The sequence below is a fragment of the Microtus oregoni genome, unplaced genomic scaffold (assembly GCF_018167655.1).
Source record: "Microtus oregoni isolate MIOR12 unplaced genomic scaffold, Mior012 000000F_ref0000247, whole genome shotgun sequence".
Taxonomy (NCBI): domain Eukaryota; kingdom Metazoa; phylum Chordata; class Mammalia; order Rodentia; family Cricetidae; genus Microtus; species Microtus oregoni.
This window is the reverse complement of record NW_024543059.1, coordinates 15,282,501-15,390,000: the sequence shown is the minus strand read 5'-3', so window position 1 is coordinate 15,390,000 and position 107,500 is coordinate 15,282,501. Positions and strand designations below refer to the sequence as shown.

General features: G+C 48.2%; 6 protein-coding genes and 1 pseudogene across 10 annotated transcripts in view; 5 read left to right on the top strand and 2 right to left on the bottom strand.

Moving 5' to 3' along the window:
• The first annotated feature begins 12,356 nt into the window (after positions 1–12,356).
• Sema4b (semaphorin 4B) lies at positions 12,357–54,799 on the top strand. The gene is made up of 15 exons (XM_041647509.1): positions 12,357–12,963; positions 25,609–25,852; positions 41,214–41,377; positions 41,513–41,575; positions 44,388–44,486; positions 45,146–45,257; positions 45,567–45,680; positions 45,781–45,932; positions 47,685–47,866; positions 47,984–48,134; positions 48,920–49,130; positions 49,241–49,356; positions 49,578–49,744; positions 52,498–52,583; positions 53,145–54,799. The coding sequence occupies exons 2-15, from the start codon at positions 25,744–25,746 to the stop codon at positions 53,882–53,884; spliced, it is 2,466 nt and encodes an 821-aa protein (XP_041503443.1). The 5' UTR covers positions 12,357–12,963; positions 25,609–25,743; the 3' UTR covers positions 53,885–54,799.
• A 545-nt stretch (positions 54,800–55,344) lies between these two features.
• On the bottom strand, positions 55,345–60,250 carry Cib1 (calcium and integrin binding 1). Its single transcript, XM_041647608.1, has 7 exons — positions 60,092–60,250; positions 59,927–59,961; positions 58,350–58,458; positions 56,614–56,764; positions 56,381–56,499; positions 56,211–56,299; positions 55,345–55,576 (listed from the first exon to the last, which is right to left on the bottom strand). The coding sequence occupies exons 1-7, from the start codon at positions 60,140–60,142 to the stop codon at positions 55,555–55,557; spliced, it is 576 nt and encodes a 191-aa protein (XP_041503542.1). The 5' UTR covers positions 60,143–60,250; the 3' UTR covers positions 55,345–55,554.
• Positions 60,251–60,503: 253 nt separating this feature from the next.
• On the top strand, positions 60,504–64,950 carry Gdpgp1 (GDP-D-glucose phosphorylase 1). 5 transcript variants are annotated; one of them, XM_041650807.1, is made up of 3 exons: positions 60,504–60,776; positions 60,969–61,520; positions 62,969–64,950. In XM_041650807.1, exon 3 carries the CDS (start codon positions 62,977–62,979, stop codon positions 64,135–64,137), a length of 1,161 nt encoding a protein of 386 aa, XP_041506741.1. In that variant the 5' UTR covers positions 60,504–60,776; positions 60,969–61,520; positions 62,969–62,976; the 3' UTR covers positions 64,138–64,950. The 5 variants fall into 5 exon arrangements, with proteins under 5 accessions (XP_041506741.1, XP_041506733.1, XP_041506756.1 ...); XM_041650799.1 differs by having other exon boundaries at positions 60,885–61,464; XM_041650822.1 differs by having other exon boundaries at positions 60,885–61,520.
• Positions 64,951–66,626: 1,676 nt separating this feature from the next.
• Positions 66,627–66,742, bottom strand: LOC121455047 (annotated as a pseudogene).
• Positions 66,743–70,770: 4,028 nt separating this feature from the next.
• Positions 70,771–86,726, top strand: LOC121450053 (tubulin polyglutamylase TTLL13). Its single transcript, XM_041654735.1, has 14 exons — positions 70,771–71,244; positions 71,938–71,978; positions 73,942–74,060; positions 76,115–76,245; positions 76,657–76,813; positions 77,210–77,353; positions 77,876–77,961; positions 78,280–78,511; positions 79,107–79,291; positions 82,158–82,343; positions 83,996–84,176; positions 84,457–84,636; positions 85,201–85,519; positions 86,159–86,726. The coding sequence occupies exons 1-14, from the start codon at positions 70,961–70,963 to the stop codon at positions 86,284–86,286; spliced, it is 2,373 nt and encodes a 790-aa protein (XP_041510669.1). The 5' UTR covers positions 70,771–70,960; the 3' UTR covers positions 86,287–86,726.
• Positions 86,727–86,995: 269 nt separating this feature from the next.
• Positions 86,996–92,525, top strand: Ngrn (neugrin, neurite outgrowth associated). The gene is made up of 3 exons (XM_041654749.1): positions 86,996–87,219; positions 87,602–87,712; positions 91,056–92,525. The coding sequence occupies exons 1-3, from the start codon at positions 87,056–87,058 to the stop codon at positions 91,594–91,596; spliced, it is 816 nt and encodes a 271-aa protein (XP_041510683.1). The 5' UTR covers positions 86,996–87,055; the 3' UTR covers positions 91,597–92,525.
• Positions 92,526–107,407: 14,882 nt separating this feature from the next.
• Positions 107,408–107,500, top strand: part of Vps33b (VPS33B late endosome and lysosome associated) — a 19,270-nt gene continuing 19,177 nt past the window's right edge. The window contains exon 1 of the mRNA XM_041649198.1: positions 107,408–107,500. This exon is cut by the window's right edge and continues 328 nt beyond it. The gene's annotated coding sequence lies outside the window, so the exon portion shown is untranslated.

The following is a 107,500-nucleotide window of genomic DNA, read 5'->3' as shown; positions in this document are numbered from 1 at the left end:
GAGGCTCAAATAGAGCCCAGTGGTTGCAAGGAGGCTCCAGGGGAAGCAGAGGGAGGACAGGAGAGCCTGCCACACAAGGCAACAGGGTGACTGCCCCTCCGACTGAAGGCGTAACCTACGATACTCCTTCACCCAGTAATGTTGGGTTGATTTGCTGTTCTGTTTCAGCTTGAGACAGGCACCGATCTTGGTGCGCGGCCCAGGCAGACCTGGAAACCATTAACCTTTGCGCGGTCTCCTGAGTCGCATCTTACAAATATTTACCGGGCACCTCCCATATTCGAAGCACTGTGCGTGACGCTGAGGGTCAGTGTTGAGCAAACACAGGTAGATATGGCCTGGTGCCATACTGTAGTGCTGGCTTCCTGGGAGAGTGGATTGGGGTAGAAGGGAGAAGAGCAGAAAGGAAAAGTACCGGCTCAGGACCCCCGAGACCGAGTTCTCAGCACAAGGGAGATTTATTTGACTCAGAGGGACAGAGGGCTGGGAATAAGAGATAAAGACAGGAGATAACGGACAAGGGGAAAGGGGGAGGGGATAAGAAAAAGAGAAAGGGGAGCCGCTGGATAGAGAGGAAACCCCATATTAGGATGAGGTGTTTAATTTTAATTGAGCATGTTTATTAGATGAGCCAAAAGGGGGTTTTTGATTTCTAAGCTTCAATACTTTGATAGCTGGGCCTTGGTAGTCAGCCTCAGGAGGAAGTGGCCAAATAAGGGAATAGATCGTGGTGGCTCGCTTCCGGAATGTAATCTAACAGTTTTTAGCAAGGTGGAGGGCTGGAGAGACGGGCAAGGCCAGCCAGAGCCCTACCCATGGTGGCTGAGCTGGCTAGAGTTCCTTCACCCCCACCTTTTTGTTTTTTTATTGGGTCCTTGAATGTTGGGTAGGTGGGCGTGTTCTCTATGTCTGCTTCCTGGTGACCTTGGGGGTACGGGGGTCATTGTTAGGGGACCCAAGGAAGTTGGGTTGTTGGTCAAGGCTGGAAAGGGCAGGATGTGTCAGTCGACGTCCAGGTTCTGTGGGACCATCTGAGGCCAGGGAAGTGTGGGCTGCGGGGCTGGACCAGGATACAGATTCCAAGGATGTTGGAGTTGCTGGAGCCGTCTGCAGTTGATTTGAGTCTGTTGGAACAGATAAACCAGGACAGAGGGGAAGTTAAAGAGCTTAGAAAAAGGATGTCTATTTGAAACTTTTAGGTTCCTGGTCCTGGCGGTTGGTTAGGAAGAAGGAAGAAGGACAGGTCCCAGGGAAAGGGGACGAGATCCCACCCTTAGGAATAGGCAATGGGCAGGAAAACGTAGGCCGTTGGCTGCCAGGGGTGCTTGTCTGGAATCTGTTTGAGAGTTCTTGAGAGGAGCCAGGACAATTTAGATTGGCTATGTAAGGTTAATTAGGGGAACGACTGTTATCTGAAGGCAGGGTCTGGTTGTGTTGGAGGGCATACAATTTGGAGAGGCTTTTGTTACATCAGAATGGTCTTTCCTGGGGTGTTCAGGTGGGTTCTGAAATTGAAATATTTTAAGAACACAGACGACTGGGGAGACTCTTGACAAACTGTGAGAGAGGACGCACTATAACAAGGTTTTGGGGTTGGTGTAGTGTAGTGATAGGAGCAGCGGGGCTGCGTCCCCAGCACCCCGGCTGCCTGGCTAGCTTATGCCCCGAAATATCAACACACAAACTGTATTCATTTAAACACTGCTTGTCCCATTTCTATCTAGCCTCTTCTAGGCTAATTCTCACATATTATTTTAGCCCATTTCTAATCATCTGTGTGTAGCACCCCAAGGTGTGCTTACCTGGAAGATTCTAGCCTACGTCCATCCTGGGTCGGAGCTTCATTGATGGCATCTACCCAGGAGAGGGGAGCATGGCATCTCTCTCCAGAGAGCAGAGCTGTCGAGTCTGAGCTCACTTCTTCTTCCTCCCAGCATTCTGTTCTGTTTACTCCTCCCACCTATGTTTTAACCTATGAGGGCCAAGCAGTTTCTTTATTGCTTAACCAATGAAATCAACAGATTGATGTATGACACTCCCACATCAGTGTAGACCGGTTGAGAATACTTGGCTTCGGCTCCCAAAGGGGGACTTGAATGACCAAGGGGACAAGTGGTTAGTAGTGGGGGTGGGGCTCTGGCCTCTGGGCTATCAGCACCGAGAGGGACAGTGGACTAACACGGTGTGGAAGAGAGGTGCAGAGGAAATAGCAGGAGGCCCTGAATGAGCTGTTCTGGACAGTTAAGGCATCTAGGGGAGTCGGTGTGGAGGGTGTTTAGCAGTCATGTGGGTGGGAGAGATGAGGTGTGTGGAGATCGTGAGGGAATGGGACCCTGAGGGCAAGCATGAACACACAAAGTGGGGGCTAGGAGAGCGGCACAAACATCACAGCAAATGGTAGCACGCAGGGAGCCAACATGGCTCCCCTTCACCCTTGTAGGTTACTTGACTGAACTTTAAATCGAATGACCCGCAGGTTCAAAGAGGTGCAGGGAGTAACTGAGGAGGCCCTTGCCATCATGCCCAAGGGCCCTGGGTTCAGTCCCCAGTGCTATACTCACGCAAATAGGTGAGCGGTGGGGGTGGGGTGGGGTGTAGTTTAGTGATAGATAGTTACAACCCAGTAGCACTGGGCTCTGGGTTGTAACCTCAGTGCTTCTTGGAGGCAGTGGGGTGATGCTGTAGCTTTAGCTGGCCTAGAATTCATTCTGTAGCTCAGTCACAGCCACAGCAATTCTCCTGCCTCAGTCATCCAAGTTCCAGGATGGCAGGTGTAAGTCACTGTGCATGACTTTAAAAGCATATTCAACTCATAGCGTGTGCACAGAATTCCACAGAATGAACTGGTCAGAGGGTTGGGTTATTGAAGCTTTTATGGCGTCCTGGGCTACACACAGGAAGGAGCAGGACTTAGAGCTTTGGAAGTCAGTGGGGACCTGGTTAGAGCAGAGATGAGAGTACAAGGAGAATGAAGATTCTGGATGGGGGGAAAACTTCATCTCAGGTGATGTGTTTAAGAGATAAACCCAGACAGGGCACGGTGGCTCAGGCCTTTAATCCCAGCACTCCTAACCCAGTGGAGGGATCTCTGGGAGTTCAAGGCCAGCCTGGGGTTCGGAATGAGTTCCAGGATAGCCAGGGCTACACGCAGAAATCCTGTCTCGACAAAAAGAAAAAGAAGATAAGGAAAAGAGAAAAATAAGCCCTCAGCAGAACAGGGTATGGATTGCCTGAGTGTCTGGGTGTGGTGTCCAGTGAATCTTCCTGGTTGATAAGATGTCTGGGAGAGCTAGGTGTCGTAGTGTGTACATCCACAGTTGCCGCCCATGGAGGTTGAGCCAGGAGGACCACACTGAGTTTGAGGTCAGCCTTGGCTGCTTCTCAAGACCTTGGCTCATAAAATCCAAAATCAATTTTTAAAAGGAAATAATCACTTCTTGTCCTTTTGGCTATAATCTAACAGAAAAAGGAAATAAATAAAAACCCAGGGGTTGGGGGTAGCAGGGAGCGACCCCCTTAAGCAGGAGTTACGGCTTTGCTATATGCAGACAGAACTGCACAGCAATTAGATCTGAGACCAGTTCAAATGCAGCCTTCAACCTCACCCCAAGCCTACAGGATCTACATCTAAATTTACTTTTTAGTGTGTGTGTGTGTGTGTGTGTGTGTTAACTGAACATTATATTCTCAGCATTCAAGAAGCAGAAGCAGCCAGCAGTGCTGCTTTAATCCCAGTACTTCAGAGGCAGAGGCAAAAAGAACTCTGTGAGTTCAAGCCCATCCTGGTCTGCAGAATGAGTTCCAGGACAGCCAGGGCTACACAGAGAAACCCTGTCTTGAAAACAAACAAAAAAAAAAAGAAGGAGGAGGAGGAGGAAAAGAAGAAGGAGAAGAAGGAGAAGGAGGAAAGAAAGAGAAGAAGGAGGAGGAGAAACAAAGGAAGGAAGAAGCAAATGAGAGAGGAAGAGAGAAGAATGAACCCTGACATTAGACTGAAGGGAAGACAAGTTGATCATATATGTGGAAAAGTTGTGAGAAAAAGCAAGTGTTCCACAACTCAGTGGAGATTGGATGCTCATATTTTACTCTCTGGGTCGTGGAGAGAAGAAGGGGTGGAGGCAGTTTAGGGGAGAACAGTCTTGGGGGAGAGAATGAACAGGCCAAACAGTTGGCAGCCTGTGACAGCATCCAGTCTCCCCCAGTGATTAGAGTGCCGGTCAGTTTTTGGTTGCAGTGATAGTTGGCAGTGATAGTGCCTGAGAGAAACCATTTCGGGAGAGAAAAGGTTTCTTTCGGCTGATGTTTTATTGTATTTTGCTTTGTTGTTGTTTTGAGACAGGGTCTCACTATGTAGCTCTGACTATCCTGGAACTCACTATGTAGACCCGGCTGTCCTCAAACTCAGATCCACCTGCCTCTGCCTCCCAGGGGCTGGGATTAAAGAACTGTGATATTATGCCTGACTGTTTTATTGGTTTTCCTAAGGTATAGTAGAAACAGATGGAGGTACTCCTGTGTCCTATATAAGGGCACATTTGTACTCCATGCTGCAGAAAGGAATCGGTATTAATAGCCTAACAGTCACACACAGTTAATGATTTGTCTATTCTGAGTCAACTCCACCCAGCCCAGATGCTCCTAGAGCTGATACTGCAAATAGTAACCGACGTGCCTTACCTTGGCCTCACTTCCGAATATTGTCCAGTTAAGCAGGTACATGCTTGTTTTTTTTTTTTTTTTTTTTTTTGAGACAGGGCTTCTCTGTGTAGCTTTGGTTGTCCTGGGACTGGCTCTGTAGACCAGGCTGGCCTCGAATTCACAGAGATCCACCTGCCTCTGCCTCCTGAATTCTGGAATTAAAGGCATGTGCCACCACTACCTGGCTGCGTGTACATGTTTTAAATAAAATAAAAACACATGTACATGTAAAAATAAAGTAGTTTGATATGTCAGGAAGAAGAAGGGGAGGAGGAACCCGAACCTAGGTCCTCAGAAAATGAAGAGTGAGCACAGGAGCTAATGAGGGACACACAGGTAAGAGTAAACTCTGAAACAATTGACTCCCTTTGTCCCCTTTCCACCCACTAAACCCTGCTGGCTGGAGATGGGACTGAGACAGAAGCGGGGAGGGGAAGCAGGGTGAGGAGGGTTAGTGATGCATTGTTATTGTTTGGCTTTTCAGGTATTAATTTGCTGTCTTTTTTGCCTACCAACTCTTGAACAAATCACAACTTAAGCTTTGGGCCCTGCCTCTGCTCTTTGGTGTTTGGGGAGGCCCTCTGAACAGGCTTAGCATTCTGTTTCTTATTTGTTTGTGTTTTGAGATGGGGTCTCACTATGCAGCTGGCTGGGCTGGAACTCACTATATAACCCAGGCTGGCACCAAACTAATAAAAATCTGCCTGTCTCTGCCTCTGCCTCTGGAGTGTTGGGATTAAAGGCTTGTACCACCACATCCAACCTTCGTGGTTGGTTGGCTCCATTTGCTTTGCCTTGCTTTGTTTTTTTTTTTTTTTTTTTTTTTGGTTTTTCGAGACAGGGTTTCTCTGTGGCTTTGGAGCCTGTCCTGGAACTAGCTCTGTAGACCAGGCTGGTCTCGAACTCACAGAGATCCGCCTGCCTCTGCCTCCCGAGTGCTGGGATTAAAGGCGTGCGCCACCATCGCCCGGCTCTTGCTTTGTTTTAATAACTGATTAGGTCAACTTATTAAAAATAGCTGACTTAGGTTTCTGCAATAGTGACTTCAACCTCCAGGCCTGGCTCAGTGTTGATGGAAGTAATGTATTTACCAATCTCAGAAGGACCGTGTAAGCCATTCAGTCGCCTGTGGCCTTGAATCCTGTGTTTTGGAACCTTTACCAGGTGTTTTTCCTTTGTGGTTCTTAGTGTCGTGGTAGCTTGTGACCTGGTCAGACAATCCCTTCCTTTGCACCGCTGATCAAGTCAGCACACGCACTTGACAGAGACTTCACCTAGCCACTGATGAGGGTGAACACCCACCTCCGGTTCTGAGGCTGCCTTCCCAGCATCTTTAGAAGCCACCGTGACTGGAAGACAACTGTAGAACGAGAGGTTCTGAGCGGCTGAAGCAAAGAGGTGCAAGTGAAGACAGCTACAAACGATGGAGCAGAGCTAGCTAGTCTGCACCCACAACAAACGACGGAACAGAGCGGAGCTCAGCACACACATCTCCCCACCCGCCCCTGCAGTCGCACCTGAGCGGCTCATTGCCCTTAGGCCTGCGGTAAGGCAGAAGCAGGGCGGAAAGCCCATGACAGTCAGAAAACAGAGAAAGAGGGCTAAGACCAGAAATAGCCCCCAAGAACACACGCCCAGTGACGATTTCCTCCAACTCGCCCCGCTCCCCGAGAGTTTCCGCCATCTGCTAACAATGCTAACAAATTATGAATCCGTCTCTGGATCGATCCCTTGGTGCAGGTGGATTCATTAGAATCTAATCATCTCTCAAAAATTAATGCATCCGTTGAGGACCACATCTCCAACACAAGAGCCTGGGGGCGGGGAGTTAATGACATTTGGCGGAAGGGACCTGGAAGGGACCCAGAACAAGGCGATTCTTCCTGAGAGGCCAATCTCAAGACAGATAAGGGAAGTTCAGAAAATGCATCTCCCTGTGCTTTGAGAGAGAAACAGAAGACAGATGGCAAGATTCTCCTTCAGTCCAAGACTCTTAGTAAGCTGCTGTGACATGCTTTGTGGCATCCCTCTAGTTATTGCGTTTGCTGTGTTAGTGTTCATAAAAAGTTCTGGTTTGCAACAAGAGCACACCTGGTAGTAGGACACGTGCTAGGCATGCACAAGGATAGTCAGACTTTCTTTGGACCACCAACGCCCAAATAATGACACAGAGACTTCTTATTAAGTATAAACACTTGGCCTTAGTGTAGGCTTGTTCCTAAGCAGCTCGATAACTTAAATTGACCCGTTTATATTAATCTCCATTCTGCCACTTGTTATACCTCTTCAGTTCTGTATGTCTGACTTGCTCTGCATCTCACCGCCTCTTCTCTTCTCAGAGTTCCTATCTCTGCCTGGAAGTCCCGCCTATCCTCTCCTGCCTACCTACGGGCCATTCAGCTCTTTTTTTTTTTTTTTTTTTTTTGGTTTTTCGAGACAGGGTTTCTCTGTGGTTTTGGAGCCTGTCCTGGGACTAGCTCTTGTAGACCAGGCTGGTCTCGAACTCACAGAGATCCGCCTGCCTCTGCCTCCCGAGTGCTGGGATTAAAGGCGTGCACCACCACCGCCCGGCTCATTCAGCTCTTTATTAAGCCAATCAGAAGGTGCCACGGCAGAGACACATCTTGACAATGTACAAAAAGATTATCTCACAACACACAAGGCCCTGGGTCCAGTTCCCACCACCACTCCCTGCTTACAGGCAAAGCACTAAATAGGGTGCCGTGTGCAGAAATTTCAGATAACTACATTTGGGATTTTGTTTGTGTTTGTTGAGACCGTGTCTCATTATATAACCTTAGCTGGCCTGGAACTTGATCTATTGGCCTCTGCTGGCTGAGTGCTGGGCCACGTGCCACCATGCCTGGCTATATTTGTTCTACAACCTGCTACAGTTTATTCATATAGCCTAAGACAGCCTGCCTTTCCCAGATAGCTTTAATGCAAGCAGGAAGACCAGAAGGGAACTCCCCACCCCCACGTTGACTTTTATTTGGAATGTGAGGTAAAGGGAGATCATGTGACACTTGGATAGGGGGAGAAGATCGAAAAGAGCTGTGCAAGGCCTGGAAAGATAGCTCAGTGATTAAGAGCACTGGCCGCTCTTTCAGGAGACTCAGGTTCAATTCCCAGCACTTGTATGGCAGCTCACATCCATCTCTGATCCTATTTTTACGGTAGTCAGTGTTCTTTTCTGACTCCTACAGGTATCAGGCATCACACATGGTACACAGACATCCAGGATGAACACCTGTACGCATACAATACTAAAAAAGGAAGAAAACAGGTGCACAGAAAGTGTTGAAGAAGTGGCCAAAGACATGAAGAAGACGCTGTCAAAGGCCTGGTAGAGGCTGGGGACCTGCATTTGAAGCAGGAAGAGCAGTGACTACAATTTACTTTCTTGTTTCAAAAGGACTTGGAGGACTTTTAAGTATATATGTCACACACTGAAGATAGAGAATACAAACTAAACTGGGCGGTGGTGGCGCACGCCTTTAGTCCCAGCACTCGGGAGGCAGAGGCAGGCGGATCTCTGTGAGTTCGAGGCCAGCCTGGTCTACAGAGCAAGTTCCAGGACTGGCTCCATAGCTATAGTCCTCTCTTGGGGCAGTCTGCCTGGGATTATGGGCAATTGCCACCACACCTGGCTTTTTGGGGGGTTTTGATGTCTTTTTGAGACATGATTCTCATTCTGGGGCCCAAGAACTGTGTCACTCAGGGGGCCTCAAATTCATGGCAATCCTCCTGCCTCTGCTTCTTGAATGTTGGAGTATAAGCACAAGCCACCATGCTTGGTGGCTTTCCCTATTTTTTTTACTGAACTTTGATGAGATGCAAGGCCTCTCGAATGCTGAGCAAGCATTATACTACTGTTGATCCCTGGCTTTTGTTGGATTAGTTTGGTTTTTTTTCCCCCACATGTAGGGCTTATTTCCTGTGAAATGGTATCTTACTCAATAACAGATGCTACGGAGAAGTGGGTCTGGCCCTGGGCAGGCCTTAACCTGGCCCTGGTGCCAGGGTCACTGTTAGTCCCTGTGCTGACAGAATTTCCTGGTTCCTCTTGGCAAAATGAGTCAGCCTTATGCTGAGCTAGGACTGACCTTCACGGTCATTCCCCGTTAGGACTGAGTCTCTCTCATGTGTGTTCTCTAAAGAGGAGATGGGATGTGCAGCAGGCTTTGCTGGACTGCCAACCCCCAAACACAGAGACTTAATTTTAATTATGAATGCCCGGCTTTAGCTTAGGCTTGTTTATAGCTAGTTTAAAAAAAAAACTTAAATTAACCCATTTCTATTCATCTCTGTGCTGCTGCAAGGCTTGTTTACCTTGTCTATGTACTGTCCTTCACTTTCCTGCTTTCTTCGTGTCTGTCTGGCCCCCAGCTGACTAGCCCCTGGCTCTAGCTGGCCCCTCTTTCTCTCTGTCCACCAGGCCCTCCTATCCTAGCATAGCTATTGGTCATTCAGCTTCTTATTAGGCCAATCAGGTGACTTAGCAGGCAAGGTGAAACAGCAACACATCTTTGCATAGTTTAAAAAAAATGCAACATGAACAAACGCAACACATCTTTGCAGTTAAAAACATTCTATCCCACAGCAGGGCTGTACTCCGCCAGCTAATGCAGGAAGGCAGGCAGGTCTGACAGCTACAGACTCGAAGACAAGCTGCCACCCCTGACAGTGATAACAGAAGCAAGGACCCTGTCTCATGGTGTGTTTACTAACTGGGGTGTCAGATGCTGCTGGGGTTGCATTGTGGGTGAGCCGGAGAATGGCAGAGGGGGCACGGCAGCACCCACCAACTGTCAAGAGGATCACCCAGAGTTAAGAGCTGCCACCGTGCCACCTCGACCAGGCCTCCAATGTGTAAAGTGTTACAAGGAGGCACTGGTGGCCACTGGTTTCTCTCGGGTCACAGTTAGTCTGCCCGTGTGGTCTCATTCTCCAGCTTCAGTGTAAGACAGACATTCTCTTAAGCCTTCCAAGCCCCTTTGAAACAGGGAAGTAAACAAAAAAAAAAACAACAAAAGAAACAAACAAAAAGGTAAAATACTGGTAGTAGAATCTACAGTCTAAAAGAATTGAACCAATGTCATTTTCTTGATTCTACAATATCTTATATAATGTCATCATTGGAAAAATTTGTTGATGAGTTTCTAGGGTAAGTTTGTTCTGTTTTTACAACCTCCTGGGAGTCTGTAATTATTTCAAAATAAAATAGTTAACAGAAGGGCTGGGGATATAGCTCAGTGGTGGAGGCTTGCCTAATGTGCCCAAGAGCCTCAGTACATAGATATACAGTCAAAAGAACAATGATATGTTTAATTGTACAATATATATTTTATAGGAACACGTAAGAATAAAAACAGGGGCCGGGCAGTGGTGGCGCACACCCTTAATCCCAGCACTTGGGAAACAGAAGCAGGCAAATCTCTGTGAGTTCGAGGCCAGTCTGGTATACACTGTGAGTTCCAGGACAGCCAGGGCTGTTACACAGAGAAACCCTGTCTCAAAAGAAAAAAAAAAGAGTAAAAGCGTAGCCTGGGGTGGCGGTGCACATCTGGTCCACACAGAGAGTTTGAGGCCAGTCAAAGCTTTATAGTGAGATCCTTTCTCAGAAAGAAACAAAAAAGAGAATAAGAGAAGCATATATTCATGCTTTCTGGCTGGTTTTCTGTGCATTTGACACAAGCTAGAGTCGTCAGAGAGGAGGAACCCTCAACTGAGAAGCCTCCATATGATCAGGCTGTCATGGCAAGCCTGTAGGGCGTTTTCTTTATTAGTGATTGATTGGAGAGGGCCCAGCCCATTGTGGGTGGGGCCACCCCTGGACTGGTGGTCCTATGTTCCACAAGAAAACAGACTGAGCAAGTCAGGTGAAGAAAGCCAGTAAGCAGCCATTCCCCATGGCCTCTGCCTCAGCTCCTGCCTCTAAAAGTTCTTGCCCTGGTTGAGTTCCTGTCTTGGTTTCTTCCTTCAATGGTGGACTAAGATGTGGAAGCATAAACCAAATAAATCCTTTCCTCTCCAACTTGATTTTGGTTGCGGAGTTTTCATCATTGTGATAGTAACTAAACAAGACCGCTTATTAAACCCCTTGGGAAGGGAGTCTGTGGGGGAGGGGAGGAGGAAAGAGAAGGAAAGATGAACACAGCTGTATAATCAAGGAGTGTTTTCAGTCAAACACTGATGGCAGTTATGTGCGGTGAACTGAAACATTAGCTCCAACCACCTCCTGCACCTCAGGTCCTGTCGTAGAAAGGGAGGGTATTGACAGGACATTGGGGACAGATGGATCCACAATGCTAAAGACCTGGCCCCTTCTAATGGCGCCTCTTCCAAGGATGTGAAATCGTTTCCTTTTACCCAACAAAAGGAAGGTGGGGAGAGAAGCATGAAAGACAACAGCAGAGAGCAAAGAAGTTGTGGAGGAAGGTTGAGGGTGCATTCTCTTGCGGGTCTGCGCTTAATGAAGGAACCAAGAGGACCACACAGAAACCAGCTGAGTCCACAGGCTTGGAAGGGCCCTGGTCCCGGTGTTTTTCCAAGCAGCTGGTGCTCACTGGGTGCTCAGGAAACTGAAAGTACAGACTCTTTTGCATAGCTCCAGGGTCATGATGACCTTTCAGGGACCTCTAATTTAGCTGTGCTGGCCGAGGGCTTTCTCTAGGTAGACTTCCGGGGGCATAGCCGGGAATCGGTGATAGCAGAAAGGGTGAGGAGACTTCCAAAGCTATTTCCCTAAGTGCACTCACTCCCTGAGCTAGAAAGACAGTAGATTTTATTTTCCTGCTAAATTGCCTGCTCATGAGGAGGAAGCAAAAGAAAATCATTGAGGAAGTGTCTAAAGGTTTAATGAGAAGGATGCCCATCTCAACCTGTTCCATAGTAGAGACTTGGTTAAAAATTTATGTCGTGGCCTTGTGGGGTCGTAAACACCTTTAACATCTGGAGGCAGGGGGAGCCCAAGGAGCCAGCAGGACCTACACAGCAGACCCTGTCTCAAAACAAACAAACAAAAAAGTGTGTGTGTGCGTGTGCTACTCAGTTGGTAGAGTTTTTGCCTATCAGGTGCGAAGCCTTGTTTTCCCAGGACTCTACTGCACTTCTGCCATTCACTTATCCCAGGGATTTCGGGGGGAGGGATCAGAAATTCAAGGTCCTTTCCCATTTTCTCCTCCAAGATTTAGACTAGGACCCCATTCCCCGGGTGGTGTTACTTTACACTTTTCAATCTCCCTGCCATAAACAGGTAATGCGTTTTGTTGATGAGTCAAAATAACCACTGTGTTCTTTTTTCTGCTGCAGCTCTTTCTGAGAAGGCAGAGGGACCATGCACTTGGGACTCATTTAGCCCCGGAAGCGCTGGCCCTTGGCCTACTAGCGTCTCCAGCCTCCTAACCAGCCAGCTCTGGCCAGCTCAGCCACTTACGTGCCCAGAACTGGTTGTTTCAGGAACCGCCCAGAAAGCTGCTGTCCCTTTGGGAAGACAGGGGAATCTGGACGGCCAGGGCTGGAGAGGGACGGGCCAAGGTCACTTGATAACCGCTGTTTATATTTATACTCCTATCTCTCCCAACTCAGTGGGTCGCAGGTTTAAGGGTGGAGCCGTGAGAGGCGGCTTTGCACTCCTCTCTTTCCTTAGCCTCCACTGTAAACAATACTACCATTATTGAGGGTTGACCAAGTGCCGGGTGTGTGCTTCTCACCACTACGCTGAGGTTCCTGTTGGTTTCATGCCCACTTTGCAGGCGAATCCAGGCTCAGAGAGGTTAAGACACTTGCCCTAGCTAACACAGCCAGTTAAGTGTTAGCGGATCTGGGTTCCAATTCTATAGACACGAGCAGATTCCAGCTAGGGAGACCATCAGCGAGGCTGAGCAAGCCAAGGTCAGAGAGGGTGCAACCCAGTGGACCTGGGTCTATCTATGTGGGCAGCACAGCCATGGTGGGGGGCCCTGGCCCGACGTGGGTAGCACCGTGTCCAGATCAGATCAGATCAGGCTAGAGGATCGCCGAGCAGCGGCAGCGGAGCCAACGAGGGCGCCTCCGGACAATTCCCGAAAACGCGAGCGGCGGGGTGGGGCGGGGCTTGGAGGCCGCCCAGCATTTCCGGGGACACCGCGCAGGACGCAGAGTGTTCACGGTACACTCCTGGTCCCCGGGGACGGCGGCCAGACGTCCGGGCAGTGGGAGTGTGTCTGTGGAACTTCGGGACCGCGCGGAAGTAGCCTTGTCGTGGGAGGTAACTCCTTCCAGGTAGGGGACCGGGAGAGGTGGGAACCGAGGTCTGGGGGGGCGGGGGGCGGGGTGACAGGACAAGCCCAGGCCTTCGTCGTCGCCCCCCACCTTCCTCCCGCCCCTCTCTCCCAAGAGGGCGCCACCTGCACGCTCTGATGGGCACCAGTCGGGGCCAGTGGGGGAGCCTGTTGCCATGGCAGCGCAGGAGGTTGGGCCCACGTTCCCATGGTCACCGGGGGCCTCTGCGCGAATCCTTTAACAGTGTCTTTCAACACCGCCCCCTACTCCTGGGCTGGGAGGAAAATCACTAGGAAAAAGGCCTGGGGCTCCTCCTCCGAACGTTTGTGGCTGTGACCTCTGAGTTAGGGCCTTTGTCGTGGCTTCTTTCTTCTCTCTGAACAACAAGATGGATTAAGGGCCAGGAGAGGGAGGAAGTTGGGGTCCTGGGAATGAGGCCGTCGCCTCTCCTTAGCTGTTCTAGTCTCCGCAAAGACTCAGGAGTCCTGGGTCACGTCGGGAAGCTCATCAAACCTCTGTTCACAGCCCCTCACCTGTCCTGTGAACGTGTTATTTAAGAAACCCAGGAAGGGCTGGTGAGACGGCTCGGCAAGATAGGCGTTTGCTGCCAAATCTAAGGACCTGAGTTCTGATTCCAGGACACAAAGGGTAGAAAGGGAGCACATTGCCCTCTGACCTCCACCTCTGCAGCTTGGCACATGCTGTGGCCATCACGTATGCAAACACACATTTAGTAAGTAAATAAATGGTGGCAAATTTAAAGAAAAAAAAAGAATCAGAGATCATCGTAAGGGTCACCTGCAGTTAGAACTGGATGCCGTGGAACTGGAGGAGATCTAGTTCCCTTCCCTTCATTTTCACCGGGGAAGCTGGACCCAGAGATACTCAGTTGTCCCCCAGGCGACTCAGTGGGTTGGTGGAAAGGTCAGTATCTGAACTCTGAGAGTGGTTTTTTTTTTCCCCTGAAGTTCATAGAAATAGAAGTTGTATCTTTCTGCACTTTTGAGGTCTTGAGCTCTTAATGACAGGTGACCTAAAGATGGACTGGGTGTGTGTGGCAGAATGACTTCTAGGGTAAAGGGGCCTGTCTTCAAGCCTGATGATCTGAGGCTGACCCCACGCCTCCCGTGGTAGGAGGGGAGAATGATCTCCTGAAAGTGCCCTTTGACCTCTGCGTACAGAATACACACGCTCCCTCCCTCCCTCCCATAGGCATAAATAGATGTCATTTAAGAAATGATAGTGATGGGGCCAGTGTAGCTTGGTGGTAGACCACAATGTGGAGCAGCCTGTGCAGGACCCAAAGGAAAGGATGGTGACAACAGAGGAGGGCAGGGTATGGCGGTGCACACCTCTACCAGCACTGGACAGGCAGAGGCAGGAAGACTAAGAGTTCGAGATTATCCTCAGACACATGAAGTTGGAGGCCAGCCCGGGATACATGAAGTCCTGTCTCAGACAAAAACCAAACAAACAAGTGAAAAAGCCCGAGAGTCCCAGAGTCCAAGACCTGTACACCAGGAAGACGTTCAGCTCTGCCTGGGGCCAAACCTTCCCATTTCCTGACATCTTCAAGTCATCTGCAATGTTCCCATCATGGTTTTATTGTCTGTCTTATTATATACACTGTAACTCATTATATTCATTTGGGTATCATGTAAACCAGACTGGCCTTGACTTCTCTGTGTCACCAAAGGTGGCCTTAAGCTTCTGGCTCTCCTGCCTTCATTTATTGAGTGCTGGACTACAGGCGTGTATACCATGACTGTTTCATGCAGTCCCTGGAATCCAGCCTGGGCTTTGTGCAAGTGAAGCAAGCATTTTACCAACTGAGCTACACCCTCAGGCCCTGGGACCCTCAGTTCAACGTAGTATCTGACAGGAGCCAAACATTCAATCACCCTCCAACATGGCATCTCTGGTGAAGCCAACAAAGCTGCGGAGAAGAAGGGGAAAAAGAAAACCCTGGGCTGCCCTAAGGCAGGGAAACGGGGCCATGCCACCCCTTTGGGGAGGGGCTTTTTCTTAGTCACATTCTTTGAAAAGAAGAAGAGAAAAGCAGGTACAAAAGGATCTGGGAAGAACTAGGATGAATCACAGTCACTGAGAGCAGAAAACTCATTTGTTCATTTACTCAGCATTTACTGGGTACCTGCTGGTTCCAAGCTCTGCCCCGGGGCTGGACATTTAAAAGCCTGAGTTGGGCAGGTCTGATGTGTGCACTCCGGAGCTGTGGAAGGGATGGGAACAGAGGGATGAGGTGTGTGAATGAGTGCTTTACTGTGGCCTAATGAGTGCCTTAATGGAGATCCGAGCCCAGGGCAGAAGGAGCCCCAGGAGCAACTCCGGAAATTAGTCGAAAACAGCAGGATCTAGTCTGTGCTGCCTGGGACTCCTGGAGTTCCACCAGGCTGGCCCTGGCTACTACCTTTGTCAAAGTCAAAAGGATGCGTGATTGAAAGTGTCTAAAGACATGCAGTCCAGGATGGGGAGACTCTGCAGAGAAGCATTGGACGAATCGTGATGAATCAGGAAGTCCTTGCCCGCGGCAGTTGTGTTCATTTCATCAGTCTGAGCCGTGCTTTTGGCAGCCAGCGAATAAGAAACAGCGTTGGATGAATGAAAAACCGAGGGGAAGGGAAGGCGCGATGGGAGAGGGAGGGAGGGAGGGACAAAAGACAGCCGCCTGTATCATCAGAAGTGGAGATGGCTGGCAAGTTGAGACAAAACCAGGCTGAAATTTTCTTCCTAGGTATAATGCCCACGTGAGTTCTGCAGCCCACAGATCCCTTGGCCCCAAGTCCGCACCTGGCTCACGTGTGGCCCTAGCATGCCCCTGAATCAACCTCTGCAGCTCGCTGTGTAGTGGGAATATTGAACGATAACTCTGCTTTCCCTCTGCTGTAAGGATGAAAGATTAATAAATGTGAAAAGATCAGCATGATGTCTCACAGCCAGTGCTAAGGAAAATATTATCCGTATAACTGTCGAATTTGATTTAGGTGGGGGGAGTTTGCCAAATACTTCATGTGGAGGTTACATAGCTATTCCAAACGAAAGATGATTTTGTTTTTGTTTTTTTACCAGATAAAGGCTAATTTTGTAAGTTCCCTGTTTCTGTATATAAAAACACTTTAAAGAAGTAGTTATAGCTGGGTGTGGTGATACACACCTGTAATTCCAGCACTTTAAGAGGCTGAGACTGGAGGGGTATGTTTGTGGTCTGTCTCGGTCCAGCTCAAAGTCAGTCTGGGCTTTATAGTAAGACACTGTCTCAAAACCAAGTCGGGCAGTGGTGGCACACTCCTGTAATCCCAGCAGAGGCAGGTGGATCTCTGTGAGTTCGAGGCTGGCTTGGTCTACAAAGCCAAGTTTCAGGACAGCCAGAGCTGTTTCACAGAGAAACCCTGTCTTGAAACAAAACAAAACTAAACACAAACAAAAAACAAAAACCCAAATCAACAATAACAGAAAGAAAAAGAAAAAAAAGACAATGTTCTTCACCTTGCCCTAGAGTAGGGAGTATGACGAAGTCAAAGCCCCTTTCTGGAGCACGCCAGGCCTGTGTTTGAACAACTAAGCTACATCCCCAGGCTTGTGCGCAAGTCCCAGAGATCTGAGGTGTCTCGCTCACAGTCCATATCTGGCAATAAGCATCCCTGGGATTTTCCGGTACTGCAAGAGGACCCATGTAGGTAGGAGTCTACCTCATCCCATCTCTCTGTGAGTGTGTCACCTGCACCATTTCTCCCACCCCACCCCACCCCCAGACTGGGTTTCTCTGTGTAGCACAGGCTACCCTGGAACTCACTTTGTAGACCAGGCTGGCCTCACACTCAAGAGATTCACTTGCCTCTGTCTTCCAAGTGCTGGCATTAAAGGTGTATGCCACCACCGCCTAGCCTGATACCACTTCTTTAGGATAACAAATTTGAAGACTGCCATGGTAGAACATTCCTTGTAATGACCACCCTGTCAAGACACTGTTGGAGTTGTAGATTGGTGGCAAAACTCATCTTCTATCTCCACTGTTGTCCCTGCTTTCTCTCTCGGTTCAGTATGACAGCCAAGAGCAAGACTGTGTGGGAGAAGTGTCAGCCAGGGTGATTTAAAATGACAGAAACAGGAGCTAAGCTGCTCCTCCTCTGGGAAAACAGTCTCTGAGGTGGAAACTTGGTTTCCTGAGGATCGAGGTATAGCCTTCAAAAGGCTGTAGCTAGGGGTCTTGGGGCTCAGAGTAGATTTACAAGGGAAGGAACTTGATGGCAAATTGGGAGATAGGTTTTTAAGATCCTTTAAACCTAGCAGGGCGATGGTGGCGCACGCCTTTAATCCCAGCACTCGAGGGGCAGAGGCAGGCGGATCTCTGTGAGTTTGAGGCCAGCCTGGTCTATAAAGTGTGCTCCAGGGCAGCCTGTGCTACACAGAGAAACCCTGTCTCCAAAAACTAAAACAAAAAGTTTAAATTTTTATTCTTTTGAGACATGGTCTTTCTACATAGCCCTGGCTGGCCTTGAACTCAATCTGTGACTTAGGTTAGCCTTAGAACTTACAGCGATCCTCCTGTCTCAGCCTCTCAAGGAGTACAAGTATGAGCCTGCACCCGGCCTCTTGACTTGAGATCTTGAGAAGAGAGCAAGGTTTCATAAGCTGGACTGGAAGCTGAGCCTCTACTACTTGACCCTTAGCCTTCTGACCCCATCCTCGCCTGGCAGGATGCCTGCCTTCTACCTGTGAGTGGCAGGCGGTAGTTTGAGAGCCGCAAAGAGTCACTGAACAATCACTACTTGGGGGATCAGCTAGGCTAGTCCCCCTGACTGGGCAGGCCTCTAGGCAGGGACAGCGCAGGAGCACAGGAGCACAGGAGTGACAGTGTCAATTTCATGTTTCACCCTGTCTGGGCAGGGACAGGCTGAGCCTTGCTGGTTGCACCACAGCCCTGTAAGGGTGGGGGGATCCCCTCCCAGGGAGTGGCCAGCTCAGGCCCTAACAGGCCCAGTGGAGGCGGTGCTGTGTGGTGGGCTGCTTGCCACAGTAGGCACACCCAGGGCTTGGGGCTGGGCAGCCTGGTTCCTTCTGCCCAGGAGAGTTGCAGCCTCAGCATCGTGTTTACAGGAGGCAGCTGAACCCGAGGGAGCACAAGGAAGGGGCTTCTAAAACTCCATGCTTTGTTGAGGCCATGGGGCAACCTTTAGATAGAGAAGCAATAACAGTCTGGGACATAGGGCATTCACTCTGTGCCAGGCTGCAGGTGGCTTTATAGGTGCTATCTCATCATGTTCCCTAATCATGCCATAAAGTCCTGTAGTATTTCCACCACAGGAGAAGCAGGCGACAGCTAGAGAGACTGTGGTCCTCTTAAGCCCCCCCCCCACACACACACAATGGGTCGTGATGAATTCTTCTCTACTTTATGCTCAACCGCTGAACTCCACCACTTAAAAGGGTGTTGGGGAGTGGGGAGCTCAGCAGGGGGCTGTAGAGGGAAGCTGGTCTGGGGAAGAGGTGAGGCTGTTTGATTTACAGCCGTTGCCAGACCCTGTTGGAAGCTGTCTGAGAGAGCTGAAGGCAGTGTTAGTGCTGACCCTGGGTGGATGTCCTCTGCTCTAGAGGGTGCTGCCTGTCCCAGGGAAGTACCCAGCTCCCAAGACCTGGCAGCCATTGGATGATTTAAAAGCACACATGGACTGGGTTAGCTGCTGTGACTTTCCTATCCAAATGTATCTCTGCTGCAGCTGAGTTGCTGCCGGGCCCCTGGGGAGGAGACACGGCCTCGCCTCGTGCCTAACCAGGGCAGGGTGGGGAACCGCAGCTGCAGGTTGGCATAAGAGGAGAGCTTGGGGCTACGAGGGGATGGTGGCAAGGAGCCAGGTCCTGGGGAGCTAGCTGGGCCACAGCCAGTTCAGTCTGAGAGACCTTGCTAGGCAGCCTGCCAGTCAGCACCCAGGGGTGGGGGAAGGGGGAGGGAGGAGTCTGAATGCTGCCCAAGGAGGGGTGGGTGGGACCTTTGGGTTCAAGCTCCACTGAGCCCTCCCCCGCATGGACGCAAACAAAGCTACAAGTCCTGAGTAGAACTGAGGGAGCACAGAGCCCTGCTCCCCTGGGTGGGAGTCAGAGGGGGCAGGCCTGGCAAGAGCCCTTTGGCGTGTTTCATGCATACCCAAGGACATCTTCCTGCCTGCACCTGGGCAGAGGCTGTACCAGAGGGTGAATGTTTGTGATAGGCTGACTTCAGGGAGCAGAGAAGCCAGGCCATGGGCAGATTTGTTGATTGTTTCTCTGTTTTCATTCTTCCTTCCCTTTTCTTCTTGCTTCTCCTCGGTCTCTCTCTCCTGTTCTGTCAGTTTGTCCTTCTTCCATTTGATTCTCCAGTCACAGTTCATTCCCCTACTCTCCCCGCTCCTCTTCTCCCTGTGTTAACCGGTGTAAAATATAAGCATAGAGCAGGGCATGGGGGCAGACTTCCACTCCCAGCACTGGGAAGGTAGAGGTAGGAGGTGGAGAATACAAGGCCAGTGTGGGCTACAGAGCAAGTCTTAGGCCACCTTGGGCTATGTAAGTGAGACGCTATCTAAAAACAAAGAACTTAAAACAAAGATCATAGAGCTCAGTACATTTTAACATGTGTACAAACTTGAAAATCCAACCCCAGATCAAGATACTGAATCTGTCTGTCATCTCTGGAGTTTCTTCACCTGCCTAGGAGGCATGTGCCCACTGGACTCTGACATCCCTCAGCGCAAGGCAAGTCTGTCTGGGCAGCAGCTGCTGCTGCTTCTCCCACCTCCTTTCGGTTTTCTTTCTTTTTTTTTTTTTTTTCTAAATATTTATTTACTTATTATGTATACAATGTTCTGTCTGTATGCCTGAAGGCCAGTTGAGGGCGCCAGACGTCTTTACAGATGATTGTGAGCCACCATGTGGTTGCTGGGAATTGAACTCAGGACCACTGAGCCATCTCTCCAGCCCCCTCTCCTTTCGGTTTTCAAGACAGGGTTTCCCTGTGTAGCCCTGGCTGTCCAGAAGCTCACTCTGTAGACCAGGCTGGCTTCAAACTCAGAGATCCTCCTGTCACTGCCCCCCAGTGCCGGGATCAATGGCATGCACCACCACCTACTGGCTTTTCTGGCTTTCTTTATAGTGTATTCTTATGAGCATTTGACCTCTCATCTTTGCATTGGTGAGTGTGTGTGTGGCATGGGGGCGGGGGCAGACAGGCAGACAGACAGACAGGATGGCAGGAAGAATGAAGGTGGACAGAGGGCCAGACTTAACAACTTGGGGATGACTTCATCTTTCAGGCTGGAGCACGGAGGAAGCATTGCTTTTTTTTTTTTCTTGCTCTGTTTTTTGGTACTCTCTTTCCAAGCTGCCCCCCTGAGCTCTTTGTAAACACTGACTGCCTGGCTAAAAAACACTTGCCTACATCCAAGAGTGGCAGAGAGGAGCAGGAGACACATCGTTGGCTTGGGAACCACTCTTTAGCCTACAGGAAGTTAAGTCAAAGGCAGTTTTTCTCTGTCAATCACCCTTCTGCTCTTTCCAGTCTGGGAGAGCACATTAGGAACCATAGGAGCACACTAACGGAAGGCAGCAGAGCCCGCCAGGAGAAAGGTGCCACGTACATGGATTGGAGGGTGCTTCCCCGGGACAAGAGTTGGGGACCCTCATGTAGACAGCGCTGTGTGTTTCTTACTGGAGTGCCTTGCTAGGCGTGGGGGGAGGGGACAGAAGGCTTCTGTCACTGTTCTCTAGGGGCTTGCTGCCCAGTTGGCATAAGACAAACTTCCAAAGCATGTGAGCAGGATATAATTAACAGCCACGCGAGGCCGCATCAGCCCCTGCCTCCTCAGGGATGAGTACAGCCATCAGACAAGCCCTTTGTTGCCAAGACACAAGAGCAGATCAATCCCCTACAGCTTTAGGAGCTACTGATGCCCGGATTTGGGCTCTCAATAAATGCTAATTGAGGAGGCAGCCATCGATCAGGCTCTGGTCTGGAGTGGGGTGGGAAGCAGAAGGAAGTGCTGTAGCTAGCGAACATCGATTTCTGACGAGGGTTTGGTATGCGTGTGCAGGGATCTGTGTGTGCAAATATGAGAGTCACATGCATGAGTGTATTTGTATGTGTGCATCGAGGCCAGAGGACAACTTTGTAAGTTACGTCTCAGGAGCCATCCCCTGTTTTTTGAGACAGGGTCTCTTACTTGGCCTGGAACTTGCCAGGGAAGTTAGGCTGGCCAGCAGTGAGCCTCAGGGTCTGCCTGCTTCTGCCTCAGCACTGTTGGGATTACCAATGTATTTTTGCCCCCCCCCCCCCCCACTGTTTTCACATAGTTCTGAGATCAAACTCAGGTCTTCATTCTTGCATAACAAGCATTTTATTTATTTTATGTGCATTGGTGTTTTGCCTGAATGTATGTCAGTGTGAGGGTGTCAGAAGCCCTGGTACTTGAGTTACAGACAAATGTGAGTTGTCTCACGTTGGTGCTGGGAACTGAACTCTGGGTCCTCTGGAGAGCAGCTGGTGTTCCTAACCACAGAGCCATCTCTCCAGCCCTGCATGACAAGCATTTTATCTACTTAACTGTCTCCTCAGCCCTAGTCAAGGTTTTTTTTAAAAAAAATTTCTGTAATATCATTATGGATATGGTGAAAAATGTGGGTGGAGCTATGTAGTGAGGAAGACATAGAGTCAATTGCTAAGTCTACAAAGAGCACTCAGGAGGCAGAGGCAGGCAGATCTTTGTGAATTTGAAGTCAGCCTGGTCTACGGAGCAAACTCCAGGGCAGGCTCCAAAATACAGAGAAACCCTGACTAGAAAAGCAAATAAGAATATTGATCACTCGGGGGCTGGAGAGATGGCTCAGCGGTTAAGAGCATTGCCTGCTCTTCCAAAGGTCCTGAGTTCAATTCCCAGCAACCACATGGTGGCTCACAACCATCTGTAATGAGGTCTGGTGCCCTCTTCTGGCCTGCAAGCATACACAGAGAAAGAATATTGTATACATAATAAATAATAAATATTAAAAAAAAAAAGAATATTGATCACTCAACCCTAGTGGAAGTTTCTTCTGGCATGTCGCTGGACACTGTTTTGACATGTCTTATTTTTTTCCCCTAAATGAAGAACTAAAAGATTGGTATAAGACGTTCACACATATTTACATAGTTTGACCAAATTATGGCAGCTATGCTCATACCTCGACACACACACACATGCACATACACACACATGCGTTTTTGCACATGTGTATTTGAAAGATAGTTTCTGACGTCATAGTGCATCATCTCTGAAAACAACAAATTGTATCTCCCAAATCTGGAACTTTCTATCATACCCAAGAAATACCATGCTCTTTTTTTTTTTTTGGTTTTTCGAGACAGGGTTTCTCTGTGGTTTTGGAGCCTGTCCTGGGACTAGCTCTTGTAGACCAGGCTGGTCTCGAACTCACAGAGATCCACCTGCCTCTGCCTCCCAAGTGCTGGGATTAAAGGTGTGCGCCACCACTGCCCGGCTTTACCATGCTCTTATGTAAGAAAACGAACATTAAAGTAGCTATTAAATAATATGTTTTCAACCTAGCACAGGACTTTAAAATTATTGATAATATAAAATGCATATTAAAAGTGTCTTAGCTGCTCCAACACTTTTTCTTCCTCTAAAATGCAAGCAGGGTTCACATATCTTTTGTCTTTTAACTGTAAGCCTTCCCTATTTTAACTATTTATTTTTATTTTTTCACCTTCACAAGAATGATTTTTTTTTCTTTTGATGAGCCCAGGCTAGTTATCATTGTCAAATGCTTTTCATGCTGTATGTATCTGCTTTCCTTCTCATTGTTAGATGTGGGTTAAACCCCATTGGATTGAGACTGTGATTCTCTCATGGCACTGGATGGGAGGGGGCAATTACGTCACATTCCTATGGCAGATGATGTTTGACCCCATGGCTAAGATGGTGACTACCATCTCTTTGGCAGAGACACATTTTCCTTTGGACTGTCAGTCATCCATGGGACAGGCTCTCAGACGTTGATTCCTCACCGTCTTTCCACCCAGCCATGATCTCTGCTCAATCTGCTGATCTTCCATTTCTACACTGCCCAGCCGGCACTTTTCCAGAAAGAAGTTTCCTTTTCTTCCCTTCTCTTTCCCTTTCTCTCTGAGTCACACTCCGGACTAATGGGCTGTATATCAATTTGATGCATTAGAAGCCATTACTCGTTAGGCCATTTGATGACCAAAGTGGTCATCAAACTGTCTCCTGCATCCTTTAGGCAGAGCCTCATTAGTTGTCAATTTCTTTCCTTTCAGACCATCAAAATGTCCTTTCTGCCTTGTGCTTTCTCTTTCACCCTCCAAGGAGCTCGCTTTCCTCTTCCGGGGGAGTGGCGTGCAGAAACCAAGATCTGGAGGCAACGTCTGCACACCCATTATTTTTATCAGTGACTTGATTAAAGGTCTATGGAATACTTAGCCAAATTACAATGACTCAAAACTTGGAGGACAATATGAATATGAAATGGGATGATAGTAGAATCGATATTCAAAATGACCCGTGGGATGAAATTGGGGCCAGAACCAACAGATTTAAGAGTGATAATTTTGAAGTCGTGTGTTCAGTTGAAAGAGTTTATTGCCTAATTTCAGGTTTGGAGCACTCTTTCCTAGGTAGGAACTGGTCCCGAGGGTTGTTCCAGGTTGTTAGTTAATACGAGCGAGTAGTAAGTAGTCTTTGGCTCCTGCTCATTCACTCGGTCATTCCTTCAACCAGTATTTATTGACAGCCCACCTACCATGCACGTACGTCGGCACTGTTCCAGGTGCTCGGGAGGTTTTGAGCTGAAGAAAGCTGTGCCTAACTTCTTTCATTTATTTATTTAAGGTATTCCTTCTTTGTTTTGTTTTGTCTTTTTTTTTTTTTTTTTTTTGAGACAGAGCCTCATGTAGCACTCACTGGTTGGCGTCCAACTTGTTTTGTATCTGAGGTTGCCCTCGAATTCCTGGTCCTCCTGTTCCACCTGCCAAATGCTAGGCTTTAAAAAATTTTCCAGCTGACTTTAAAAAAATTACTGTTAAAAAAAAATTACTGTTAAGCCAGGCCTGTGGCCCATGCCTTTAAATCCAGAAGCTGGGAGGCAGAGGCAGGTGCATCCCCATGTTTTACAGAGTCTGTTCCAGGACAGCCAGGGCTACATAGAGAAACCCTGTCTCAAAAAAAAAAAAGTTTTTACATGTATCTGTTTTGTGTGTCTCAGTCACACAGGTCAGAGGACACAGCTTGAGGGTGTGCATCCTCTCCTTCTACCATGTGGATCCTGGGATAGATGGAATTTAGGCCATCAAGGGTCTACCCACTGAACCCTGTCGCTGAACTATAGCCCCTGACTTTCATTTTTAAGGCCTCTGGCTACCATGTTGAGAAGAGATTGTAGGAGCAAGGGAAGAAGCAGTTGGAGGACCCTTAGTGTAGCCAGGAGAGCAAAAATACCCCAGGGTGGGATGTAGGGAAGCAGTAAGTTCAGATTTTGGGTCTGGATATGAGGAGTAAGAAACAAGACATGAAACTGTAAAAGGATCTCGGGGTGTGGCGATGGTACAGAAATTGTGGGACATTAAGGAGTCTGGTTGTAAGAAAGGAGACCTGGGACCACCAAGCGCGTGTCTACCCTGCCGCTCTATTTGTGGGAGGGGGTGGGGAAGCCTGAGGGTGGGGATGGGGGACGAAGATGTTGCTTTGAGACTGCTGATATTGTCAGTGGGTGCAGAGTAGCTATTCGACCCACCCAGTTCCGGGTGAAATGGTCTCATTGCCACAAGAACAATGAACACGGATTTTCAAGTTTTTAATTCTATCCATGCACCCAGAAAAAGCTGGAACGTGTTCCCCAAACCTTGTCTCTCTGTTGAGTTCCCTTCCCATCCCCCACCGCCTTATTTCCCTTTCTCCCTGGCCACTGAAGATTAACCAAACTGACCTCAGGTCTGGGTACCTGCTGGTGAATACCTCTGGTGTCTTACTCCATCCTTAGGGAATCCTTTCCTATGCTCAGCCACGTGCTGGTTGCGGGGGGGGCGGGGGGGGGGAGGTCTAGTCTCCTTGGCTAGACCTTCATGCAGTCCATGAAATCCTATTATCCCACTTGAACTAATTCTGCGCCGCCCCGGGCTTCGTGTGGACAGAATTCTAAGCATGGACAGCCCAGCAGAATATCTAGATTCTAGACCACGCATAGACCTCCTGCAGAAAAGAGACTGGAAAGCCACCAGTCCCAGTGTATGCACAGATCCTGGAGCAAGGGGGTGGGGATGGGTAAGCGGCGAGTGGAGCAAGGTCCCCGGGAGCCGGAAAGAGGGCGGGTCTGAGTGCCCCCGAGAGACCTTGCGCTCTCAGAGCTTCGGGTCCCCAGGCTCTGCCCCGCCGGGTGAACCGATCTGGCGCCCCTCGTACTACAGCGCCCAGGAAGGAGGAAGGGGGAAGAGCTGGATGAGAACCAGCTAGGAGGCCGGCCTACCCTCTGACTTCCTGCTCCGCGCCCTCCTCCCTGCGGCGGGGCGAGGGACTCCCACTCGGCAGCACTTTAGGCAGAGGAGCCTGCGGTGCGGCCGTCCACGTGACCGTCTTCTCTGCTGCCCCCCAGGTCCGGAGGCGAGGCGGAGAAAGGACTCTGGGGGACCGAGCGGGGCGGAGCTGCAGCCCGCGACTCCAGTTAAGCAACCTGAGCCCGAGCCGAAGGACGCCGCTGGCTGCTGTGCTCCGAGTTCCGCGCGCCGCGATGGGCCGGGCGAGCTGCTCCGCCGCCCTGCTGCGCGCGCTGCTGGTGCTGCTGCTGCCGCTGCTGCGGACGACGCGGGCGCTCGGCCCCCGGATCAGTGTGCCGCTGGGTGAGTGCTGTGGGGCGCAGCCGAGGGAGAGGATCGCGGGTGCCCACGACAAAGGAGCGTTGAGGTTCAGTAAGACCCCTTCCCTTTTCAAAATGCTGTGGTCAAAGCGAGAGGGAAGGGAAGCTAGGGAGCCGAGAGCCCCTTTCTTCCATTTTCTATGGACCTGGAGAGGGCCACTCTCTCGCACCGTTGCTGCTGCTGGTTTCCTAGGAGGGGGTACACTCAGCACTGTCTGGAGGCCTCAGGTGCTGGCCATCCTGCCTACTCATGTACTTGTCTTTGATGCTGACCAGAGCCAACCAGGGAGCCACCCACGGCACGGGGCTGAGAGGACTGCTGCTGGCCGCTCTCTAAACTTCTCAAGCAGAAGCCTGGAGCGGGGCGGGTGGGCGCCAGGTCTTTCCTCCCTGCCATTTCTGACTGACTGACCTGGAGGGTACACCCCCCCCTCCCGGATTTGGAAACTTACATTCCGAAGACCCTGCAGGACCCTAACTAGAGGGACTTGAGAGTATTATTATTCTGGTTGACCGGGATTCCTTTCCTGTAGCTTTTTATCCGTCTCTGTCTGCCTGTGTTTTCACCCCTTCACTCTCTCTCTCTTTATTCCTCTTGTTCTGATTGTCCCTGACCCTTCTCCTGGGGCCCTCAAGTTTTGGAAATTTAGAGACTTGGATCTTTTTTGTTTTGTTTTTGTTTTTTCGAGACTTTGAGACAGCGTTTCTCTGTGTAGTCCAGACTGTCCTGGAACTCACTCTGTAGACCAGACTGGCCTTGGAACTTGCAGAGATCCACCTGCCTCTGCCACCACCTCCTCCTGGCTGGACTTGGGTCTTAAGCCCATCAAGTAACCCCTATTCCCTGTACTCCAGCTTCCTCCTCTGCAAAGGTGGCTCAGGCGACCTTGCAAAGCCATCTTGGGAAATTAATGAAAGTTGGTGCATTGTGGGCATCAGGCACATAGGCGCCAACAGATACTGTTTGGCCAGACCCCTCTAACTTGCGAGCAGTCACGTGTGAGTTAGGACAGAATGAGCATAAATTAGAGGTTACACACTAGAACTCCACCAGACTTCCTTCTCTTTATTGCATCTCCACCCCTGAAAGCATCCCATTTGCAAAAGTGTAGAACCAGCTCTTCAATTATAAGGCCCCTAACAGGATCTAAATCTCTTATCGGAAACATTACTGGTGCTCCAAGTTCAAATTCTGCCTTGGCCATTTAGTTCCCATGTGACCTTGAGTAAACAGTTTCTCTGCCTTGATTTCCTCATCTGTAAAATAGGGATATTAGCACCTTGCTCAAGGCTCAACCCATTACTTGTTGTAAAGTCCTTAGGAAAGGGCTTGGTACAGAAACCTCTCTGCCAGTGTTTGCTGTCATTCTTGTTATGCTAAACTTGGACCAGCCCTGCTTGGAGTTGGGTGGTTCTCCACAGGGTGGAGATGGTTCCAGGGTCTTAGTTCCACTGCAGGCCCCTTGGGAGTTCTGTTCTTGGGGTGAGGAAGGACTGAAATCGGAATCAAGGATCGCTGCTCTGCTATTTTTAAATATTTAGCTTGTGTGTGGGTGTGCGGGCACACGCAACCCATACGGAGGTCAACGAGGTCAGAGGGCAACTGGCAAAGTTCTCCTGCGGCCATGTGGATCTCAGCTGTTAAGCTCAGGTCATCAGGCTTGGTGGCAAATGCCTTTTCCGGATGAACTGTCTTGCTATACCCCTCTGACCCTTTTTTCTTCTGAGCTAGGCGTGGAACCCATCTTGCATTAGTCAAGTTACCTCTGAGCCAGACCCGTTGCTGGTTCTGTCCTTCTGTGTCTCCCTAGACCAGCGGTTCTCAACCTTCCTAATGCTGCGATGCTTTAACACAATTCCTACTGGTGACCCCAACCATAAAATGATTATCATTGCCTCTTCACAACTGTAATTTTGCTACTGTTATAAATCATAATATCCGTGTCTTCTGATGGTCTTAGGTGACCCCTGGGAAAGGGTCTTTCAACCCCCAAAGGGGTCAAGATCCACGTATTGAGAACCATTGCCCCAGACCCTTAGACTCTCTCAGCTTTAGGAAAAAATGCAGGGCGTACAAGGTGGGGGTAGCTGCCCTGGGAGGGCACTTAGGACCACACCAAACACAGCAGGTCTTGTGTCTCAGGGAGTGGTGGGGAGACCTGAAAGAGGAATAAAGAGGCCCTGCTTCCTGGGAGAACATCAGCCCTTGGTTAACTCCACATTTTTTGGGCTGCCACAGGTGGGCAAGGGGTGTCTTGTGCACTGTACAGAGATTCAGCTGAGGGGTTAAAAGGGCCTCCAGGCCAACAACTGTGCTTTGGGGGTTAATTCTGTCAAGTTAGTGGGGCCATTTCTAATCCTCAGCACTACCTGCGGTGTTTCAGCAATGGCCAGCCTCCTGAACACTGGGTGTCCCTCCACATTTGACTGAGCTGCCATGCTCCACCTTCCTGGGCCTCCACAGTACCCTTCGTCCCTGCTTCCACTCCCTGTCCTCCCATGTACAGGCAGGTTCTGTGGCTTGAGTCCCAAATGGGGAATGCCCTGGTGACTGAACAGGCTCACCCTTTGAGTCTGGCCTGAGACAGTTTCCTGTCTCATCCCTGGGGGCTCGTTAGATGTTCCTGGCACTGTGCCCATTCTTGGCAGGCTCGTGGTGACCATGGGGTGCCTGGCCTAGAGCCCTTCAGCCTTCCGAGACAGGCTTCCCAGGGATTGCACAGAATGGAGACCATGCCCTTTTCCCGCCACCTGAACTGAATTCACACCCAAGCTCCCCCCCTACCCCCCGCCCAAGGACCTGATGCTTAGGGATAGTGGGCTCTGTGATCAAAAAGTCCCTTGAAGGGGCTGGAGAGATGGCTCAGAGGTTAAGAGCACTGGCTGCTCTTCCAGAGGTCCTGAGTTCAATTCCCAGCAACCACATGGTGGCTCACAGCCATCTGTACTGAGATCTGGCGCCCTGCTCTGGTGTGCGGGCATACATCGAGGCAGAATGTTGTATACATAATAAATAAATAAATCTTTAAAAAAAAAAAAAGTCCCTTGAAGTGGAAAGTCCAGTTTACTCTTCATCTAGGATCTCTCGTGAGAATTCTCATTCCTGTTGATGGTTCTTGGGAGTCTTCAGGCTGGAGGGGTCCTTGTGACCTCACCTGATGGTCAGTGGAGGGAAGGAAGACCTGGGGCATTTTGAGTGGGAGTGGGGGAGCATCCTGCAGACTCCTGAAGCCAGCTGGAAGTCTGTGAAAGCTGCGCTTCCGAGAAGAGCACGAAATTGGGGTTCTTTTGCCCTGCAAACTTCAGGGCCATAATATGGGGCAAGAGCAGGAGTTAGGCCTTGCAGCCTGGCCCGTTTGAAGAAACAAAACAAAACTGCTGCCACGGCCTACTGAAGTCAGGCAGAGTCCCTTTATTTGGGCAAAGCAAGAGAGCTATTAATTGTCCCCCAGCCCCAGAAGCAACCTGCTAAAAAGCTCTGGAAACAGTGTATGAACCAGATTGGAATTAAATCTGTAGGCCTGCAAGATGCACTCAACAAAACCCCATTGAATGCAGAGAACAAGGCCCTTGGCACGAACCAGCTGCCCATCCTCCGGCCTGGAGCAGGCATTCAGAGTCAAGGCTGCCTGAGTGGCCCCTGTGCTGGCCCCCTGCTTTGGTTGCCTCTTGTCTGCTTACTGACCTCCCTCCTTGATGTGACCTCAGCCCAGCATGAGACTCTGAAGTTCTGTCAAGAGGCTGGTCTGTTCCTGAGTCTTCAAAGGCAAGTAGTTGAGAGCCCTAAGGATGGGTGCTGAGAGCCGGGCTGGGAGAACTGGCTACTACCCTTATCAAGGACACACCATAGGGCAAGCTATAGCCTTCTTAAGCCTGTGTTTGTATCCACATGACAGGAAGAATAGCGGGACCCATCTCCCAGACTCCAGGAAGGATTATTGAAATTATGTATGTAAAGTGCTTGGCCCGGGCCCTGACACGCGCAGCCCACCCAGTGGAAGGTAGCAGCTTCTGCTGCATGCTGCTTTGCTCAAACCTCCTACTGGCCTCACTCCGGGAGGTGCATGCTGTGTACAGGCAGCGTCCTGGACTCTGGGAGATGCCAGCACAGCTAAACCCTGTATCTGCCATGGGAGCTGAGGGGCACAGTCCTGCTCTGCCCTGGGGAGGAGCTGAAGCAAGGGCCCCAGGGTTGATGGGAGGTCATTCCCATGGGGACCCGCTTAGGTTTGCCCATTTTTGAAAAGCTCCTGGTTTTATCCTTTTAAAATGTCTTCTGTGTCTCAATAATATTCTCTGCTTGAGACTGAATTTCCCCTCGTGATCCTCCTGGCCTGTCCTTCTGCGCTGTGGTCTGTGAAGTCCCATTCAGTTGGTGGTGTGTGTGCCCAGAACACTAGGCTTGCAGAGTGTGGGAGCCCCTTGATGTTCTATATAACACAGGCATCATCTGATGATGGGGCCTGTTTGAAAGGCTCTGAAAGGTCACGTCACCATTCCTACCTTCCTGTTAGCCCTTTCTTAGAGCCCATGGCCCCGTCCCAGCTCCATGGCTGCTTAGGCTGGGTCAGGGCTCAGAAGCCTTAGGTTGAGCCCTCCCCTGCTTCACGGGAGAGAGAGGATCAACAGAACTAATCCTGTGGTGTAGTTGGATTTTTCTTTGGGCCACCAGCTCACAAATAATGACGTGGAGACTTATTATTAATTATGAAAGCTCGACCTCAGCTTAGGCATGTCCCACTCGCTCTCACAACTTAAATTAACCCATTTATTCTCGTCTACGTTCTGTTGCATGGCTCATTACCACGTCTTTCTGTACTGCTCATGGGGCTTCCTCTGCTTCTGACTGGTGACTCTGCCTTCTCCTTTCCAGAATTCTCTCTCTGTCTGGAAGTCCCACCTATACCTCCTGCCTAGCTATTGGCCATTCAGCTTTTCTTTTCTTTTTTTTTTCTATACATCTAATGCACATTTATTGTATAGTCAACAGAAAAAGATGGTCCAAATACTGAAGTACAAGCAAAACATGAAAAAGATATTATTAAGAAACCATGCAAGAAACTTTTTAAACAGTGATGCTAACCCTGACACATTGGATACTCTAAGCAGAGAAAGAGCTAGTTTAGAGCATGGGAGGAGGGGCTTATATTCTGCCATTTTAACTATGGTTATCACTACAGTGGACATCCAAGTACTTTTAAATGCTGACATCTACACTAACAAATTGGCATTTGCTTTCTAAGTAGCTGTCACAAAAGTTTATACAATCACTTTAATTTTAAAAATTATCTTACTGAGAAGGTTTAATTTTCACTTTCATTTCCATTTTAAATGAACTCACATTCCCTATTTTTAAAAAGTAATTTCTTTCTCTGTTTCATTCAGCTTTTCATTACACCAATCACAGCAATACATTTTTTGCACAGTGTACAAATATCCTACAGCACAGTGGTCCAGGCTGCCCTCTCTCCAATAAGCATCCTAGAAAACATTGTCTCAGGGCTGGAGAGATGGCTCAGTGGTTAAGAGCACTAACTTCTCTTCCAGAGGACCCAGGTTCAATTCCCAGCACCCACATGGCAGCTCACAACTGTCTGAAGATTCAGTTGCAGGGAATCTGACACCTTCACATCAATGCACATAAAATAAAGTTAAATAAAACATAAAAATATTTTTAAAAAGAAGAAGAAAACATTGTCTCTTAAGACTGCATTGTACAGCTGGGCAGTAATGGCACCTTTAATCCCAGCACTCAGGAGGCAGAGGCAGGCGGATCTCCATGAGTTCAATTCCAGCCTGGTCTACAAGAGATAGTTCCAGGACAGCTAGGACTGTTAAACAGAGAAACCCTGTCTCAAAAAAAAAAAAAAAAAAAAAAAAACAAAAACAGAAAAACAGAAAAAAAATTGCGTTATACAGCCACTTGTCCCCAATTATCCCTCGCTGCTCTTCTTTACCTTCTGGCCTCCTATCCTGGGAAGGTTTGTCCCATCAGGGACAGCGTCTTGACAAGGGACCTTTCTTGCTGTTCTGAAGACCAAACACCTCTCACTTGCTCATTTGCCCTCCAGGATCTCCCTGGTTCGTGCGTGCCACAGGGCTGCCTCCAGCCCTCCAGGGTCACGGCTCATGTTCCAGTCTTGGGAACCTAGAAGGATAGGTAGTGAGGGGACAGGGGTAGCTGAGGATCACAGAGGGGAGCGATTTATCCACGTCAGGTTCTCCCTCCCAAGCCTGTGGTTCTGGAAGTCTTTCCTCTAGCCTGGAAGGCTAGCAGAGATGCTTTGGGGAGGGGCTTCTGGTAGGGTGGGAGATAGAACCTTCATTCCTCATTCATTCCTTATTCCTCCTTTCTCCTTTATTTTTTTTTATTTTTTTTTTTATTTTTTCAAGACAGAGCTTCTCTGTAGCTTTTGGTACCTGTCCTGGAACTAGCACTTGTAGATAAGGCTGGCCTCGAACTCACAGAGATCCGCCTGCCTCTGCCTCCCAAGTGCTGGGATTAAAGGTGTGCGCCACCACCACCCAGCCTAGGGAATTTTTTTTTGCCCATTGCTAGAGTTGAACCCAGAAAGACAGGGCCTTATGGCTGCTAAGGAAATCCTCTGCCATTGTGCCACATGCCAGCCCTGGCCTCATCTTCCTCATCCTATTCACAGAAGAGGAGGAACACCGTCTGCACGCGGTGCCTACTGGTCTAGGCTCACTCGTGCCCGTATTGTATTGTTTCACCCATTGTAGAAAAGAGTGCTGAACCTCAGCGGAGCCACCTCATCCTGGCAGGGTCACGCCTCACTGAGGACAAGAGACTGTGCCTGGGTCAGTTTCTTCACTGACTCAGGAGCCTCATTCTTTCCTAGAGACCAGCTGCCTCTCGCTTCACCTGCCATTCACACAAAAGCGGCCGAGTGGTCCAGCTCAGCCCTGTTGTGATTGATCAGCGCTGTGATTCCCTCTGTAAAGAAGTCTGGTGAGGTCACTCCTCAACAGAGCAGGGGAGCCAGCAGAGGCCCCTGACGGCACTGTCAAACTAGATAGCAGTGGTCTCGGCCAGGAAAACAGGGGCACATATATCAGAGGTTTGCACACTAGGTGGGGGTGGCGGGCAAAGCCAGTCTGGGGTTATATTTTGCTTGGCTTCCAAGTGACTTAGAAATTTTTAATTAGTAACTGATATTTAAAACTTAGGAAATGTTATATAAAAACCCAGATTTCCGCCTGAAGGGGAGTCTGGCAAGGCAGTGCCCCCTTTCCATTCAGCAGTAAGCAACCGGGCCTCAGCAGCCACCTCCTCTTTCGAGGGCCCCCTGCCTCCGGATGGCTATGCTCCTACCCATTCTGTCTCCCTTGCCTGGCACCAGGGTGCCAGATGTTGCACACAGGAAGGCTGTCTGGTGTGTGAGAAGGTGAGAGGAAGGGAGGGGAGGGCAGTAGGCAGGAAGGGGAGCGCTGTGTGCTTCATCCATCCTCTTAGTCATCCAAGTCCTCCCGCGTGGAAGGGTGACCTGTCTCCAGGCAGCTCCACAGTGATTGGTGATGAAGTCAGGATGCACAGGAACCTTAGGACTTCCTGCCCATCCCCTACACCTCTGTGGCCCCGTTTCCTATTTCCTGCAACATTTTTAGCTGCCACATGTCTCTTTGTGATGCTATGACTGACAGAGCTGCCCGTGTGCTGGAGGGGTCAGACACAGTGGGGAGCGGGAGCCTTTGGTACCTCCGTGTTGTCAACCAGGGCTTCTCTCTGGACTATAGCACCTCAAAACAAGGAACTCTGACCTGTGTTCAATCAGCAAACATTTGTGACATGCCTTCTTGGAGGTCACCTGATCGGGTGATGTGTGCATGGGATAGCAGTATGAAGAAGATTTGTTCTTGATCCTGAAGGTGCTCTTCTGTGTGGTGGGAGAAAACAGACCCAGACACCTCATCATAAAAGAGTGTCGCTTGAGTCTGTGACAGGGGTGACTAGTGTGGCAAGCCCTTGTCTGGCTGGAGATTCAGGCAGGCCATAGAAGGGCTGATAAATCCAATTTAGTCAGAGGGAGAACTGTATCACAGAGCTGCCAGTGACCAAAGCACCCTTGAACTGCTCTTGGGCGTCACTCACGACACAGGGCTTTGCGAGGTGGTGGTGACAGTTCTTGGAGAGCCTCCCGCTGTAGCACAGCCCCTGGGAGACTACAGTAACCTGGGTGGGAGCAGGGAGTGTCCTGGTTCAGGCCTACGGTGGTGGAGTAGTGACATGGGGGGTGGGGTCTGAGAGTAGGCAGGGGATTGACAGAATTTGATGGTAGAAGGCGTGTGCGCCGCTGATTAGAGGCAGAGTGGACACAGCGGAGCTGGACGGTAGTGAGACAGCAGAGCTCAAGACACGGAGTGAGAGGCCTGAGGGGGCCCAAGAGGGTACCTTTGGAGTAAGTCATTGTCCGTGCTTGTGTGGGACACCAGAATCTGTATCACATGACCCTTCACAGAGTGAGGAGACAAGAGCAGCACAGGAGAGAAAATCCTTGACAGGCCAGAGAGCAGCGCCACTAGAGCAGGCCAACATGGGCGCGGATCTCGCCTCTTCCACATCCCCCACAGGTCAATCCCACCCGTGGCCTCCTGGAGGGGCTGTGGGACTGAGTCTTCAGGGGCCAGGATGTGTGCGGAAGGCCTGGATGACCCTTGAGAGCCTATGGGGCCCAACACTTGAAGACAAGCGTGCGATGGGGTCTAGGCTACCAGTGAGACGCTTCCTGGGCCATGAGGGATCTTCCACCAAGTGTTGGGCTGGTTGAGGCCAGTTCCCTGGAAGAGGGAGTGGGAGGCAAAGGCGCTGGCGAGAGCTCTCATAGGGAGTTCGCCCTTGTTTCAAGACAAAAAAGTGGCTTCTGAAAGGGACAGTCTGTGTCTGAGGAAGCCAGAAGTCGAACAAACTTAGAGGCATCTGTGAGGAAGAGGGTAGGTAGGAGGGAGAGGCCACAGGAGAGGGAGAGTTAAGAGTGGCCAGCCACTGAGCAGAGGGACACGGGAGCTGACCGTGGTCCTGGGTGGCCCTTAGAGGGGGCAAGCAGAGGTCAGGCCCTGAAGGTGTTGGGACAGCCTGTGTTGATGATGTACAGGTCCCGTGGCTTTGGGGTTCTCACAGGGGTTGGCCAGCTCACAAGAGGGACAATTGGGAGGGAGGCATTCTAGAGTAAACCCACCCCTCAAGCACAAATGCTTGCTCATGCTCTCTCTGGTGTATTATTATTATCATTATTATTATTCGTTTTGTTTTTGAATCAGGGTCTTGCTGTATAACTAAGACTTTCTTTGAACTTCCAGTAAGTTTCTCCACAGTCTCCCAAATGCTATAAATGCTTTATTTTTTGTGGGGCGAGAAGGTGGATTGAGACAAAGTCTTGTGTAGTCCAGGCTGGGTCCAAACTTGCTTTAGAGCCGAGGTCGACCTCGGACTTCTGAGCCTTTATACTTTTACGTCTCAAGTACTTGGATTACTGACCGCCATACCTGGCCACTAAATGGATTCTTGACCACTTCAGCCAGGGCAGACTTTGGCACATAGTCCTCCACAGTGGGTCTGACTCTTGTGAACTCTGCCCTGGCCTCAGCCCATTGATGTCGACCTTGGTCCCGTGCTTACCTAGCCTGAGGACTAGGTGGCTGCTTCCTGCCCAGTACTGGGTGGTGTGGAAGGAGGAAGTACATCCAGGCCAGTTTGCTGCTGACTCTAACAACTGGGTTCAAGGTTCTGGTGACTTGGCATGACGTCCTTGAGACACAGCCACTCAGGAGGCCCTTCACACCCCTGCAGAGGCCGCTTCCTTGCTCTGACTCTACAAGGAGGTTGGTGTTTTCTGGTCACAGCCTGCTGGAACCTGTGGAGGGCTAAAAGTTAGAGCTAGGTCAGCATCTCCCTGTGGTGGCTCAGGAGCCACAGAGCAGAGAAAAGTGGGGTGCTACTCTGAGTCAGCCCTGCCCAGGGTGGGGCTAAGCTATATTCCTGTTTTAACCCAGAAAGCTCCAAGCATCTGACTGAGTCACAGGGAAGGGAAGAGTCTTGGTGAGACTAGGAACTGAGAAGTTCCCACATCACTTCCTGCTAGAATGGGGTGTGTGACCCTGAAGATGGCAGCCCTGGAATAGCCCCATCCTATCTTTTTGAAGGATGGGGCATCCTTGGGAAGGATAGGCTTTTGGGGAGCCACTGGCTCAAGTTGCCCAGGGCCCATGGAGAAGCTCTGTCCTGATTGGGGCAGCAACCAGAGCCTCTAGTTAAGGGATAAATAAACCCCAGGCAGCGAGACAGGGAGGGTATGTGGATCATACTCACAGCTAGGAGACCAGGTGGAACATGTTTGACACAAGAGGCACAACCACACACATAAACACACATACGTGCTCATACACACACACACTTCCAGTCACCTCTGCACACAGAGTACCAGGAACTCACACACAAGCCTGGACAGGCCCCAGAGTTCTGTGCTTCCGTGCACATAGGCACACAGACACACAGACATGGGCAGGCTCAGGCAGAGCCTTCTGCACAGACGTCCACACAGCCATTCTGTCACTCTGGAGGTGGCACCAGACGGATGGGAGCTTGGGCAGTCACAGCACTTGTGACTTGTAACACACATCGTTTCTGAGCCCATCTGACCATGAGACCCTTGTGGGCCCCGCTCAGGTTCAGGTGGAGTGGGCCGGCACTGTAACCTCACAGAGGGAGGCCACACCCCCCTGTCCTGCCCTCTGTGGCTTGCTGGGCTGGATTTTCCTGCAGGGCTTTTGGATTTTGTTTTTGAGCCACTCGAGTGTTGATCGTGTGCCAGGCACCATGCCAGCACAGGGAAAACGTGTGCAAAGTTGTTTTGAGTGAAGCGCTCAGTAAGTGTGGGTTATTATGGACATTATTATTTACATACGTAATCTCGTTTCTTCTCATAACAACTCTGTGAGGCAGAGGGCAATTATTGTTCCCATTTTGCAGATAAGGAAAGTGGGGCTCGGAAAGGTTAAGTGGCTTGCCTTCTGAGCAGTAGAGGCTGGATTGGAACCTGGTCTCTGATGCCAGTATATGCTCTCAATCTGTCCTGTGGGGTAACCAGTGGAGAAGACCTAATGAAGTCTGCCCGCAGGAGTGGAAGGATCGCTGGCAGCCGGGTTCATCAGCACAGCATGGCTCTTAAGTTTGAGACAGGGTGGAAGGGAGGAGAGAGGAGGGCAAGCGTGGAGGGCCGTCCCCCGCTGAGAAAGCGGGCTGTGACGGCCCTGTGCTCACTTCAGGGCTTGTGCCACTTCCCATCCCGTGGTCATTTTGTTCCGTGTGTTTCCAGCAGACATGAGGGGTCATGGGCCGCTGGCACCCAGGCTGTCCCTCCAACCTGGCTTGCCTTTGTCTGAGGGACCCTGGGCAGCTCGCCATCCACCCGGGCTAAAGTGGAGGGGGCGTTGAGCTCCACCTGGAGCTTGTGCTTATCTCGGACTCTTGGCATTTCTGTGTCTGGATGGAATCCAAGGGTGGCTTCCCGCTTAGAGCTGTAGGTCCCACCCAGGTGGAAATGCCCTCTGGTGTAGGCAGATAAGCCTTGGCAAGCCAGAGGCAGCCTGTGCTTTCAGAAAACCTTGAGGGGTGCAAGAGATAAAGAAGGGGTGCAGGAACTATGTGCCTTGATCTCGCTGAGTCGCTTGGGGCTCCTGTGAGCTGCGCTTTCCGTGTTATCCGAGTTATACACATGAGAAACCACAGCGGAGTGAGCGGCTGTCGTCGGGAAGGGCCTGCTTGGTGCCTCTCAGAGTGTTGTCCTCCAGCCTCCTCCTTCCGAGTCACCTGGAGCTGGCCCGTTGGCTGTCTTGCCAACCAGCAGTTTCAGAATCTCTGAGGAAGGCTTGGAGTCCAGATGTTTCAGGGGTTGGGAGGTGGTGGAGCTTTCTCTAGCCTCCCAGTGTGAAGAGCTGAGGGTTAGGAGTCTTGGTTGCTAAGGAGTTAAGAGTTGGAGAAGAGGCTCTTGGCAGTTTGAAGAGAGGGCATCTTTGGGCTGTGACTGCCCTCTGGTGTCATCGGCAGAGTTCAAACTCTGACCTCAGGACCTTTCCTCATGAATTCTAGTGCAGCCCTGTGTCTACCTCTGGGTCACAGGAGGGTGACAGCCACACATATTCCCCTCAAACTCCTAGTTCTCCCAGCCACCACCTTCCACCCTCAAGGAGACCTCCTGGGGAGCAGATATAGCCCCTCCCTATCTATCATCCTATTGACTGGAGGTGGTAGCCATCCCACGTGTCCCAGCAGGCTTGTTGGAAAACCCCGCCTGAGAGCTTCTTCAGCATCCCGTGCCATGTGTAAAAGGCTTCTGGTGTGTCTTCCTGTTCTTGAACAGTGAGAACCAAGTTACTTCATTTCCCTTTTCCCTGTGGCCGCCAGGGGTCTTGGTGTTTAATGCGGAACCCACCCCTAGCAGCTGTGTGAAGACCGTGTGACCCGCTTATGTGACCTCTCCCCTTTCTAGCTTAGATGTCTTCCTCAGATCGGTTTTTCCCTGCTCCTGATTTTAATGCTTCTCTTTCGCCACTTTCTTGCTTTGTGTTTCCTTACCTCTTTCTGGAACCAGGCTGAGGGTATGTAAAAACACTGGACATACAAACACACATGAAGTCATCTTCACATTGCTTGGCTGGCATGCTGCCCCATGGCTTCCCGGCTCTGGGAGCCTTGTTTGTTTGCATGGTCCCGACCCACTGGTCAGTTGGGACATGCCTGAGGCTGCTCGGGGGCTGCTTTCTGCTTGTCTTTGTATCCTGTCTTCAGCCGCTTAGAATTTTTTAAATAATTTCCCTCTGAACCCATTAATCATTCAAAGCATAAATAGCGCACTGATGGGTCAGTGGGCGTTGACTTGTTTCTTTTTCTCCTCCTAAATTTATATCTTTTACATTATGCAAGTATAGGTTGCTTACTGTAAAGCCCCCATGGGAAAAATACCCGTGGTTCTTCTAGTAATTGCTTCAGGACTTGGCTTCATTCATTCTTCTGTCTGGATTTTTTTCTCATTTATATTTTTTACCACTAAGTGAGATAATCTGACCAGACATATTTTATAACCTTCATTTTTAGTAATAGATAATTAATATCTCCTAATTATTTCATCTTCTGCAACAGTGAATAGGCCCTAAAGTTTTCTCAATGGTCCTATATATTTGTATGTATGTAAATGCGTGAGGTCTGGCCAGATGGCTCAAGGTAATGGCGCTGTTGTTGCCAAGCTTGACAATCTGAATTCAGTCCCCAGGACTCACATGGTAGAAGAGAGAACCAATTCCCAGAAATTGCCCTCTGACCTACACACGCATGCATGCGTGCTCTCATACACACCCACACACCCTTCACGCCCCACTTTTAAATGTTAATTAAGCGGGAAAGGCTTTGCTGTAAGAACCAACCCAGAGCTCAGCCTCTGTGCTCTGTGTCTGATGCACAGAGTCACCCCTGGGTCGTAGAGAGTTCCCAGGCTTCCAGGGTTCCCCTGGACACTGGCATGAAAGGCTCACACCGCCATCTTCCATCTCTAACCCTTTGGCTTGCTGCTGAGAAAATCAGGCTTCTGTCACCCTTGCCCTCCCTTCATGCCCCTTACCTTCCCACCTTTGCTGTTGCCTTTGCCACTTCAAGTAATACGCCTGCCCCGGATGTGGTGGTGCACGCTTATCACCCCAGTTTATCACACAAGAGGCTGAGGCAAGAGGATCATGATTTTGTTCTAGTCTGGGCTATGTAACAGAGCTGCCTCAAAAAGTCAAGCAAGCAAACTCCACTTGGGCTAAGGTTATACTGCATGGTGGTATAGGCTGTGTCATCCACAATCAAAACAGCAGTACACTTTAACATCTTTTTATTATTTAAAGAATTTTTATGATTTATTTAACTTTATTTTATGTGGATTGGTATGAAAGATCCCCTGGAACTGGAGTTACAGAACAGTTGTGAGCTGCCATGTAGGTGCTGGGAATTGAACCCTGGTCCTCTGGAAGAGCAGTCAGTGCTCTTAACCACAGAGCCATCTCTCTAGCCACCTTTAACATTTTTTAATGTCTAATATAATCCTCGATTTTGTTCTGTCTGCAGATCCATGCAAATGTGCTGTTAGGGATCAAACCCAGGCCCTGATACATTAAACGAGCATGCGCTGAGCCACACCCCAAGCCCTAGCATGGCATTGTGACCCTCTTTGCTCCTCGGAGGGACAGCAACGTCCCATCCACCCCCCGCCCCCGGTCATGCAGTCTGTCGCACATTCATGTTTCCAAGCTCTAGGCTGAGGACATTCATGCTCTGTCTGATAACTAAGTCTCCATGGGCGCTGGGGGCTCTGGCTCTGGTCAGATGCTGTCAGAGGGGGTGTTAAATGTAACAGCTTTCTTCTCTGTCGCAGTATTTATTTTTGTGTGTGCTTGTACACTGCCATAGCATTCACAGGGGCATCAGAGGACACCTTACGGGAGTTCCCTCCCTCCTTCTACCCGCTGGGTCCCCGGTACTGAACTCAGGGCGTCAGGCTTGGTGGCAGGTACCTTTACTCACTGAGCCTCTGCCTGTCCTTTCTGAGATTCTATTATGTACTCACAACCCTGACTTTATATTGTAATTTGCTTTGTATTTTGACCCCTTCTCTCTTAAAAGTGGGGTCCCACTTAAGTAAACCCAGATTGGCCTCCAACTTCTAATTCTGCCTCATCCTCCCATGTGCTGAGATTACAGGCATATACCATCATACCTAACTAGATTATGAATTTCTTTATTTTTTTAATTTATTTATGAAGTATGCAGTGTTTTGCCTGCATGTGTGCCTGCTGCAGGCCAGAGGAGGGCACCAGATCTCATTATAGATGGTTGTGAGCCACCATGTGGTTGCTGGGAATTGAACTCAGGACCTCTGGAAGAGCAGCCAGTGTTCTTAACTTCTGAGCCATCTCTCCAGCCCCTAGATTATGGATTTCTTACACAGCTTAGTTTGCTTATTTTCTGGAGTTTCTAATGTATTGCTTTTTTGCCAGCTGTGTAATATTCCACTGAATGGAATATCATAATTATTTTTGTCCAGTCCCCTATCCTTGGACTCTTGGGTTTCCACTTTCTCGATGATATGAACGGAGCTATAATTAATGTTGTCCCCCGTGTTTCTCAGTGCATTTCTTTCGTACATTTGGGTGTCAGAAATGTCCTTTGTACCCAACCTATTGTCCCAGGTTCTTGCCACCGACTGCCCTGAAAACCTGTCTTAGATTAAATTCGATCTTTCTTGAGATAAATGGAAAAGGCCATTCTCAGGCAATGCCCGTCTTCCTCTCCCTAGGCTCTGAAGAAAGGCCAATTCGGAAATTTGAAGCCGAGAACATCTCCAACTACACAGCCCTTCTGCTGAGCCAGGATGGCAGGACGTTGTACGTGGGGGCCCGAGAGGCCCTCTTTGCGCTTAACAGCAGCCTTAGCTTCCTGCCTGGTGGAGAGTACCAAGAGGTGAGGGGGGCAGGTGGATGGAGAGGGGTGGCTGGGGAGCTCAGCCTGCAGATCAGAGGGTGCTTTGGGCAGGAGAGGAGCCTGGTGCTACATACCTCCATGCCCTCACACCTGTTTCCCCTTCTTCTTCCTTAGCTGCTGTGGCGAGCAGATGCTGACCGGAAGCAGCAGTGCAGCTTCAAGGGCAAGGACCTGAAGGTGAGCCTGAAGTTGGGGAGGGGTATGAGCAGAACTGAGCAGATACAACCAAGTGTTATGGGAAGTCATAGCCAAAGAGATAACCAACCCCAATCCCATCCTTTCTGCGATCTTGAACAAGTAGGTTCATCTAGCCTAGCCTTACTGTTCCTACCTGTAAACTGGGGGTCACATGCCCGTGTCCCTGGATAAACCAGTGGGTCCAGGGCCCCTGACATATAAACAGTGCCAAATTACCCTTAGCACCAGCAGGGACTGGGTGAGGTGGCGATCGTGACTGCAAAAGGTTTCCAGTAAAGGGACAAGCCTGGCAGATTCTAGTTTGGTTTTGGCAAAGACATTAGATGGGGTCCAGCCCAATACAGGATTCTCCTGAAGGACATCTCACCATCTTCCCAGAAGCCGCAGGTCCCAAATAGAGCAAGTGGCATTCGAGGCAGCCTTCAGGTCAAGTCCTGGCTGCCCCTACCCAATCATGCTTCATTCTGTAGTCACTTAGCAAGTACTTGTTGGCAGTGTGGAGATGGAACCCAGCACCTCCCACTCTAGAGTGTTCTGGCCGTGAGCTGAGCCTCGGCCCCTCTTCAGAACTTGTTCTGTAGTGTTAGCTACTGGAGACATTGTGAAAAAGTAAAACCATGCCTGTAATCCCAGAATTTGGGCAGGAGGGTTAGGAGTTCAAGGTCATCCTTGACTACCTAGCAGATTGGCAGACTGAATTCCATGACACCATTTCAAAAAGATAAGAACAAGGGGCTGGAGAAATGGCTCAACGGTTAAGAGCATTGCCTGCTCTTCCAAAGGTCCTGAGTTCAATTCCCAGCAACCCACATGGTGGCTCACAACCATCTGTAATGAGGTCTGCTGCCCTCTTCTGGCCTTCAGGCATACCCACAGAAAGAATATTGAATACATACATAATAAATAAATATTTAAAAAAAAAGATAAGAACAAAAGAATGAAAGATCAGTTCGTTTACAAGGTGGGCATGGAAAAAGAAAAATCGGTTGGAGAGATGACTCAGCAGTAAGAGCACGAGCTGCTTCCAGAGGACCAACCTATTTCCCAGCATCCACCATGACAGACAGCTCACAACCTTCTGTAACTCCAGGGGACCCAGCACCCTCTTCTGGCCTCCACAGCACCAGGCACAAAAGCGGTCCACACATAGATGCAGGCAAAACACTTGTACAGATAAAATGAAAATAAATAATTATTTAAAAAGAAAGAAAGCAAGCAATTTACATGCTGAAAAGACATTTGAGCCTTTGAGATTTAGAGGAAGGAAAGGAACTGGCTGAAATACCCAGAGAGTGAGCAGGACTTTGGGTTTCCGTCTGAGCAGATCCCTTTGGACACCAGTAGAAATCAGGCTAAGCAAAGAAGTGGCATGGTCTTGCCTTTGTTTGTGCTGTTTTACAGAACTGGGAATCAAGCCCAGGGTCTCATACGTTTTAGGCAAGTGCTCTACCACTGAGCTACATCCCTGACCCTCTGTTTTTGAAGCAGGTTCTCACTCTGTAGCCTAAACTGGTCTTGTAACTCAGGCTGGTCTTGAACTTGTGATCTTCCTGTCTTGCCTGTATTTTAAAAGCCTCGCTTTGAGCTGGGCATGCTTGCACCTGCTTGTAATTCTAGTGGATTGTAAGGCAGAGGATTACTGATTCCGGGCCAGCCTGGGCTACATGGCGAGACTGTCAGAAATAAAAATAGGTAGGTCCCATTGTGTACAGGATAGAGTGTTGTGTGATGTTTTACTCTTTTGACATTTTGAGGGGCTCACTACCTGGCTCCCAAATAAATCACACAGAGGTTGTTTATTCTTAGTCATGAATGCCCAGCCTTAGCTTGGCTTGTTTCTTGCCAACTTTTTTCTTAACTAATTATCCCAACTACCTTTTGCCTCTGGGCTTTTATCTTTCTCTGTTTCTGTATACCTTTCTTTACTTCTTTCTCCATGGCCTGCTGTGTAACTGCTGACATTCTCCTCCCCTTGTTCTTTTGTTCCTCTTAATCCTCTTCTATTTATTCTCTGTCTGCCAACCCCGCCTATCCTTGCTCCTGCCTCACTATTGGCTGTTCAGCTCTTTATCAGGTGTTTTAGACAGGCAAAGGATCACTGCTTCACAGTGTTAAACAAATGCAACAGAAACAAAAGCAACACACCTGAAAATACTCCCCAACAGTAGAGTGTTCTCTCTGGGGCTGGACAGAGGGAGGCCCCTGGGGGTTAAGCTATGACAGTGCTTCATCCAAGGTTCGATCCATAAAGGGGGTGAGAAGTGGTCAGGTTCTGGGGTTTTGGCTCTTGAATGCTTAGCGTCCAGAAAGGTGTGGGGTTTGAGAAACACCAAGGCCAGGGCCTCCCTCTGGAAAGATGGAAAGATCCCAATGGGAGTGTCGATGTCACCGAGTTGGGAATTCCTGTTAGATACCTTATGGAGGTGGCATTTGTGCCAGGAGTTCAGGGCTGAGCAGTTCTTCCTGCTTTGCCTTCTATTTCCTCGCGGGATTGGAGAGGAGTCTCAAGAGGGCCCAGATACTCCAAGGGGTGAGCCCCCTCCCCAGGGTGCCGGTCACCAGAGAGAAGGAGCATTTGCCAGTCTAGAAACTAACTCAGCTCCAGGATCTTCTGCAGTGCAGAGCCCGCGAAAGCTCTGCCAGCCAGCCCACAGCTGCTGGTTTCTCTATTGTTCCCTTTCTGTTATCTCTCAGGTTCCCAGCAAAGGCCCTGCCCCCAGGACTGGGGAGGAGGCCTCTGCAGTGCCCCCTGGTGGCATCTGTGGACCTGACGTTTTCTCCTTCCCCACAGCGAGACTGTCAAAACTACATAAAGATCCTTCTGCCACTCAACAGCAGCCACCTGCTCACCTGTGGCACGGCAGCCTTCAGCCCCCTGTGTGCCTACATTGTGAGTTCCCTCCACTACCCTGGGGCTTGGCTGCAGCTGCCTGGGCACAACCTTTCTTTGCAGGGTGTGGGGGGGAGGGGTGCCCTCCTCTAGCCCTGACTCCTGGTGAAAGAAGGATCCTCAGGGCAGGCTTCTAGGCAGCAGTGGGCACTTGAGACCCCTAAGCATATCATCCTGGCTGCTGCCCACCCCCTATTGTGTCTCCCTGCCGGGGCAGGGAGAGGTGCATGCAGCCACCTTCTCCAGAGATCCTGACTTCTGGCCAGCTTCCCGCTCTCTTCTGCCCTCCGGACTTTCCCTTGCTGTGCTTCATGCTCTCGCTCTTGCTTTGTCTCGTGCATGCCCACCCTGTGTTCCTCCTCCTTGCCCTAACATACTCGAACAGAGAGTGGCATTAAGGCTGTGTTTTGGACACAGGCCTTGGAATCAGAAATCCCTGGGTTTGCATTGTCTTGCTCTCCCTGACTCTAGGACTATTTTCCAAGCCTCGTCTCTTTTCTGCTCACTGGGAATTGTTGCCCACTGCATACATGCCTTCACATAGAGCGTGGGGTAAGAAGGACATGCACTTTGGCACCTGCGCACTTTGATATCTGCACGGGTCCCTGCTGTGCACTTCCTTGTTCCCTGCCTTGAGCCACTTATCTACTCCCCCACAGAACATAGCGAGCTTCACTTTAGCACAAGATGAGGCCGGCAATGTCCTCCTGGAGGATGGCAAGGGCCGTTGTCCCTTTGACCCCAACTTCAAATCCACGGCCCTTGTGGTTGGTAAGTGGTGGTGTAGGCTGGGGGCTTCGGGGCTTTATGGAGTTGCGAGATACTCAGGGCAGGAGAACTGAGTCTGGGATGTGTCTAGGCTCTGGGCAGTGTGTGTCCCATGGCTGAGCTGGTGTCTCCATGCTGCTGTGCTGGTTCCCAGCAGGCATTGAGTGACTCTGGGCTGCCCTCCCATTTAACTCTTCCAAGTTCCTGCTTCCGCCTAGGCGGGATGGATGGGGCTGTGGTCACTGTGGGCCCTAAGCAGGGCACAGGGCCTGGGCCAAGGGAGCCATTCCCATGGGAACATTCTCTTGGCAGATGGCGAGCTGTACACTGGAACAGTCAGTAACTTCCAGGGAAACGACCCAGCCATCTCGCGAAGCCAAAGTTCCCGCCCCACCAAGACTGAGAGCTCCCTCAACTGGTTACAAGGTGGAGTTCTGCCTCAGGCCCCCTGAGCAGTCAGGCCTTGGGAAGGGGACATTGTCCCAGGAGTTCCTGGACTGACTGTGTACCCTTTTGGCCTCTGCAGACCCTGCCTTTGTAGCCTCAGCCTACGTTCCTGAGAGCCTGGGCAGCCCGAATGGTGATGACGATAAAATCTACTTCTTCTTCAGTGAGACCGGCCAAGAATTTGAGTTCTTTGAGAACACCATTGTGTCCCGAGTTGCTCGAGTCTGTAAGGTGAGTGGGGGTGGGGAGCGGGTTCATCTACCTAAAGGACACCCCCCACATCTGTGTCCTCTAGGGAGCAACAGCTCAACCAGCTACCTGTCTCTCTTCTTCATCTTCCTCTTCATTTTTTTTGAGGCAAAGTCTCGCTATTTAGTTCTGAGGGTCTTAGAACTCATTATGTAGACCAGGGTAGCCTCGAACTTACAGAAATCCACCTCTCTCTGCCTCCCAAGTGCTGGGATTAAAGAGAACATCACTGTGCCTGTCTGGCCTCCCTCCTTTTAGTTGAGAAAATCTCACATTGAAGGTAGTGGTGACAATGCACACCCAAAATCCTGACACTTGGGGAGCTGAGAGGTTGGGTATTGCAAGGTTAAGGTCATCCTAGAACACATACCAAGATCCTATCTTAAAAACTTGGGGTTAGCCGGGCGGTGGTGGCGCACGCCTTTAATCCCAGCACTCGGGAGGCAGAGGCAGGCGGATCTCTGTGAGTTCGAGACCAGCCTGGTCTACAAGAGCTAGTTCCAGGACAGGCTCCAAAACCACAGAGAAACCCTGTCTCGAAAAATCCAAAAAAAAAAAAAAAAAAACTTGGGGTTGTTTGTTTGTTTTGTTTTCAAGACAGGGCTTCTCTGTATAGCCCAAGCTCTCCTGGAAATAGTACTGTAGACCAGGCTGGCCTCAGTCTCACAGATCCACATGCCTCTGCCTCCAGAGTGCTGGGATTAAAGGTGTGCGCCACCACCATCCTGCTTTAAAAACTTTCTTAATAGTAATAGTGCCTCTCTTAGAGAGGGGCTCATGTATCCCAGGCTGGCCTCACACTTACTGTGTTGCTCAGGATGACCTTGAACTTGTGATCTTCTTGCTTGTGTTATCATACCTGGTTTACCTAGTACTGGACTCAGGTTGGGGATTTTAAATACTAGGCTGGCACTCTACCGACTGAGCTACATCCCTTTGGAAAAGACATCTTTGGCTTTCTCTTGAAAACTGAAAATCCAGGTTTATGGTTCAGGCTGCAGTCCTTGCCTGTTATATGGCAGTAATAACACTACTGCCATCAGAGCTGTCGCGTGGGTTAAGTTCTGCCATGGAAAGCTCTTAGGGTCCAAGCTGGCCGGTGGTGGTGCATGCCTTTAATCCCAGCCCTTGGGAGGCAGAGGCAGGCGGACCTCTGAGTTCCAGGCCAGCCTGGTAATAACCTGCCATCCCTACAAGAAAGGACCACCATCAACATTAGTGTTCTTTGACGATCTGTTAACGCTGATGTATTTGTATTAACTTTGTTACAAAGCTGAGTTGTGCTATGTCAAGGTGCTCCTTATTTGCTCAGTAATCAATCACAGACTCCTTTCCCTATTATAGTTTATTTACTCATTTATGTGTTTAATGGGTTGAAGTCCTACTGCGCTCCCTGGCTGGCTGCAACTCCTAGACTCGTGATCTGCCTGAGTAACTTGAAGCATGCCCAATGATGCTGGCATGCTGGATGGCATTGTGTCCCTGAACTGTCTTCTGTCCCTTCCCTCGGTCCTTGTCTGCTCATCCTTCACTGTAGGGCATGCACTTTCATGACAAGAAGCACACACTCCTTCCTACGTTTTCTCAATTTTAGTTGCATGTCTTTCTTGGCTTTTTCACGTTCTTCATTCCTGTGTCTGTCTCAGCTGCTGCTGAGGAGGGCTGGCAAGGCACCACCGTGCCTCCCGCTGTGGCCCTTGGTCTATGACTAAGCCAGTGGCCCCTCTTCCCCAGGGCGACGAGGGTGGAGAGCGGGTATTGCAGCAGCGCTGGACCTCCTTCCTCAAGGCTCAACTCCTGTGCTCCCGGCCCGATGATGGCTTCCCCTTTAACGTGCTACAAGATGTCTTCACCCTGAGCCCCAGCCCCCAGGACTGGCACAAGACTCTTTTCTATGGGGTCTTTACCTCCCAGTGGTGAGTGAGATGCTAGGATTTAGCTGGGGACAGGAGGGTAAAGAATGGCTAGACCCCACTGACCCAGTCTTGAACCCCATTCCCAACTCAGAATTAATTTGGCTGTTTCTTCGGCAGGCACAGAGGGACCACAGAGGGCTCTGCCATCTGTGTCTTCACCATGAATGACGTGCAGAAGGCCTTTGATGGCCTGTACAAGAAAGTGAACAGAGAGACACAGCAGTGGTACACTGAGACACACTCGGTGCCCACGCCCCGGCCTGGAGCGGTGGGTATCAGTAGTTGACTTTGAACTCCTGATCATCCTGCCTCTACCTCCTAAGTCCTAGGATTACAAGGAGGATGCCACCATACCCAGCTTTGTGCGATATTGTACAATACTATTACTGTCCCTTTACTCTGTCCGTCCCGGAATCTGCCAAGTCCTCCTTGTCTAATTATCAAATGACTAGATGACCAGATCATAGGTAATGGTAATAGTCCTTTTTTACTTGCTTGGAACCCAGTAGACCACCAGGATATGAGTGCCAACAGTTTGACTGGGAGGTGATGTTGACAAGCAGCGTGAAAGAATGGACAGGTGTAGGTGGAAGGACCAGAAAGGATTTGTCACTTAGCCTTGGCCACTCTGGGCTGCTGAGTCCGGACCCTTCCCAGATAACACACGGAGTTGTGGAGCTATTCCGTCTCAGACTCCGATGCCGATCAGGCTGGAGCTATTGTAGCGTACGCCATTAGTTGCAGATCACTGCGCAGGGAGAAACAGGACCCGGGCAGTTATGGGACTCAGCTGTGGCTGGCTGTATGGAGATATCAATCAGCCCCAGCTTGAGGATCCCAGGGTCAGACGCTAGATGCAAGACGTGGAGTCACACTTTTTGAGGCCTGTTTGCAAATTTGGCAAGGGGTTTCCTCACACGTCCAGTTTGTCTTTGGACCAGCACTGTGTTCTGGAGCTCGGGGGGTGGGGCGGGGCTGGCCACTACTGTCCCCTGTGGAGGCGTGCCTCCTCTCTGATTCCTGTTTCTCACGTCCTGCTTCTGCCTTCTTCAGTGCATCACCAACAGTGCCCGGGAACGGAAGATCAGCTCGTCCCTGCAGCTTCCAGACCGAGTGCTGAACTTCCTCAAGGACCACTTCTTGATGGACGGGCAGGTCCGCAGCCGCTTGCTGCTGCTGCAGCCACAAGCCCGCTACCAGCGCGTGGCTGTGCACCGAGTACCTGGCCTGCACAACACCTACGATGTCCTCTTTCTGGGCACTGGTGAGTGCTTGCCGCCAAGCAGGGTTGAGTGAAGGAGGGGAATCCGTGCGTGGTTGGTGGATCCTGGTCAGTGGGCTCCTTCAGGGCCTGAGCTCTGTCCGTGTTTCCAGGTGACGGCCGCCTGCACAAGGCGGTGACCCTGGGCTCCAGGGTGCACATCATTGAGGAGCTGCAGGTCTTCCCTCGAGGCCAGCCTGTGCAGAACCTGCTCTTGGACAGCCGTGGGGTGAGTGGGCTATAGAGTGAGCTTGGCACCAAGCCAACTCTCCCTCCCCTGCCTAAGCCAGATGGAAAGTTAAGGAGCCCTGACTCGTGGCCATCAACAGGATGTGGGCAGAACTTGTCAGATACTCCCTGGGCTGGCTGTAGTGAGGGTCTGAGGCTAGTGTGACTGAGTGACGGGGGGCGCCCATGCCGCCCTCTCACTCTCTGTGTTTGGCTGTGTAGGGGCTGTTGTACGCCTCCTCCCATTCCGGAGTGGTGCAAGTGCCGGTAGCCAACTGCAGCCTGTACCCAAGCTGCGGAGACTGCGTCCTGGCTCGAGACCCCTACTGTGCCTGGAGCAGCTCTCGCTGCACACCTGTCAGCCTCTACCAGCCTGATCAGGCCTCCAGGTGAGAGCTCCCAAAGTCCCCTGCAGGGTCTCGATTCTATCCACATCTCCAGGTGCTTATTTCTTAGTTTTCTACCTCCCTCAAAGTCAGTATGGGCCAGATAGGCAGTGTTTGCCTCACCTGCCTGGAAAGGGGAACAGGGTTTGGTAGAAGATGAAACATCTAGCGTGGATTGCCGTGTGCACATAGCCCACTAAGGACTACAGCGGCCTATTAAACCAGTAAAAAAGAAAGGTTAGAGGGGCTGGAGAGATGGCTCAGAGGTTAAGAGCACTGCCTGCTCTTCCAAAGGTCCTGAGTTCAATTCCCAGCAACCACATGGTGGCTCACAACCATCTGTAATGGGGTCTGGTGCCCTCTTCTGGCCTGCAGGCATACACGCAAAACAGAATATTGTATACAAAATAAATAAATAAACATTTAAAAAAAAAAGGTTAGAGTAACATTTGGTTTGAGATGTCTATTTAGAAAATAGGGATTTGGCTTAGTGGCACACACCTTTAATCCCAGCATTGGGGAGACACAGGCAGGAAGATCTCTGAGAGTTCAAGGCCATCTTGCTCTACATAATGAGACCCTGTCTCAACTTTAAAAAAAAAAAAAAGGATGAGCAGTTGTGATGGGGGAAGGGGGAAGGCCTATAATCCCAGTACCTGGTTTTGTTGTTGCTGTTATTGTTTATTTTTTGTTTTATTGAGCCTCGGCTGGCCTGGAACTCAGTATACAGTTGTGAAGGATCAAGAGAAAATAGGGCGGCCGGAACATGGTGGTGCATGTCTATAATCCTAGCACTCAGACGGTAGAGGGAGGAGAAATTCAAAGGCCTTCTCTGTGACATAATGAGTTTTCAAGGGTTATGGCTCAGCAGTTAAGAGCACTGGCTGCTCTTGTAGAAGACCCAGGTCCCATTTCCAGCACCCATGTCAGGCATTTCACAGCCAGCTGCCTGTAAGTTCACCTCCAGGGTTGGCACCCAACCCTCTGGTCTCTGGTCTGCACAGATCCTGGTACACGTAAACTCACCTAGGCACTGTAGATACACATACATGAAGGTGATAAATCTTTCTTTTTTTATTGAGAGAACCGGGATGCGCACAAAGCTGAGCGCCGCCGTGCCTCAGCTGGCGGGATTTTAACACACTGCCCTCGTGTTTGTCTACAAATGTGTAAAGCAAACAATCTCATTGTTTTAATAAACATAGGCTGTCTCATCTGTAGCGTTCTTTTGTTTACAGGAAACGGGACACAAATTAATGCACGCCTGGAGCGTGGAAGCGTCACATTCCCCGTTAGTTCATTCTTGTTTCACAGAGGGTGTCAAATCTGGGGCCTGTTTAAACTAGTTCAGGAACTTCAGTATTGGGGATGGCGGTGCATGCTCTGCCATCAATCCCATTAGGAGGCAGGTAGAGGCGGAAATCTGCAGTTCAGAGTCACTCGTGATTACATAACAAGTTTGAGGCTAGCCCAGGCTACATAAGACCCTGTTTCAGCCAGGTGCTATGGCACATGCACTCGGGAGGCAGAGGCAGGCAGATCTCTGAGTTTTGAGGCCAGTCTGGTCTACACATTGAGTTTCAGGACAGTTAGGGCTATGTAGAGAAACACTGTCTCAAAAGAAACTCTGTTTCAACTTCCTTGTCCTGCCCCCTATCCTGACCCCAAAAAACCAAAAACAACCCAGCTTCTTAAGGAGCTGATAACCTGGAAGGACATACCCAAAATTCTGTCTTGGCTGCTTCATAGCAGGTTGTGGGAGGCTTCTGTAGTGTTGTTGTTTTTTCTTTATGCTTGGTTGAGTTTTTTTTTTTTTCTTTTCCGTTGAGATGGTCTCACTATAGCTCTAGCAGGCCTAGAACTCACTATGTAGACCAGGCTGACCTCAAGCTCACAGATCTGTCTGTCTCTGCTTCCCCAAATGCTGGGATTAAAGACGTGTCCCACACTGCCTGGCTGAGTTTTCTAAGTTTTTTAGTGCATGAAAACCCATCTTTCTTTTCACACGTGTAATCTCAACACTAGAGAAGGTAAAGTAGAAGGGCTGGGATTTGGAGGCTAGCCTGGGCTACATTGCATATCCTAGGTTTTTTTGTTTGTTTGTTTTTAAAGAAAAAATAAAAGGAAAGTTTCGGACTTTTTAGACAAAGTCTTACACCGGGGCTGGGCTATCCTCCTGCCTCAGCCTCTTGGGTTTTTAATGGGGGTGATGTATTTGACACAGGATCTCACGTAGCCTAGACTCACTACGTAGTCAAAGATGATCTTGGATTTCTGTCTCCTGTGTCTACCTCCCATGTGCCGGGCACATTATGCTTTTATAGTGGAAGGAGATTGGGACTTTTATTTGTAATGATGTGTAGACAGGGGCCTGAGAGGATAGTTCAGTGAAGTACTTGCTTTAAATGCATGAGAACCTGAGTTGATTCCCAGAATACACATATAATGCCAGGCATAGTGGTAGCAAGAGAGAGACAGGCAGATCCCTGGGCTCACTGGACATCCAGTGGATCTTAGTTGGTGAAGTCCAGGCCAATGAGGTGCATGGTGTTTCTAGGGATGGTACCAAGGTTGTCCGCCAACCTCCGCATAAATGTGCACACGCATAATCACAACTGGAGATGCCTAGTCAAGCATGGTAGTGGAGACTGCTCAGGGAAGTTCTGTTCCTTGCTGCTTTGGACCTGGTAGTCCAGATCTAGAGGGGAAGGGAACACTGGTCCATGGGGTTCTACCCAAGATTTTCTCATACCCAGGCCGTGGATCCAGGACATTGAGGGAGCCAATGCCAAGGATCTCTGCAATGCTTCCTCAGCCAGGGCCCGGATTTTGGTGCCACCAGGTAAGATGCCCTGGAAAAGGTGGGTCATGTTTGCTTGGAAGATGACTCCAGGCATTTATAGATATAGATTTTTTTCTTCTAGTCCTACAAAAAGGGGTCCAGATAGTGAGTCTCGCTCAGTTCCAAGAATCGCCCAAGTTAACATCTATCTTAGGATTCTGTTGCTGTGAAGAGACACATTGATCGCAGCAACTCTTAGAAAGGAAAACATTTCATTGGGACTGGCTTAGAGTTCGGAGACGTAGTCCATGGTTGTCATGACACGCAGGCAGACATGGTGCGGAGAGGTAGCTAAGAGTCCTACATCTGGGTCAGTGGGCAGTAGGAAGAGAGTGACACTGGGCCTGGCTTGGGCTTCTGAAGTCTCAAAGCCCACCCCAGCGACACACTTCCTCCAACAAGGCCACGTCCCAAAAGTGCCAGTGCCTCTGAGCCCACAGGGGCCATTTTCATTCACACCACCGCACCATCACAGCACCGGAGCACAGCTAGGAGGATGGGACTAAGCCTGGGGTTACTCTGGCCACCGGCTCCTTCTACCCCTGTCTGTTCTGCCCACAGGCAAGCCATGTAAACAAGTCCAGATCCAGCCCAACACAGTGAACACCCTGGCATGCCCACTCCTCTCGAACCTGGCCACTCGGCTCTGGTTATACAACGGGAGCCCTGTCAATGCCTCTGCCTCTTGTCGCGTGTTGCCCACTGGCGACCTGCTCCTGGTAGGCAGCCAGCAGAGGTTGGGGATGTTCCAGTGCTGGTCAGTAGAAGAAGGATTCCGGCAGCTGGTGGCCAGCTACTGCCCAGAGGTGATGGAGGATGGGGAGATGGACCAAAAGGACCAGCGTGATGGCGTCCCAGTCATTATCAACACATCACGAGTGAGCGCGCCCGCTGGCGGCAGGGCCAGCTGGGGTGCAGACAAGTCATACTGGAATGAGTTCCTCGTGATGTGCGTTCTGTTTGGGTCTGCCGTAGTGCTTGTAGCTTTGTTCTTTCTCTACCGACATCGGGATGGCATGAAGCTTTTCCTAAAGCAGGGCGAATGTGCCACTGTGTCCCCCAAGACTCGCCCTATAGTGCTCCCACCTGAGACCCGGCCACTCAATGGTGTGGGCCCTCCTAGCACCCCGCTTGACCACCGAGGCTACCAGGCCCTGTCAGATAGCTCCCCAGGGCCCCGAGTCTTTACTGAGTCTGAGAAGAGGCCACTGAGTATTCAGGACAGCTTTGTGGAGGTGTCTCCCATGTGCCCCCGGCCCCGGGTTCGCCTGGGCTCTGAGATCCGAGACTCTGTGGTATGAGAAGTGACTTGAGATGTGGCCACCCTGGCCTCGGGCTGTGAATGTTCGGTGGAGGTCAGCTAGACCTCTGCTTCTCACAGAACACAACCAAGGTACCCTGCCTGGGAGGCAGCTGGTATCACAGCCCCGACAGCCCAGCCAGCTGGTTCCAGTGCCTGGCCGAAGATGGATCTGCCTCCAGGAGCCAGAGGGCCTTGTCCTGTGGCAGAACTCTGCTACTTAAACTGAGCCCTTTGTTTAAAAGACAACCACAACTGTGAAGCCAGAGCAAGGGGGAAGAAGACAGAGACGAGGAGGAAAACGACACAGCCACAGCCACTCCAGCCTGCCTGGAGTCTTGGACACTTAGCCAGAGTGGCTGTGTGAGATGGCGGTGGGACTCCCCCGACTGGCCTGTCCTACCTTCCGCCTTACTCTGCCGCCTTGGGCTACCCTTTCTCAGTGCAGAGCAGGGGCCCTGATCCAGCGCCAGCCCACCGAGGACGCATCTGTGGCTGCTGACACCCTACCATCTCAGGGACCCGAGGGCTAGACTGGCTCTGCAGCCCTCTTCACCGGACCTGGGCCCAGTCCCAATTCCTGGACTTACCAGGCCTGTATCAGGCTGTGGCCTCAAGAGAACAAGGGAGTGACCCCAGAGGAGTTCACGATAGAAGACTGTTTGTTGCCTGCTGCCTTTTTCCCAGAGAACCATGACCCCACCCGCCTCGCCAGCCCTGTCTTTCAGTTCCAGCACAGGGACTGCTGAACTCTTATCTTCTCCCACTCCTAGGTCACCCTGCCCTGTCTGTCACTTTGTCTAAGGGATACTGCCCATCACAAGGACCCTGAATTTACATGGGTTTTATATTTTTTTAATAAGATGCACTTTACTTTCTTTTTTAAATAAAATCTTGAGGAATTGTGTTAATTGTGGCCCTGACTCTGGAAGGACTTTGTGTTTATGTCCTTAGGTGTCACCCTTAGGAACTGCACTTCTTTCTTCACACGGGGTCTCATTAGCTTGGAGTTCACCCTTAGGATAGAGAGGCTGGCCCGCTAGTCCCAGGGGTCCTCCTGTCTCTACCTCCTCAGCACTGGGACTTAGGGACTGAAGTCCTCATGCTTCTCAGGCAGACACTTGACCAAGTGAGCAATCTCCCCAGCCTGGCTCTGCTTTGTAAAGTTCCATCTTTCCGGGGTCCCAAGCCTTTTTCTCAAGCCTGCCTGCTGTCACCTGGCCAGGTGTAGTTAGCAGGGTGACTCCCTTTTGTCCGCATGCAGTTCAGGGCACAAGGAAGGACTATTTTTTTTTTACTCTGGAGTTTTTAAAATTTCCAGAGGAAGATGTGGTAAAATGGACTTTTCTTTGCCATGCCAAAGTTCTCCCATGTGGAAATGTACTTCTTGAGTGTGTCCAAAGTACGGACAGGCAGGAGCTCCTACAAGTCCAGTCCGCTTTGTGTCATACGAGGAAGTCAAACATTCCTAACCCTTTATTACCGATCAGTAAAAACAGTGATGACAACAGCAATGAGAAGGGGGAGGAGGAGGGCCCTCCCCTGCCAGGGGGCCAACGCTGCAGTGCCCTCTCCAGGCTGGGCCGGCACTGGCCCTGACACACAGGCGTGACCTTGGCCACATCTCAGCAGTGGAAAGGTCTTGGACAGGATGCTGGTGCTCAGAAGCCATCACAGGACTATCTTAAAGGAGCTGCAGGAGGAAGGAGTGAGTTGGGTTTGGTGCTGGGGATCAAACTCAGGGCCCGACACAGGGCTACACATATAAACTCTACCACTGAGCTATACCGTGGCCCATGTTTGGTTCTCTGGTAGAAGGTGGTGCAGACCTTACTGATCATACCCACCTCTCTCCCATGACTAAACAAGCTCTAGCTGGCCTGGAATTCCCTGTGTACACCAAGCTGGCCTCGGATATGTGCTGGGATTATAGACCTGCACTGCCACAGTTTAAGATTCTTGTTTGAGGGGCTGGAGATGTACCTCAGTAGACTGACTGCTTGCCTAAAATGTTTGAAAATGTTCAGTCTTTAGTACCACAAAAATGAGGCACCCCAGCACTCAGGAGGAAGAGGAAGGAAGACCAGAAGTTCAGTGTCTAGGTTACGCGTGGTGGTATGCAACTTTAATACTAGCACGAGGGAGGCAGAGGCAGGCGGAGTTTAAGGTCAGCCTAAGCCACATGAGACCCTGTCTCAAAAAAAAAAAAAAAACTGGAGTAGGCTAGGTCCCTAGTGTGTCCCCTCTGGAAGACCACCCTTAAACATCCCTGTCATACTATCCCGGAGTGAGTGGGTACTCAGAATGCAAGGGAGCTCCTGTCACACCTGGCAAAGTCTGGTGAGCGGGAAATGACATGCTGGAACTCCGAGAGATTGATGGTCCCATCCCTGTCGATGTCCGACTCTTCCAGGATCTGGAGAGGGGAGGGCTTTAGGCTTCAGCCCCAACCCTTTCCACCCGACACCCCCAGGCCCAGCGGGCACAGTCAGCTCACATTATCAATGAGCTGCTTCATCTCAGAAGCAGTGAGCCGTGTGTCCTCGCCCTCTCCTGTGAGGCAGTTCACAAGCCGACTCAGGTCCTCTCTGTCCAGGGTTCCATCGTCATCAAAATCTAGGCGGCAGACACAGGGAGCAATAAGGACATGCGCAAGACGTGTTCTGCAGGCACACACCTGGCCCCCACTTCCTGTGTGGGAAGGAACGGGGTCCTGCTTACGGTGCTTACCAAAGATGCGGAAGGCATAGTGGGACTTGATGTCTGGGGTTGCTGTGTCACTGAAGACACTCAGGAGGTCCAGGAAGTCCTCGAAGCTCAGGCTGTCTCTGGTCGGGGACGTCGAGAAGACCATGCAGATTCGCTCCTTGAAGGGGTTGGCCTGGGTAAGAAAGCCTTCCGTGAATGTCCCAGGGCACTGCCTGGGTGACATGCTCAGCCAACTCAGCCGGAAACTTGAGGGAGGGTCTGACAAACTCTGGCTGATCCTCCTGTCTCTACCTCCCAAGTGCTGGGTTACAGGCATGTGCCACCATGACTGAGTCCCTTCTGGATGACAGTGGTGGCACTTCATGGAGTCCAGGCTCGAAGGGGAGAACCTCTGAAGGTCGGACATGGAGGGCTCAGGAGGGACCACTAAGCCAGCCAGGAAAGGGGCAGAGATGGTCCCTGGTTGTAAGCGCACATGTGAGCACATGCCACCACACACGTGTGGAAGTCAAAGGATAACTTTCTATAGTCAATTCTCTTCCACCATATGTTCCAGAGGTCAAACTTAGGTCCTCAGGCTTACAAGGCAAGAGTTTTTAGCTTTAAGCTACTTGGAGCAAGTACCCTCCAGCTGGACCACGCTGGTCATTTTGAAATATACTTAACTGAACAATTATTTTGTTACAGAGCCAGGCTCTTTTCATAGAAATTTCATAACAGACAGGTGTTATGGTGCATGCTTTTTAATTCTACGCCAAGGAGGCAAAGGCAGGTGAAACTCTCTTAAGAGTTCAAGGATAAAGCCGGGCGGTGGTGGCGCACGCCTTTAATTCCAGCACTCGGGAGGCAGAGGCAGGTGGATCTCTGTGAGTTCCAGACCAGCCTGGTCTACAAGAGCTAGTTCCAGGACAGGCTCCAAAACCACAGGGAAACCCTGTCTCGAAAAACCAAAAAAAAAAAAACAAAAAACAAAAGTTCAAGGATAGCCTGGTTTACATAGGGAGTTCCAGCCAGGCTAGCTAGGACTCCACAGTGAGACTGGGCATGGTGATATCTTTAATCCCAGTGCTCAGAAGGCAGGGAATGGAGGATTGAAGCCAGTTCAAGGCCAGCCAAGGCTACATAGTAAAACCCCTATCAGAAAAAAGAAGTGGTGGGTTAGTCCAGTCAGTAAAGTGTTTGCCATGTGAACATAAAGACGTGCATTCAATCCCCAAAACTTGTTTTTAAAAAGAGGGGAGTGGGGCTGGAGAGATGGCTCAGCGGTTAAGAGAACTGTCTGCTCTTCCAGAGGTCCTGAGTTCAATTCCCAGCAACCACATGGTGGCTCCAAACCATCTGTAATGAGATCTGGCGCCCTCCTCTGGCGTGTGGGTGTACATGGAGGCAGAAAGTTGTATACATAATAAATAAATAAATCTTTAAAAAAAAAAAAAAGAGGGGAGTGGGCTGGAGAGATGACTCAGCAGTTAAAAGCCTGTGCTGCTCTTGCAGAGGACCCTAATTCAGTTCCTAGCACCCGTGATGGGCAGCTGTCACTCCAGCACCAGGGGATCCAACGCCCTCTGTACTCTGTGGGCACTGGCACTAATGTGTGTACACAACCACACACAAACAAGTATATACCATCATCAAAGTTAACCCAGGGTGTGGTGGCATGTGCTCCCAACCAATCAGAATGGCAGGAAGAGTTAAGTAACGTAGTAGAGACAGGATGGATGACATGGGGAGAGGGGAGAGTGGATAAAGGACTGAACCTTGAGCTCTGGAAGGCTGAGAATCTGCTCGAATGACACTCGGGTGTGCAGTGACTCTTCCACGCTCCGATGCTCCGGGGGAAGCAACTCACAAAACCGCCTGTGGGCTCTGGCAGAGAGAGGGGAACTTACTGGTGCCTTCAGGCAGCCCGACTCCCTGGGTTTCCTACATTCCCATTCTGCATTCTAAATGTGGCAGAAACCAGGTGTATTAGTAAGTCACATGACCGAGACTTTCAGTCACTGGGTAACCTTCAGCCAGAGAGAAGTCAGTCACAAAGTAGCAGAGGCCTGGAGTCCCTTCTTAGGGTGGGTATTTATGGAAGAGAGGCATGTGTGTCTGAGGACACTGTATCAGGCACTCTATATAATCTAGAGATACCCGTGCCATTCCCTTTGGCTGTCAGGCTACAGAACAAGTTGTCCCCAAGGTATGGGAACTCCCCAGGAATCTCATGTGAGAAGGATGAAGCCTGGTGTCAGCCAAGGAGGAACTGTCTACAGGGATGGGATGTCACACACTTCCAGTGACTTGTCACCTTTCATAAGAGAATGGAGCGGAGACTGATGGAAAGACCACATCCTGACCAGACTGCTTAGTGTCACATACCTTATGCCCTAATTTAAATATAAGCCTCATGTCAGCTAGACATGAAGGTTCACTCAGAGGGAGGGGGTTATCACAGGACCTCTGTGTTCCGTTTCCCAGTGTGGCCACAGTGGATATCTTTCATTCCTGTGCTTTTCAACATTATCCCTTTAATCAGCCTACTGAGGGCAGATAGTCCACCCAGCCTAGCTGGTTAGGGCTCCTGGAGAACAAGGTCCTGGACCCTAACAATGGCAGCAACAATTTCAAAGATTCCTAAAGAATGGAGAGGTTAGGGTCGGAGCTATAAGTGACTCTAAACAACGGGGAGAAAAGAGCTAAAACACGATGTCACTTTCATTCCAGGGACCCCCTTCTCTCACCTACCACCTCTTTCCCAGTGGAATTTCTTTGAGGAGACCAGGAACCTCCCTAGGTCAAGCATCCTGGCCATTAAAGCACTTACAGTGTGCTTTATAAGCAAGTCACCAGAAACCTCTGAACCTGTTTCCTTGTTTGGTAAGCTCCTCCTGAAGATTTAAGTAATGTGGGAATCACTCAGTGGCTCCTGGGCTCAGTAAATGTTAACGGTTGGTTACTGTATTTTAAACAGGTAAAGTTGGGAGGAAGGTGAGCCAGCTCCTCAAGGCTTCTTGCTTTTGCCAGAGGGCAAAGTCCGCACAGAGCCACAGCTGTTCCAGAAGATAACAGGAAGTTCAGCAGTGAGGAGGCCAGCGGGGCTCAAACAGTCCACCTTTTCCTGGATACACAGAGTGTATGTATGCGTGGTGCAAAGCTGAGATCCCAGCGCGGGCAAGACTTGCACTCTGGGCCTCCGGTTCTATATCCGCTGATCTTAATTTCCGTGAAACCCGGCCCCACCCTCGGAGGAGAGGTGTCCAGTCAAGCCCCCGCTAGGACAGCACCCCCAAAGCTCCCTTCCCTTGGCAATCCCGCGGTGGAGGGCAGGGATTGGGACAGCACTCACAGAAGGATCTCCTGCTTGGTCAGGAACGTCAGGTCCTGAAAGGCAAATCCAGACATGGGTCAGCAAGTCGCCGGAAAACCACGGCTGCCCCGCCGCCGGCTCCCGAACCCCACTCCCCGGCGCGGGCCCGCACGCGAGCTCCGCGAGAATTGATGCCCCGCGCACCTGGTACTCGGCCAGCAGCTCCTTGGACAGGCGACTGCCCGAGCCTCCCATCGCCGCGGTGCGCGCACAGCTTCACCAACTCTCCCCGGGACTCCGGCAACTTTCTCACTTCCGTCCTCGGGGCCGCGTCCCCGCCCCGCCCCGTCCCGTCCCCACAGCAACCGCTGCTTGGCCTCCGCCCCCGGGCCCGCCCCTGCGTCCAGCGCCCTGGCACCCTCCGCACGGCTCAGGGTCTCCGCTCCCGGCTCCCCGCGGGCCCAGGAGAGCTGGAGGCAGGGCCCGGGGGAGGAGCCGGACGCGCCGGGGCGGAGCCCAGGCCTCATGGCCCCGCCTCCTGGTGGGCGGGACAGAGCGCGCCTCGCGCGTGTGGTGCAAACTGCGCTTGCGTCGGGGCCACTACGTCCCTCGTTGCGTTCCCCCGGAAGCGTCTCCGCGCAGATCCTGGAGATGCATCCGCCTCGCCTAAAGCAGGTGCTGGAGACCTGTGTCCTGGGTGGAACAGGTAACCTTCCCGGAGAAGATCCGGTGCCCCTCTGCCGAGAGGGACAGTCCCAGACTGTCTTACTGGATACGAGCTGCAGCCTCCGCCACCTTGCCGACTCTTCCAGAAGTAGCTTACCACCCTGCTGCCTCCTGAAGCTGTTTGATTGTGCAGTTATCGACCATTCGTGGAACAGTTGACAAGGTAGGCTTCCATTTTACAAAACAGATTCCGTTTCAGTGATGTTTCAGGACTCAGGCTTTTTAGAGATCGGTCCTGTCCACAGATCCCCACTGCCTTTTATCGTTATAGCTATCCGGCGTCCTTTGACTCCTGCAAAGTTCAAGCTTCCCGCCGTGGAAACCAAAATTGCTCCCTTCTCATCTTAACCTCCAGGACATTCAAATAATTACCAGATGCACTTACGAATGAACAAACTTACACTGCGTGGAAAAGTGGGGATTCCAAGCTGCCGGGAAGAGGAAGGAAAGGTGGATTCTGTGACAGTTAATGTTGGTGTCAATTGATTGGATCTGGAATCAAGGAGAAGGCAAAACTGCTGGGCACTCCTGTGGGATTTCCTTGGTCAGATTATTTGAAGTGGGAATGTGCACGCTGCCTTCGGGTAGTAGCTCATACAAAAGGGAAATGGAAGAAGGAAACTGCTTGTGGCCCGTTTGCCTTCACTTGCTGATAAGTCATCTATCGGGTGACTGCACTATGGAGTTCATTTGCTGACATTAGAACCAGCCTCTTCCAGCTTTCAACTCAGACTAAAGCCCAGTAGCTATCCAGGAACCCTCCAGGCCTTCAACACCGGATTGGGATTGCTGAGACACTCATCCTTGTGGACTGAGCAACTACCATTGTTGGCCTGCCCAGGCAGTATCAAGTAAAACAGTCTACTAAAGCCCCGTTTAATATATATTCATCAAGCACCTTTACACAGTGAGCCTTCTTGCCAGCCCCTTCACCTTTATTTATTTATCTTAAAGATTTATTTATTATATAGACAATATTCTGTCTGCATGCATGCCTTCAAACCAGAAGAGGGCACCAGATCTCATTACGGATGGTTGTGAGCTGGGAATTGAACTCAGTACCTCTGGAAGAGCAGTCAGTGCTCTTAACTGCTGAGCCATCTCTCCAGCCCCCCAACTTTATTGTTTTGAGAGTTCCTTTTCCCTCTGTGTTTAAATTTATTTTAATTGATTGACTGATTTTGAGACAGGGTCTCTCAAGTAGCCATGCTATACAGGCTCGTCTCTGAACTCACAGAGATCCTTCTGCCTCTGCATCCTAAGTGCTGAGATCAGAGTGTTTGCCATCATCTCCGGTTTCAAAAACAAAAACAACCAAACAGTAAAAACAACTGCCTCTGCTTCTCGAGTACTGAGATTAAAGGAATGTGCCACCATAACCAGCTCAAAATATATTTTTATTACACACACACATATTTGATTTTCAAGACAGGGTTTCTCTGTGTGTCTCTGGCTCTTCTGGAACTCACTTTGTAGACCAGGCTGTCCTTGAACTCAAAGATCCACCTGCCTGTGCCTCCCGAGTACTGGGTGCACCACTATGCCTGGCTATATTTTTAATTCAGTAAAAGCACCCTCGTTTGCAGATTATAGGATTATGAACAATGTCTATGCTTTCTAAATATTTTGCCAAGGTCATATTATCTCTTGCTTTTATTTTTTCTTTTGTTTTATTTGATTTTTCAGGATTTTAAAAACGGTCCAAATGAGGGGTCTGGTTCATTTCAGCTCCTTTGCTTCTAAGCTTCTGCTCGTCAGTGCTGACCAGGGTGAAATCCTGCAGCATCGAACCTTGAATTTCACATTATCCCCGTTCATGAGCTGACTGGTTTGGCATCCTTTCGCCTATGCACGGCAAATCCTTGACTTCATCAATTTTCTCAGTTTTAGAATTAGAGTAAAAACATGATTCAAAAATAATCTCTGGCCGGGCTGAGGTGGTGATCCCAGTACTCAGGAGGGAAAGGTAGATGGATCTATCTGCCAGTTCTAGGACAGCCAGAGAAACTCTACACGGAGAAACCCTGTCTCAAAAAAAAAAAAAAAAGATAAAATAAATATAAAACAATAAATAATAATAATCTCTGAGCTGGGCTGTGGTGGTGCAGGCTTTTTTGTTGTTGTTAAAAAAAATCAAAAGCAGCCAGGCGGTGGTGGTGCACACCTTTAATCCCAGCACTCGGGAGGCAGAGGCAGGTGGATCTCTGTGAGTTTGAGGCCAGCCTGGTCTACAAGAGCTAGTTCCGGGACAGGCACCAAAGCTACAGAGAAACCCTGTCTCAAAAAAAAAAAAACAAAAACCACCTCTGGAAACGGGCTGTCTCTTATTTATGTACTTTTTAATCTCTGTTTCAGGTAGCTTCATGGCTGCTCCAGATGGTTCACAGGATTCACAGGAAACTTCCTATCTGCTCCTTCCGAACCCTGAGGACTGGGAGGAGCAAGGCATCCCGGACTTTGTCTATGGACAGAAAGACCTCATCGGGAAGGGAATCCAGTGGCCAGGGAATGCAGGCCTCACCCTGGACTCACTGCCAAGGTCCCGCTTTGACTCTGCCCTCTGTTCTGCGTGGAGGCAGCGAGTGGAGCTGGGCCTCTTTCGATACCGCCTGGAAGATCTGCAGACCCAAATCCTCCCTGGCTCCGTGGGCTTTGTAGCTCAGCTGAATGTAGAGCGAGGAGTACAGAGGAGGCCACCCCAGAATATCCAAAGTGTGAGGCAGGAGTTTGACCCCGAACTGTTTAACTTCAATAAAATCCGACCTGGAGAAGTCCTTTTCCGTTTGCAACGACGGGAGCCCGAGGGCCCAAAGCAAGAGGACATCCTTGTGCTGATCAATGTCAGTCCCCTGGAATGGGGGCACGTGCTGCTGGTGCCTGAGCCTGCTCTTGGGCTCCCCCAGCGCCTGCTGCCTGGAACACTGCAGGCGGGGCTTGAAGCTGTGCTACTGAGTTTGCACCCAGGCTTCCGGGTCGGCTTCAACAGCCTGGGAGGTTTGGCCTCCGTGAACCATCTCCACCTGCATGGGTACTACCTGGCCCACCCACTGCCTGTGGAGGGCGCCCCAAGCACACCTCTGGACCCAAAGGGCTATATCCATCTGCTGCAGGCCCTCCCAGCCCCTGGCTTCCTCTTCTACACTAGTGGGCCAGGGCCTGACATGGAAGGCTTAATTCGCAGGGTATGCCGGGCCACTGACTATCTGAGTAACCATGAGATTGCACATAATTTATTTGTGACCCGGGGCGCTCCACCCGGGCCGGCATCATCTTCCGCAGGCCTCACTGGGCTCCGAGTCATTCTGTGGGCCCGGAAGTCCAGCTTTGGAATCAAGGAAAGCGGGGCTTTCAATGTTGCACTCTGTGAGCTGGCAGGCCACCTACCTGTTAAGACATGCCAGGACTTTGACAGCTTGACAGAGGCAGCTGCAGTGGCCCTCATTCAGGACTGTCTGCTGCCCCAAGCTCGGGCGGAAGAGGTGCAGGCAGCGCTGGTGGCCCTAATGGCCCAAGAAGAGCTGTGATTCTTCAGGAGTTTCTTTTCTTGATTCGAGGCCCTTTCCAAAGGCTGCTAATCACTGGTATTTGGGCATCTCTTGTATGACGGCCTTCCCACTGCTCAGCTCAAAGACTGAGTATAAAAACAACGTTGAATGAATGTAGCCCAGCAGCGAAGGTTCCAGCTGCTTCTCCCCTCCCTTAGACAAGCCCCAGGGGTAACAGATCTACCATTAAGGGCCAGACAGATCACTCCCTAGGGGAAGAGTGCTTGCTGCCAAGCCTGTAGACCTGAGTTCAACCTCCAGAGCCCATGTGGTCCAGGTTGCCCTCTGACTTCCACACACACCCAAACATGTACACACACATAAAAGTAAATATATCTCAAATAAAGTATGTGTGCCAGGTGGTGGTGATACACACCTTCAATCCCAGCCTGGGGTGGGGGTGGGGGCAGCAGAGGCAGGGAGATCTCCGTCACTGCTTCATCCATATGCTCAACTTCCCGTCTCTGAAAATCCATTCTGAATTTTCTGCTAGCACCTAATAACAGGGTTGACTAGTGAGCTCAAAGGCAGCCTAGATCACATACCAACTCTGCCTTAATTTTGTTTTATTGCTGGTCATAGGCCAGCAAGAGAGCTCAGGGCTGAAGGTACTTGGCATCAAGCACAAGGATAGGAGCTTCATCCCTAGGACACACTTTGTTCAAGGAGAACCAGCACCTGCAAATTCTCTGACTTCCCACTGAACAAACCTAACAAGTTTTCTGTTTGGGTTTTGTTTTGTTTTTGCTTTTGTTTTTGTTTTGTTTCGAGACACGGTTTCTCTGTGTAATAGTCCTGGCTGTCCTGGAACTTGCTTTGTAGACCAGGCTGGCCTCGAACTCACTGAGATCCACCTGCCTCTGCCTCCCAAGTGCTGAGATTAAAGGCAGGCACCACCACCCCCCGGCTCTGTTTGTTCTGAGACAGGGTCTCACTATGTAGCTTTGACTGGCCACCAACTCACAGAGATCTGACTGCCTTTGCTCCTGCATGCTAGGACTAAAGTGTAGCCTGACTTAATTTTTTAAAGAAGTGCTGGTCCTTTTACTGCTTCCACTTAACAAATGAAGAAATGGTTGTTGACACAGTCACTTTCTTAGGTCAAGCAGCTATTAGCAGAGTCAAGGCCAAAGCACAGGCCTTGACTTGAGAGGCCAGGACTTACTAACGCTGGTACAATGTATAGTTGAGACGGTCTTTCCAGTCAGCAGCTTCCATGATGGTAGTGCTGTCTTTCAAAGTTGATGGCCGTCCTGGGATCTTTCAGCAACTAAGTCCCTGTACCCTACCTGTGGTTGAGTCAATCTGGGAAGTTTTTTAAAGCTGAGTTAGGTGTGATGGCACACACCTGTAATCCTAGCATTTGGGAGGCTAGGACCCCTGTTTAAAAAAACAAAGGGGATGGAGAGATAGTTCAGAGGTTAAGAATGATGGCAGAGCCAGGCTCAGGAAGCAGATTTCTGGGACTTGGAAGGTATCCAGGACTACATGAGAAGACCCCGTCTACAAAACAAAAAACACCCACCCCGGCAAGGTGGCATAATGCCTTTAATCACATCACTGAGGAGGCAGAGTATTTATGGGTTTGAGGTCATCTTGGTTTACATAGTGAATTTCAGGTTTGCCAGGGCAACATAGGAAAACCCTGTCTCAAAACAAAACAAAAACATCCACAAATATTAGGACCAACTTCTTTGAGATCCCAACATAGACTGAAAACCCGAAGCTCTCCGAGAATCCTTGAGGCCTCCAGGGCCAGGAGGGGACTGCTGAGACATGCTGCCTCGCAGACAGAACAACAGCTGGATTCTTGGGTTCTCCCAGGTGAGACAACCTCCTACACATAGAGAATATATATAAACAAAGCTTTGTTCCTTTAGAGAACCCGGACTAATATCCTTGCGCAAGACTTGAACAAGATCAAGTCAAGCCAACCAACATTCCAATATAGATGGGGAAAGTCTTTGAAGACACCGTTTTCTCAGGAAATCTAAATTTTTGTTTGTCTGTTTTTTTTGTTTGTTTGTTTTTTTGTTTTTTTTTTAAATATTTTTTTTTATTGTTTATTGGCGTGAAGGTGTCAGATCCCCTGCAACTGGATCTTCAGACAGTTGTGAGCTGCCATGTGGGTGCTAGGAATTGAACCCAGGTCCTCTGGAAGAGCAGTCAGTACTCTTAACCACTGAGCCATCTCTCCAGCCCCTGTTTGTCTGTTTTTTGAGACAGGATTTGTCTACATAGCCCTGACTAGCCTGGAACTTAATATGTAGACCAAGCTGGGCTTGAACTCTTCATAAAATCTGCCTGCCTCTCCCTCTGAATGCTGGGATTAAATGTGAGTGCTACAAAACCTGACCTTTTTTAGGAATTCTAGCTCACACCTAGAACTCACTCTGTATTTCAGGATGACCTTGAACTTTTGAATCTCCTGCCACCACCTCCCAAGTGCTGGGATCACAAGTGAAAGCCACCATGTCTGGTTTTTTTTTTTTTTTTAACTTAACCATATGCATGTTATTAGGCCCAAGGGCTTCTTCCATCCTTGTCAAGAGGTGTGCTAACCTTCTCTCCTTTCATACAACACCACCACGTCTGTTTTATGGGGTGCTGGAGATCAACCCAGGGCTTTGTGCACGTTAGGCCATCAGTCAACCCAGCTGATCTACATCCCAACCCCAAGTCTTCACTTTAAAATTACATTTATCAGTTTACTTTGTGTCTGTGTGTGTCTGTCTAGATGAGTGGGTAAGTTTTGGGAAGTCAGTTTTCTCCTACTTGGAGGACTCTCTAACTCAGGTCATCAATCTTGAATTCCTTTACCTGCTGAGCCATCTTGAAGCCCTGTGCTGTGTGTGGAATAACCCCTCTGTATGCTGTGAATATATTTTATTACCATTTGTTAATAAAGAAACTGTGTTGGCCTATAGCAAGGCAGGATATAGCCAGGTGAGAAATCCAAGCAGAGATACAGGGAGAAGAAGGACAGAGTCAGGCAGATGCCAGCCAGCCACTGGAGCAATAGTGTACTAGAGAACAGGTAATGCCATGAAGCCACATGGCAAAATATAGATTAATAGAAACGGGTTAATTTAAGTTGTAAGAGCTAGTCAGTAATAAGCCTGAGCAATAGGCTAAATGGTTTCTAATTATGTATTAAGCCTCTGAATGGTTATTTTATTTTTTTGTTTTTTTGTTTTTTGAATGGTTATTTTAAAAGTGACTATGGAACCTGTTAGGACAGAAAAACCTCCGTTTACACCCCTGCCCTTACTTTTTAAGCAAATTCCTTGATTTGAATTATGAAGTTATTACCAGATTACATCACTTTTCAGAGTCAGTTACAATCATCTTGAGAAGTACTGAAAAAAACCTTGACAAGGGTACATCAACGCCTAAATACACACCTTTTTTTTAAAAAAAAAATTATTTATTTATTATGTATACAATGTTCTGTCTATATGTATGCTTACAGGCCAGAAGAGGGCACCAGATCTCATTGCAGATGGCTGTGAGCCACCATGTGGTTGTTGGGAATTGAACTCAGGGCCTCTGGAAGAGCAGCCAGTGCTCTTAACCTCTGAGCCATCTCTCCAGCCCCTAAATACACACTTTTCATTCTCTTGTTATAGGTATACAATTTAAAAGATTGTACACTGAGCATATGTACCTTACAGAATTTCATCTAAGTTATGAACTCACTCTCCTCAGAAATGTCATATTCAGTATCTTAAATTTAAGGAAGGGTTTGATGATACAAGTTTCAAAATAAATATGTATTGACTTGACCTGTTTATGACAAAATATTTGTTTATATATTAGATGTCAGGGTAATGTAACCTCAGGGTAATTTTTCCTGCACTTATAATGCTTGCTTGTTTACTTACTTGAAACCCCTTTAAGGAGTAACAAGATCAGCAGATTTTTTAAATATAATCTCCTCTTTGGGAGTTTTTTATTTGTTTGTTTTTCCAAGAGAGGTTTCTCTGTTTAACAGCTCTGGCTGTTCTGGAACTCATTCTGTGGACCAGGCTGTTCTCAAACTCAGAGATCTGCCTGTCTCTGCCTTCCAAGTGCTGGGATTAAAGGCGTTTGCCACCACCACCTGGCTAGAATAATACTTTTTTAATCACATAGAATACTGATTTTAAGAATAAAAGAATGAGAGTCTAGAGATGGCTCAGGGCTGGAAAGATGGCTTGGCAGTTAGGAGCACTTGTATCTCTTGTAGAGAACCAGCGTTGGTTCCAAGCACCCACATGGCAGCTTGTTACATATCAACCATATGTAACGCCATTTCTAGAGGACTGACAATGGCCTCTGAGGGCATTGCATACATGTGATACACATATATAAATGCATGCAAAACACCCATGCAAATAAAATAATAAGTAAATTTTTTAAAGAATGAAAGAGGGAGCTGGAGGAATGGATCAGTGATTAAGAACACTGGCTGCTCTTCCAGAGTACCTGGATATGACTCCCAGCACCCACGTGGCAGCTCACAACCATCTATAATTCCAGTTACAGCGGATTCACCACCCTTTCCTGGCCTCTCACAGATACGCACTCAAGGACACAGACATACACATAAAATAATTTTTAAATAAATGCTGGAGAAACGACTCACTAGTTAAGAGCACTTGTTGCACTTCCAGAGGGCCCAGGTTCAGTTCCCGTCAGCCACGCAGTGGCTCACAACCATGTGTAACTCCAGTCTCGGAATCTGATGCCTTTTTCTGAGTTGCACAGAATGCGGTCCAGATCCATACACGCAGGCAAAAACTCATACACATAAGATAATTTTAAAAAAATTAAAAGTAGCTAAAGCATCCATTACCACACAACCAATTACTTTGGCAAATTTTCAGTAAGCAGAAAATACTCATATTCATGTAACATCTGGAATGTTTGTCTTTTTTTTTTTTTTAAACAAAACACGTTCTCTGAATTTTGCCACACAAAATAATCCAGCCAGGCAGTGGTAGCACACGACTTTAATCCCAGCACTCAGGAAGCAGAGGCAGGCGGATCTCTGTGAGTTCGAAGCCAGCCTGGTTTAGAGCGAGTTCCAAGACAGTCAAGACTGTTTCACAGAGAAACCCTATCTCAAAAAAGCACCAAAACCAATCAAACAAAAAATAAATAAATAATCTATATTACAAATTGGGTTGGGATTGGTGGAGGAGGCTACTGGAAGTCAAAGTGGGGGAATATCAGGTATAGAAAGGCGATAACAACAGAGCAATCGGATGAGGTAACTACTATTTCCTCATCGTTCAAGTAAAAACTTGTTTATGGTGGTGGGCTCCTTGCCAAGGCATGGGTGTAGAGGTCGAGGAGGACAGTTTACTGTTGCTCTGGTTCTTCCTCCCACCATGTGGGTTCCAGGGATCGAACTCAAGTCCGCGGGCCTGTCAGCAAACACTTTAACCCGCTGAACCACCTCTCTGGCCCCATTCTGTAATTCGTTAATGGAACTGTTTCAGTTTATCAGGGTGAAAACCTTGGAAGGCACGTGTCCTAATCGCTTGCTGTCCCTGTCAAGGGCGGGGACTTTTTTATTTATTTACTGTTTATACATTGTTCTGCCTGCACACCAGGAGAGGGCACCAGACCTCATTACAGATGGTTGTGAGCCACCATGTGGTTGCTGGGAATTGAACTCAAGACCTCTGGAAGAACGGCTAGTGCTCTTAACCGCTGAGCCAGCTTTCCAGCCCCATATCACCATTTCTAAAATGCAGAAGAAGCACAAGCAGGTATTTGTCCCAAAGAAGAGACTTGTTTGCCTTGTCCATCGGATTGCAGGAAAGGTGGGTGGAGAAGGCGCCCACCCGCGTCAGTGCAGGAGGACTACAAGTCCTATAAAACATTGGAAGAATCCCTCTTGGTTGATCACGGGCTCTTCCGCACTCTGACCTCCAGCTGCACCCGGCAAAAGCAGACAACCCGGGGCCAAGATGGCTTCGACTGGCACCAGAGTGGGTGTGGTTCCCGGGAAGGCCACGCCCCCAGAACGCTACTCCAATAGGGTCCGCCTTCGTGTCCATAGCGACGGCGGCGGCGGCGGCCGTCGGCTTGCTTAAGGAGGCGCCGCCGCCGCCAGGATCTCGGAGCTAGGAGTTAACCCCGAGGGGGAGCGGGCTCCCCCTCGCGACGGCGGGGACAGACAGTCCTGTGGAACGAAGAGACGATCCCCGACGTCCAGCAACGCCCAGGAAGAGCCGCAGCGGGCAAGGGTCGGCCATGAGCGACCAGCTGAGTCCAACCCTGGGCTGCTAGGGGCAGCTCCAGCAGCCCCTGAGCTCTCCTCGAAACCTCGGGTGGGCAGTGTCTGCCGTGGGATTCCTTTCCTCTATCAGAGCCCAAAGGGTCTCAGCCATGAGATGTCCGACCCTGACGTGTTCACATAGGGAAACTGAATCCTGGCTCAGGGAAAGGGCCGGCCCAAGAACTTTTGATCATCAGGGGTATTTTAAAGCAAAGAGTCCTCCAGTTCTGTCAGCCACCTCTCTTTCTATTCAGGAAACAAAACAGCCGCGGTCGTAGCTTCTGCCTGCTCTGTTCTGCATGCACGTCAGTTTGTCGTATGGCCCGAGGTAGTCCTGGATGATGGGGTCTTTTAGTTCAGGGCTTACATCCTCCAACATCCCGTGCTTCCCACAGCCCTGTACTTGGAAACAACCTAGTCTACATTGGTCTGAAAGAGCAACATTTTCTTCTAGCTTCATAAAGGGTCTCTGGGTGAATTCCTGCAGGACTTCCTGGGCCCGGAAGGAGGTCTGATAAATATTTCATTCCCATGCCTTTCCCCTTAGAATCTAAGAGGATGGAGCCCAGTACCTGTAAGAACAGTGAATCTGAGGAAGACTATGTTGAGGAAGAAGAGTCTGAGGAAGAGTGTGTTAGAGAGGAAGCTACCACCCCTAACTCTTCCCAGCAGGCACTTGCAAAACCTGACTATAAAGAGTTTGAGAATGGGGTTACCTTATCTGTTATAGCCAAGAAAATCCCAAAGAAAATCCTAAGTGCAACAGACACAGATGATTTGGAAGTTGGGAGAAGAAAGAGAAAGCGGAAACGAAGGTAACTTTCCCCTAGACCCCTAAGAGGTCTCGCTCTAGAGAGTCACCCCTTGACCACCATTTGGTAGGGGAGAATGTTGGGATATACGCTTTTCACGTTAGCCTTTGGGAGACCGGAGGAGAACCAGGTTGTGGTGCGCGTCCATCAATAATCCCAGCAATAGGAAGGCTGAGACAAAAGAATTACTATTCATTCCAGGCCATTTTGGGACCCTGATTAGAAAACCATATAGCAATGGGCTGAAGTGATGGCTCAATAGGGAAGAGAGCCTAGTGTGCATCACCAAAGGCCTGAGTTTGAATTCCCAATGCTCATCAAAAAGGGCGGGGGGAGCTGGTCATGGTGGTATATGCCTTTGATCCCAGCACTCAGGGGCAGGCTGATCTCTGAGTCCCAGGTCAGCCTGGTCTACAGAGCAAATTCCAGGACAGCCAGGGCTACACAGAGAAACACCCTCTTGAAATGAAAGACTGGAGCGGTATTAATCTTTGCTGCAACAGGAAAAAGATAATCAGAACCATTTGGGTCTGTCCAGCTTGGTGATTTGGCATGTTGGTTTGGTATTTAAGACGTTGCTAGAGAAAATGAATTTATATTATACATTTGTTAGCTGTTTCTTCACCTGAGCTCCCGGCAGCCTGGAGCCTCCCCTGCCCTCCCGCTCTGCCTGATTTCTGTTCTCCTTCATTTTAGACCCCTGGCCATCAACCTGACCAACTGCAAGTATGAGAGTGGTAAGCGCCGGCCCCATCTTCCACAGCTGTGTGTGCAAGAGGGGTTGTTCTTCTTCCTGGGACAGCCACAGCCATTCTCCCAGCCCCTAGCTCCTGCCTAGGTGACCTACTACCTACACCGAGGTTCCTGGGCGTCCCCAGGCTTAGCTCCTGGCAGCTGAGATGTCGCTATAGCAGCTTGTCACACTGGTAGGGAAGGTATCTCCACAGTTAGCTTGCAAAACCAAACACACACACACACACACACACACACACACACACACACACAAACCCACAAGCCAGGAACTTGCAGGTCAGAGGCTGGCAGATCTCTTGAGTTCTAGGCCAGTCTGACCTACATAGCAAGTGACAGCCAAGGCTACACAGTGAAACCCTGCCCTCCCCCAAGTAAAAACTAAAATAAAAAGGTTGCTAAGAATATAGCTCATTGGTAGAATACTTGTCTAGCATGCATGAAGCCTTGGGTTTGATCCTCAACACCCCATCAAACTGGTCCTGGTAGCTTATGCTTATAATCCCAGCATTTGGAAGATAGAGTCAAATGGATCAGAAGTTCAAGGTTATCTTTGGTTACAGAACCAGCAAAAATAAAATAAAATAAAATAAAAGAAAGAAAGAAAGAAAGAAAGAAAAAAGAAAAAATCTGACAAAATGTCACATTGTTCTACCCTTCAAATAAGGAGCATAAAGAAAAGTTAAAGCTGCTTTTGGGGCTGGAGAGAGCGCTCTTACACATGCACGCTTGTCCATACGGCTGGCAACCCAAGTTTAGTCTCTGGGGACCCACATGGCAGAAGGAGACCCTTGCTAATCATCTTCCAACTTCCACATGCATGACCTGACCCACGTGTGCCCACACACATACACGTGATTAAAAACAACAGAAATCTTTTTTGTTGTTGTTTTGTTTTGTTTTCGAGACAGGGTTTCTCTGTGTAGCCTGGCTGTCCTGGAACTTGCTCTGTAGACCAGCCTGGCCTCGAACTCCCAGAGATCTGCCTGCCTCTGCCTCCTGAGTGCTGGGATTAAAGGTGTGTGCCACCACTGCTCAGCAAAATAATGAATATCTTTTTTTTAAAAAAGATTTATTTATTTATCATGTATGCAACATTCTGCCTCTATGTATGCCTGCTGGCCAGATGAGGGCACCAGATCTCATTACAGATGGTTGTGAGCCACCATGTGGTTGCTGGGAAATGAACTCAGGACCTCTGGAAGAACAGTCAGTGCTCTTAACCTCTGAGCCATCTCTCCAGCCCCAATAATGAATATCTTAACAATAAGAACAACAACAGCAAAACCCGGCAGCTTTTGAAAGTTGAGAACATAGCTCAATGGTAAAGGACCTGCCTACCATGCAAAAAGTCCTAGGTTTGCGAGGCGGTTGTGTGCACGCCTTTAATCCCAGCACTCGGGAGGCAGGGGCAGGAAGATCTTTTTTGAGTTCGAGGCCAGCATGGTCTATAAAGCAAGTTCCAGGATAGGCTCTAGAGCTACAAAGAAACCTCATCTCAAAAAACAAAACAACAACAACAAAAAAGTCCTAGGTTTAATCTCCAACACCACAATAATGAAAACCGCGTTTTTTTCCCTTGAGAGGCTCTCAGGGGGCTTAACAATCAAAAGTAATAACCCAGCCAGGTCAGGGTTTTCATCGCTCTCCTCTTCTGACATCTGTACAAAGAGCCACTCAGAGTCTTAGGTGCCAGTGTGCTCCATCCAACCTAGGATCAGCTGTATATCCACATGGTCCTGACCCAGAGCAGCAGAGGTCTGGCTCTTGTTTTCTCTGCTAGCCTCATGAACTTGTGATTGCAGCCTGGTAACTAAGATGCTGGGGTAAGAACCACATGCCTTTACAATCTGCTCTTTGGTCAGGTCTGTTCCTTCTTCAGCCCAGCTAGAGTTCCAGGGCTCATGACTGGTGCCCAGGCTGGCAGCATTGATCTCCCTGTCTCTGCAGTGCGCCGGGCAGCCCAAATGTGTGGCCTGAAGGAAGTGGGGGAGGATGAAGAGTGGACTGTGTACTGGACAGACTGCTCTGTCTCACTGGAACGAGTCATGGACATGAAGAGGTTTCAGGTACCAACGTCCTGGCCCAGCATCCAAAATGAGCATTCCCACCCTGTCCGCCCCGGCACTGGGAGACTTCCTCTTCCCATTGCTGCACCTTGCTTATACAGACAGGGAGGCCACCCCCAGGTCTTCAGCTCCAATAAAATTATTCTTTTCTTGGCTCTCTGGAGCTTCTGTTACCTGAAGTAGGCGGTGGGTGGGCCCATCCCTGTCACATTGCTTGTTCTGACTGGTAGCATTTGACGAGGCTGCCTGCCTCACTGAGAGCAGGGGTGCCCATCTTTGCTTCACTGAAAGCAGGGGTGCCCATCTTGAAAGCTGCTTCAGGGCTAAGAGCAGAAGCCTAGGGATGTACCTCAGTGCTCTGTGGTGTGCAGAAGGCACTGAGTTTGATTTTCAGGATCTAAAAAGAAAAGGCGGGGAGGGGGATAATGGTTAGGTCAGATGGATGGTTTCGTATCTAAGCAGCTTAGCGTCACACATCTACCAAGAGAGCGTGGAAGAGCCAAGAATGATGACAGGTAGCGTGGAAGAGCCAAGTGTGGTGATAGACACCAGTGGTCCCAGCCCTTGGGAGGTGGAAACAAGGCTCAAGGAGGAGCTCAAGGCCAGCCTAACTACAATCCAGTCTTAAAAGAAAAAAAAAGAAAAGAAAAGAAAAACACACACACACTCCCGACCGAGAAGGGGGCCAGGAGAGAGAGCCAGCCAGCAACTGTACGCATGGGGCTGGGCGTGGTATGGTGGCACAGGACTGTCTGTAATCCCAGCAGTCTGCAGCTAGTCAAGAGGATGAGGTATTTGAGGCCATACACCTTGGGTTATATATCAAGACCCTGGCTCAGCACAACAACAACCAGAAGACAGGGTTTCATCATGTCTGGTGAAGTCGTGTGCAGCTTAGGGTTGAGGACTCCTGCAAGGAACGGGTTGGGAGGCGATTTCATCGTGGGAACATCATGAGTGCAGACGACAGATGTCTGCCCAGTCGCTAGATGATGGGGTTCTCTAGGAGCACCATCGGGTCTCAAGTCTGTCTTTATCTGAAATGTGATTATGCAGCACATGACTCATTGAAAAGTGTCTGTGGACTTCTTTAAGGGACTCCAGAAGGGGGGCCCAGGACACTGGAACTTATCCCAACCTAGTCTTAAGGGAGGAAGCAGAAGAGAGGAACTGTAGGTTTTGGAGAAGCCACAACTGCAGGGAACAGCTGTCAGATGAAGATGGCGGATTAACAGTAATCGCTTTCACAGAGGACTCCTATGATTGGTCAGATATTGCGAGGCAGTTCTATATTGCTTCTTCACTAAATTATTAACATCCCTGAGTGGCAGGTAGCAGTTTGTTAAAAAGAGGACAGGAAGGCTCAGAACACAGAGTCAGCATAGCTAGTAACTGAGGATGCCAGTTGAATGCGCTCGCCTATCTTTCGCTTCCACCTTCTATTCCTGCAGAGCAGAACAGCTTAGGGCCTCCAGCAGACACCCCATCCGTACTGTGTGGTCTCCGGGTGCTGTGGGGTGCATTCCCGATAGTCTTCTTAGTTCCTTTTCTCCTTGGTGTTTTCAAATCTTCAAGGAAATGTTTCCTTATTTCTTTGTGCTATCACGTATCATTCATTATTCTTCTATTAAAACGTCAGTGTGTGTGTGTGTGTGTGTGTGTGTGTGTGTGTCTGTGTGTGTGTCTGTGTGTGTTGCTGGAGACTGAACCTAGGACCTCATGCCCACTACTCAAAGGCCCCATCATGGAGCCTTATCTCCAGACAGGACTGAGTGAGGAGGTGACCGGAGGGCACAAAGGTCCTGGCTAGTCCACCCGTGTCCAGCAATTCTGCCTTTCTCAGCCGTGGTGTAGACATGTACTGGGGGGAGACATGGAGTGACTTCCAGCCTGCCTTAATGGAAGCTTCCTGTTTCACCCTTGCTGACTAAATACAATGCTTCCCTCCACTGGGATTTATTCCTTTCCTTCCCAATCTTTCTATGACTTTGTGGGATGTCCAGGTCCCAGGAGCTGCCACGCAGGGGCAGTATAACTCACTGACTCTTTTTCAGAAAATCAACCACTTCCCTGGCATGACAGAGATCTGCCGCAAAGATCTGCTGGCTCGGAACCTCAACCGCATGCAAAAGCTCTATCCAACCGAGTACAACATCTTCCCGCGAACCTGGTGTCTCCCTGCAGAGTGAGTGAGCCGAGACCCTGGGGGCAGGGTAAAGAGTTCCTCTCTGTGGTCTTGTGACCCAGATGTGTTTAAGAGGGTTGGAACTAGACCAAGACAGATTCAGCTGACTGGGAGTGGTGGCGCACGCCTTTAATCCCAATGCTCGGGTGAGAGAGGCAGGTGGATTTCAGTGTTTGAGTCAAGCCTGGTCTACTTAGCCAGTACAGGCTAGCCAGGGCTACAAAGAGAGACTGTCTCAAAAAGGAAAAAGAAAAGAAAAGAAAAGAAAGTTTCAGTTCACCAAAGCAAAAGTGGGTCCAAGTCTAAGTGCTCCAAGAAGAGCCTGGAAATAGATAACAAGAAGATGGCCATGGGGGTCCAGGACAGACAGGATGCACAGAAACCCTTTGACCGGCCTCTCTCTGCATGTAGCTATGGGGACTTCCAGGCCTACGGTCGTCAGCGGAAAACCCGCACTTATATCTGCAAGCCAGATAGCGGCTGTCAGGGCCGTGGCATCTTTATCACCAGAACCCCCAAGGAAATCAAGCCAGGAGAGCATATGATCTGCCAGCAGTACATCACCAAGGTGAAGGCCACCTCGGAACCCCCAGGCCTTTCCCCCTGCACCAGCATGCCTTATCCCTGGTACATCAGGGCGGAAGTCAAGCCTAGGCTCCTGCCCTCTCTGTTGCCCTTGTTGTCTTACAGACTAGAGCCATTGTTCAGAGCTAGCCAGCCTGGATTTGACTCACAGCTCCCCCAATTCCCAGACATAGGATCTTGAGTCTTGAGCAGTTATCTGGCCCTTTCCTTGGTGCTGTTTCCTCACTGTTGAGTGAGAGTAGCCACAGTAACTACTTTATCTGATTACTGTGAGGACTCAGTGTGTTACGTGTTGGAAGCACCTGTAATAACCATATATTACATGTGATAAGCACTTCAGAAGTTCATTAGTCTCCCCTCTGGGTTTGCACGCTCTTAGCCCTTCCTCATTGATGGCTTCAAGTTTGACATGCGAATCTATGTTCTGATCACTTCCTGTGACCCTCTCCGGATCTTCATGTATGAGGAAGGCCTGGCCCGTTTTGCCACCATGCCGTATGTGGAACCTAGCCATAACAACCTGGTGAGGAGGCAGGGTGGTACCCTCTTCTCTTTTCTTGCCATGAGTGCCTTGGTTCTAGGGACAAGCATGGTAGAAAAGTGTGCCATTGGCAGCCAAGACCAAGGAAGGAAGCCATTGAGAGCCATAGCACCTGGGGGAGCTCTTGTTGGGTGGCGACTGAGGAAAGGTTCTTTTTTTGTTTTCTGTTTTTGTTTTTCAAGACAGAGCTTCTCTGTATAGTTTTAGAGCCTGTCCTGGAACTCGCTCTGTAGACCAGGCTGGCCTCGAACTCACAGAGATCCTCCTGCCTCTGCCTCCCCAGTGCTGGGATTAAAGGCGTGCGCCACCACCCCCTGGCCGAAAGGTTCTTTCTGAAGTTACCCAGCACAGCCTCTTTCCCGGGATCATACAGGACAGTCCCTGGTAAAGAGCACCAGGAGATGAGCAGTCTTGGGGCAGAGCAGTAGATAGTAAGAAGCACCAAAGGGCGGGAGAGGCCGCATGGAGGCAGTGTGAGCAGATCCAGGGCCATTCACTTCGCAGGAGGATGTCTGCATGCACCTGACCAACTACGCCATCAATAAACACAATGAGAACTTTGTCCGAGACGATGCTGTGGGCAGTAAGAGGTATCCCCTATTCTGTTTCCCTTGCTTCCTCTGCCTTTAGTCCCACAGTGTCAGGAGCCCACGGAAGCTGGCTCTTGGGGAGCTGATTTCTTAGGAGTCTCTGCTTTTTAAGTCCCTAGTCCTGTGTCTGAGCTCTAGGCACAGACTCAGCAACCTACAGCCCTGATAACTAATCCTCGCCCCCAGCTGCTAGCAACCCTTTGAAGCCCAGGGTCCCAGGCATGGAATTGGGGTTAACGCCAGAGAGCCTCGTGCCTGCCTGCAGCCAGGCCCTGCTGGCATGGAACTTGGTCTTCCTCTGAGCACTGGGCCTCATAGGAAGCTGTCGACACTCAATGCCTGGCTGCGAGAGCACAGCTATGACCCCCGAAAGCTGTGGGGGGACATCGAGGACATCATCATCAAAACCATCATCTCAGCCCACTCTGTTCTTCGCCACAACTACCGAACCTGTTTCCCCCAATATCTGTGTGGAGGTACATGTGCCTGCTTTGAGATCCTGGGTTTTGACATCTTACTGGACCACAAGCTCAAGCCCTGGCTTCTCGAGGTAAGATTTCTCTCCTCGACTTGCCAAAGTCAGAGGCCTCACCCGGGAAGGAGTGCACTGACATGGTAGAATAGGAGGATGGGGAAGCAGAAGTCTCAGGGTGGGCAAGAACCAGAAAGCATGACTTCTACCATTTGCTGAGACAAACACTGGTGGCCTCTGACCTCGACAATAGTAATTCAGACTGGGCATGGTGGTACATGCCTATAATCTTGGAACTTGAGAAGTAGAGGAAGGAGGAGGAGGATTTCAGAATGAGTCTCGGCTACATAGTGAATCTGAGGCTAGCCTGGATTCAGTGAGATCTAGTCTTAAAAACCCAAGGGGAAAAAAAAAAAGCAAGCAAGCAAACACAGCAATCCATAGTCCAGATTTCCCAGTTGGTTGAGTGAGTCTTGCCCTTCAGGACCCTGTATCTGGAGTCCAGTTGTCTGGTTTTCTCTTCCTAGCCAATAGAAGGGTCAGGCCGCACCTCAGTGGTTAGCTCAGGCCACAGGAGGGAGCTGTGTCTCCCCAGTCCCCCAGTTAGACCTGCGAGAGACCGCCACCTACTCAGGTGGTCTGGGAAAGGGGCAATAAGGACTCCTCTCGGCAGGTCAACCACTCCCCAAGCTTCACCACAGACTCCCGCCTGGATCGAGAGGTGAAAGATGCACTTCTCTGTGATGCTATGAACCTTGTCAACCTCCGGGGCTGCGACAAGAAGAAGGTGATTGAAGAAGACAAGCGACGAGTCAAGGAGCGGCTTTTCCCGTGTCACCAACAGCCACGAGAAGCCAGGTGTGCCCATACCCGATAGATATTTGTTTATTTCAGACAGGTCTCTGCCTGGCCTGGAGCTCAATGTGCAGACCAGGTTGGTTTCAAACTCCCAGTTGCTGGGATTAAAGGTGGGGGGCTGGAGAGATGGCTCAGAGGTTAAGAGCACTGCCTGCTCTTCCAAAGGTCCTGAGTTCAATTCCCGGCAACCACATGGTGGCTCACAACCACCTGTAATGAGGTCTGGTGCCCTCTTCTGGCCTGCAGACATACACACAGACAGAATATTGTATATATAACAAATAAATAAATAAAAATAAATTAATTAATTAATATAGTATGTGCTTATTTTGTGTGTGTGTTTCTGCACTGTGCCACGCCAGACCTGTGGTCAGAGGACAACATGTGGTAGTTGGTTCTTGCCTTCCACCATGTTGGGTTATGGGAATTGAACTCGGGTCCTTAGGCTTCTTCTCATTAGTGACTACCCACTGAGCTACCTCGCAGGTCCTGGTAGGCGTTTAGCTGTGCAACTTAACTTCTTTATTATTACTTTCTTGAGAAAGGGAGAAGTCCATAAGGAGCTGATTAGCTTTTAAAAACTTTTTTTTTGCATAGATACTATACTACATATTGTACAGACATATTTTAAAAAATACATGGAGTGGTCTTTTTCATGCCCCTTTCCTGCAGCAAATGGTTTTCAGCTGACCCACGCCACTATTGTATTGTTCATACTTGTACAAGCATTTCAAAGTCTAAAGTGGGGCTGGAGAGATGGCTTGGCGGTTAAGAAGCTCTCAGACTGCCATTCCAAAGGACCTGAGTTCAACTCCCAGCACCCAGATGGTAGATTGAAATCATCTGTAACTCCAGTCCTAAAGCCTCTGACCCCTTCCTCTGTGGGCACTGCACATACACGGTGCACAGTCATACAGGCAGGTAAAACATCCATACACGTAAAAATAAATATTAAAAAAAGTCTAAATGTGTTTATACAAACTATTTCCTCCTTGTCTACCCAGAGTGTTAAATAAGTCACATTCTGTAGCTTTCTTCACTAGACTTGTAGGGAACTGTATGTAGTATGACTAGCTGGTTGGGCCTGTTTAGTTCTGTTTTTTTTTTGTTTGTTTGTTTGTTTTTTTTTATTTTCGAGACAGGGTTTCTCCGTAGCTTTTTGGTTCCTGTCCTGGAACTAGCTCTTGTAGACCAGGCTGGCCTCGAACTCACAGAGGTCCGCCTGCCTCTGCCTCCCGAGTGCTGGGATTAAAGGCGTGTGCCACCACCGCCCGGCTGTTACTTATTTTTTGACACATGTTCTTGCTATATACAGTAGCCCAGGTAGGCCTTGAACTAATGATGCACCATAACTCCCGGATGTTTTTTTCTTTTTTTACTATTTTTATTTAATCTTCAGAGTTTCAAACATGCATACAATATATTTTGATCAAATCCATCCCCCCACTGCAACCCCTAACCCCTCCCAGATTTACCCTCCAAACTTCTTTTTTTAAAAAATATTTATTTATTTATTATGTATACAATATTCTGTCTATGTGTATGCCTGCAGGCCAGAAGAAGGCACCAGACCCCATTACAGACGGTTGTGAGCCACCATGTGGTTGCTGGGAATTGAACTCAGGACCTTTGGAAGAGCAGGCAATGCTCTTAACCTCTGAGCCATCTCTCCAGCTCCCGAACTTCTTTTTTTAATAACCCACTGAGTCTGATTCGTGTTGTCTGTCTCCTCACCTCTAGCTCTTTCCATCCCCTCCTCCACGGGTGACTGAACCTTGCGGGGAAACTGGTTTGCTTTCTCTCAAGCTCATCTGGAGACCGATTCCTGAGAGTCCCTGTAATAATGACACACAGGAACAGTTTAGTTGTTTAGTAGATTTATTCTTTGTCACCCTTTATCTTCACTATAAAATAGGTTACAAACATGACAACTGGTTGCTAATACTGAAATTGTATTTTTGTTCATGAGACATAAAATTGAATTGAATTAATCTGGAGAATACCATTGTTTTTCTCTGTTTGCATTTTGATGTACGGAGGCAAAGTGTATTTGATTCCTTGAAATAGCCTTAGGTGCATAGCAGGTGCTCAAATGTTTGGTGGTGAATGGGGGTGAGGGATAATTGTGAGCACCCCAAAGAATCCCAAAAGATTGGGGGACACATCTGAATGGATCATGTCTTTAGTGGGAAAAATGTGTGGGAAAATACTGTACTAAAGAATCGAAAGAATCCTGGTGTCATGGTACAGGACATTCCCAGCACTTAGGAGGGAGATTCAGGAGGGTTATAAGATCAAGGCTGGCTTGAGCCACTTAACAAGATCTTGTCTCAAGCAAATGAACCAAACAAATGTTAAAAACACAAGTTTTTTTTTCTTTTTCACAGTCTAGGAATGAAGTGTGTGCCTCCCGGTATAAGCATGAGGCCGGCTAGCTGGCCTTGGTCTCACTAAGGAGCTGAGGCTGGATTTGAACTCTAGCTCCTCCTGCCTCTGCCTTCCCAGTGTTGGGATTATAAACCCGCAGCACATCTAGTTTAATCTTTTTTCTTTTTTTACATTTTCTGTGACAAATGGGTATTACTCTTACAATTAGGAACCCGAAAGACTCTGGTAACTAGATTGTTTGCTTATGAATAGATCACTCTGTACTTAGGATGAGAATCAGAATTCTGGAAACCAGACCTAATTTGACAATTAAGTACATGGTGGGGCTGGCCATGAGCTTAGATCCTTCCCTACACAAGCAGGGGTCTCAGGGAGACCAGGCAGCATTAGGAGGTTTTGAAAGCCTGAGCCAATATTCTTCTCTCTCTGGGGCATTTTCACAGCCCTTCTCTGACTTCCCTGAGCTTGGTTCCTATAGGCGAGAACAGATTGAGTCATCCCAGGCTGCCATGCAGGACCAGGAACGATATGAAGATTCCCACCTAGGGGGCTACCGGCGGATCTACCCTGGGCCTGACTCAGAGAAATATGCACCCTTCTTCAAGCACAATGGCTCTCTCTTCCAGGAGACTGCTGCCTCCAAGGCCAGAGAGGAGTGTGCCAGGTACCTTGGCTGCATTTTCCTTTGTACAGGTGGGTTGGGCACAAATCCTGAAGTTAAACTGCTCCCCAGCAGGGCAAGAGGAAGCCACATACTTGAGGAAGGAGAAATAGAACAAAAAATTCTAACAGGTTCTCTCTGTGTTCAGGCACATACGTGCATGCCTTCTTCACTTGAATATATGATGTGTGTACGCACATACGTGCATGCCTTCTTCACTTGAATGTATGATGTGTGTGTACGCACATACATGCATGTAGAGGCCAGAGGACAACCTTGGATGTTGTCCCTAGCTGTTCATCTTGTTGATGCGTCTTTACATATGTAAAGATCACATTTACTTATTTTTGTATGTACGTATGGACATGTGTACATGTGCGTGTGTACGTATACCATGATGCACATGTGGAAGTGAAGTGAACTTTCAGGGGTCAGTTGTCTCCTTCGAGCATGTGGGTTCTAGCACCATAATTCAGGTGGTCAGGTTTGGTGGTTGCTGGTAAGCACCTTTGCCAACCAGCCGAGCCATCCTGCCAGTCCCACTTTGTTTTTATTCTTTATTATTATTATTATGCTGTTGTTGTTGTTTTTCTCATGTGACAGGGTTTCTCTGTGTAGCTCTGGAGCCTATTCTGGCACTCTCTCTGTAGACCAGGCAGGCCACAAACTTGCATAGATCCGCCTGCCTCTGCCTCCTGACTGCTGGAATTAAAGGTGTGCGCCACCACCACCGGACATAAGTTTTGTGTTTGTGAAACTGGGTCTCAATATATAGTTTTGATTGACCGGCAACTTGCTGTGTAGATGAGGCTGGCCCCAAATGCATAGAGTTTTGCCTGCCTGCGCTTCCCAAATGCTGGGACTAAAAGGGCGTACCACAGTGTCTGGCCCACTTTAGTTTTTGAGTCTCTCATTGGCCTGAAACTCACCAAGTAGGCTAGGCTAGCTGGCCAGCAAGAATCGCAGGGACCTGCCTACTTTTGCCTACACAGTAGGCAGTGCCGCAGTGCCGAGAAGTGTGTGCTACCACACCTAACTTTTTTTTTCCATGACAAGGTTTCTCTGTGTAGCCTTGGCTGTCCTGGAACTCACTCTGTCTCACTCTGTAGACCAGGCTGGCCTTGAACTCACAGAGGTCCACCGGTTCTGCCTGTAGTGCTCGGATAAAAGGCGTGCACCACTACCACCACTTCCAAGCCCTGACTGTTTTTTTGTTTTGTTTTGTTTTACACAGATTAGAAGGCCTGAATTCAGGTCAAGGACTTGACTGCCAGAGCTGTCCTCCCAGCTCACCAACAGATTCTTTTTTTTTTTTTTGTTTTTGTTTTTGTTTTTGTTTTTCGAGACAGGGTTTCTCTGTGGCTGTGGAGCCTGTCCTGGAACTAGCTCTGTAGACCAGGCTGGTCTCGAACTCACAGAGATCCGCCTGCCTCTGCCTCCCGAGTGCTGGGATTAAAGGCGTGCGCCACCATCACCTGGCTACCAACAGATTCTTAATGAGTCTTTCCTTTAGTGCGATTCCTGGACTTTCTCTCATCAGTTCCAACAACACAAACAACAAAACAAAGCAGGAAAGCCCATCCTGCTTTCCTTCTCGCACCCCCTTCTCCCCACACCTTCTTTCTCCAGTGTCTGAAACTGCTGTGTCTTGTCAGGCAGCAACTGGAAGAGATTCGTCAAAAGCAGGAACAGCAGGAGAATCCAGGCACCAAAAAGCGAAAGGAAAACAAGGACCAGAACCAGGGTGAATCAGCTGGGGAGAAAAGCCGATCAAGAACAGGAGCACGGAGCCTTATCACCAACTTGGCTTATAGGAACCGGAACCAGGAGAAAGAGGTGTCAGGGGCTGTGGCTCTTATCTTTTCACTCAATTGGGACCACTAGAGAAGGGACTCTCCGCTGTCCTCTCCTCTCCTTGCTTGAGAGAGATGAGTCTCTAACTAGTAAATTGAATCTGACCCTTTGGAACAGAAGGTGAGAGGATGGACAGCTAAGGGAACCTTACAGTAGGGTCTGGGGAGGGAAAGAAGTAGAGCAGGGCAGGGGTCCTGCAGCAATCCTTGCTGACAGTGTGAGCCTCATCTTGGACATCCTGTATCTCTCCTGTGCCTCGTAGCTGATCCCAGTACACATGGACTCCATGCAGCCTCAGGACATTGTGGAAGAGGAAGAGCTTGAGCGGATGAAGCTCCTGTTACAAAGAGAGAATCTTATCCGAAGCCTGGGTATTGTAGAGCAGCTCACCCGCATGCTGTACCCCAGCCACCGGGGCCACAGAAAGCTTCATGAATATCGGGTGAGGGTCCCTGCGAAGCCTCTCACAAAGCCAGGGAACAAGGGCTGTGACACCAACACGTGGTGGTGGTTACACCAAAGGAGGTTTATGTGATGGTAACTATCACTGGAGCCTGGGAGAGGGTCTGTTGGTCCCATAATGGCTGTTGCCAGGCCCCCTTGGGTTTGGTATTGCCACCCAGCAAAGTGCAGCTCCCAACTTTCTCAACGGCAAAAGATGTGCTCTATCCCTATTTCATAGTAACCCGCAACTTCTGACTGACAAATAAGAAGACCACCACATGCCCAGTGGCTTCTGTGTAATCACCCTAGCACTGCCAATGCCCTGGCTCTATGGGAGCTAAGTAAACAGTCTTGGGCCAACAAAACAGCTGCCGTTTTCACTATTCCCTGGGCTAGTAACAAACCTGCTGGGCCCTCTGTTTTTGTTGAACCCCAAAAGAATAACTAGTTAAACAGTGGCTGTGGCCTAGAAGAGATTGTTCTATGTTTTAGTTACGTATTTCTTCCAACATTCTACCCAGCCTCGCAAGAAATATGGTAAGGGGCTGCTCTTCTCCTCTAGCCTAGATTTCACCAGGATGGGCTGGGCAGTCAGGAACTGCAACCTGTGAATTTGGTCCCATTGGTGTTCCTGAGAGAGGCTGCCACAGAACAGGTCCCTCCTCATTTCCTGCAACCACTTCGGCCCCATGAATTGATCCCCAGGATCTTAGGGCCACTGTCAAGCATGACTCCCGCAATTGCACAGCATTCTCGGTACCATCTGCAGCCCAAGAGCGTCAACTGGATAAGAGATCCAGCAACCATTGGCGCCTGTTCATTGTCAATGAAGAAATCTGGGAGGCAGTATTTTTCCAGCTCTAGAGTCAGGCTCACTAGCCGTAAGTATACAAAACTAGCTTTGGTCACTTTGACTGGTGTGAATTCCCAGTAGCGAATATTACAGCTGGGATGCTCCCAAGACAAAAAGTGGCACGCCTGGTAGCGTAGCAATGGGGGAAGGCGGTGGACCCGCTTATCTATTTGCTGCTATCTAGTGACCCTGGTGATAGACAGGGCAGAAACAGCCCCAGTCAGTCCTCAACAGAGGTTGACAGGCAAATGGACACGTAAACAGACTAATAAAAATACAGTGTGGTAAAGATGCTGGAGGGAAGCGTGGGATGCCATTCTTCTGTGTAATTGGACCACAGTTGGGAAAGAGGTGAGAACATCTCTTCCATGAGTACCCCAGCTTAGTGGGGAATCCATGTTTCTACCACAGAAGGCCAAGCCAGCAGAAGGCTAGAAGCTATAAACCGAGCCCTGTCAGGATCAGTGCCACCCACTTTAACCCCAAAGCAGGGCTGTCTTCTCCAGCCCGACAGACAGCAAAGTGACTCATGGACCGAATGCTGCACCTTGCCCTCCATGGTAAACTCTGAACACAGAGGAGCCAAGGCTGGGGATATCACCCTTTGCCCTGCCTCTGCGCCAGTGCTGCAGCATTCCAGCCCACTCCTCAACATCATCCAACACAGGTAAAAGAAGGGACGCCCAGCACGCAACCAACAGAGCAAATGGCCTGCAATCTTTGCTCATTGAAAGACTGCCACCAAGTTCCAGTTTGAAAAGCTCTGGCCAGGACCTTTGTTGGCAAAAGGCATAGCCCAAAGACACCAAGGATTCTTCAATATTCTAAGATTCTTTGGGGGAATCGCTTAAAAAAAAAAAAAAGATGAAGAGCTAAGGCCAGCATGAATGCATCTCTGCTCGTCAAGCCTTAGGCTGGGTTTCTCGCTAAGTGGTGGGTCTGAACCCTGGGGCTGGAGGTCACTGGGCAACAAGGAGTTCCTTTCCCAGTGGAGTCAAATGCCCAAGGTACTGTTTAGTCACCATCAGAGGATTGCTGAGGGTCCGCCCATCCTGCCACAGTGGCAGAATCAGGCAGGCCTGGGCAGCCTGTGCCAGAGGGGCGGCTCTGGGCAATGAACTCGTCTTTTTATTAAAGTTTATGTCGTTTTCCAGGCGCGTCCTGTACCTCCTTTCGATCCTCGCGTCTGAGGCAAGCTCTTCTCACAGTTACAGTAGGGAAGCCCAGCGTGGTGGCTCGGCCCTGTAATCCCAGTTACTTGGGAAGCTGAGGCAAGAAGATGATGAACTCAGGCTAGGATAGTTCAGTCTCAAAATGTTTGGTTTTCTTTTAAATGGCGAGGGAGACCATTTGCCTAGCATGTACGAGGACCTGGCTTGGCTCCCCAACACCGCAAAAACAAAATAAGAAGAAAAGGGTGGGCAACTGGGCAGTACAAGGGCAACCTCCGCCTTTTGGTAAACTGAAGGCTTACGGTCCCGCTCTACTACCGGTTCTCCATTCTGCTTCCGATCCCGCCCGCTCGCTTCCGGTCGCGAGCTGCGGAGGACTGTCTTGGGTCGCGATGGCGCTTACCCTGAGCCTCTGGTTCGGCGGTCGTGTCCGGGCTGCTGTCGCTCGTTGTGGGTTCGCGACCCAGGGCGTGGCGGGACCGGGCCCGCTCAGCCGCGAGCCGGACCCCGATTCCGACTGGGAGCCGGAGGAGCGGGCGCTCCAGGAGGTGGAGAGGTACCGGCTCCTTGGAGGGCCCTCAGCCTGAAGCTAGGCCTCCCGCCCCCCAGTTCCGGGCGTCCAGCGACCGCGTCCGCAGAGGCTCTAGTTTCTTCTCACCCGTTGTTGAGGGTGCAGGGGCAATTGGTCAGCTCCCCTGGGACCCCTGGGATCATCGCTAGCGATGTGTTTCATCTCCCGCTCAAAGAGTTGGGCATGCTTATAACAAGGTGTTATCTTTCTGGGGCGGTGTACAGAGAGTTGCTTTAACCTGGCAGACATGGCCGGGCTGCCTTTGTGGGCAAACAAGGGGGCTGGGCTCTCCGTGCTGTAGTCCGAGGCTCTTTAAACACCCATCTTGCTTCCACGCATGGCTTCTGCCGTTGGTTCTTTCCCCCAGCACTCTGAAACGACAGAAAAATGCAATACGGTTCCAGAAAATTCGAAGGCAAATGGAGGCTCCCGGTGCGCCACCCAGAACACTGACGTGGGAAGCCATAGAGCAGATCCGGTAAGATTCTGTTTTCAAAATGAGATTTTCTTCTTGAGGATTTTAATTTTGTTGCCTTTTCAGCAGAAGATGCCCGTCTAGATTGTTTTGGTTTTTGTGATGCTGGGGTCAACATAGGACCTCACCTATGGTCCGCCAAAAGCTCTACCTCCGAACTACATCTCCAGCGCGGGTTTAGTGCGCTGCCATTATGGACGGTTGGTTGGTGGTTTTGGGTTTTGTTTTGTAACAAAGTTAGTATTTGTAGAGGCCCAAGCGCCTAACATCCGAATAGAAAGCTATGTCCCACTGAGATCTTGCAGAGGAAGTTTCCGCGTTTATGTGCGTTGTCTTTGGAAGAGAACTGTGATTTACAAGTATTGGAAGGAAACTTTCTTCTTGACAGTCTCATGCAGCCCAGGCTGGCCTCTAGCACACTGAACTCCTTATCCTTCTGAGTGCTGTGTGTGGGAGGGAGAGTGCAGGTATGTGCCAACTTGCTTGCAATTTTTTCTTTTTCTTTTTATTGGGGAGGGGACAGGGCTACTCTGTAGACTGGGGTAGCCTGGAATCTGGAATTCTTGGCAGTCCACCTGCCTCTGTCAAGTGCTAGGATTATAGGATTACATTGTGTGTGAGCCACCACTATTGCTTGAAGGGGGTCTTAAAAGAATTTTTCTTTTTTTTTTTTTCTAACTATTAAGGTCTCTTAGGAGCTGGGGTGATAGCTCAGTTGGTAGCTTGCTATTGTAATTGTAATTCCAGCAGTGGAGAAATGGGAAGCAGAAACGAGACAAGGCACATCCCTGGAGCTGCAAGGCCAGTTGGTCACCTCCACAGTAAAGGTGCGGGCCAGTGAGACCCTGTCTCAAAAGCATAGATGGCATCAGAGGACCAACATTAGAGATTGCCCTCTGACCTCCATGCACCAAGACACATACATGCACCCTCTACAGATGAACACACACACAATTTTTTTTAGATCCTGTTTTAGCTAGATTTGGCCAGCATATAACTGTAATCCCACTACAGAGGAGGTGTGGGACAGAGGCAGGTGAATCTCCCTGAAAGCCCCAGTGACCTACATTCTGAGTTTGAGGGCAGCCAGGACTGCATAGTGAGATTCGTCTCAAACATTTGAGAAAGTCTCATTTATCCCAGGCTGGTCTGGAATGTGCTCCTTGGCTGAGATGACTTCCTTCCTGACTCTCTTAAGTGCTGGGATGACATATGTGTACCACATCTGTTTATATGATTGGATCTGGGGCCTCATACATGCTTAACCAAACCGCTACGAACTGAATTACATCTTTTTTTTTTTTTATTTATTATGTATACAATATTCTGTCCGTGTGTATGCCTGCAGGCCAGAAGAGGGCACCAGACCTCATTACCAGATGGTTGTGAGCCACCATGTGGTTGCTGGGAATTGAACTCAGGACCTTTGGAAGAGCAGGCAATGCTCTTATCCACTGAGCCATCTCTCCAGCCCCCTGAATTACATCTTAAAATCCTTCTTTTTTGCTTTTTCTAAGGTTTTTGTTTTTTCATCTGCTTGGTTTTGCTTTGCTTTTTGAGACAGTCTTCACTGTGTAGTTCAGTCTGGCTTGAAACTCTTGATCTTTGCCCTCTCTTCAATCCTGGGATTACAGATGGGTGCTGTTAGCCCTCCCTCTGCTCCACCGGTAACACGGTGCATATTAAGAATTATTTGCTCTATTTGTGTTTTGTTGTTTTGCTTTTCCCCTAGGACAGGGTTTCTCTGTGTAGCCCTTGCTGTCCTGGGAACTCAATTTATAGACTAGGCTGGCCTTGAACTCACAGAGATCCGCCTGCCTCTTCCTCCTGGGTGCTGTGATTAAAGGCGTGTGCCACCACCATCCAGCAAGTTTTCATCTCTCTTTTTTTTTTTTTTTTTTTTTTTTTTTTTTTTGGTTTTTCGAGACAGGGTTTCTCTGTGGTTTTGGAGCCTGTCCTGGAACTAGCTCTGTAGACCAGGCTGGTCTCGAACTCACAGAGATCCGCCTGCCTCTGCCTCCCGAGTGCTGGGATTAAAGGCGTGCGCCACCACCGCCCGGCAAGTTTTCATCTCTTAAATCACAAACTGCATACTATAAATTCTGTTCCAATCTTTTCTTTTTACACTCACTGTGTACTTTTGCTTTGTCCACTTTAGTAGTGAAGTGGAGCTCAGAGCATTTATCTAGTAGGCATGAGGCCCTGGGGTCAGTCCCAAGAACACCACCTTCCCTTCCTGACCTGGGAAAAAAAGTATTACTTAAGTCTTTAGAGGTGCACAGTGAGCCACAGTTTATCTTACCTGTCTTCTGTTAAAGGTGTTTAAATTCTTAACCTTACAAAGCATTCTCCAAGCTGGGGAGGAGGTGAGGAGTGGGGTGGTTGCACTCTCCATGAGTTCAAGGACAGCCTGGGCTAAACAGAAACCCTATCTCCAAACCAAAATAAATAAAGAAATATTAAAGATAAAAAGAGCTCTCCAGTAAACAGCTTTGTATATGTAGTATGCAGCATATCTACTAGAAATAAGATATTTGTATTATAATAAATAGTAATAAGTAGCCCTGTGTTGACTATATACCCTTTTCCATTTGTATGAGAAAGACTCTAATTAACAAAGAGAACACTAGAGAGCTGGGTAAAGACTTTGTACCGTCTCCTGGATACCCAGGAAACTGTACTATTCCTCATCCCCAAGGTTCTGAGAATCCTCTTCAGAGCCTCAAACACACTGCCACCGAGGAATAGTCCTCTACATGTTATTGTCTCAGGCTTTTTTTCCTTTGGAGATAAGGTCTTATGTAGCCCTGGCTGACCTCAAGTTCATAGAGATCGGCTTGCCTCTACCTCTGGAGTGTTGGGATTTAAAGATATGTGCCACCATTCCTGACTTTTCTGCCACTTGGGAAATAGCTTTTAACCAACCTTCCAGCTTCCTCCCTATCAGGTCCTTGCCTGTAGTCAATAAATGTCCTTTAGCTTCAACCCGCCATCTTGTTCTTTACTGCCCATTATCTTGCAAATGACAGCTGTCAGCCAAACTATTTCCTGATGCAGTTTTTTTTTTTTTTTTTTTGGTTTTTCAGTTAATGGTTCCCGTGTTTCTTGCTCTACAAGCAGTATCTTTGCTTTCTCCTTTGTATTTTTCCGGCTTACTCCTGACCTTTTAGATCATCTCTATGTTGGACTTCGCTGTTTGCACACAGTATAGAATTAATTGGCACAGTCTAAGGGCTGCCTTCAGTCTTCCCCAAACTCTTTTACTTATTTGTCACTAGCATTATCACTTCTAACTCTTCTCATAGGAGACTTACTCGCAATCTGAAAAACTGCTGTTTTTCCATAGGTATTTACATAAGGAATTTGCAGAGTCCTGGTCGGTTCCCAGGTTGGCAGAAGGCTTTGATGTCAGCACCGATGTTATCAGAAGGGTTTTAAAAAGTAAGTTTGTTCCCACTTTGGAGCAGAAACTGAAGCAGGATCAGAAGGTCTTGATAAAAGCTGGTTTCGCCTCGGCTTCTGGAGATGCAGTGAAGTCACTCAGTGCAGGGCATTCTGTTTCTGGCCTGCTGCCGCCAGGGGATGAAGTTTTGTCTAAACGTCAGACTCACAGCACAGCAGGTGCACAGAAGAGCCAGAAAGAAAGGACTAAAAGAGAAAGCTTGCTGCCTGCCACTGCAGCCACGGGCCATCAGAGAAAGCGTGAGAAGCACACCACCAGCGATTCGGAAGCCACCAGAAGAGCTGATGGTGACAGAGTGCCAGGTGTAGAGAAGCCAGGGGAGCTGAAGGCTGGGGAGCCACGTGATCAGAATTTCACCAGCAAAGTCGTACAGCGGGGACGTGAGTTCTTTGACAGCAATGGGAACTTTCTCTACAGAATTTGAGCCTGGGCCTGACTTTCAGAGATGCCTTCACACAGCTGAGCAAGTAGATTTGCAGTTGCCAGCATTCCTGCCGATTTGGAAGAAAAATTAAGGCTAGGATGTGGGTGGAGGAGCTACTTGACTAGAGTCAGACTTCTGGAGTAAGCCCCATTGGACCCTGCGGATCTAAATACTCATTCATCCTTACTGCTTGGTCTCTCTGTTGAGAACAAGAATTACATGTCATGAATGTCTGTTACTGTGTTGGGAGGAAATGGAAAGCCTGCCTCCTGACCTCATTTCTTTCTTGATCACTAACTGTTCTCGCACAGTTTAATCAGTTGGTTTCCTTATGTGCAAAATAAAGTAAAGCATTAGAATTATAACTAGCTCCATCTGTCTACGACAAACAGATCTTAAGTCTCTCATCGCTTACTCCTCAGTGAGCCATATAGCTCTAGTTATTGCCGCTATCATAATCCAAACTCCATGGAGTTTTATAGGAGCCACGACACTAATAATCGCTCACGGCCTAACCTCCTCCCTATTATTCTGCCTAGCTAATACAAACTATGAACGCATCCATAGCCGAACAATAATTATAGCCCGAGGTCTACAAATACTATTTCCCCTAATAGCTACATGATGAATTCTAGCAAGCCTAGCTAACCTTGCTCTACCACCAACAATTAATCTAATAGGAGAACTAATAATCACAACCTCTATATTTTCCTGATCTAATCCATCCATTATTCTCCTAGGAATAAATATTCTTATCACTTCCATCTACTCAATTTACATAATTGTTACTACACAACGAGGCAAACTAACTAATCATATAAACAACCTACAACCTTCATATACACGAAAATCCACACTCATAGCCTTACATATTCTACCACTCATCCTACTTACTATTAACCCTAAACTAATTATAGGCCCCACACTATGTTAATATAGTTTAAAAAAACATCAGACTGTGTAACGGCGTAAATGAATGCAGACAGAGTGTAAAAATATATATATAGCTTTAATGTAGAAATAGACTTACAGAACCACCGTTCCCGCGGCGACCAGGAAAGCAGAAGCGAGAAGCTCGGAGCTTGCTCGCCAAATTTATAGGCAGACATTAGCCCGAGGCGAACACGCCCCTTAAGGGGCGGGACTTATCCCTACATCTCCCCTTTTTGTCTAAATAAGACAGAACTAAACCAAATACAACTACATACAATAACAACAAATAATAAATACAACAAACAATATTGAGAACAAAAGCTTTGCTAAACATTCTATCTCAAGAAGTCCAAATAATGTAAAGAGTAACTACAATTATATAATCTTCAACTCAGTCAAAAATCTGAGAAGGGAATAAACACTACTCAACAAACGAGATATATCCAAAATGTGCAACAATTGACAGAGACAACTGACTACCTGGGCAATCACCCAAAGTCTCGTTTGCAACGTTGAGTCAACCAATTTTGGCTAAGGCCTAACATAACTGACATACCATTATTAAAGGCAAGGAACTTTTCAAAACTATCTTACCCTGTCTTGGCAGGATATGACAGTCCTGTTTTATCCATTGATGCACACTCTGCATCTGTGTCAGTGGTTGAGGTATGGGCATTTCTTTGCCCAAAGGCCAGTTCTGCCAAATAGAAAGGCTCCAGATGGAGTGTTTTTGGTGCTCAACATTCTCTCGGGAATAGAGTGGTGTTGCCAGGAGCAATTGTGTCTCACTATCACGAAACTCTGAGTTAGATTAAAGGCCATTTTCTACAGCTCTTTGAAGAGGTTGAAGATTATCTATCTATACTGAGTATAATCTCTATATATCTAAAGAACCTGATTAGTCTAATTATAAATGACAAACTTAGATGACAATTAGTCTATATAATTCTCAATATCTATCTAACTTAAAGACTAAGACAATAAACGACTGTGAAACAAATGAGGACAATGACCTCCAAATATAAACAATGTACAAATATACATTGCAGTAGGTAAATATATATCAATACACAAATATTATATAAGTATCTTAATCAGAGGTAGAAATGTACACTGCAATATGGTAAATATATACAATATATATATATATCAATACAATATATGTCAATACATAAAAATGTTTTAAACAGAGGTAGAAACATGCATGCGTACAATAGTCAATATAATTTAACTTTGTATCAATATACAAGAATCTATACCAATATATTTGTCTATTATCCCATCATCCCTCTTTTTTTTTTTTTTTCAAAAATGATCCCTGAGTTTATAAAATTCCTCCCCCAACCCTCAATCATATACTAATTATAATCAACCCCTAAATGATGTCCCTAAACCCAAGGGCAAACTTTACTGGGAGAGGGGACGTCGTTCTCTAGAATTACTTCCAGCTGTCATAGGGGCGACGTTCTTTCTGGGGGATCCTGTGAAAGTAAAATGATGGTTAAATTTCAAGATAATGTCTTTTAAAATTGCAAATAGTCTCTGAGTATTTTCGTGCAGGTCTGGCCAAAATGTTGTATAAGATGTGCACCATTTCAGCTAACCAAGTTGGAACTGTCTTGTGCAGCTGGTACCCAAAGCAGGTCTTGTAGTAGCGCTATCAGTATCATGACGTCATATCAACCAGGTGGAGTTGTTGTTATGGGGCCCCATCTTCTTCCTGGAAACTTCAAATGTCACTTCAGGAAAAACTCATTGTTCATTATGAAAAACTTAAACATTAATCATATAGACATATATAGACATATATATATATATTCAATGAAAGACATGATAGATATATTCAATGAAAAGTATGATAGATATGAAGAAAAGCAAAGATGTTTTCTAAACTCACATTTCTTTCTGTCCCATATCATGGCTCTTGACATGAGACAGAAACTCCAGAAACTCTGGGTTTTTCTCTTACTAACAGGCTTGGAATTGGAGAGGGACTGAGCCAGAGTCCAACTTCAAAACCAGCTTTATAAATTTAGAAATATGGTTTAATATTACTTACACAACCCATTCAGTTGTCTTGATATTTCCTATTGGGCAGGTATTTTTCCATCTGTCAGTATCCAAACATCCAGGGTCCCTTGAATTTCTCAAAGATGAGTGTTTTCCTGTGGAGATAAGAACAGAACCCTGCCCCCATTCTATATGTTTTTCTTACCACCTGTATGAATATCATCATTGTGGATGAGTTGTCATTTCTCCTTTCCAAGAGGTTTCTCCTCTTCAAATCGAAACTTTATTAATTTTGATGGTATCCACAATTTTTCTTCTCCTGTGGAAACAAGAGCAAAACCCCTTCCCCAACGTAGCACATCTCCTGGCTTCCACTGAGAGGTCAGGACATCTTTGAAATAAATCGGTTGATTTAGTTCAGCAGACTTTTCCATTATCCAATGTCTTTCTGCTGCTGTCGTTCCTTTCTCATTAGCGTTAAGAAAATTCAAGGTTAATAAAGCATTATGTAATCTATTTCTGGGGGTATTTTCGGTCCCTTTCTGTTTGTTCAGCATATCCTTTATAGTACGATTTGATCTTTCTATAACTGCCTGACCTGTAGGATTATTTGGTATACCTGTAATGTGTTTTATATTATAATAATCAAAAAAGCGTTTCATTTTCTTAGATACATATGCTGGACCATTATCTGTCTTTATTTGCGCAGGTATACCCATGATGGCCATAACTTCCAATAAATGTGTGATTACTGAATCAGCCTTTTCTGAGCTCAGGGCAGTAGCCCATTGAAAACCTGAATATGTGTCTATGGTGTGGTGTACATATTTTAATTTGCCAAATTCTGCAAAGTGGAACACATCCATCTGCCAGATTTCATTCCTTTGGGTGCCCTTTGGATTAGCCCCAGCAGGCAGTGGCGTTTGGTTATAGAAAGAGCAAGTAGGGCATTTCTTTACAATCTCCTTAGCTTGTTGCCATGTAATTGAAAACTCTTTCTTCAAACCTTTGCTATTAACATGATGTTTTTTATGAAATTCAGAGGCTTGTAGCACACTACCAATCAATAATTGATCAATTTCTGCATTACCTTGTGCTAGAGGACCTGGCAGACCCGTATGGGATCGGATGTGTGTTATGTACATAGGGCAAAGCCTGTTCCTGATCAAATCTTGAACCTGGAGGAACAATGAGGTTAGTTCAGTATCATCAGGTATAAATTCAGCAGTTTCAATATGTAAAATAACTCTTTCTGCGTATTGTGAATCTGTAACTATATTAATAGGTTCTTTAAAATCCCTTAGCACCATAAGAATGGCATATAATTCTGCCTTCTGGACAGAAGTATACGGACTTTGTTCCACCTTATCCAAGTCTTCTGATTTGTAACCTGCCTTCCCTGATTTATTGGCATCAGTATAGAATGTACGGGCTCCAGTTATTGGAGCATCACGGACGATTCGAGGAAGAATCCAAGAAGTTCTCTTTATGAAGTTAAGCCGCTTGCTTTTTGGATAGTTGTTATTAATGTCTCCCAAAAAATTAGCACAAGCTCTTTGCCATGGTTCATTATCTTCCCATAATTTCTTTAGTTCATCAGCAGTGAAAGGCACTATAATTTCTGCTGGGTCTATGCCTGCTAGTTGACGAAGTCTCAGCTTGCCTTTTATAATTAACTCAGAGACTTTTTCCACATAAGTTTTCAGTTTCTTACTTGGTTTATGTGGTAAAAAGATCCATTCCAAAATAATATCATCTCTCTGCATTAAAATTCCTGTAGGAGAAATTTTTGATGGTAGTATGACGAGAATACAATCGAGCTCTGGATTCACCCTGTCCACATGTGCCTGTTGTAATTTTTCCTCAATCATTGTCAGTTCCTTTTCTGCTTCAGCTGTTAATTCTCTGGGACTGTTTAAATCTTTATCACCATCCAAGGTTTTGTTCAAATGAATTATTAAATCAGGTGTTATTCCAATAGCTGGTCGTAGACTGGAAATGTCTCCTAACAGTCTTTGAAAGTCATTAAGAGTCCGTAGGCGATCTCTCCTAATTTGTGCTTTTTGTGTCTTAATTTTTTGCAAACCTATTTTATAACCTAAATAATCAACAGAATCTCCCTTCTGAATCTTTTCAGGAGCTAATTGCAATCCCCATTTAGGTAAAAGTATCTTTATTTCTTCAAACAGTCTGTTCAAGGTATCCATGTTTGAATCGGATAACAAGATGTCGTCCATGTAATGGTATACTATAGATTTGGGAAATTTCTTGCGTATTATTTGCAATGGTTGGTTCACAAAATATTGGCACAGGGAGGGGCTATTTAACATACCCTGGGGGAGAACGGTCCAGTGGTACCTCCTCGAAGGTTGAGAATTGTTGTAAGTAGGCACTGTGAATGCAAATTTTTCTCTATCTTCTTTTTGCAAAGGTATAGTGAAAAAACAATCCTTTAAATCAATAACTATGAGAGGCCATCCTTTTGGTAATAAAGAGGGCAAAGGAATTCCAGATTGCAGAGGGCCCATAGGTTGAATAACCTTGTTGATGGCCCTGAGATCTGTCACCATTCTCCATTTACCTGATTTTTTCTTAACCACAAATACAGGAGAATTCCAAGGGCTGGTAGACTCTTCTATATGTCCAGCATCTAATTGTTCTTGTACCAGCTGTTCTAAAGCCTGTAACTTTTCCTCAGCTAAAGGCCATTGCTTTGTCCATATTGGTTTCTCAGTCAACCATTTTAGAGGCAAGGCTGTTGGTATCTCTGAAGGGACATCAATTGCTTGTTCTTTTACAGCCCGAATGGCCGGTTTTCTCAGTTTGTAATATCTTTTAATATTATTCTCAGAAATATAGGCTCTAGATTTAGCAGGAATGTTAATTTCAGTATTCCATTGTTGTAATAGGTCACGACCCCATAAATTCATTGCAATATTGGCTACATATGGCTTTAATTTTCCTATTTGTCCCTCTGGCCCTATACATTCAACCCATCTCGTGCTCTGCCTTATTCGAGATAGGGTTCCAATTCCCAGGAGCTGAACATTTACATTCTGAAGAGGCCAATACGGATGCCAAGATTCTGGGGTAATGATACTTACATCAGCACCTGTGTCCAGCAGGCCAGTAATAAAAATGCCATTTACACACACTCTCAGTTTAGGTCTTTGATCATTTATAGAAGTTTGCCAAAACACACGTAACTTATCTTTCTGATCATTATTGCTTGTAACAGTAGGCATGGGGCTTCCTAATTGTCCTGATGAGGCACGTTCTCTGCAGAAACTGGATATGACTGAACCATGTTTGCCATGGGGGCCTGTGAGGCCCCCCCTCTCACGTTTCCCGACTGTATCAGGTTGCCTTGTCTATCTCTTGTAGACCTGCATTCATTCGTCCAATGTCTGCCCTTTCCACATCTTCTACATAAACCTGAAGGCTGAGTCCTCCTATTTCTGTTATTTCTAGAAGTTGCATTATTATTATTATTATTATTTCTGAAAGATGCATTATTGTTATTATTATTATTATTATTTCTGTAAATCCGTTGTCTACAATTCCTTTTCATATGACCCATTTTGCCACAATTAAAACATTTGGTATTCTGGTGTCTCCTTTTACCATTGGAAATTGCTTCTTCTACCCATGCTTCAGTGCCATAATCAAATGTATCAACATTGAGTGTATGCAAGACCCATTCTTCCAACGGCGCTGATCTGAGCTTTAAAGGACCCAAAATCCTTTTGCATTCCACATTTGCATTTTCATAAGCCAAAGACTCAATCATTATACGTCTTGCTTCTGGGTCAGATATCCCTATTTGTACAGCCTTAGTTAATCTTTGTAAAAAGTCACTAAAGGGTTCTCTCTGACCCTGTTTAACTCTGACAAATGATTCCATTCTCTGTCCTGGGTCTTGTACCCTGTCCCAAGCCCTTAAGGCTGCTGTAGTACACATGGAGAGTGTGTTTTCATCCAAATTAGCTTGTTCCTGAGGATCGGAAAAGAGCCCTTCACCTAGAATTTGATCTAGGGAAATGTCAATTCCCTTCGCTTTTTCCTGCTGTTCTAAGAGTCTAGCCTCTTGCCTGAATAAGCATTTCCATTTCAATTGCGGTCCACTCTCCAGTACCGCAGAGCTCAGCTGGAGCCAGTCTGAGGGGGTTGCTCTGCTTGTCGTGGCCCAAGATCTTAGCATCTCTTTAACAAAAGAGGCTTGCATCCCAAAAGTCATGACAGCCTGTTTTATTTCCTTGAGATCATTCATACGCACAGGTTCCCATGTATCCTCCTTGATGACCCTAGGGTTTTTGGAACCAATCACCTTCTCTGTTGTTATTACTGGAAAGGCAGGTAGAGCTGTAGGTAGAGCTTTGTGGAAATTGTCCCGGAGAGACTTACCCACAGATGTAGTTAAAATTTTTCTTTCTACCCTTTGCTCTTCCTCATCAGAATTTAGAAATTCCTCAATCTTTTCAATTCTATTCACCATTGCTTTCTGCAATGTCTGAATCTCCTGTCCAGAATTATGTTCCAAAGCCTTCATTGAGGATTCTAAAATATGAAGTTTGTCCGTTAGAGATAACATCTCATCTTTGGACATAATTTTTATGGCATAAACCGTGCCTTCTTGTATTGACAATCTTTCCGTCAATCTGTCATAAGCTTTAGACAAAATCCGATTGTCACATTCAGCAGTTTTGATTCTCTCAGTTAATGTTTCATTTCCTACAGAAAGGGACTGAATCTTATGGTCCAGATCAGCTGTTCCCTCTTCCATAGTAATGAATTTCTCCTTAACATCAGCCTGAAGAATTTCAACCTGATTCTTGAGAAGATTGTTATCAGCCTGGAGAACTTCAAACTGATTCTCGAAAAGATTGTTATCAGTCTGGAGAACTTCAACCTGATTCTTGAGAAGATTGTTATCAGCCTGGAGAACTTCAAACTGATTCTTGAGAAGATTGTTGTCATTCTCAATTGTTTTTAAGCGTTCAATCTCTGCCTTAAGAATCCTGGATTCGTCTCGTAAAGACTTTATCATATTTCTATTATCAAACCATTTGGTGCCAATGAAAACTACGAATCCCAGAAGGATCCATATATGTGGGGTGATAGACACCTCTTGTAAAATCTCCCACATGGTACAATTAAAAAAATCATTAAATTCTTGAACAGTAATGTGTTCAGACATTTTATTTATAAAAGAAAAATTTTTTTACCTGCAAAGATCGGTTCCTGCCAGTGGTGGTCTCTGTGTTTTTGGAGCCTGTCCTAGAACTAGCTCTTGTAGACCAAGCTGGCCTTGAACTCACAGAGATCCGCCTGTCTCTGCCTCCCAAGTGCTGGGATAGAAGGCGTGCACTACCAAGGCCTGGCAGGCCTCAAACTCACAGAGATCTGCCTGCCTCTGCTTCCCAAGTGCTGGGATTAAAGGCGTGCTCTACCACTGCCTGGCCGGCCTCAAACTTGTGATCCTCCTGCCTCTGCCTCCTTCAGCAAATCCTACCGGCGTGGGCCACCACAACCGGCCAAGTCACTTTGTAACAGACCAAATCTGACGCTGTGGCAGCTTTTGTTGCAAAACCGCAAGTACTTGAGCTTCAGGCAGTGGGGTTCAGGCAGTGGGGTTCCGCTGCAAAACTTAGCCAAGGCAGGCAGAATGGGCCTGTGTCGCCGAGTGTGTCTCGGACTCGGCACTGGGGCCGGAGTCACGAACTGAAAAACAGCACCGGGGAGGGTGCTGTGTTAGCTAGCGGGCTACCCGCTTGAGTCGGGGGCAAAATAGCCCGACGTTGGACGCCAAAATGTAACGGCGTAAATGAATGCAGACAGAGTGTAAAAATATATATATAGCTTTAATGTAGAAATAGACTTACAGAACCACCGTTCCCGCGGCGACCAGGAAAGCAGAAGCGAGAAGCTCGGAGCTTGCTCGCCAAATTTATAGGCAGACATTAGCCCGAGGCGAACACGCCCCTTAAGGGGCGGGACTTATCCCTACAAGACTGTGAATCTGAAGATAGGATATGAGTATCCTTATTAACCAAGAAAGTATGCAAGAGCTGCTAACTCATGCTACCGTACTTAAACATACGGCTTTCTTACTTTTATAGGATAGAAGTAATCCGTTGGTCTTAGGAGCCAAAAACTTGGTGCAACTCCAAATGAAAGTAATAAACATTATCACATCCTCTATCTTTCTCATCCTCGCACTCCTAGTCTTCCCCATAATCATCTCATTCACTAACATAACAAAACAAATTAACTTCCCCAATTACGTAACCTCATGCATCAAATCCGCATTTTTCATTAGCCTTATTCCCCTGTCTTCCTTCTTCAACTCTGGCGCAGAACTCATAATCACAAACTGACAATGAATCACTATTGGCTCTATCAAACTATCATTAAGCCTAAAATTTGACTTCTTTTCAATCATCTTTCTGCCAGTGGCCTTGTACGTCACATGATCAATTATAGAGTTCTCTACATGATATATACACTCAGACCCTAACCTAAGTCGATTTATCAAATATCTTCTAACTTTTTTAATTACTATAATTATCCTAACCACCGCCAATAACCTATTTCAACTTTTTATTGGCTGAGAAGGTGTAGGAATTATATCATTCCTACTTATTGGTTGATGATACGGACGAACTGATGCAAACACCGCTGCCCTACAGGCCATCTTGTATAATCGTATTGGTGACATTGGCCTAATACTAGCAATAGCTTGATTCTGTACAAAAACTAACTCATGAGAACTTCAACAAATCTTCATCATAGATAACCCCAATACTATTCCCCTTATAGGACTTCTTCTAGCAGCTACAGGAAAATCAGCCCAATTCGGACTCCACCCATGACTACCCTCAGCCATAGAAGGCCCAACTCCTGTCTCAGCTCTACTCCACTCAAGCACTATAGTTGTTGCAGGAGTATTTCTACTAATCCGATTCCATCCACTTATCTCTAATAATAATCTCATCCTAACAAGCATACTATGCCTAGGTGCTATAACTACCCTATTTACAGCTATCTGCGCACTCACCCAAAACGATATTAAAAAAATTGTAGCCTTCTCAACATCAAGTCAACTAGGACTAATAATAGTCACCCTAGGTATTAACCAACCTCACCTAGCTTTTCTTCATATCTGCACCCACGCATTCTTTAAAGCCATACTATTTATATGCGCAGGATCTATTATCCATAGCCTCAATGACGAACAAGACATCCGAAAAATAGGAGGATTAGCAAAAACTATACCATTTACTTCTTCCTGCTTAACAATCGGAAGCTTAGCCTTAACGGGAACACCATTTCTTACAGGATTTTACTCTAAAGACCTAATCATCGAAGCAGCCAATACCTGCTATACCAACGCCTGAGCCCTATTAATTACACTAGTAGCCACCTCTATAACAGCCGTTTACAGCATACGAATCATTTATTTTGCCCTTATAACTAAACCCCACTTTCCTCCCACAATTATTATTAATGAAAATAACCCACTACTAATTAACCCAATCAAGCGACTAGCATTAGGAAGCATCCTAGCAGGATTTTTTATCTCATACAATATTCCACCCACAACTGTTCAAGTAATAACCATACCTTGATATCTAAAAATTACAGCTCTAATAGCTACCATTGCAGGATTTATAATCGCATTAGAACTAAATAATTTAACAAACAACTTCTCACCAACAAAACCCTCGCCAATAAATTCATTCTCAACTTCCCTAGGTTATCCCTATGAGGAATAATTATAACTAGCTTTATAATGCTCGTTGCTTGGTGCTCTGTGGATTGGGATTTTCCTGTAAACTTTGGAGTGAGTGGTGGACTAGAAAAGGTGGAAAGGAGAAAAGTATTCTTTGTCATTAAATTTTGGTAGATGGCACGAGAAGAATCCCACCCAACAAAAGGCTCCTGTACACAGCACTCCCCTCAGTGATAAATTATATTTTAAAGTTTAAAATTAGATTTTGTATGTGTGCCACAGTGCATATGCAAATGTCATGAGACAACTTGTAGCAGTGTTTTCTCTTTCCACCATGCCTGTCCTGGAAATATGGCTTAGGTTGACAGCAAGTGCTTGTACCTGCTGAGCTGTGCCACGAGCTCTCACGGCAACCAAAACTTGGACATTTTGAATTGCTGGGGTTCTGAAACCCATTTAGGAATGGGAACAACAGAGCAGCTTTGAAACAAAGGTTAAAGTCTTAGAGCCCCTAACACATTTCCCCGAACTATGCTAAAGTTAAACTGTATTTGATAGCCCAGTAGATGCCAGGCTTTTCTTAAAGATGGGAGTGTGTAGGGAACTCAGCCCCTGAACAAATGAACAGACCCTATGATGCCTGCTGATAAATGGTAGTTCTGGGACTAAACCCAAGCCGCCTTTAAAATCCTAGCAATACAGCACTATGTGGCGTAATTTCTGGTTGTTTTAGGAGTTAACACTAAAAAAAAATAATAAATAAATAATTGTGGTAGGAAATGAGAATTTCAGCAACAAGAATCCAGTAACACATTTCCTTTGTGCCTCATTCTAACACCTGGTCAGCTAAAATTGGTACTCATAAGTGATGTTGTCACTTAAAGCCTGGCCATCCCAATGTGACATTACTATTTATTAGAGTCTAGCTATCTGAAACGTTGATGACAGTAGTTATAACACTGACTGCTGTCTTCATTGTTTTTGAAGTAGCTTCTTACTAGCCCAGGCTGGCCTGAAATAGCAGTTCTTTTCCCCAGCCTTGGAAGAGCTGGGACTACAGGTTTCTGATGTCATTTCCCTAGCGGCTTCCCCAGTCACCCAGGCTAAAGCAGCTCTGTCAGGTGTTCTGTGTTGCGCCAGCCCGGCAGAGAAGGAGAGTCGCCCCAGAATGTAATAGGGCTCTCTGGCAGCAAGGTGGAACAGTTCCTGAGAATGGAACCCCAAACTTCTGTTCAGAACCATATTTATTGGCGGCTGATCACAAAGGTTGTGTTTGAGATACAACAAGTCCCTCATGTCAGAAGCCCCTTTGATTTATCCTACATGTTATCTGAAGAAAACCATCACACCCTCGCAACCTTCAGTCACATTGTGTACTGTTGCAGTAACCAGTGATAGAAGACCTCCAGGTGTGCCTGGATAGTCTTGTGACCAAAGATGCAACGGATGAATAAGCCCTTCAGAAAAATAACTATAAATCATAGAAAATAATCACTGTTCTTTACATGATTTCTTCAAGGTCCAGGTACCTTCAGCAACATCAATCATGAAGCCGGGCGATGGTGGCGCACGCCTTTAATCCCAGCACTCGGGAGGCAGAGGCAGGCGGATCTCTGTGAGTTCGAGGCCAGCCTGGTCTACAAGAGCTAGTTCCAGGACAGGAACCAAAAGCTACAGAGAAACCCTGCCTCGAAAAATCCAAAAAAAAAAAAAAAAAAAAAAAAAAAAAAAAAAAAAACATCAATCATGAAACCTAGATAACAGTGAGAAACAATTATTACATTTTATGTTTACTCCAGATACAGTGACTACGAGACTCCCACCACACAACTGTCTTCATGTTCTGTGACCCTACCCTTATTTCCAGTAATTTGAGAAATTAATGCTATCACCTCTCATTTTGAATGACGACCCCATGGAGGCAGGAGACCTATGCATTCATCACTGTGTTCCCAACTACTACCAGATTGGCTAAGCTCCTAACTACTGCTGTATTGGTGAAGTGAGGAGATGGCTGAAGGACTTCTAACAATCAGTGAATCTTTTATGGCTCTCACCTTTTAGGTTTGCCATCTCACTTACCCAGATCTCAGCCAAGGGACATAAACTTCCAAAACGACCTTTCCTGCTGTGTCCTGTTGTCTCACGAGTTTTTGAAAACAGCCTTGGCTGAGAGACTGGACTGTGGGGTTGAATACAGTGAATACAGGCCTGTATCCACTGGGCTTCATGGGTCCCTGTTTTGGGGCCACCCTCTTCGATGACACAATGAAGAACACCACACCGAATGAGGGAGTCCTGCACTTAGGAGCTCAGTCGCCATGGGTGCTGGAAGAAGAAACATTTCAGGTTTCACTTGAGCTGGAAAGGAAGCAGCTCCAGAGGAGTGGGCACCTCGACAGCTTGGGTTGGCAGACCACAGCAGAATGAATATGGCTGCACCACAGAGGCACACTTTGCTGAATTATGAAACAAGGGGCACGAAGGCATCTCAGGGCACTTCTGTCCCTCAGTGCAGCAGACATCAACCTAGAGAGGATGCAGTGAGGTCAGGCAGAGGTCAACACAAATTAACTGAAGCACTGTATGAGCTCAGGCCTTTTTTAAATACTTATATTTTAAAACTTCACTTAAATTCATTTATTTTAATGGCGCTGGAGAGTGAACCACCCAGTCTGTTTTATAAGTGGCTTTTCCTGTTGGTTTGTTTTCCAAACAGGATTCATATCAAGTAACAGTACATTTTGTTGTTATGTTCTTGAAGTCTTTTAACCCTTTCTGGGGAATAAGATAACAAGTTCAAGCCACTAGGGAAAAAGAAACGTATTAATAAACCATTCTGCAGAAAGGGATGCCAGCATAGAGAACAGGCAAAAGTAGCCGGAATGCTGATTTGGTGCAAGACGGTAGTTTTTAAACTAAGCATGAGAAATTCCTTTCCTCTATTCCCCATAGGCAATTTGGGACTCAGTCTAGCGTCACCCTCTTCTCAAATTCATCCTATTGGTTTAGAAGGCAAAACCTTGAGGCTTGAGACCGCTCCCCTTTTTGCAGCTGACTGTAACTTTATTTATTTAGATAGAGATAGGGTCTCTAGCACCAGCTGTACTGCAGCTGTGTAGATGAGGCTGGTCTTGAACTCACAGAAGACCCTGCCTCTGCCTCCCAGTACTGGGTAAGTTAAAACCATGGGTCACCATGCCTGGCCTTCATAATATATTTCTTAAACCTTAAACCTTTTATTCTAGAATAGTCCCACCTTTCGCCTCTTTCCCCCTCGCCATTGATTTTGAGAAGCGAGGCCATTGCCCCAGATGAGCTCCTGCTCTGAGGGAGTCAGGGTTTGGGAGGTGGGAGGCGTCCAGAGATTGAGGTTGAGTCCTTGCTAGTTCTCTAGCTTATATTTTGAGGCAGGGTCTTTTGCTGAACCCAAAACTAGGCAATTAGGTTAGGCTATCTAGACAGCTTGCCTGAGGGATCCCCAGCCTCTGGCTAAGGAGTGTTGAGGTTACTAAGGGGATGCCACGACCACTTAGCATTTTTGTTGGTGTTGGGGAGCCAAACTCTAGTATCAAGCTTTATCCACTGAGCAGTCCCCGGCTTACCTCAACCTTCTCCCTCCTTTCCTTCTCAGAGACAGAGTCTCACCTTGCCCAGAATAGCCTTGAACTGATCCTGTCTCCACCCAAGGGCTGGGATTTACAAGACACCTGTCAAGAGGTCAGACTGCCTGTTTTTGTTTTGTTTAAAGAAAAAAAAAGCCCAAAGTCTTAGACATTATCCATTTCCCCATACTTTTCTATTTATGTATTTTCTCAGTCAATTCCTATCTGCAACAGCATGGTTGAGACCTATAAACAGAGTCCTGTCCGCCATGTCCTGAATAACCACATAAAAAGCTTATATTAATTACAAATGTTTGGTCTATAGCTCAGGCTTATTCACTAGCTCTTACACTTAACCCATTTTTTTATTAATTAAATTTTTCCACATGGCTTCTTGACTTTACCTGTTCTCTAGCACATACTGTTTCCCCGCCAGCAACTCCCTCATCTCCACCCTTCTCTCTGTATTTTCTGTTTGTCTTTCCCTCGGCCTTATTCTGCCTTGCTATAGGCCAAAACAGCTTCTTTACTAACCAAATGAGAGGAATACATCTTCACAGCATGCAGGATTATCCCAAAGCAGAGACCTTGTCTCAAAAACAGAACCTCTGTGTAAGTAGCACTGTACGGAGGTACTTCTGTTTTGCCTCTTTATTCATTTGTAGCATGACTGTGCCACAAGCTTATTTATTTTTTCCATAATGGCCATTAGCAAATTAGAACTCCGATATCCAAAGGTCACAACCGACAAGCCTTAATTTCATAGTCCAACATATTCATCCCTTTCCAAACTGCTCAAGCTCACATATACCTTCTACCACCAGGAAGCCAAGAACTGCATAGTCAGAGGCTAGATCGACAGTTGGGACTCCAGCAGTCCGTATTCTGCAGATTAGGTTTCGCCCACTTTTCGAAACTTAAAATACATGAAGGGCTCAATCTCTACTTGAACGGAACTACAATCTAGTCTGTTGTATTCTTAAAATGTATCCCTCCCTGGATCTGGAGTTTGACGAATAAGCAATTAACAAGGTATAATCTTTTTTTTTTTTTGATTTTTCGAGACAGGGTTTCTCCGTAGCTTTTGGTTCCTGTCCTGGAACTAGCTCTTGTAGACCAGGCTGGCCTCGAACTCACAGAGATCCGCCTGCCTCTGCCTCCCGAGTGCTGGGATTAAAGGCGTGCGCCACCACCGCCCGGCAAGGTATAATCTCTTTATCCAAGGAAAAAACTCTGGTCACGAATGGGGTTGGAAAGCTCCTAAGCGGTCAAGAGCGTTCCCAGCACTTGCGTCTGGCAACTCAGAGCGGCAGCTTCAGGAAGTATGGAACGTTCGTCTAGTTTTTGCAGGCACCCACACACACATGGCATACATTCGCGCACGCACGCACGCACACACACACGCACATAAATAAATAAAAGTATACCCGTAAAAAACCTAACTTGTCTCCTCCTGTTTTGAAATGTCCCTTTCCGGACGCCGTCCTCTCCCAGTGTTCTGCGCGCCGTCCGGGAGAACCGGACTTCCGGGAGGTCTAGGAAGTGGCTTGTCTCTGGTTTGGAGGCGGGTTGTACTGGCGCGCTCGTGCAGTTGGGAATCCTGCTGACAGGCAGAGTGTGCGCT

What these genes read in the sequence shown, in the direction of transcription:
- Cib1 (XM_041647608.1), bottom strand. Translation starts at nt 60,142, where the DNA reads ATGGGAGGCTCGGGCAGTCGCCTGTCCAAGGAGCTGCTGGCCGAGTAC. An exon ending in AGCTGCTGGCCGAGTACCAG is followed by an intron (nt 59,962 to 60,091) that starts GTGCGCGGGGCA and finishes TTTGCCTTTCAG; the next exon opens with GACCTGACGTTCCTGACCAA. An exon ending in ACCAAGCAGGAGATCCTTCT is followed by an intron (nt 58,459 to 59,926) that starts GTGAGTGCTGTC and finishes TCTCTCTGCCAG; the next exon opens with AGCCCACAGGCGGTTTTGTG.
- Gdpgp1 (XM_041650814.1), top strand. Translation starts at nt 62,977, where the DNA reads ATGGCTGCTCCAGATGGTTCACAGGATTCACAGGAAACTTCCTATCTG.
- LOC121450053 (XM_041654735.1), top strand. Translation starts at nt 70,961, where the DNA reads ATGCCTTTCCCCTTAGAATCTAAGAGGATGGAGCCCAGTACCTGTAAG. An exon ending in ACCGGAACCAGGAGAAAGAG is followed by an intron (nt 84,177 to 84,456) that starts GTGTCAGGGGCT and finishes TGTGCCTCGTAG; the next exon opens with CTGATCCCAGTACACATGGA. An exon ending in GAAAGCTTCATGAATATCGG is followed by an intron (nt 84,637 to 85,200) that starts GTGAGGGTCCCT and finishes CTTCTCCTCTAG; the next exon opens with CCTAGATTTCACCAGGATGG.
- Ngrn (XM_041654749.1), top strand. Translation starts at nt 87,056, where the DNA reads ATGGCGCTTACCCTGAGCCTCTGGTTCGGCGGTCGTGTCCGGGCTGCT. An exon ending in GCGCTCCAGGAGGTGGAGAG is followed by an intron (nt 87,220 to 87,601) that starts GTACCGGCTCCT and finishes TCTTTCCCCCAG; the next exon opens with CACTCTGAAACGACAGAAAA. An exon ending in GAAGCCATAGAGCAGATCCG is followed by an intron (nt 87,713 to 91,055) that starts GTAAGATTCTGT and finishes GTTTTTCCATAG; the next exon opens with GTATTTACATAAGGAATTTG.
- Sema4b (XM_041647509.1), top strand. Translation starts at nt 25,744, where the DNA reads ATGGGCCGGGCGAGCTGCTCCGCCGCCCTGCTGCGCGCGCTGCTGGTG. An exon ending in ATCCACGGCCCTTGTGGTTG is followed by an intron (nt 45,258 to 45,566) that starts GTAAGTGGTGGT and finishes TTCTCTTGGCAG; the next exon opens with ATGGCGAGCTGTACACTGGA. An exon ending in CCACGCCCCGGCCTGGAGCG is followed by an intron (nt 48,135 to 48,919) that starts GTGGGTATCAGT and finishes TGCCTTCTTCAG; the next exon opens with TGCATCACCAACAGTGCCCG.